Here is a 143,710-nt window from a genome sequence, read left to right as displayed (position 1 = left end):
AGTCCCTCTTGACTCCACTAGACCTCAGTTTTCTTTGAATAGAAAGAAAACTTTTCAAGCCAATAGTTACTCAAAACCATAGAAGAAGTGGCTGAGTTACAGGTAGAGATATAACAACATAGGCCATGGGGAGGCCCAGGACTACTTCAGGAGCAGGGGATCAGGAGTTCTGAGTCAGTAGAAGCTGTGATAAGGCTTATTCAGAGCGGGAACCCTAGCTCAGAGACCCACAGGCAAGAAGGAGGCTCAGAGGACAGCAGCCAAGACATGAGGTCACAGGACAAGGCTTCACTCAGAACTTTAAAAAAGAAGCAAACTGACATTCTATTTCTGAGGGGCTAAGTCTAGGGGCTGAGTCCTGTTGACCTCAGACCCACCCTGTTAGGATGGACACAGGCTTTCCTCCATAACTCCAGCCCAGACAATCCATCTTCTTAAGTGTTTCCTTTGACAACAGACTAAAGCACGTGGGAAAACATTGCAGGCTCCCCCCCCCCCCCCGCAAGAATTCTGTGGGAGAGGAAGCATGGCCTCTAGTGTGGGTTGACTAATCCCTCCAAATTCCAGACTTTCTGTCATCTCTCCACTCAATTATTCCTCCTTTTTCTTTCCAAATTCACCATATTTCCCAGGTCCAACACACCACCATCTCTTAGTCTGAGAGCCTCCTAACTGCCCCTTCTCCACTTCAATATCTTCATCTGCTGCCTCTACTCTGGAAGCTAGAATGATTTTTCTAAAGCACAAATCTAATGACATCGTTCTCCTGTTACAACTTCCAATGGCTCTCCAATATGTACAAGATGAAGCCCATCAAACATCTTGAATGCGGCCTAAGCTTTATCATCCTGCCCTGCTTTCTCCTCAAGCTTCAGCTCTCACCAGTCTCTTTGTTGAATTCAGTGCATTGGCCACATGGAACTTTGTTAAGGTTCTCAATTTGCCAGGTTCTCTTCCTGACAATGAGAAGCATTGCCAGATTGCTGGACTGACTTAGTCTCTGGCTGTGCCTAGCCTGAGCCTACAGCATTCTGAACCTTTCTGCATGCTATTTTCTCTGTATGAAGTATTATTATGGCTTACACATCTCCCCTGTCTCCTCTCCTACCTGCCTCCTTAGCTGACTACCCTACCCATCTTATAGCTCTTATTGATGCTACTTTCTTCAGGAAGCCTAATATGATGTTTTGGCTCAGGCTCGCTCCTATCCTTGGGATTCCCATAACTCCCTGTGCTTATTTCCATCAAAGCTGTCACAGGGTCTAGCCATTGCCTCTTTACCTATTGACCTCCCCTATCTATCTTAGGGCTTCTCAAATATTAAGGTGAAACATGAAATTTCCAATATTTGACCATTTTTCACATACAAAATGGTCAACTTCACATGGCTCAACTGAACACCAGGACATGATTTTTGTTACCTTTTGGATTCCAGTATTTAGCAAGGAATCCAAAACAGTGAGTCAGTAATTGTACTTCAACTGCTTTTTCAGTGTGACTCCATTGAGTTTTAATGCCTAACTGCCAACATCAGAAAAAAGCCTTTGAAAGAGAGTACGAGAAAGTAGTACAAGAAAAGGTCTCCTAGGGTCATTGATTTCGCCTCCTGCCTCCACTCAGCTCTGACCATACAAATAAGAAGCATTACTGGATTGCTGAGCTGACTTAGTCTCAGACTGTTCCTAGCCTGAGATGTGTTCCAGCCAGGCCTACAGCATGCTCTCTAGCTGGGGGAGCTAGGTCAATTCCCTAAGACCTCTCATCTGCTGCAGCCCCCTACCTCAGACAGGCCATGTGTCTACCTCTTCCTTGCTCCTAGTCATGATGGGGAAAGCCAGACAGAGGATGGAGGGCCTGAGTGGTAAGAGGACTGGTTTGTACTAAAAGCACTAGGGAACTATGCTCAGTTTTGATCTGGAAGAGACAGGAAGAAATACCATGTGTGGGAAAATGTTTTGGCAGTGATGTCAAGGAAGAAAGAGGAGCCACTTGGAGAGTTCTGAAATAGTTTAAGACCAAGGCTGCTGGGTGTCTGAACTTGGGTGGCAACCTTGACAGTGGACCTAAGGGGGCAGTGAGAGCTGTTTCTGCAACAAGAGCAGCAGCCTGTGGAGCTAATTGACTGTGATGATTGGGGTTGAAGGCAAGAATAGAAAAAGAAACTTCATCCAGGGAAGGAGAGAGCTGGGGATGTAGCTCAGCGGCAGGGCACTTGCGTAGCATGCACAAGGCCCTGGGCTAGCAACCCCAGCACAGAAAAAAAAAAAAAAAAAAAGGAAAGATTGACAACAGAATTACAGAAATTTCACCAGTCTAGGAGGAAGAAAAAAGAATATAGCAGATATCAAGAGATAGAGGAAAATGTAGAGAGAACCAGAAGCAGAGAGACACTGAGAAAAAAAAAGACAGACTACATGAACCCTGCCCACAAGATGGGAGCCTGATCTATGGAACAGCTGCAGGGCAGAGCAGCTGTCTCCACTCACTACTCAGTGCCAGGCTGGTGGGGCCCCAGGAGGAGTTCAAATCTTGCAGGATGTCAGAGATGGTGACTGGTTTAGTGCCTGAGAAGACGGCTAATGTGGAGGTTGGTTGGAGCACAGACCCTGAGCTGGGAATTGGTCTCTGCATCCCATCCCATCTTAGTGACCTCTAGTGCCCTTGAAAGGCAGTACCCACTTGGATTCACACACCCAACCCTGTATAGAGGAGCTGGAGTCTGAGCCCAGGGTGGACTCAAGGAAGAGGAGAGGAGGCTGCAGCCCCAGGAAGGAGCCAGGCTAGCAGCTCTGGAGAGAAAAGCAGGAAGCTGTTCCCACCAGCTCTGGGAGACCCCAAGGTGACCTCTCCTTCTCAAAGATAAATCCTCTGTTCTTCGCTGTCAGTCAAGGCCCTGCACAGACAGGTTTTCTTTCTCCCTTATGGCCTTCACTGGAGGATCCTTCCAGCTGCCTTGCTAAGAGCCCAGCCTGGGCTCCACCAACACTGGGGCACTCCCAGCTCCTCACCGTCCCTCCTGCCTGGGATCCCTTCCATCTCTCTCCAGAGTCCCTCCACTAGTTACATGACAGCTCTAGTCTGCCTCTTCCTGGTGGCTGCCCAGCCCTCGCTTCCTGGGCACAACCCCCCTTGAAGGGCAGGGTGGCTGTGGAGCACCATGCTAGGATGGGACAGGATAACCACCTTCAGGTGGCTCAGCACACGGTCAGAAACAGGATGTCACCCACTGTTCCCGAGAGAGAGGAGAGAACCCAGGATGCTATATAATCAGTTTCTGCCTCTGTGGCCAGCAAGGCCAGCAGAGGTGGCCTGTGTGGCTTTCTCCTCCACTTTTGAAGCCCTGCTGCTGCCCAGGGGAACAAGGCAGCCCAGCACTCTGACTCACCTGGACCACAGAGATTCTGCTTGGCTCACGCCCCTCTCTGGACTACCCAGTCCTGAAGCCACCTCTCCTTGCTGGCCTTGGAGACCTCACAGCAGCACAGGCCCTGCTCATCCTAGCTGCTCTGAGCAGAGCCAGGACATCCAGCTCCAGCCTGCCACTGTCAGACTGTGAGGGTGCTGGCAAGTCCCTAGCTCAGTGTATCTACTCTAGATGTCCTCCCTCTATCTATAAGGGGCATAACCAGGCCAGCTTCACCCACCACTGAGCTTCTGGTCACCACAGAGTGAGGGGAGGGGTGGAAAGGCACCGACAGCACTGGCCATCATTAGTCCTGGCAGGAAGAGGCAGGGCTACTATAAATCCCTGCTTGAACCTGAAGGAGTCTGGAGGCAGAATGGACCCTCTAAGGGGCCAGAAAACCTAATACACATAAACACTCTTGATTTGTGCCGATTAATTACACCTCTAAACCAACCCCAGGCCCAACACGCAGGACAGTTATCCCACAGCCTCCAGGAGGGCTGCAGGGGCTGGAGACTGGCCCAACTGCCTCATGGCCCATGTCACATTCATCACTTTCTGCTCCATCAAGGACACCAGACTTTCTTGCCTTGAGCAATGAAGGTACCAAGTTTCCCTCGGACCCCTGCTTCCCCTTAAAGACTCCGCCCCAGTAGCCATAATGCGTCAGGTCTGGGCACCCAGAGCCTCCCGGGCTTGGCTCCTGAGTGGCTGGCGTGGCTCCCAGGCAATGCTCTGAGTGGGCAGCCAGGGAGCAAGCTCGCCTAGGAGGAGACTCCTGCCGTGAACCTCACACAGCCAGCCTTCGCCTTCCCTCAGCTCCTAGCCCCACAGCCCTGGACTGCCAATTCTCACCCCTGTTCTCCTTAGCCCATCTCCTTTCTCTGCAGCCAGGGCACTGGCAAGAGCCCTCCGCTGAGATGGCGAGACCAGCCCTGTGCTGAGTGTCTTTAGGCAAAGCATTCCCCTCCCGCTCCAGGCACCCCTGGCAAAGGGGATGCACTCATCACCACCAGGCTGAGCCTGGCTTTCTCTGTCCTCACTGTGTATCTGGATACATTTCATGGGGCCTATCTACTCAGAGCTTCTTCTGAGAAAGGCTTCCCTGCCACAACCCTTGGGCCCCTGTTTTGTCCCTCCAGCACCCCCTCATCTGGCTGCCGCTCTTGTGGCAGAGGTAGACATGTGCCCAGCATTAATGAGCAGGTGACCTGGATCAGTGAGCACATAGCTGGGGAAGCCTCCTTGTGGGACAGCTGCATTGAAAAAGGGATATTTAAGCTGAGACCCAAAAGCAGGTTTAGCCTGGAGGCTATGGAGAAATGCTGTGGAAAGGCTCAGTGGCAGGAGGAGCTTAGCACACCTCAGGATAAAACTAAAGTGCAGGTGAGGTTGGACATGGCAGATTTGGAGGTTAAGGGAGGGAAAAGACCTGAGAAGTGAGCGAGGGAGGCATGTAGAAACTTGTGGACCCCATAAGGCATTAGGATGTAATGCCTGCTTCCTTTGGCCCTGCATCCAGTGGCACCTTCGCTCCCTTAATAGAGCCACTCCTCAACCATTAGCTGCATACAACTCCACCAGCCTTTCCTCCTGGCTTTTCTATGCCAGCTTTGCGGCTAACAAACCCAGGCTCTAAGAATCCTTTCCCCAGCAGAATAATGAAAGGCCACCATGACTGGGCATAGCTCTAATCTAAATCATCACAATCACCCAGGAGGTATGGTCCCCATTTTACAGAGAAACCAATTACTGGAACAAACTCAACTGGCAAATGCAGAGCTGGAATTTGAGCCCAAGAATGTTTGATCCCCCAGTTTCCCCCTACTGGGGAATGTCAATGCATTAAGGTAAGGGGTGCAGCAAGCAAAGGGACACAAAGGGGCACATTGTGATAGGCCCTAATCACAGCCAACAGTCTTGCGGTAAAGACCCTCTGAGAGCCAGACAGCATCTTATCCACAGGGCTACCTAGCACCATGTGCCTGGGATTGGTTTTATTTAGTGGCAATGAATTTCACTCCTTGATTGTGTTTTGCTTTGGTCAAAATTTAATTAACTTGTGTTTCCCTCAGCACATGGCAGTTAAAATTGCATAGTAATAGGCCCAGAAGGACACTTACAGGTCATTTTTACTGCTTCTCAACCTTTTTAAACTCCTTTCACCCTTTGATAAATATAAATGCCTCCATCTTGTCTTTAGTGGTAGGCAACATTTCTAAGTTATTTCACTGTTAGAGTTGGAGTAGGCTGAATATGGACCCTAAGGATATCAAGTCCTATTCCCTGGGGCCTGTAAATATTACCTTGTTTAGAAAAAGGGTCTCTGGCAGATGTGGTTAAGTGAAGAATTTGAGGTGAGGAAGTCAGAGGGAAATTTGGCATAAGGCAGAAAACACAATATGAGCATGGAGGCAGAGATTGGAGTGCTGTGGCCACAAGTCAAGGATGTCAACATTCCACCAGAACTTATAAGAAGCAAGGAATGGCTTCTCCTCTTGAAGTGGCACCCCCTTTCTCCACTGAAAAGTCTTAACTGGGCCTCTCCAGAAATCTTCACCCAGACTGACTGTTGGACTGTCAGCAAAAGTGTTCAATGTAGATAAACTTCCTATTTTCGTGTCGCCCTGTTTTACTTGGTCACTGGCCGAGAAGATACCAGCACTCCAGGTGCTGGACACCCCCTTACTAGTTTTTCACAAACATATCCAGTATAGTACTTTGAAGAAATGTGCAAACAAGGCTCTGGCCTTAAGCTGGGCTTCACAGAGATGTCTACACTTTTAAGATAAGAGAAGTTACCAACTGGGATCCATGGTAACAGCTGGCAGGGGGAGAATAGAAAGAGGAGAAGAAGCTCTCCCCTTCTCAGGTGTTGTCCTTGAAGGGTTAACATGCCCAAAACAATGAAGGAAAAAGCTGCTTTTATGTGAATTTCTGAGCCCCTCCCTTTACATACTGGTTATAAAACTCTGAAACTCCCTGAACTCAGGGGATTAATTGATTACTGTGCCCTCTGAACCTGGCTGCAGCCAAATAAAACTGTTTCCTGCTATCTTTTGTGCCTTACCTTGTTTGTCTTTACAACACCCTCAAGCTTCTGAAGGGAGTATGTCGGTTCTAAAATCCTTATTTAAGCCCAGTGCTACTAATCTCAAATTTTGGGCCTCTAGAACTTCAAGAGAATACATTTCCATTGTTTTAGGCCATCCAGTTGGAGGTAATTTGTTACAATAGCCACAGGAAACTAATACAATGATTTAAAAGAAATCAGAGAGCTGGGTCCCAGTGGCGCATGCCTGTAATCCCAGCAGCTTGGTAGGCTAAGGCAGGAGGATGGCAAATTCAAAACCAGCCTCAGCAAAAGCAAGGCACTAAGCAGCTCAGAGAGATCCTGTCTCTAAAATACAAAACAGGACTGGAAATGTGGCTCAGTGGTCAGGTGCCCTCAGTTCCATCCCCGGTCCCCACCCCCCTACACCAAAAAAAAAAAAAAAAAAAAAGAAAGAAAAAGGAAAGAAATCAGAGAGCTGGGGATGTAGCTCATAGTAGAGCACTCACCTGGCATGTGCAAGGCCCTGGATTCATCTCCAGTACTGAAAATAATAATAATAAAACAAATGAGAGTGCCACCCTTGGAGGTTGTGATAGTTCCTCAAGCTGAGAGCTTGATGTTGTCTAAAGCATCTAATTTACAGAGAAGAAAATTGAAGTAGAAAGAAAGGTAAAGATTTGCTCAAGGTCACAGAAGAAGTTACTGAAGAGGCCAGACTGGAACCCACAAACCCCTCCCACAGCCTCGGGCTAATTTCTCCTGTGCTTCATCTTTCTACCTGGGGAAAACAGGATCTAGAAAGTCCAAAGAGACAGCAAATCAAGATTGCAGCCAGACTAGGGAAAGCCTGGGGCAACATACTGGCAGGGATTGGGGGTTATCCAATAGATAAGGTACAAATGTTCTGGTATTTTTCTTCCTGAACAGTAACTTCCAGACAAGAAAAAGTCTCACATCTGATTTCTAAGGCCTGAAGGAAAAGATTGCTTTTACAACTAGTATCCTTCATAAATTCCAAAACGGAAATCAAAGTAAGCACCCGTCAGTCAGGGAGGTGGCTGGCGGAGAAACAGTGCAGATGGAAAGGACAGAGAAGCTGGCTCAGAAGGGGAAAAGGGCCAGGAACAGCCAGCCTCAGAATCTTCAACCTTCTCAGCTTTGCTGGGGACTAGCCCTTGCCATAAGCAGAGGACATGGGCAGATGCAGCCAAGTCTCCGCCCATACTGCGCCCATACAGAGGTATGCACCCAGGAGGCTGGAACCAAGCCTAGGCAGCCAGGGAGAGCTATTCATAATCTGTCATTTGCCCTTTGGGTTACACTTTAAGTCCAAAAGCCAAATGGAGCATGTTGCCACGATTTGTTCTCCTGGCATCACAGCTCTTGAATGAACCTAGATCCCTAGCATGAAATGCAACATGGCAGGGAGTCACAGAGCTTCCTCTCTTCATGGCCTGCTGCTGAACCTACTGCAAGCCTCCCTCCCTCCCTGACCTAACTTTCCCTCCCCTCCCCTATCATTGCCCTGCTATATTCCCAGCACTGGAAATGACTGACCACATCTCAGTGAACAATCACCAAGCTCCAGTGTGGCAGGTATCAGGACATATGTGGGCTGTTGCTGTTGTTTTTTTTAAAAAAATAATAATAATTTTTAAGGAGAAAGAGAAATGTTGAAGTTAGAGGAGAGAGGGAAGGTCAGGTTTAGCAGCTGACCTGGGGAATGTAGCTGCCTAGGCTTGAGCTCCAGCATCTATCCCACATAGGCCATGGTTTGTGGTAGGGGGAGACATATGCATAAGGAAATCAGCCCACCACATGGAACAGAGTGAGTGCAAGGCACACAGAGAAAGGAGTATAATTGGATCACTGGCCCCTTGACTTGAAGCAGGCAGCTGCCAACATCAGCATAGCACCTGGTGTGCAAGGACCAGAGAGCAACTTAGCTGAAACCTGGCAGGAAGTACTGGCTCCAGGGAAAGGAAGGACCGTTAGGCTGATTCTGGGTTGAGGTTGCATCATTGTGTCATTGGTGTTTTTCCAGAACCTCCCTAAAGAGTCTAGAAACAGGCCTTGCTGATGGGATGGTGACCAGACCAAGATGACCAGAAAATGGTATTTGCTATGCCTTGCTCAAGCTGGCACTTCCACTCAGACAGAGCAAGCTCTTTCCCAGAGCAGGGCAAGGATGGATTTCTAGCAAGCAGGGCAGATGAACTCTGGGCGTCCAACTCTAGTCTTCCCCTTCCTCCCTCAAAAGCTTGAATTGAAACAGTTCAGGATGAGAGGATGGAGGCTTGTTCCCATGGTCAGGAGTGGCACCTCCCCATAGTCCAGCCTCTTCTGCTATAGGGGGTGCTCATTCTCCACAGGTCTGTCTCCCTGCCAAGCTCAGTGTCTCAGGGGCATGGACTGTCACATCCATCCTGACCCCAGCTTAGCCAGATTAGACTTAAAAACAAAGTGCGCCCAGGGATTTCCCCTCTTGGTGGAGGTGAGTGGATACCCATCAGAGGCCTGTGAGTTCTTGCATAGAAAGTTCACTAGAAGTTCCCAAGGGTCCTTTCTCCTCCAGAGTCTAGGTGGCACAGCCTTTTAGGGTTCTTATGGTAGAAAATGATGGAAACAAAATTTGAGCTAACTAGGCCCAAAGGGGATGTCACTGGATCAAACACTCCAAGTGGTGGGGAAGGGAGCAGCAAACCTCGGGAGGCTGGAAGTAAGATTCCTGAGCCTCAAGGCCTTCCTCTCAGCCTTTCCTCTCTGCTTCCCACGGCTGTTGGCATCCTTTTCTCAAGCCACCTTCTCCACAGGCCAGCGTTTCACCCACTGGCTGGCAGGGCTCCCTCTGCCTAGAGCTATCCGCACAGAGGGGGTTCTCTTTCCTGTTCTAAAATTTCAAATCCCAGGAAGGATGCTGACTGGGCTGGTTAGGATCATATGCCTATGGGGGTGGGGGACAGGGACAGGGAGTTGTTCTGTCATTGGCAGGATTCTGACAATTGGAAATTTTATCAGAAGAGGCAGGAAAGAGGCTGGACAGACAAACAAGAGGTATCTCAGATCACCTGCACCATCCCTTCCTCCTCCTCTGAGCTGCCGGAACTGGAGGTTGTCTTAGAATAGAGGAGGAAAATGTATAGGTGACAAGCTAGGGCTGTCACTTCAGATAGGCTCTCAGATCCTCTCTGACATCTAAGTCCCTTTACAGCTCCTCCCCCAGACTTCTACTTCTCTAGCTTCCCCAACCCCAAACCCTTCTACCAGCCAAGTAATGTCATGAGGAGCAGAGAGGTTACAAGCCTAGTCTCTGGAGCTAGATAGATGGATTGCCTTGGGTTCAAATTCTAGCCTTGCCACTTTTTAGTTATGTGACCTTGAACAAGTTACTTTAGTTCTCTGTGCTTTAGTTGTTGTGAGAATTAAATAAAATCAGCCATGCAGATGCACTTGGAGCAATGCCTGGCTCTCAGTAAGCCCTCAGGAAGCGTTTGCTGTTCTCATGACCTCTGAGTCTTGGATACCCCATCCCTGAGCTAGAATGCCCTTCTCTTGTCCAAATCCTCTTCCATCTGAGCTTCCCTGACCACTGGACCACCATGGACAATCCTATCTCAGAATCCCTATGATGCTCAGGATTGAGCATCTGATTGTACATCAGCTGGTCCAGGGCCTTTCTGTTTTTAAGCCCTGTCTCCGGAGCATTCTAGCTCAGGTCTAAGCACCCTGGGATGTCAGGAAATGGCTGACTCCCCTCCCCTGAAGGACAGGCAAGCCAGTGCAAAGTGGAAGCTGTTAGTGACCCTGGAGACTACACTGGTGCCAGCAATTGGAGCTAAGTAAGCACAGCCCCTTCCCCCAGTTGTCACTCCCCCCAGGCACCAGGAAGTCCCTGTACCTGTGACATCACACCTTCACCCACAAAAATAACCTGCACCATCACAGCAACTCTGTAAGATGACAGGTTATGAGTGCAAGTCTGTATCTGCAGGGTGGATGACACCCCTCCTCTCTAACCCTGAGCAGGGGACATGATCACCTACCAGCAGAGGTTTCTGGGGTGAGGAGGGATGGAAGAGGCAGGAGGATAGAAATAGGCAGAGCCCAGATTCCCCAAATTAAATCTGGAAACCATAGTCCATCTTGATCTGTGTATCTGATGTGGCGTCTTTCTCTAGCTCTGGAGCTGGGTTTCTGGCCTGCTCCTGCCTTTGTTCCTGCCCCTCCTGACTATCTTAGCTGAGGTGGTGCCCAGGGCTGTGAGCGGCTGGGCAGGCAGAGGGCAGAGTGACAGGGGTTTGAGGAGGACAAACACAGATTAGTCAAGGACTGTCAGACCCGATTACATCTCCATGGAGCCTCACAGTGACATTATTTAGTCCATAGTCCCTCTGAATCAGACACTCCAGGACCCTCTGCCTCCCATGGGATTTCCTCTGGACTCTGGCCACAGAGGGTACCCAGAGCTCCCACCCAGCAATCAAAATGAGCCCAGGATCTGAGCAAGTATCTACAGTTCTTCTGAGCTCAGCAAATGACCAGGGTGGACAGACACATTCCACAAGCCCTCCCAATCTTGGGGGAGCAGACAGGGATAAATAGCAGGCTGGGGTCATTGTGGGGGCCCACACCCACTCCAATCCTACTGTTCTCCAGCATCTGGAAGATTATTAGAAGTACAGCACCTGTGAGAGGGAGAGCTGGCAGGCATTTTGGAGGAGAAGACGATGATGGAGGCTTCACATAAGCTTGCTCCTGGGCTCATTCCTGGGCTAATCCCCTTTATCTCCTACCCCATTTCTAGCTCTCCTGCCAAAGCGTGAGACTAGATAATTCTAAGCGCCAAGTCTATTTAGCTTGGGCTCTCATTACAGAATTATTTTTTCCATCAGGAAATTTGCTGAAGCAAAATGGTGTTTGGCTTCAGCAAATATTGAGCCAGTCTGCTTTCCCTGGACTATCACTGGAGGGAGGGTGGTAGGGAGCTCAGACCCAAGGCAGGCCAGCCCGGGACCTCCCATTGGCAGGGAGAATCCTCTCCTGACTGCCCACCCAGGAGGATCCCAGACTCCTCTGCCTTGGTCTGGGCCTTCTGCCTAGAGTGTTCTGGAATGTTCCTCTATCCCCTTGACAACACAACAACTGCTCTGCCTTCAGGTATTAGTGCACCTGCCACCTCTGTAAAGCTGTCTCTGGTCCCTTAACCCTCCCACAGCACCTTTCACAGTGGTGTTCTGTTCCTCCTCCCTTGCACAGTAGGCTTGCTCAATTCTCTAAACCCTGGGTCTAACACATAGCAGAGACTTTTTGAAAATAAGACATGTTGGCCCCCTAATATGTGCCAGGAACTTTACAAGGAATATGTCTTTCATTCCTCAAATCAGCCTATGGGATCAATTCTCCCAATTCATAAAGGAGATTGAAACTCACACTGTCCCAGAACACAGGCAGGCACTGGACCTTTGTCTTTCTGACACCAGAGCCTGAGGTGATGTCATGTTGTGCTGCCTCTCTTCAGACATGGAAGTTCTGGAAGGTCAGGAGGCCTGAGACCCATACTGGCTGTTGTTTTTGGCTGTTTGTAACCAGAGGTGCTGATTCTCCATCCATAAAGTGGGAGGGCGGATGTGTCCAGCATCCAAGATCTATTCCAGTAGCGGGAAAGGCAATCCTTGTGCCTCCAAGTCCTCATCTTGTTTCAAAGGTTGTTTTCTCTTTGCTTTGCTTGTTTAATTTTAGTCTTCTGCCCCTGGCCTCTGAAGAAGTTTGGATAGGCTGGCAGCTTATGAAGCTGGGATCTCAGACCCTGGGGCCCAGGACTCCTCACCAGGGCACCTCCCTGTGGTCTGCACTATACCCAGCCTGAGGTCTGTCCCAGACCAATGGGAGTCAGCTCCAAAGCCACGGAGAATGCAGAGAGCCCCTCCTTCTCAACTTCTGAGGGTCTGACATTCTGAATGCCCCTGAAGCTCCCGCTGAATCCTGTGCAGTATCCCCAGCCCTCCAGGGGAGCCAGAAACCCAAGTCCCCAGCTGGGTAGGAGGAACATGGGAGGCAGTGCCCTAGGCTGTCTGAGTGCTCAGCTGTGCCCATACGGCCCCTGGGTACTCCCAGACAAGCCTGCCCACGCCACCCAGGCTCAGGACAAAGGAACCCTGGAAAAATGAATCAGTGGGCCCTGAGCCACTACTATTTGAACACTTCCCACAGGGCATGAATCTCTCTCCTCTCTGCCTCCCTCTCTCCATCCTCAGGGCTCCTTCTATCTCCTTGCTCCCTCTCCCCTTCCTCTCCTTCTCTCTCTCTCTCTCTCTCTCTCTCTCTCTCTCTCTCTCTCTCTCTCTCCCTCTCTCTCTCTCTCCCACACACACACACAGCTGCCTCTTAAGAACACCAGATGATGCTTCACTGATTTGAAGTCTCAAAGCCCAAGAAGGCTGCAGGGTCACAGTTTTGCTGTTCATTCTTTATTACAGAAAATTCTCACTGGAGGAAGACAGCCACACTGAGGGTACCCAAACCTCAGGGATCAGGACTTTCTCTCCAGCCTTTTACCTCTAACCGAAGTTTCAAATGTAGCTGGAAATCTACAGAGTGGAGATTTCCACTGTACATACACAGTTACATGTGCACACACACTCAGACACATGTACACACCACACACTACCTGGTTAAGCCAGAGGCAAAGTGGGTGACTGGGGGTGCTCAAGAGATGGAAAGGAGGCAACTTCACCAATGGACAAGGGGGCTGATTGGCAAATGAAGGGATGATGGATGGGACACTGGAGGTGAATGGACAAACAGTTGACGAATGGAAAAATGAAAGAAGTATCCAGCATTGGCAGCACTTGGAGGTGCCTATGTACAGGTGTGGGCTAAGTCAACAACGTCCTCAAGCAGTAGTTATGGGTGCAAATGCATGCTCATACACCAAGGGGTTGCCTAAAATTCCTTACCAATAAACATAGGCAGCTTCCATGACCCCCATTGGACAATCTTGGGTCAACAGAGCTGGAGGGTAGCAGCAATTCAATGAAGGGGTAAAACTCACAGAAGAGCAAGGGATTGGCCTAGAGCAGGGGTCCACACACTTCTGATACGAAGGGCCAGATAGTAAACACTTGAGGCTTCCTAAGCTAAAGAGTCCTGCAACCACTCAGCTCTGCAGTTGCAGAACAAAAGCAGCCAGAGATAAGACATAATGAATGAATGTGGCTGGATTCCATTAAAACTTTATTTTGGGGCACTGAAATTTGAATTTTGTATAATTATCTCATGTCATGAAATATTATTCTTCTTCTGACTTTTCCCCCAATCATTTAAAAATGTAAAAACCATTCTTAGCTCACAAGCTGTATAAAAACAGACAGCAGGAAAAAAAAACATACAGCAGGGGCTGCCACTAGTTGAGACCTTACCTGGAAGGCACCTGAGACAGACCTGGGTCCCCGGTGGGACGGATGGATCAGACCAGAGAGCAAATCATACCACCCACAACCTTGCCAGACTCCAGCCCTCTAGTTCAGGTTCCCCAAGGAGTTTCCATATATTTGTTTTTGTTACTTGTTCTTAGGGAGGGAAGATGGGACCTGGAGTATACAAGTATCCAGACCCTTCAAAAGTTCCAGTTTTCCTTGTAAATGACTAATTCAGCATTTTGATGATAATTTGACTTCCCATGTAGCCTGCCTACTGGGAGAGAGAGGCTGTGCTGCCAAGACAAACATCCGCTCCACTTGAGTAGCATTTCTTATGATAAATTAATAAATTGGCATCAGGGTGTGTATATAAATATCAGTCCCTGTGAGCCTGGTAAATGTGAGTCTGTCACAGAAAGATGAATCTCCTTAGCAATCAGCTCACCAAATCCGGTTTCTGAGGCTGGCGGTCAAGTCCTTGGTACCTTCCCTACATAGATGCCACCTCGAGGGGCCTGCGGGAGGCCAGTGGGTGCTGGTGAGTCCTTGGGCATGCTCTGCTGTCCACCTTGCCACTGTGGAGAAGGCGCTGAATACCTGGCTGAGTGTCCCTGGATTGGTGATGACCGTGGCAGGGGAGATGGGAGGAGACTTTGGGTGGAAGGCTGGGTGGATGCAAGCAGCAGGGCTGTGTCTGCTGGAAAGTGTGTCTCTGGTGGGCACAGCAGGTGACAAGGTGGTCACACATGTCCCAAGAGGGGAAAGGAAGAGGTAAGCACTGATGAGTATTGAACCCCCTACTATGTGCCAGTTTTGAGGCCTAGCACTGTCTCCTTCTCCCCCTTACCCCACTGTCCTCTCTCCCTGCACTCATGACCTTGTCAGGGGTTTGACCTTCACAGGCCTTACTCAGATCCTTCAGGGCTCGGTTACTAATTAAAAGACAACTCTTTTATGCTACTGGAGCTTTCAGGAGCCACCAGAAGGTCTCCACCCACATCCTCTCTCATCAGTTCCAGTCCACACTTTATTTGCAACAGGTGCAGCATGTTTTGCCCCAAACCTCCTTTGAAGGGCAGAACCTATGAAGGAGAGATGACACCACAAATCAGGCCTCCAAAATGACATCCCAGCTCCTTGCTGGCCTTCTTCCTTCTTTATTTCTTCTTAGCACTTCTGTCTCCATTCTTGCTGTTGCCCACTACGGATCAGGTATAGACTGCTCCCTTCCATTCTCAGATCTTCAGGTCTTTTCCTCCAGGAAGCCCTCTGTGATTGTCCAATCTCCTACAGGATGTTACAGCTCCTGAGTCTCATCATTTCACACAGAGACGGATAGCAGGTGTCGTGTGTGTGTGTGTGTGTGTGTGTTGTATGTGTGTGTGTGTGTGAGTGTGTGTGTGTTGGGCAGTGCTCTGAGGCTGCCCACCTTCCCCGCCCCTTGGTACTGAGTTAAAATGAGTCCCAGAGATACTGAACAGCGACAAGTACAGGACTGATGGCTCCATCTTAAATGAGGAGCCGTTTAATTTTCCCAGCGAAGCTTCCTCCGGCGAATGCTCTAGGGGAGCACGGCAGGCCCATTGGAGGAGGGAACCGCCAGAAAATAAACACCAAGCCTGGCTATTATTACTTTTTGTTGTTGTTAATTTATCCCCTGCTTGGCTTCTGATAGGCTCCAAGATGGCTAAATAAAACCAGGAATCGACTCCCTACTCTCCCAAACGCGATCTTCAGCAAGGGAGAGCTCGGTCTGCGGCATAAATTAGCGGAAGCCGGAGTGTAAAAATATGATTCTGTGAACAAACAAAAGCCTCCAGTCATGAGACCAGCAGCCGCTGAGCTGTTCCCACTGCCGTCAGCTCTGTTTCCAAGCAATTAAAAGGCAGAGGGAGAAGAGACCAGCAGGCCCCCATGGACCAGGAGGGAGGCTGGGCAGAAGCAGTCACATCCCCAGGGTCCCCTGCTGTGGCCCCTTGAGACCCTTAGGGCTGGTGCAGGTTTGGTCCAAGAGGCAGGAGAGTGTTCTGTCCAGCCCTAGGGTGCTGGGGGACCTCCAGGCTGTTTTTGCTTCTTGGCCTCAGTTTCTCCATCTTTTAAATGAACACAACTCCTGATGTTTGTTAGTTTTTGTGTTGTTGTTTACAAAGCTGTCATAAGGATCAGATAAAATAAAAGGTGGGAAAGGGGGCTGGGGTTGTAGCTCAATGGTAGAGTGCTTGCCTAGCATGTGTGAAGCACTGGGTTCGATTCTCAACACATAATAATAGATTAAAAAAAAAGGTGCATGACAGCTTGAAAAATATTTTTTTAAAGGTAGGAAAGGATTTGGAGAAAGGCAGAGGTATGTGAGGAATGATTTTGGGACTTGTGGCAAGTCAAGAGGATGTCAGGAGGTGTGTCCCAACTGAGACTTCCCTGCCTGCTCCAGAGCTCCACCTGTGCCCATTCTGCAGATGTCAAAAGTAAGGTTCAAGGAGGCTGGGCCTGGTCCAGGGTCCCTGTCCAGATATCAAGTCCTATTGCAGACACAGAAGCCAGCAGCCTCTCTTCCCCACCTTGTAGTTAGGAGGCTAAACTGTGGTAAACAGGCCAGCAAGAGGGTGAGCTGAGCTGTATGCACATGTATGGTGACCTGGGCCTGGGTCACCCGGCTGAACTCAACATAGATAAGACAGCCACAGCCCAGCACCTACCACACAGTTTGGACTAATGTTATCAGTCTCTCTCTTCCCTCCTCCTCCTCCTCCTCCTCCTCCTCCTCCTCCTCTTCTTCTTTTTCTCCTTCTCCTTCTCCTTCTCCTTCTTCTTCTTGTTTTTCTTCTTCTTTCTACCAGGAATTGAACCTGGAGGTGCTTAACTACTGAGCCACATCCCCAGCCCTTTTTGTATTTTACTTAGGGACAGGGTCTTGCTAAATTGCTGAGGCTGGCTTTGAATTCTTGATCCTCCTGCTTCAGCCTCCTGAGCCACTGGGATTACAGATGTGCACCATCTTCCTCTCTTTTTGTAAGAGGCCTCTGTCCTCTTACAGGAAGAAATTTTGGCCGTTCAGATCCCAAAATAGTCCATATGAGCAAACCCCCTGCTGGGCATCAGGGGCCCTGGGATGAATGGCAAGACACAATCCCTGACCCCAAAAGGTGCCCAGCCTGGTGCTGGTGATAGACTCATCAACCACCTTCATTATCAGCCTTGCACGGCTTGTAATGCCAAATGAGGGGAGTCTAGGATGATAGAGAACACAGCCAACCTTGACTGTGCACTAGCTTGGCGCTTCATGCTCCTCTGCACCACCAGTCCAGTTGGCTCTGTGGAGCCTCCCCTCTGTGCTAGGCATAGGCAGTGGACAAAACAGGTTCCTTCCCTTCTGGAATGCATGGAACAAGACGCTGTCTAGGATGTTAGAAAACAGGAAAAGGAGGTATAGTTTAAATCAGGTGATCTAATTTTACACTCAAATTGCCCTTCATTTGATAGCAGGAGAAACTGAGACTCAGAAAGGTATAGTAACTTGCCCAAGGTCATACAACGAGGAAGGGAGGAGCTATGATTTGGACCAGAAGGTTGTGATAGGGAAGCTCTGCTCCACACAGCCAGGCGACCATCACTCCTCATCCCCTGCCGCAGACAGAAATCTATCAGTTAGATACCTGCAGACAGATCTATCAGAGCTTCCAGCAAGAAGCCCAGCAGATGGAGGAGCTGTGTTTATCCTGGGAAGTCAGGAAGGCTTCATGTAGGAGATGGCAGCACTTGAGATTGGAGGGGAAGAGGAGGCCCCTGCCCCCTGTTTCGGAGGCCACACTGGTGAAGGGCACTGGTGCAGGCTAGGACTGCCTCTTAGTCCCCCGCTGGTTGCCAATCACGGCCTGAAAGACAGGCGGCATTCTCTTAGCCAACCCCTGCCTTCCCGAGCTGACTTGGCTTGGAAACCACACAGGGACAAGAAGTGCATTCCTGTGCCCGTCCATGCCAGGCCCACAGCCAGTCGAAAGCTGGCTCCCCCTCCTGCCTGCCTGCAGATGGCAGAGGAGCCTCCAGCCCTAAATTCTGGGCATCGGCCTCTTGGCCCAGCAGAAGAGTACAGGGAGGGTTGGGGAGTTGACTGAAAAAAAAAAATGTAGAGAAAGAATTGATTTTTTTTTCAGCCACTGGGCTATAAACATAAATGGGCAGATACATCTCTTCCTTTATGGGAGACAATCAAAAACACAATACAAGTTTATGGAGGGAATGTGTCTTTCTTACACAGAGTATTTTCCCACAAACACTTGGCAGCCTGAAACCACTTCATTCCAGAGATAAGTAATCAAGTGGAAGAGGAGGGGAGGGAGCGGGAACCCAGCACTGTATGAGCAGAGGCCCTGGGGACCAGGAAGGGGCAGTTGTCCTTCTCATTCCCTCTATCCTGAATACCCAGGGAGGTCTGAGATGAGCCCATAGTCCCAGGTTCAACCTTTGGCAGCCAAGGTCTAGGCTGAGTCCTCATCACAGGCTCACTTTTCCAGTGTAGCCTCTTTGGGCATCTCTGTGCCAGGTTCTGTGTTGGAGCCAAGGACACAGACGGATGGCACCTGATCCTTACCCTTGTGGGCCAGCCAGCCCACAGGGAGGGAAGATGTTTAAGCCACGGATGCTGCCCATGAGCAAAATGAATGAGGAGTGTGTCAATGTCTTTTCTTACCTTCCCCCCCAATGTTTTTTCTTCTCCTCTCTTCAGAGAGGAAGACTCCAGGGCACCCTGCCAGACACCTACCAAGAACCGCTCGATACAGCTTGCCCACTGGGTCACTGAGGCAGGGCCTTCTGTGGCAGCGGCCTTGCTCAGAATTGGGCTGCTCAGGACCACCAGCATCTAAGCCCCTGGAGCAGAAGCCACTTCCAGCCCTGCCGTTGTTTGCAGGCAGGACAGTTCCTCGCAAGCTCAGCATCTGCCTCAAGTACTGGCTGCCGGTCTTTCTTCTTTCTTCTGATGCCACTCGTGCCCATGTGGGCAGGTGTGATCCAGGGGGACAACAGAGTGACCACCCTCCATCTTGTAGGCAAATAGTCCCAGGAGATGCTAGGAAGGTTGAGCCTGCCCTCCCACTTGGCTTCTCTGTTAATGGCTCTTTCATATCTGCTTTTCCACCTTCCTTGTCTCACTCTCCAGCTCCCCTGCCTGCTACCTGAAGTTCCTCCCAAATACGTCACCCAAGTCCTGACCTCAGGCTTTGCTCTCAAGGGAACTCAAACTGAGACAGCCCCCTACAGATTCTGCTTCCCAACAGGCAACATCTCTGGTCTACCAGGTGCCTCTGGAATTTCCCAAGATATATTCTCTTTTTTGGAAAGGTGGAGACTGGGGGTTGAACTCGGGGGCACTAGACCACTGAGCCACATCCCCAGCCCTGTTTTGTATTTTATTTAGAGACAGGGTCTCACTGAGTTGCTTAGTGCCTCACGTTTGCTGAGGCTGGCTTTGAACTTGTGAACCTCCTGCCTCAGCCTCCTGAGATCCCTTGGTGCCCAGAATGATGCCTGTGCACAGTAGCTGCTTGGTAAACCTCTGTTGAATGAATAAATGGATGAAGAGCAGCTAGGGTTGAGTCACTGGAATCACAGGCATATGCCACCGTGCCCAGCCCCAAGATAGAGTCTCACAGCCAAGGAGAGAACCCTGTCTCAGTTGGAAGAGAAAGGGAGAGAGGACAGTGGGCCCTGTGCTGGGAGCTGTCCCTGCCCCCTCTCCAACTTGACCACAGACACAGTGAGGTCTTGGAGCCTGATGGTCTTGGGGCAGAGCTCTACTCCACCACCACTGATGTGACCTTGGACAAGTCCCTTAACTTCTCAGAGCCCCGTTTTTCCTTGTCTGAAGAGTGAGGATAATAACACCCACGCTGAAGAGCTGTGAGAACTAAACGAGGTCGTGTCTGGAAGGAGATGCACAATCCAAGAGGAAAAACATGAACCGCTATTTGTATGAATTTTTTCTCCCTAAACAGACTGCCAATTCCTTGAAGGCGAGGACCTTCTTTATTTTTTCCTGTTTCTCCCACAGCACCAGCATGGAGCTGGGGACATAGGAAGCTCTCATTGAAAACTCCCTGGGTGCAGTGGGGGTTGGCCCTGGGCCCTGGCTCCTCTCAGACCAGCAAAGCTCTGAGTGTTCAGATGATGGGGATCCTTCTCTGAGGATGCCCTGGCCTGCACGGAGCTGGCCTGGCCCTGTGCCTGATGCCACTGAGAGGACAAGTTGCCTTCCCAAGCGGGGGATGGAGGGTGGTCATGCCAGAATATGGGAGGAGCAGCTGATGCAGCTCTCCCTACCCCCACTACCCCCTGAAAAATCTGGAATGACAGTGTTGGGGGCTTTTATCAGCCCTGAGCTCCAAGCTCCGTTTGAGTAAAGGGAAAAATTTGGCTTCCACTCCGAGCCCAACTGCATCCGACATCTGGCAGCTCAAAGTGAAGTGACTCATGCGATCCTTAGATACAAGGAAGTGGGGGAGGAGGGGGAGAAGGAGAAGAAGAAAATCACACAGAGGGAGGGAGGGAGGGCGGGCAGGCTGGCCGTGCAGCCCAGACAAAAGCATCAGCAGTCAGAGTGGGGAGCAAAGGCTGGTCCCACGCCCAGGTGGCCATGACAATGGGTTGTTTGGTCTTTGTTTTGTTCACCCAGCTTTGAGCTTGGTGACGGAACACTGCTGACCTTAAGAGACACAGGTTCTGACCGGCCCAGGCAGGATGTGACTCAAGCCCCTTTCTCCATCGGTGTTTCCCCATCATGCTTCAGGTTGCTCCCCTGGAATGGGTCAGAACCTCAGGACCCTGTGTCTACCTTTCCACAGACCTGGACTGGCTATAGAAAGGTTAGTAGGTCTGCCAGGGAGGGCCAGGCCAGGAGAGGGCCAGGAACCATGTTCCTGGACAAAGAAAGGGTAGATTCAAGGAATGGCTGTTGTGGCTTTGGTCTGTTTACTTCCTGAGATCCCTTGGTGCCCAGAATGGGGCCTGTGTACAGTAGATGCTTGGTAAACCCCTGTTGAATGAATGAATGAACGAATGAATAGCAGATAGGGTGGAGTCACTAAGCAACACTTGCCCATGGGACACTCTCCAGAAAAAACCCCTCTTCCCCAAACTCTCCCACTCATCCAGCCCCCAACCCAGACCCAGACCTCACCCTGTCCCCTGATCAGTCACAGTCTGCCCCATCCAGATCCCAGTCCCACTCCCTCCCACCAGCCCTGTAGCCAGGAGTAGACTTTGGGGCATCTGTGGGCTGACAGTTGTCACTAGCTATCAGGTCTCAATAGGTCCTTGGAGAACCAGCTGCCTTAGCCAGAAAGTAACTGGGGTCAGGTGGGCAGAGGGTGGCAGAGCACCTCAGTCTGGCTCCTTCCACTGACACTTCTACCTCCAAAACAGGCAGGCAGCTGGAAGGGGTCTCTCCTCCTGGAAGAAGGACAGGCTACAGAGGACATGAGCTGCCCATCCTTGGTCCTTTCCCGAAATGCAGCTCTTCCTCCAGGCCACACCTCTACCTGGTTCAGGACACTCCTAGGCTAGAGGAAGGATAGGCAGGGAAACTGAGGCCCAGAGCAGACTCCTGCCTTATTCCATATTGAATAATCAGCCATCTCTGGAGCTGGGGCCAAAGCTCATGTCTGTATCCCCCACCAAGCGGGAGAGGTCTGGAGGGCTGGGCATGAGACAGGCTAGCCAGGGACAAAAGGGCCAAAGGACCTGGATGGGAGGAAACAAGAAGCTGCTCCTTCCTCCTACCCTCAGGAGACCCGCCCCACCCCGCCAGGGGAAGCCTCAGTACAGTGGTATTAAGAGGCTATTTGTTCCCAACTAGAGTCAGCCTCTGGTCTCAGTTTACCTGGCACATTCCTGGTTTTAGCATCCTCACCCCAGGAAACCCCTCAGTCTCAGGACATGGGGACACACTACTTCCAATTGTGCACCGTGTCCCCTCTTCCAACTAGGTACATCCTGAGTGTTAACCCCAAGGCTTCCCTAGGCACCTGTACCACCTCTGTAGGGCCTAAGCCTCCCTGGGAACAGTGCTGGGTTCCCATGAAGGTCCCAAAGTTCTCCTACCCCCAAACTCCCACAGGGCCACAACTAGGCCATGCTCCAGTACAGGGCTGTAATTGGCCAAATGGAGTTGTGGCATTGTCCTGTCAGGACCCTCTGGGGCCATAATGAGACATTGACAAATGGGGCTTCTCCAGTAGCCCTCCCCAGAGGACAGGCCAATGCACAGGCCTCTGGCTCTGCCTGTGCTTCTGGGGTAATGGGCCAGGCCCTCTGCCTCCCTGCCCCACCCCCCTGCTGGCTCAGCACCAGGTCCAACAGGGGCCTTGCATCTCTAACTGGGTCACTCCCACCCCCACCCCCATCCTGCCTCCACCAGATAGCGTTTCAGCTGCAATTAAGAATTTCAAGTTGCAATTAAAAATTAATTGGAAACCATGGGTTGTTTATATCTCTCTGACCTCTGTCACTGTGGGTGAGGGGGGTGGGGAGAAGGACAGGTGAGAGGGGGAGGAGAAAGCTCAGAGTGGCCGGCCATGGGAGGAGGGGCCCTCTGAGCTGGCTAGGTTGCACAGGAGCTGGTTTCTCCTGGAGGCTAGAAAGGAACGAAGTCAACCACCTGGCCTTTGATGACACAGTCACGGAATTCTTTGAGAGTCCCAGAAAATGGGGATCTATGGGGTGGGGGGGGCGGAGAGTAGAAGACAGGCAGGTGGGCGAACTGCTGGCAGAGTGAGGCCAGGGTAAGGTCAGGGGTCTGAGTTCACGGTTGCTTTTCTGCCCACAAGCAATGAAGGAGAAGCTGGGGCAAGGAATTCAGAGCAGGTAGGTGGGCTTCCTCAGCACCTCTCTGACATGCACCTGGTGTAGGGCAGAAAGCATGGAGTACTCCAGTGTCCTGGGCTCCTAAGTGGCCCACGAGTTCTTGGGCCCTGGGTGGCCTAGTGGCTGAGGCTCTCCTGACATTCTTAGGGGAAAGAGACTATGAAGTCACACTTCTGGGTCTCCTCCAGAACCTGGTCTTCCTGTGGTCCCCATGTTTTTAGGCGACAGTATTCCTTCCGCTCAGTCCCCAACAGACACAGAGGCCAAGGCCCCTTCACATTGCCATCTTAGCCTGTCTTTAGGTGACCCAGTCCCCTCTGCATCTCTTCCCAGCTGAGAGCTGGCCCTTCTGGATCCAGTATTCCTCCCTCCTCCAGGAAACCCCCTCTAGCGTCTACAGTCCACCACCTACCTCCTCTGGCTCCAGAGCACCTCCTGGTTATGGGCCTAGATTTGATCCCATCCATATTGGTGATAATCCATGCTGTGTGACTATGGTTTCCTCTAGGACCCAACAAGGGCAGGTCCTGAGTTTGTTTCTACTTCATGATGCAGAAATTTGATTTAACAGAAGTAATAGTAAAAGGTTTCTCAATAAAGAAGATTCTCCAGGCCAAGTCATGAGTTTGTACCCTGCGGCCCCAGAGTAGTGAAATTGAATGACTTAAAGCCTGGGGCAGCAGACTAATTTTCAGTCACCTTACTCAAATACGTCAAGGTAAACTGACCAATATAGTAAGACAACTTCATGATTATTAGGAATTGAGGTTCCTTCTATCTTTGGACCCACAATCCTTAGCATACAGATTTCATTGTCAGGGGCCCAAGATGGCTGCTTAAATGCCAACCATTATAGCCACAGTCTAGGCAAGAAGCAAAAATAAGGAGGATAATGAAAAAGGTTTACTATTATCTTCTGGTCTTACATATCACTGGTGACCTCTAGCTGCAAGGGAACATGAAAAATGTAATCTTTAATCTGGGCTTGGTACAACCTGGAAGAAAGATGAGGTTCTATTAGTAAGAAAAAAAAGGGAGACACTGAGTAGAGAGAATGCAGTAAGTGGAGCCAGAGCCAGCAACCCCAACAAGCCACATAAGCCCTAAGACCTTGAACCTGGGTCAAGATGCTCTCTTTCATGGAGGAGAGAGACTTCAGGCAGGACTTTCTCTGAGCCCACAGAGAGCAGGAGGCCACAGATCACCTGAGAATCTGCTCAGCAGAACTGCCTCTTGGCTGGAGTTTTTGGCTACACAGGAGAGAGTTGTTGGGAGGAGGACCAGGGGAGATAGACCAGCGACCTGATGATTTCATTCCTGTATTTGCTGTTTCATTGCGCATCTAAATTGTAGGTCTCCAAGAAACGCTTCTAGGAGGCAGTGGGCACCGTGACCGCCTCCTTCCCCCAACTCTCTTCTAATGAAACACCTTTGCCTGCCTCTGGCTCCTGCCAGGAGAGGCAAAGGATGCTGCCCAGAGCCTGCAATCCACCCTGCTGTTTCAATTAGGAAAGATGCGTCTTCTGAGGATGTCCACAGCGAGGCTGGTAATTAGGGAGCAAACTAACCGCCTTCTCATTCCAAACAGACTTGGACACCTCGGAAGGGGCTGCCCGAGTGGCTCTCATGCCCTCTTCCTGGTTCACTCTTAGCCAGCGCTGTTTGGACCCTTATTGGACAAACTCATTTTGAGTGCTCAGGATGTACCAGACAGGGGATAAGTATAGACTGCCTCATTTCAAGTCATTAGGAAGGAGAATCACAATGGTGAGTTGACCAATGGGAGAGATGGAAGAGGAGGAGAGGGCTCAGTCTCATGTGACAGGAATAGAAGCACATTCACAGAATCCATGTTTTCTGAGCAATGACTGTGGGCTGGGCTCAGTCCTAGGCCCCAGAGTGCTAAAGGGAACAAAGGCCTGCCTTAGGGGACTCGCAATCTAGCTGGCATAAGTGGACAGTAAAGGAAAGAACAATGAAACCCAAATGCATGGGAAATAAAGTCAGCCTAGGAAACAGGGAGTGGTGGGGGTGGGGAAGGGTGCTATGTTCTGCTGGCTGATCAGGAGAGCTGCTCCTGGAGGTGGTGAAGCCATGGTGGAGTGAGCCTTGAGGACCTGCAGGCTTGCAGGCTGCAATGAGCAGAAGGGACAGCTAACTCAGAGGCCTGGACGGGGAGGTGCTCAGCACTTAAGAAACAGCAAGGAGGCCAGCATGATGGGAACAGTGAGGGAAGAGGAGAGAAACAGGACAGAGGTCAGTTGGTAAGAGAGGGCAGATCAGGGAGGGCCTGATAGGCCACAGTGTCAAGGACACTGAGGGTGTTGAGAAGAGGGACGGGCTGCCACAGTGTGGAAAGCAGGCTGAGGGGACAAGAGCAGGAGCAGAGAGCTCAACCAAAAGACTATTTCAAGAATCAAAGAGGATATGAACACTGTGGTCAAGGTAGTCTGGTGCAGGGCTGGGGATGTGGCTCAAGCAGTAGCGCGCTCACCTGGCATGCATGCAGCCCGGGTTCAATCCTCAGCACCACATACACACAAAGATGTTGGGTCCGCCGAAAACTAAAAAATAAATATTAAAAAAAGATTCTCTCTCTCTTTAAAAAAAAAAAAAAAGGTAGTCTGGTGCAGCCAGGCACAGTGGCACATGCCTGTAATCCCAGCAGCTTGGGAGGCTGAGGCAGGAGGATCACTAGTTCAAATCCAGCCTCTGCAATTTAGTGAGGCACTAAGCAATTCAGTGAGACCCTGTCTCTAAATCAAATACAAAAAGAACACTTAAAATTGGTCTAAGAATTAATAAAGGAATAAGTTTCACCTAAAGGAATAAACTATGGTATAGTTGAATTAAGTGCTCAACTGAGGTCATGAGGAACTTGGTGATCTTCTCTGTGTCACCCTCCCCTTGTGGAGGCAAATGGACCTCTTTAACCCCAGTTAATGCTGCCAGCTTCTGAATTCTAATAGAAGCACCTGTTTCCCAGTGGTTTCAGCAAAAGTATCAGAGGAGGATCTGATTGGCCTAGGTTGAAACATGTGACTACAACTGCACCTTGATTGGTTCAGCCTGGGTGACGCACCTATTCTCAGAGCCATGGGAATGAGGCCAACTAAGACCTCCTAGGCTGGAATGATAAGGAAATTTCACAAAAGGAAAAGATGGCTTTGGCTTCTAGAAAAGGGGGTAACTGATGCTGATGGAGCAAAAACAATAGATATGTTTGATGTGGCATATACAGAACAGAGAATCAATCTGGATGCACAGCTACCACTAGGTCAAAGAAAGAGAAAGGCCAGATGGAAGGAGGGAGAAGGGTTCAAATATGAGAGAACTTGTTCCAAGAGCAGATTAAGGAGAGAGGAGCCATCAGTGAGGGCTTCCTGGAGGGGGAGAGACTGATTCAGAGGCAGAAGAAGGAGGGCACATTCAAGCAGGGAAAGAGTGGACTGATCCATTGCCACTGACCGGCACACAGCCTGGTGGGTCCCCTCCAGCAAGAAGGCAGTGAGGAGCAAGGGTGCCTGCCCCATGCCCTTGGAACATGTCCCCTAACTGCCTCCCAGGTCACCTTTCTATTTGTGGAGCAGTCATCATGCCCCATGTTAGACACAGCTGCTGTTCCAAATGGATTATTGCAAATGATTTAATCACCCACATCGGCACTACCTAGTTTCCAGGTGCCCCCCCCCACCAGCTTCTACTCTCACATCAGGCTGTCAGGAGCTTTTCTGCAATTTACCCAGGCTGCTAGCCCATGAAAACATTTCAAAAGTACCATGCCTGCCCACAGTGGGGCCACAAAAGGAACCCCGACCGTGTAGGGAGAAAGTTTTAGAATTTTAATTTATATTTTATTCTTTATTTATACTCTTTAAATTATTATTTTTTGAGAGAGAGAATTTTTAACATTTATTTTTCAGTTTTCAGTGGACACAACATCTTTATTTTATTTTTATGTGGTGCTGAGGATTGAACCCAGCCCCCCCCCCTTGTGCATGCCAGGCCAGCGCGTTACCGTTTGAACCACATCCCCAACTATTTTATATTTTGTTTTTTGGTACTGGGGATTTAACCCACGGGTGCTTTACTACTGAGCCACTTCCCCAGCCCCTTTTGTTTTTTATTTTGAGATCAAGTCTCACTAAGTTGCTCAGAGCCTTGCTAAATTGCTGAGGCTGGCCTTGAACCTGCAATCCTCCTTTCTCAGCCTCCTGAGCCTCTGGGATTACAGGGGAGCCACAGTGTACCCTATGTAGCACCTTTATGCTATATGTTTTATAGCATAAAGAATAGATTAGCGGGGCTGGGGTTGTGGTTCAGTGATAGAGTGCTTGCCTCACACGCATGAGGCACTGAGTTTGATCCTCAGCACCACATAAAAATAAATATAAAATAAAGATACTGTGTCCATCTACAACTAAAAAGATATTTTTTTAAAAATAATAAATTAGCACAGAAAAGACACACATAATTTTAAAAACAAATTCATTTAAATATATATGGGAGTGTGCTTACATGTTTTTACTGATAGGAGAAAACTGTTAGAAATGTTTGGGGTTCACTCCCATTGATAATAATAGCCAGAAATTATATAAGCCAGGTGCCAGTTCCAGTGTTCCTTTTATCCTCACAACAGCTTGTTTTACAGATATGCAAACTGAAGCACAGAGAGGTTAAGGAACTTGCCTAAGGTCACTCAGCCTGGAAGATTCAGGGCTGAGATGTGTCCCCAGTAGTCTGGCTTGGATCCATGAAACTTCTCTGATGAGATGGGGGTTCTCAGACACGAAGAGGGAGTCCTAGTTGATTGAGCTCATCCCTTGTTTCTGACAGGACAGCCCCTATACCATTTGAGATTAGTGACCAGGGACCTGCTGGAACAACCCCTCTCCCTGCCCACTCCTGCCACCCAGAGCTCTCCCTTGCCCACACGACCTTTCCCATTCCCGTCATGCCTGTTACAATTTCAGCCATTTGTTTTCACTTCTCCTCTGGGAAAGTGGAGAACAGATGATGATCAGTTTTGTGGATGGGGACAGGGAGGGCTGGTTGGTGGTTGGAATTCTGTCCTCTTAAAAAAAAAAAAGTGTGTGTGTGTGTGTGTGTGTGTGTGTGTGTGTGTGTGTGTATGTGTCCAAACAGAAGAAAGAAAAGAGGAAGCCAAAAAGAATGGAAGAATCCTGGAGTCTTGGGGTGGAGGGGCTCAGGGCAGGGCTGCCAGGGGCACTTAAGCCAGGGCAGAGGAAGGAGCCCTGCAAGTTTCATCTGGGGTCCTCACACCAACTCTGGGGACTGAAGAGTCAGGGTCTGCAGAGCTCATGTGCCCACTAGGAAGTGTGGGCAGCAGCAGGCAGAGTTCTGGAGGCATTTGAGAAAAGCTGGCTGTCCTCAAAGGGGAGAGACTCCTGCCCCAAAGAACTCCGCGCCCCCCCCCCCAGGCCTTCTTGCCTACAGCTAAGTTCCCCAGGACTGTCCCCTTGATATGGAAAGCTGCTGATGCTCCCTTTGACCCTCTGGCCCTCACTGGAAGCAGAAGGGTGGTGCAGGGGCCAGTGTAAAGAGGCCAGATCCAGGGCCTCCAGCGTGCTGACGATTGTGTATGTAGCAGGGGCTGACACTTCCTGAGCACCCACGAAATGCCACCCTTGGAGCCAGGTGCTTTTTGCTTTCTTATGCCTTCCCATTCTAGGAGGTATGTACAAAAATGTTCCCCGAAAGCCTGTGTTAGATTAAATTAATCCCCACAGCAACAGTGCTGGGGGGTGGGGCCCCATGCCAGGTGATTAGGCCCCAGGCTCCACCTTCTTGCTTGGATTAAGGCCTCCATCACAGGAGCAGGTTCTTCACTGAAGGAGTGGGTGGCTTATAAGAGGACAAGGTGGGCCCCCTCTCACCTTCTGCCATGGATGTCACAGCAAGAAGGCCCCTTATTCTTGGATTTCTCAACCTCCAGAACTGTGAGCTAATATATTTGTTTATTATAAATTGCCCAATCTTACAGCAGTACAAAATGAACTAAGACAAATGCATATCCTTATCCTCACTTACAGGTGAGCAACCCAAGGTTTAGCAACTCAAGACATTGCCCGTTGCCCATGGTGGGAGTTGGCAGTACAAGCCAGGATCTAAACCAGCCTGTGTTGCTCCACAGCTGTTCTCTTAAGGATTACTTTACCCTGCTCCAGCAGGCGTCCCCAAGTCCCTGTAATCTGGCTCTAAAGGGAAATCCATCCTCTGAAAACATTCGCTTCTGACAGCAGCTGCAGGCTGAACTTTGATCATGATCTCAGACTGGGCCCCCACCCTGGGCACACACTAAGCCCTGGCCTCTAAGCACACTGAGCCCCTACTCTGGTTATGCATTAAGCCCCAACCCTGGCCACAGTCCAAACTCTGACTGGTCACACACTGAACCCTGATCCTAGTTACAGACCCTGGTCACACACTGAGCCTCAACCCTAGCCACACGCTGAGCCCTGATGAATTACATACAGAATAAAGGCCACCATAATCATTTGTTGAGAAAACAGTTGCTGCTGGAGAGACATGGGCTCAGATCATGACTTCCTTGGTAAGGGTGTGGAAAGTTCACGCCATGTGGGATACTGATGAGGGAAAATTCAGAGTTTGGTTGGAGGTTCACAGTCTGGATGTGCCTCTTCCAGCAATCGAGCACAGTATCTGAGCAGATGGGCCCTGGGAGGCACAGCAGGAAGGCACCCGGCAGCTAGGATGACCAAGTAAGGCAGAGCCTGGAGTCAGGCTTCCAGGGAGGCAGCGGCATGAGCGGGGAGAGCCTTGTCTGCCCAGCCAGCCCACAGCCCTGTTAACTGGCCTCACCCACTCTCTCAGGGGCAAAAAGGAGCTGTCCCGAGAGTTCCCCAGGAACCTTGGGCAGGTCTAACAAGAGAGGTGGCCTATTCTCCTATAGGTCAACCAAGTCCATTTTCCATGCTTGGTGCTAGCCAGAGTCTTTCCAGAGAATCTTAACTTACCTACAGCATGGACCTCCTGGGTCCTCCCAGAAGCCCTAGGTGGGAGCAATGCAGAAATGGCACTTCCCGGTTTCCAGAGGAAGCATCCTGGATCCAGAGAGGAAAGAAGCCGATCTGAGGTCTATCCACACTTCTCTAAGAAGCCCTCCTGATTCCTGTGGTCCTCCTAGAGCTCTTCATCCCCTTCCCACCTGGCATTGAGGACCCAGGGCTTGTTTTCAGGACCATATTCTGTCTTCACCATTGGGCAGGCTCAGATGTTGGCATGAGTGATGGCGTGGATGAATGCACTCATTACTGGGTGGCTGCCTTGCTATACAGAGAGGGTCTGTGTCAATGTCACAGATATCCCCAAATGGCTTCTCCACGCCTCCCCAGGGACCTGGCCTCAAGTCCCCTCTCCCCTTCACTGCAAAGACCAGGCTAGTCCTGGCTGGGGTGCTTGGAGTTGTTAAACCACTATGTGGGCAAGTCATTTTCCTGTCTGTGCAGTTCCCTTGTGGGAAATTAGAATCACCATTGTGCCCACCTCAAAGGGTTACTGCAAGGGTTGCAGTTGGTGGTGCATACAGAACAGCCTGTGAGTGATGCACCTGGTATGATGCCTGGCACTTAGTAGGTGGTCAATTCAGCAGATACCTGGTTCCTGCCCTCTCACTACCACTTTCTTACATTCTAGTTGATGAGAATTGGGCTGAGCAGCCCCTGTCTGGCCAAGGGAGGTCTAAACCCCAAATCCCTTATTCCAAACGAGTCCCCAGACACCCTCCCGCCTGCCTCACACCCCGTGCACCATTCCAGCCACTTTCCAGCTCTACCTCCACCCCACCCCTGTGTTCTTGTACTTGTTGGTTTAATGGGCACAATACAATTAAGGCAAAATGGGTTCCCATCAAACCCCAGCAACTTCCTTCTCCCCACTCCGCCCCAGCGTCACTGGCCCCATCCACTCCCTCCCTCTGGGACCATGGTGTTTAATTTGAGGACATGATTCCCTGAATAATTCTCCTTCCCTGGAGCTTCCCACATACCCCAGAGAACCCTTGGAAACGAAGATGGGGTTCTATTGATGGAAAGTCCTGGGAATCGGGGCCAGAGCCCAGGGAGAAAGGAAGCGGCAGTCAGGACATTGCCAGAGTGCAGCTCAGGTGGTAGAGCCAGGGCTGCTTTCTGCCTTGACCTCCAAGAAGCGCACAGGTCCTCTCCAGAACTGTCCACCTGGTTCCCATCCCCCACCAGTGGAACCGGGACTGGTAGCTCCCCTGCATCTATTCTTGGGTCGGGCAAGCTTCCCTGGCACCAGACAAGACCCTGAGGCAAAAGGTGGCCAGTCTCAGGGGTGTGCTTGCAAGTTCCTGCTGGCATGGGGAGGGCGAGCCTGAGCTTACCCAGAACTGTCCACTGCAGCTGAACTGAAACCAGAAATTAGCAGAGAAGAGGTGATGCTGGGCCCAGAGACATTCACTGCACTGAGGGCTCTCTTCTGCTTGGGATTCAGTGGCCTCCTTTTGTTGGAGACAGTGAAGGAAGGGAGATCACCAGGATGGTTCCTATCACCATTGGAACCATTCTGTAGAGTCCCTTGTTCATTCCACAGACATTTCTTGAAGTATACTGAGTGCCAGTCCCTGGGCTGGGTGCTGGGATCATGGAGGTGAATCAGGCAGGGACTCTCCCCTCAAGGACTTCCTAGGCCAGGGAGGAAGCAGAGCCACACATAAGTAGTACCCCAAAGATTGGTAGGATCTCAGAGGAGGAATTTAACTTGGAGGGGTCAGGGAGGGCTTCCCTGAGAAGGTAGTGTTTGAATTGGGCTAAAAGTAGGAGTTCACTCAATTAAAACGTGGGGAAGCCTTGTTCCAGGTCCAGAGCCTGCCCACAGCATATCCCATTAGCAATCAGCAGATCACCTACCCACAATGCAATGTGAGCCCCAGAATTCCTGCCCAACTCTGCTGCTGTCCCACCCCAGCCTGGCCTGGCCTGGGAAATCTGAGATTCAACCCTAGGGAGGCTGCCAGCTGGACCCTGAGCCACAAACTAGGGTCCTTTACTGACACTTGGGTCACCCCACCCCCTGGCCTCTCCAGTCTCCCTGATGCCACCTGCGGCTTACCAGGTCTCCAAGTCCATCAGCACCATATTTCCAGCTGGACAATGCAAGACCTTGGAGTTGGAGCCCAGGGACATACACATCTGGATTTGTGTTCTGGCACCACAGTGGTGAGATCCAAGGCCAAGTGCCTCCCTGACTGAGCCTCATTTCCATGGTCTGCACAGTGAGGATCCTATGAGATAACTAAGATGCATGGAGTGTGTTCCCAAAGCTTGGGACACGAAGTGGGTGGTAAATGGCAGCTATTAATGTCAAGTGAATTATTATTTTGATTCAGAAAGGCCAATTGCCCAGCTCATAGACCTTGAGCTGTGGAACCTACCCAGCCAGGGGACTTGCAGGACTTCGGGGGCACCAGGGTGGAACCCAGGACTGGGTACTAGGAAGTATTGCTAGAAAGGACCCCAGAGGCCTTAGCCCCCTGCCCAGGGCCCAGACTTGGGCAGGGTGACCTACAGTTGGCAATTTCCCTTTCAAGCACCTCCCAAACACACACACACACACACACACACACACACACACACACACACACATTCTCTCTCTCTCTCTCTCTCTCTCTCTCTCTCTCTCTCTCTCTCTCTCTTTCTCTCTCTCCCTCTCTCTCTTCCCCCCTCTCTCTCTCCTCTCTTCATTAGCATGAGAATAGGGTGCCGGCTAGAATCCCAGGGCCCAGAGGTATTTGTATTCTAAAGAGCTTCTTCTGTTCCCTCAAAGTCCTGGCTACCAGAGCTGGGAGGCTGGGTGGGATCCAGTGGCCACTTTGGGAGGGCAGCAGGAGAGAGGGGAGCCCACCAGAAAGGGCCGCCCTGTGCCCAAGGGGTCGCAGAGGGCCCTACACCCAAGATGCAGCCGTCATGCTCTTACCTTCCCCTCAACCCCACCCTCATAGTGAGCTGTAGTTGTGGGGTGGGGAGAGGGTGCTCCCTAGTCTAAAAGAGCATATGTAATAAGTGCTTGGATTTATTTTTTGCCTCAACCTTTTATTTCTTTGACATTTTAAATCCTGTTCTATTAAGGGGAGGAGTTTGAGGCTGGTATGCTTATCACAAAGGAACCTGGAATTTTAAAAGGCTGAGAAACACTGCCCAATGGCACTAATAATAATAACCATGACAATAGCTAGCAGTTGGGTGCATAGGCCCCAAGCCAGGTATTATGCTAGGCATGTTACCTACATTTCCTTTTTTTAATCCTTACTAGAATCCTGAGATACTATTACAATCTCCGATTTACAGGTCAGGCAACTAGAGTTCAGAAGAATAAATTAACTTGTCCAGGATCAAAAAGCCAGTGAACAGCAGTAGGGACTGCGGTGCCCAAGCACCCCACCGCACCTACGACTGCCTCTGGAAAGGAGTAGAAGCGAGCCTGCTGTAGTGACGTCCCTATCCACTGCCAAGGAGGACTGACAGCACCCAGGCTACTCAACCCGGTGAGCTCCTGTGCAGCTGTGGGGCTGGGCACAGCGACATTTCCAAGGGCACCGCAGGAGAGTCAGAGAGCAAAGACAAAGCACCCCACATCTGCCACCCACAAGGAAAGAAGAATCCCAGATCCTGGACCTGCCCTGGGAGAATGTTCTTCCCTTGTCTGTCACTTGTCACTATGGTGCAGATACACTGGACACCTTCCCCGCCCACCTCCCCTCCTCTCCACCTCCTACCCCCTTCCCCCCAGAAGCCAAGAACACACCAAGTGCCTCAGCTACTCTGAAAGGATGCAGAGGTTCCTGAGCCCCAGCACAGGGTCCCAGCCACAGCCCCCAACCCAGCCCCCAGCCGGAGGCAGGCCAGGACCCACCCCTGCTGCTAGCCCCCTCTGGGAAATTTGTCCTTTGCTTCCTATTTCTTCAGGATTGAGGGGTGTCATACAAACCAGAAGCCCTAATGTCTGGCTTTATCATTTCCATATCTGGCTGTCCCACGACCCATGTGGTGTGGGAGATTCTGATGGATCCTTGTATGTTTTGTGTGACCCAAACAGGAGGTGCTGGTGGGATTTCAGGTACCATGGCAAAGACATGCGAGGTGATCCTTGGTATCTGTGTGGGGCCAACCAAGGACCCAAAGTCTGGAGGTAGGCGTGGGGCTGGCTGGGTGCTGAGGGGCCCCTGGGGAGGCGTCACCTTGCCCCGCTTTTCATCTGCTCCTCATTATCCTCCTCGCTCTGCCTGAGAAGGTAATTAAGTCTTCCTCCCATCAAAAGCTGAGGCTGGCTTCACCCCAAGGCCTGGCTTCTGTGGAAGGGAGATAATGAGCGCTCTCAGCAGGCCTGGGGAGGGCAGTGGAGCAAGAAAATTCCAGCAATCCAAGATGTCCTGCAGGTCAAGGGTGTGAGTCCTGTTGTCCTGTGCCCTGGGATTAAAGACCTGGCCGTGGAGGGGACCTGAGCGGAGGGGGACATGCTCACAAGTCACTCTGGTATTTACACAGACAACTTGGACAGGGACCGAGGTTGCTCTGGGAGCTCAGAACAGGGTCACAGATTCTCTTATTCCACAAGGATGATGCTGGTGGTGGTGAAGGTGAAGAGGCCCCCTCTCTTGTTGGTGTCCTCATCATTCACCAGGCACTGTGCTGAGCCCTGGTTCCACACGATTTCATCTGGTGACGACCTCTCCACAACCCTTTTGAGGCAGCTTCTTGTCCTTCCCTCACTTTTTCCAGAGATGGGACCTGAAGCTGATTTAATGTGCCCCAGTTACACACGAGTGGGGACAGAAAAGCTTCCTGGAGAAGGAAGGATGAGAAGATGAAGGAGGCTGCAGCGGAGGGGCAGGGAGGACAGAGGCCGGGGTGCTGGGTTGTGGGGAGGAGGCCGGCAGGGAGGGTGGCAGCTGGTCCTGGGGGTGAAGGAGAGCCACTAAATGTCTAGGAGCACGGAGGTAACAGGCACATGCCGTAGCGACAGTGTTGTAGGGTGGGGAGAAAGGTCTGGCCTGCAGCCTGGCTCGGCCCCAGAAACCCCCATTCCTGCCTCTGACCCAGCAGAGGAAGTGGTCCCTGGAGCCCACCCAGCAGGAAAGCACTTTGGCCCAGAGTCACCTTCTGCTATGCCACCTGACCTCAGGCTGCCCTGGCACTAGACATAGTTACAGTAGGAATCACCAATGCCTTTCTGAGCCTCAGTTTCCTCATCTGTGAGATGGAGGAGGAGGAGGAGGAGGAAGAGGAGGAGGAGGAGAAGGAGAGCACAGCAGGGGGACTGGAGAGAATTAAGTGGCTTATTTGTGTCAGAACAGCTCTGCTCTGGTCACCCCAGGTTTCCTCCAGCCAAAGGAAGACCCAGATGGACTCCTGCCTTTTGAAGGGATCTCTCAAATCCCAGGGATGAACACATTTAATGGAAGGGTTTCAGGCCAATGTCCAACTTTCAAGTAGCCTTGTGAGAGCCGCTACTCAATTACTCTTAATCTTCTTGATGAGGTGGAATGGGGCCAACCTTTGCAGGGCCCAAACCAAGTCCCAGGCCCTACCCACAGATTATGCTGCCCCCCCCCCACCCCCAGGCTTCCTCACTACAATCTCCATATGACCGTATGACCATGTGGACAGCTCAGGACAGATTTTCCTCCTGCCCCAAACTGCCTCCTCATGCCTGGGGTATGTGGGGGGTATGGGTGGGGGTGGGGTCAGACCCATAAACTGGAAGAGAAAATGTTTTGGGCTGCAGAGATCTGGTTTGAAATTCCACCATTAGCATTTGGCTCTAGGCCTAGAAGGCCCTTCTCAACCTGCCCTCCCTTCTGGGCAGCCTTATTAGTCTTGAGCAGCTGCATCTAGGAGGGGTTTCATTAGATCCCTTCTAACCAGCAGGTCTCCAGTTAGGAGCAGGTTTGGATGGTGGGATTTTAAGACCAGGGGGTGCAAGTCTTCTGTGCAGGAAAGGAAGCCAGAGGTCAGAGCACCAATGACTTAGCCAGCCAGGCATTCATCTGGAAAGCCCCGCAAAAGGAGGCCCCTGTCTCACAGCTGGAGCTTGGAGTTAGACCATACCATTGCAGAAGACCCATGGCAAAACCCATGAGCATACACACACGCGCGTGCGCACGCGCACGCGCACACACACACACACACACACACACACACACAAGCAAGCGCACTGTCTACTTCTGGACTGGGCACCATCTCACACCCAACAGAAGAGGGGGAACTAGAGGCTGAAGCAAATAGTCCAGGGGAGGGTCTCACTCAGCTCTGGGCTCACTTTCTCTTTTTTTTTTTCTGCAGATTTTCTGACTTCAGGTGATCACACATCTGCCATGTCCTTGTCCCACAGCTCATGGAAATGTGGTGTAGGACTGAGGCCAGAGGACAGAGCCATGACCTGGCACTATGGTGGGCGGAAGGGGTGCTTCAAAGCTGCCCTTCTGTGTTGCAGGGAGATAGGCCCAGGCGTGGTAGGAAGGGGTAGTGGGAGGGAAATTCAGTGGTTGTATTTTTTTTTGTTTGTTTTTACCCAATCACTTTGACTTCAGAGGCTACCACAAGGTGTCACTAAAGGCCCAGAGAGGTTGACTGACTTGCCCAAGGTCACACAGGCCTTTCTAGGCATTTCCTATTAGACCTGGAGTAGATCTGCTCTGCATCTGAAATTGGGGGTAGAGGGAGTGCTGGGCAAGCTCAAGAAGACCTGAATAACATTGCTTGGTGACAAGATCTAAAGGTTTAGGCCCCCAAGGGGGCAGGATATGCCAGGTAACATTGGTGACGTGGGAGGAGAACTTAGAGTCGGGTGAGAGGTACAGGCCTGGGCTCCCTGACACTGTGGGGTAACATTGCCAGGAGAACAGTGACATGCCACCCAGTGCTTGCCCTGCCATTGTGGGGTAGCTCCACTGAACTCACTCATCTGCAGGCCTCCTTCCAGGTCCCAGAGGAGGCTACTTTAGAAATCAGTCAAATAAAGTAGCCAAATCCTCTGACGGTGAACTTGAGGCTGGTCCTATTTAAACTCCTTTTCTTCAAAGGCAAGAAAAGGTCTTGGCAGGCCCAGGACTCCCTGATGTGGCCACCAGAGGAGAGGGCTCTGTGCTCTGATCTCTTGTCTCCCTTTCGCTGGCCGTGTGCTTAAGATCATTTCTCCTGCCAGGCTCCAGGGCCCGAGTCACTGGACACAGTGGGGCCGACGTTAACACGTGTTGAATGCCCATTTGAGGGAGGTCCTTCTGACGTTACTGGCTTCCCCTTGCCTCAGTGGCTCCCGGGCCTGGGGCTGAGGGCTGTGCATTCTGAGATGATGACCACCTGCTGCACAACTGCTGGCTAGTTGCTCAAGTGTCTCCATGACCCCCTTCTCTCCAGCCACCTTCCAGTGACTGGTCAAGAGGTGTCCATGTGACCCATGGACAATGAGATGAAAATGAAAACACAGAGTGGGTGCTGTGGTTTGGATGTTGACTGTCCCCCAAAGGCCTGTGTGTTGATAGCTCAGTGCCCAGGCTGGAGGTGTGGGGCAGCAGTGGTACCTTTAGGAGAAGGCACCTCATGAGAGTTCTTCAGATCACTAGGTGCATGCCCTTGAAGAGGACTGTGGACCACTCGCCCCAGCCCTTCATCTTCTTTTGCTTCCTGGCCATGGGATGAGTGGATTATACTTCCATGTGCTCCCTGTCATTGTCATCCAGCACCCCACCAGAGGCCCAAAGCAGTGGGTCTGCCCAATTATGTACTAGAAACTGTGAGCCAAAATAAACCTTTTCTCTTATAAATAAATTACCGCAGGTATTTTGTTTTAGTAACAGAAAGCTGACTAATACCTTGGGGCTCCAGGAGATTGTTTTTAAAAGACTGAGAATGGACATTCCCTTTAGCCTTTCCATCTTCTTTCTCCCTGGAACTTGGACACAGGTCTGGAGTTGTTGCAGCCATCTTGCTATTTTGATGTGATAAGCACAAAGACAAAGGTTCTCATATTACAGACAGTGGAAGGGACGCTGGAAGGAGCCTAGAGACTTGACAGCCTGGTGGCCCTTAGACTGCCCATCCCTGAATTTCTTGAATGGAACAAACACCCTCTCCCCACCACCCACCTTCTTGTTAGGACACCGCTCATGAGATTTTCTCTTGCTTATAATCCACACACCCCTAATTGTCATACCAGCCTCCACCAGTTAAATGTTGAGAGCAGAGGGAAAAGGGTCTTCCCCCTGACCTCAGTATTTGCAGGACCCTCAGCTTCCAATATACTGAGTACAGGACCCCATAGAGCAGGAAATGCCCTGGAAATGAGGCTGACTGGTGAGTGAACTGTGGCTTCTCTAACAGACCAAGCTCGGGGACCATGTAGTCTCTTCCTCCTCTTGCAAGTACCCAGGCTTTTCTTATCCTCTATACTTTCTCCCAGCTCCACTGACCTGCTGTCTATCTCTGTGTATCCTTTAGGATTCATCCATGTCATCTCTTTCAAAAAATTACTACCTTTAAGAAGGTAATGCCAGGCACGATGGCTCATGCCTGTAATCCCAGTGGCTTGGGAGGCTGAGTCAGGAAGATCTAGCCTCAGCAAAAGCAAGGTGCTAAGCAGTGAGACCCTGTCTCTAAATAAAATACAAAATAGGGCTGGGGATGTGGCTCAGGGTCGAGTGCCCCTGAGTTCAATCCCCGGTACCAAAAAAAAAAAAAAAAGGTAATATCAGGATGCCCATCATACCACTTGTAGCACTGCATTTATGACCAAAGATGGAATGCTACATATGTGTGTCCACCTCTCTCACCAGTCGAAGTGTCTTTTTGCCTGTACCTGGTGCTTACTTGGAGCAGGTGTCCTGGTCACTCAGCATGCCATCTTTCACTTGTTCATTCATTCACTCTAGGGTTTTCCTCTAGGATCTCCCCAAGACCCCAATGCCAGGTGAGCAGATTTGCTGAGCCAAGCTGCAACAGGGCCAGAGAATCCTTGCATAATGGGTCCTCAGCAATAGTTTCCAGAAGGTTTACGGCAGGGATGGGTGCCTCCAGCCATAGGACTAGTGCCTTCCAACTTCACAGAGCAGGCGTGGGAGAAGAGCCTGGAGCCAAGGTCAGCTTTCATTCTTACACTCTGCCTCCTCCTCCCACTCACTAGGTCAAAGTCCCAAGTGTCCAGGTTGGATAAATGCAGGCCCCCTGTGGGCTTAGGCTTTGGGGCTGGAGGGGTGGTCATGGAGGTACTTTGCAGGCTCTTCTTAACAATCATTTCCTCTAGGAATCAAATTTGGAGCTGGGGACCGAGGAGAAAGCAAGGACAGTGGATATCCCCAATGGTTGAGACCTGGTCCTGAGGGCTTATTACAAAAGAGACCACCAAGCACTCAGCCCCTCCCTTCTCTGGACCAAGAAACTTCCTGAGCACCTACCTGCTTCTTTTTCTCCCTCTGTGAGCATTACCGGGTACCAGGCAGGTCCTCTGCATTTCAAAACCAGAGCAGCTGAGCACATGAATGTGAAGAGTCTAAGATCCACAGAGATAACCCACTGGCTCTCTGGGTTGGCATAGGCCTTGGACAGCCCCTCTAACCTCATATACCTACCTCCTGGTCTGACTGAAAACTCTTGGGCATTTAGGAAGAATTCAGACCTCACAGAAAACAGTGTCTTAGTCAGTTCAAGCTGCTATAACAAAAATACCAAAGCTCAGGTGGCTTAAACAATGGCCATTTATTTCTCACAGGAAGTCCAACTCAAGGCACTGGCAGGGTAAGGGCCTGTTTCCTAGTTCATAAATGGCAGTGTTTTCACTTGTCCTCACATGGCAGAAGGGACAAGAGAGCTCTCCATGGTCTCTCTTAGGGGATACTAATCCCATTCATTAGGACTTTACCCTCATGACTTAATCACCTTCTAACGCATCACAGTGTGGATTAGCATTTAAACATCCATTTCACATGGGACACAAACTCTCAGTCTATAGCAAACAGGGAGGCACTGGTCTCATCCCAGCTCTTATAGGCTCTAATGGCTGAAGAGGCAGGCATCAGGGTATCCAAGGGCAGTGTCAGGAGACCTACTGTGCTCCCAGCACAGATTGGATGTGTTATTCTGTTACTACACACAGCAAGCATATAATTAAGTAGAACAAGTTAGTAAGCTCACTCTCTTTAGCCAATAACCCTGCCTGGTAGGAACTGTTATTACCTTCTTAAATTGAGGAAATTTACCAAAACTGACAGGACAAAAAAAAAAATAAGAATAGTGGCCAAACTCCTAAAGAAATTGAGTCTTTTTTTTTTTTTTGTAGTTGTAAATGGACAGAATGCCTTTATTTGTTTATTTTTATGTGGTGCTGAGAATTGAACCCAGTGCCTCACACATGCTAGGCAAGTGCTCTGCCATGGAGCTATATCCCAACTCAAGAAACTGAATTCTTAATCAAAACTCTTTTTACAGAGAAAACTTCAGGCCAAAAGATGATTTTCCTGGTGAATTCTACTTAATAATTTAAGAAAAATGAAGTGAACTTTACATTACAAACTCTTCCAGATCAAAAGAAAAGAGAGGATTCTATCTAAGTCATTTCATGAAAGCAGCAGTTGATATCTCACTTCCCATATCTGTAAAGTGGGATAATAACAGGCTGCACAGCATTGAGGGGGTTGCAAGTCTAGCCCTTGACTCCTGGCACCTAACTGCAGCTCCACGAGTGGCAATGGTTTCTATGTGGCCAAGCCAGAATTCAGGCCAAAGCCTGTGTTGGTCTAGCATGCCATTTCTCAAAGAAAGGGAAGAGAAAAGTGAGCAGGGAAACAAGCATGGATAAAGTCCTTGTCCTATGACAGCCGGCCACTTAGCAAACTTGATTTCATGCAACCTTCACAAAAACTCTTCAAATGAGGTGCATCAACACCATTTTACAGGTAGGAAAGCTGAGACTCAGAGAATCTATTACTCACCATGTAAAGTCAAAGCCGGGCTCATCAGGAGACAAAGCTCATGATTCTCTGAGCCTTGCCAATTGGGCAAGTATATTAACCAACCAAGCCAAGGCAATGGAGCTCTTCAACATTTAATCTTGGGACTTAAAGGTTCCCATCTATAAAATGGGTAAAGAAGCTGCTCTCTAGGTTATTGAAGGACAGAGGAAGAACATAAAGTTTCCTGACCAAAAAAAAAAAAAAAAAAAAAAAAGCCATGTCTGTCAGAAGAGCTCCCAGGAAGCAGCCTTCCCGACAGGTCACCCACCACCTGCCACAGGGCTGAAGGAATGAGACATGCCACCCATCTCCTGCACACAGTGTTTTTATTGCACTAGCAAGTGCATGAATGCATCCTCATTGTAACAGAAATTAACCAATTCTGAAATAAATTGAATAATAAAAGGACATGTCACCTAACCCTACCTCATTCCCCTTCCCTACCTGGAATGGAAGACTGCTCAAATGGCATGATAAATCTTCTTCCAGGCCTCCTTCTATGTATTTATTCACATCTCTCTCTCTCTCTCTCTCTCTCTCTCTCTCTCTCTCTCTCTCACACACACACACACACACACACACACACACACACACACACACAGCTTGGGGGCTGCTGGGTTGACACCTGAACTCTTCCTGCAGTCATTGTTCTGCACCTGGCTTTCTCCTCTTGGAAATCGTGTGTACTAATTCTATCCTCTTACTTCCCGACGGATGTGAGGAAGTTCATCTGCGCTCCAGGGTGGGGTGCAGATCAGCGCAAGATTGAAGTCCCTGCCCTCCTGCTGCATCTGGGTGACTTTGGACCAGTCCCTAAACTCTCTGAGCCCCGGTTTCCACATCTGTGAAATCATGTGGTTACTCATGAGCTCAGTATGAGAATTCACTATGATCAAACAAAAGGGTACTCAATGCTTTCAGATCCTCAGCTGACCTGAGGCTCTGAGAACAAGGATTTAAGTGGTCTGGACACTAGGAATGGACCCGGTGGTCCTTGGAGCTCAGACCCCAATGCCTTGAGGCCTCCTCCTACCCCAGACGAGTCAGAGAAGGGGGAAGTGCCACAGGGTGGGGAGGAAGACTTGGCCTTGCTACTCACTGGGTCCCTCCAGCCACATTGGGAGCTTTGAGGGAAGGGCTGGATGTCCTGCCCTTCCTTGTGCCATGGGGGTGGCAGCTGTGACATCAGCCTGATCCCTGCTTTCTCTAAGCCAGAGAAAAGCAAGCTGTTCTTCATAGTGCCTGTTGAGGGACAGGGGATGAGTCTCCCAACTATTCCTTCACTTCTGAAGAGTGTTGGAAACTGCTTCTACTTATTTTGAACATGAGGAAACTGAGGTCAGAGAAAGTCGGAGCCTCTAGACATCATCTGGCCCAGCTCCCTCATTTGGCCCTGAAGGGAAAAGAGGAAGAGACACGAGACAGCCCTCATTTCTAGTTAGCACAATAGATGCCTGTTGTCCTCAGTCCAGATGTTTCATTTTTCTCACCCAGCCCAGTCAGGCAGGTATGACCTACCTACCATTTTACAGGTCAGAACACCTGGGTAACTTCCTCAAGGGAATCACTAATAGGAACCAGAGGTAGAATTTTGGGAGGTGTCTCTCACCTGCCCACTCCTCTACGCTGCCCATCTGCACCTCCCACCAGGGTGACCCCCAGCCTGCCTGGCACAGAAGAAGCAAGCATGAATGTTCATGGAAGGATGGGAAGCCCATGCTCTCTCCCTACCCACAACTCCTGTGGACAGAGCCAAGGTCAGGAGACAAGGCCCCAGTGTTTATCCCACTGTCTCACCACCACTCTCCCTTCCAATTCCCCAGCTTCCCCCTCCCCATAGGCAGCATCCCTCCTTGCCTCCCTCAGCCCTCCAGAAATGCCTGACCAGGCTTATTTCCACCAGGGCCCAGGCCTCAGTGAGAGCCGCTTCACCAGGCCTTAAGCAGGTGATGCGACCTTGACCACAAACCAGCAGGGGAAGGGCTTGAAGGCCTGGCCTTGTTGCACCTGCGAAGCAACCGCTGTCTGGGAGCCCCTGTGGTCTCTTTCTGAGGTGGGGAGGGGGCTGGGGAGACTCCCATGTTTGTCAGTGGAGTACCATATTGGGGAGGACTAGTTTCCATGGATACAAGCCATGGGAGCTGCTGGGAGATGGGGCCATGGTGTACACAGACACAGATCCACACGGACCTGCAAGAAAAATAGCAACAGATTTGCTGAGTCATTGGCCCCACATATTTATAGTCTCTGGCAAAGGCAGACCTGCCTATCAGAGGCTAATAATACTGCAGCGGCGTGTTAATTGCAAAGACGGAGTCTTCAAGCATCCATTCAGACACCCGAGACTGCTCCTTGAATAAAGAGTGGAGCCCTCACAGTGAGAGCCTGGCTGTGTGTGTGGTTAGGAGTGCCAGTGTGCAGGTATGTGGAGCCCGCATCTGGCTCAGCAAGAAAACCGTGTCACATCAACCAGACTGAAGCTGGCCACAGTGCAGTGTGACAGAGCACTCTCCAATCACCCACGGCTGTCTAGGATTCAACCCACTCTACAGATGGGCAGGGTGTGGAGAGGTCGGAAAGAAAGGAGAGGGGGCTGTCTGGCTATGTCCCAGGGATGGGGGAGGTGGAATGGGATGCTGGCCTGCAGCCCCGAGTACCTCCACCCCGCAGTCCATGGGGACAGCCAGGGTGCTCTAACCCTGAGCCTGGGCACCCCCTTACTTACATACCCAAGGACCAAACAACCCTGGAAGAGAGACTTTGCACCCTGCCTCTGAGGTCAGGGGACCCTCCACCTCGGAATCCCGTGTCAAGTCCTCACCTCTTATCACTTCCACTCAGACACGGCAGTCCTGCCCCTGAAGCACTATCTTACAGTGACATTAGTCATGCTCTTGTCCACTGTCTCTGCCACTCTGGGGTCTCCGGGCACTCTAGCATCCGGAGAGAAGCCCTTGAGGAGGCTGTGGGTGAGAAACCAAATGCCTCTGGTCCTTTGAAGGCAGTCCCGGATTCCCTGCATCTGCCGAACTGCACACCAAACATTCCCCTGACCTGGGGTCAAGTCTTCTCCCTGGTCCTGTTCTTCTCTAGGTTTCTTCTTACTGTGCACCCCTGCACAGTTAGTGGAGGGTGGGTTCCTGAAGGAGTCCCTCCCTGTGGCTCCCTATGCACACACTCCTGCCTTCCCAGGAGGGCAGGATCACCAGGTCCCCAGGCTTCCACCCTCCTGCTCAGCCTACAAGGACAGAAGTCCTCTCTCTCTCCAGGGATCTGACAGAGAGGTGTGGTGACCCCCAGGGACCCACCCAGGAACAGTAGAGCAAGGTTCTACAGGAGGAGGGGTAACCAGGTTGCTGTATGAACCGGGCCTCCATTTCTCCCACGCCAACCCCCAAACAGCTCAATCATTTGTGACTGAGTCCACAGCATTCCAAGGAAGGGAGGCAGAAAAGGAAGGAGGAGGGGAGAGAGAAGAGGGACATCCTTCAGTTCTCACTTCTCAAGAGAAGGTTGACTCAAGAGCTATTATTAATAGTAAATTAAATAGTGCGGTTATTCTGAATAATAAAGAGCTCTTCTGTTCCAAGTTTCCACCATCCTCTCTCCAGGGAAATACTGCTATGGCCTGAGATGTGGCATCTGGTGATTGGCATTTGTAGGACAAAGCTGATGCTCCCGCTATGCCCAGGCACAGGCTGCCAAGCACTCCCAAGGATGCCTCCCAAACCGCTGTATCAGAGTGTAGGGAGGAAACAGGTTTCCAGTGCCTGACACCCTCCAGGACCCAACCAGAGGGCTAGTCTGTATTGACTCAAGAGTGGGAATCTAATTGATGGGGTTTCTGCTGGTGGACAGTGGCTCTCCCACTTGCTCACTGTGTGACCTTGGGCAAGCCATTGAACTGCTCTGTTCCCTTATCTGTAAAATGGGGATAATGCTAGTGTCTACCTCATAAGTTTGTTAAAAGGACTGAAATTAATATGTATAATATAGTTATTATATATGATATATATATATTATATATGGCAAATATATATGTGCTTATAATTGTGCCTGAAATAGAGACTGCTTCAGATGTGCATGGGGCAAAGTCCAAAAACCCAGACTCCATGCTTCAGGGTCTTTGTGACTGAAGCTATTACATTAGAGAGCCCCCTGCAGTAGACCTAAGGCCAGGCTGAGGGCAGGGCACAGCAACCTGATGTCATGCTCTTCTCGGGGTCTAGGTTTCTCCATACACCAAAGGAAGATGAAGATATGTCAGGTGACAGCTATGGCCCCGCCTTCTCTGACCTCTGATTTAAAGCAACAGCTTTCCACCTAGTAGTAGTTTTCCTCAGGTATTTTGTCACAGAGACAAAAAGCTAACAAACACAATATCTGCAACCAACACCAACAAGATTCTGAGTAATAAAATACTAGGAAGGTGTTGGGAGCCGGCGACCGCACCCTGAATATGGCGCTGGTCTCGGCTTCCGCTTCGTTAGCGGTTAGAGTTGTTAGAAGTAAACAACTCCTTGTAAGGCTGTGGGGCTGGGCTCTGGCCTGCTTCCGCTGCGCTGAACCTATTAGACTTTCCCGCGTGGTGCTAATTCATTGGCCGGGCTGGGTACTTAAGCCAGGGCAGACCAACCGCTCGCTCTCTTATTCCTGTTTTCTCATCATGATTCAAAGGTCCTGAGTAAACTGCTGAAAGAAGAATCCTGTGTCGTGTTTCCCTTGCCGGCGAGGGGTCTCGACAGGAAGGGGCATTCATTCTTTTTTTTTTTTTTTTTTTAAATATTTATTTTCTAGTTCTCGGCGGACACAACATCCTTGTTGGTATGTGGTGCTGAGGATCGAACCCGGGCCGCACGCATGCCAGGCGAGCGCGCTACCACTTGAGCCACATCCCCAGCCCCTTCATTATTATTTCTTTCTTTTTTTTTTTTTTTTATTGTTGGTCGTTCAAAACATTACATAGTTCTTAATACATCATATTTCACAATTTGATTCAAGTGGGTTATGAACTCCCAATTTTACCCCGTATACAGATTGCTGAATCACATCAGTTACCCTTCCATTGATTGACAAATTGCCTTTCTAATGTCTGATGTATTCTGCTGTCTGTCCTATTCTCTACTATCCCCCCTCCCCTCCCCTCCCCTCCCCTCCCCTTTCTCTCTCTACCCCCTCTACTGTAAATCATTTCTTCGATTTGTATTATCTTGTCTTACCCCTCCTTTCCTCTTATATGTCATTATGTATAATCCTGAGGATCGCCTTCCATTTCCATGCGGTTTCCCTTCTCACTCCCTTTCCCTCCCACCTCTCATCCCTGTTTAATGTAAATCTTCTTCTCAACCTTTCGTCCCTACCCTGTCCTTGTTTACTCCCCTTATATCAAAGGGGTCATTTGGTATTTATTTTTTAAAGATTGACTAGCTTCACTTAGCATAATCTGCTCTAATGCCATCCATTTCCCTCCAAATTCTATGATTTTGTCATTTTTTAATGCAGAGTAATACTCCATTGTGTATAAATGCCACATTTTTTTATCCATTCATCTATTGAAGGGCATCTAGGCTGATTCCACAATCTTGCTATCGTGAATTGTGCTGCTATGAACATCGATGTAGCAGTGTCCCTGTAGCATGCTCTTATTAGGTCTTTAGGGAATAGACCAAGAAGGGGAATAGCTGGGTCAAATGGTGGTTCTATTCCCAGCTTTCCAAGAAATCTCCATACTGCTTTCCAAATTGGCTGCACCAATTTGCAGTCCCACCAGCAATGAACAAGAGTACCCTTTTCCCCGCATCCTCTCCAGCACTTATTGTTGTTTGACTTCCTAATGGCTGCCAGTCTTACTGGAGTGAGATGGTATCTTAGGGTAGTTTTGATTTGCATTTCTCTGACTGCTAGCGATGGTGAGCATTTTTTCATGTACTTATTGATTGATTGCATGTCCTCCTCTGAGAAGTGTCTGTTCAGGTCCTTGGCCCATTTATTGATTGGGTTATTTGTAATCTTATTGTCTAATTTTTTGAGTTCTTTGTATATTCTGGTTATTAGGGCTCTATCTGAAGTGTATGGAGTAAAGATTTGTTCCCAGGATGTAGGCTCCCTGTTTATCTCTCTTATTGTTTCTTTTGCTGAGAAAAAACTTTTTAGTTTGAGTAAGTCCCATTTGTTGATTCTAGTTGTTAACTCTTGCGCTATGGGTGTCCTATTGAGGAATTTGGAGCCCGATCCCACAGTATGTAGATCATAACCTGAAAGGAAAGTGACCACAACACTCGGAGTGACCAAAAGATCTTTATTGCAGCAGTGCAACAAAGAGAAAAGAAGGAAGGAAAGAGAGAGAGAGAAAGAGAGAGAGAGAGAGAGAGAGAGAGAGAGAGAGAGAGAGAGAGAGAGAGAGAGAAGAGAAGAGATGAACAGGGAGAGAGCAAGAGCAAGAGAGAGACAGAGAGTGCACGCAAGAAAGATGAAGAGCAAGAGAGCGAGCGAGCAAGAGAGAAAGAGCAAGAGAAAGAGAGCAAGAGAGAGGGGGGCCTGGCAGAAGGGAGTTTTTATAGCCCAAATCTAATGGGGCCTCTGGGTCTGCAAGCTGCCTTGTTGGCCCAAGGGGGGTTGAGTGCTCAGCCTTGAGCGGGACTTGACACAAACAGGTGATAAAGGACCAGATAGAGGGGGGTTTGAGTGCATGGGCTATCTTGCAGCCAACATCTGTTCAGCCTGCCCTGCAGACAACACAGTTCAGCCTGCTCTGCACCCAACATAACCAACTTTTTTTTCTATCAGAGGGGCATTCATTCTTAAGTCAGAGTTCCTACTATGTGTCAGGGACTGTGCTAATGAAATGCCAGATTCGTGGGACCCCAATAGACCTCCAGGAGCCGAATCCGATGCAATCACACAAGAGTCTTTATGGCACGCTCGAGCCTGGACTCACAACCGTTTCTGACACAACCGTTCTGGGGAGTGAGCCCCAGTCCTTTGTTCAGTGAATTTTTATAGTTTTTTGGGGATACTCTATGTGTCATAACATCACACAGCAAATCATTTCATACCGTGGGAAAATCAAACAACAACTCTTAACATTGATTAGCCATTCACTGGCGGGAACAAGTTGGGTAAGGGTGATTGGTTAGTACAAGATGGGGATTCATTTGAACTGATTGGTTTAATCCGAGAGGTGTACGTGCTAAACTACATGGTTTCCTGACATGTTATCAATCACCGAGACTACTCGGGGGGTCATCTGGCATCCCAAGTATTTTCCCTGTCTCATGCTGATTGGTGGTTGCTAGGGGGTTGCTATGGGTCCTCACCTAGTGTAACTGAGTCAGGGACACCTAGCACCGCAGATCTCTCCTGTTATTTACAGACAAACAACTCATCAGAGTGGCTATGTGCCTAGGAGTGCTCTGTGGGTTTTTCCAAGGACAAGGGTCATGCCCCCTCCCTATGGACAGGCCTTGAGGTAGAAGCTGGGTTTTCAAAAATGGAGTCACATCAGTTTCTCACTAAGTGCTTCACTGTTCGGCAGTCACTTTAGTAATCCTCAGGACAGTTCTACAGGTGGGCACTCTGTTCTGCAGAGAGGTGCAGAGAGGTCAGGTGACCTGCCCAAGATCACACAGCTAATAAGAGATGGCGGGGTGAGGGGGGGCTGGAATTGGAACAAAGTTCTGTTCTCTAAACCTGACTTCTCATCAAATATATGGCCCTTGAAGCTGTGTCACCTGACCTCTCATCAAATTTGTGTCCAGGAACATGTTGTATAATTTAGGATTACTTGTGGGAAACCAAAAGAAAAGACCTGGGCTGCGCCCACCCCAATCCAGGCTTAGCTGTCCATGTGATATCGTCTTATCTCAAGCGGTTAGAGCTTTAGATGGCTGCCTGGTGGTTGGGGAAGACAGAGTTGAATGTGGATCCTTTAAAGAAAGGGGTGAAGAGACCCTAGAGGGCAGATGGGCAGGGGATGAGCCTGAGGCCCAGTGGAGAGGCAGGGACAGAGCCGGTCAGGTGGATGTGTAGAAGACCCAGGGGGATGAAGCCCACAACCCCCTTTGCCTCCTCCCTCTCATGCCTCCAGGGCCCACTTGGCTTCCCCCTCCTGCATCTCCAATGGCAGCAGTTTTCGGGAAACGATTTCCCCTGGGGCCCCAGCACTGTGCTAAGCTGCTGTTTACGAGGAGGAAACAAGGCCGCCTGCATTTTCTAAAGAGGCTCCGGGGACCAGCAGCCGCCTGTGAGGCCGGCATCTGGGGCCTCCTAGTACCCTGTGCTGTTGAAGCTGGGGCAATGAGATCTGTGGGTCACAGGCCTGGGAGCTAGGGGACATTCAAGCAGAATGTACCCACGAGTATGAGCAAAATGTTCCACCTAGGGCTGACTGAGCAACCCTTGTCGTGGGACAGGCTCCAGGCTGGGAGATGGGACCTGGGGTGGGTCAGGTCAGTCTGCAGCCCCCTGGGATCCTGGAGATAGACTGAGACAGAAACCACCCTCCCCCTGTTAAGTACCAAAGACACAGTGAGCCCAGGCACTGTGGAGTGAGCCCTGCCCGGGGAAGGAAAGTGGGGAGGACATTCCAGGAAGAGACACAGTATGTCAGAGGCCTCCCCACCAGAGGCCCAGAGGGAGACTCAGGTTGGCCACCTACCAGGAGTTTTGAGTGGCTAGAGGGGAGACATTAGGGATAATGGAGGTTGGGGGGGGGGGGCATGGATAGAGGCCAGTTGTAAAAGGCCTGAGCAGTTTACCTAAAGGTTTGGGTTTTCTGCTGAAGGCAATAAGGAGTCACTGAAGGAAGTTATCCGATCTGATTGGCTTTTAGAAGATCGCCCTGAGACTAGCTAAGCCCCATTCAGCCCTTCCAAGCCCGGGCACAATCCCTGAGGCATCACAGTGCATCTGCCTGAGGTCCCATTCCCTAACAGAGGGTGGTAGGGACCAAGGGATGAGCACGCTCACAGCTCAGGGACATGGGCACAATACAGATCCACTATTCAACCAGATTCCTCCCAGGCAATGGGTCTCCTCCCCATTTCAACACGACTACATTAGAAATAATGATAATGACATATCACAAAATCAGTCCATATAATTAATCATGTCAATTACCAGAAAGGGAAACATTGTGTGATCATCTTAACAAAAAATGTGTTTGACAGAATTGAACACCCATTCTGATGGAAACTCTTAGTAAGATAAAAATAAATTTCCTTGACATAACAAAAATTATCTGTATCTGTTATGGCTTAGATCTGGAACATCCCCCAAAGGCTCATGTGTTGAAGCCTTGGTCCCCAAAGTAGCAATATTCAGAGGAGATTGAACCATGAGGGCCATTGTCTGTGGACAATCCATTGATGGATTCATAATTTGATGGCCTCATTGGGAGATAGTAGAAACTGTAGGAGGTAAGGCCCAGTTGGAGAACGTGGGTCACAGGGGTGTCCCTTGGAAGGATATTGCTCAGTCACAGTCCCTTTGTGTCCCCCACCCCTGATTCCCAACCACCACAAAGTGAGCCACTTTGCTCCTCCTTGCCCTCCCCGCCATGATGATCGGCCTCACCACAGACTCAGAAACAATGGAGCCAAGTGACAATGGACTGAAACCTCTGGAACAGTGAGCCAAATACATCCTCCTTCCTTCAAGTTGTTTTTTTCTCAGGTATGTATCATAATGACAAAGAAAAAAATTGACTAACACAACATCTGTAACCAATACCAATGCCATTCTTAGTGATAAAACATCATTGAGGGGCATTCATATTTAAGTCAGAGGGGGATCAAGGAAGCCTGCTATTACCACAATTATTTTACATTGTTCTGGAAGTTTTATTCAATGCATTATTATATTAAAAGATAAGAATAAGTATAACATTTGGAAAGGAGAAGAAATGGCTATCATTATTTGTACATGATATGATTATTTATCCAGGAAGCTCAAGACAATCAACCGAAAAACGAATAAGAGAGTAAGAGAGAGGTCAGGAAGATGGCCAGACTCAAAATAAATTCACTAGCAAAATCCAGGTGGAAAACATTAAGAGAAAATAAAGAAGTTCCAAAGTAGAGTGAGAAAGTAGCTCAATGGTACTCAAAGCCCATAAATAAGCCCCAGGGTCTGGGACATAGCTCAGTGATAGAAACCATGGTTAGCACATGACAAGGCCCTCGGTTCACCCACAGCACGAGAAGAAGAAAAAAAAAAGTTCCAAGTCCCTCAATAGTCTCCTGCAGGAGCCCAGTGGGGAGTTGAAAAGATGGGGAACAGAGGTTGTATCTGCAGATGGGGAAGAAAAGGGTATCCTTAAACATCTTCCAGGGTTTGGACTGGGACCTGCCTGGTGAGGGGAAGATCAGCCCTTTGGGCCTGATTCCCAGCAGCACTGGAAGACAGGGCCATGAGACATGGGCCGTTCCAAATGGTCCACTGAGCCTGGACTCACTGAGAGGCAGAACCTGCCTGCTGTGAACTCCAGGCTGCACCAGATCCAAGGTAGGTAACTGCAGTCCCTGATGGAAAATTGTCATCCCCTGCAAGGCTCAGACTCCCCAAAAGTGAGATCCCAACTAGAAGAGTATCTGAACATTCAAGAGGCTGATTATGACTTGTTCTTTTGGATTCATTAAAGCAGATTTCCCAAGAGAACTTGCCCATAGCAAGGAAAAACATCCAGCCAACCTCCCAGCTCCACTCCAACAGCAGGGCCTCACTCCCCAACTTTCTGCCTCCAGTCTCCTGGCAACTGGACCCTGTTCTGCTTGGGTGGCATGATTCTCGGCCATCAGGTCTCCAGCATCACAGCTGTGATGCTCCCAGGGCCTGTGTTTGAAAAGTGAAACTTGGAGATTTTTCCTCCATCCATGATGTGAGCATGGCATGACGGGTGTGCATGTGTCCTCTCAAATATTGACTAGTCTCTAAGTGTTTAATCCCCTACCCTCAAACCCTCAGAGAAATGCCACAGCCCAAGGAGTGGCAGGCGACCCAACATTTCAGGTTAGCAAACTCTCTTGTCCCTCACAGCCACCTCCCTCCCACCAACACACACATAATTTTTCTTCTTTGTTCACAGATCCCATCTGCATTAAAAATACCTTACTGTCCCTAGCCTCCATCATGACTGCCCCCATCCAGTGCCTGGAATAATTCAAAGTAATAGTTCAAAAACTGGAAATGAATGAGGAGCAGCACTGCAGGAGGTTTGGCATTGAGAGGTAGGAAGGAGAGGATGGATAAGAAGAGAAGAAACAGATGCATCTTGAGCATGTCCAGGCGCTTTCCCTATGATCTCCCATGTAGCCCACAACCTCAGGGTGAAGGCATCCTTTACACCTGGATTCACAGCCTGGTCACTTGGACTCCACAGCCTGTGCTCTCAAGCGCTGGTCCCTCCTATTTAGAAAACCAAGCTTTGGGTGGCAAACCCCAGTCATTAAGCAGAGGCTAATCTGTTCCTTTCACCTCCAACCCTCAACTCTATTTCCCAATGACCTTGATCTTCTTATCTGCTTTGGTGCCACTAATGCTTTCTCCACTTGGGACCAGACTTGCCCTCCTAGGGGTGCTCTGTGACCATTTCAGCTCTTCCTGGGAGGCGCCACACTGAGCACCACACCTCTGTGGTAGGGAGCTTTTCAGGCAGGCCTGGGTGGGTACAGTAAGGAGAGGAGGGCACAGGATTCTTTTGCAGACTGCCCTCACATTCCAGACTGGCATACTCTCAGCCCAATCCTTCCTTCTTCTGTGAGCTCATTGAGAGCCCTCCTCACAGAGCCCAATGGTACTCAAAGCCCATGAATAAGCCCCAGGGAGGACACTAGCAGGTGGGGGGAGGGGGTCTTATTTGATCTAATTTATCAAGTCCCCCTTGTTTCTTGGTCTTGTCACCATGGAAACTTTGTGAGAGTGGAAGAAGAAAATGTCTCTCCCCTACCAAAGTGAACCCCCCCACACTTGGCTCCAGAGGCTTCTGCATAGGAGTAGGGAGGACAGAGACAGTCTGAGGGGAGAGACTCAGCCCCATTCTCATAGAGTGACCCCTTGATGCCCAAGATGCTGGCCACTCAGACAGATGCCTGCCATCTCCCTGAACTTTCTCAGCCATCCTTGGCTGGGAAGAAAGAATCCTGCAGTCTGTGCACATGCACACGTGCCAAGCAGGCTTTATGCTACACCTGGAGAATGGAGAAGAGGCTCTTTTCTGGCAACACAACTGAGCAAAAGCCGGTCTCGGAGATCCAAAGGGCTGCTGGGAGGCAGGGAATAGGAAAGAGAGAGGGAGCCGGAGTCTAGACCAGTGCTCCAGACTGCTCACCTGGAGGTAAGGGCAGGGGCTGCCAGATGGTGTCCACACAAGAGTGGAGGAGGCCAGGGTCCTTCCCACACAGTGAGTTCTAAGGTTGGCTCAGCTGCCACAGGCCCTTCACACCTCCATTATCCTCACTGCCAGCGGTGCTGGGGTACTTTCTCACACTTGAGAAGGCCCAGCCCACTTTTTGCTCTCTTTGAGGCCAGCAGTGGGGCCAACAGCCCAACTCCTCATATTCTCCTCTATCCCACAGATCACCATCAACCCTGCACTCACCATGACCACCACGGTCACCAACAGCCTCCTTACCACCTTCATAATTCACCATCACCAACATGGTTACCACCTCAACTACCATCCGACTGCACTACAGTCCAAACCATCACCACCATCTCTCCCATCAATGCTGCACTCGCCCTTATCATCACAACAATCCAATTCTAAGTCCTCACCATTGCCCTCGTCAACACTACCACCACCATAATCACCATCTCACTGCTAAAGCCACCATCTCCATCAGTGACATTGTGGCTTGCCATCTTTACCACTGTGACCTGCTACATGGTTACCACCACCACCTTCATGAGTGTCACACCATCTGAATCACACATCATGGCTGGGATATGGCTCAGTGGTAGAGCATTTGCCTTGCATGCTCTAGGCCTTGGGTTCAATCCCCACCACAGCTAAATAAATAAATAGTCACATGTCACCTGTCATTACTACCATACATCCGACCCCACCACCATCATTTAAAGGGAAATGATGTCCTCCTGTCATCCATCATAAATTCAATTCATCAATTTCAAATCCCTCAATGGGCATTGTGAAGGAAGGCTCACAGGGAAGGGCACCTGGACCGCATGGCTTGCATTCTCCGGATTCCACATCCTTCAGGGAACCTCTCACTAGTTGCCAGGGTTCCAGCACGCTGACCACACGAGCTCTTTCTTTAAAACCTGAAGGCAGAGCTGAGACAAAGCGAGAGCATTTATAGTAACTGGGCCAATGAGATAAGCGGCTGATGAGAGTATAAATTGGCATGAACTTTCTACAAAGTAGTTTTACAATATGACAAAAGCCTTTGGAAAGTGCATTCTCAGAAATTTTACTTCGAAGAACTTATCCTGGGGAAATAATTAGATAAATGTGCAAAGATGATGTGTGGGTGTTATAATAGCAATAATTGGAAACAGCCTGAATGCATAGCAAAAAAAAAAAAAAGAATGTTCAAAGAAACCATATGGATTAATATGCAGCCATTAAAACAGACAACAGGTTTATCTGTTGACATAGAAATATGCTGATTCTATATTGTTAATGAACATAATCAGATTAGCATTTAGAGAATAATCCCCTGCTCCTGAAAATATGAGTTCATGAAAACAAGGTTAAACTAATATATTTTAGCAGCTGGCATTGAAACTCTTTTGGGGATAAAAATCTTTGGCCAAATGTTTATACACATAACAATTTTAAATTTCCCAGACTAGGAGAGGAATTCCTTTTGCTCCCAAGGAAGGTGGCGGAGAAAGGTGAGATGATCAGAGAAGGAAAAAGAGAAGCCAAGATGGGTACAGATGCCAGGAAATCTCCCAGTGGGGTACAGAGTCTGGGAAAGCTTTTTAATTGCTGAGGTTCCCTGCTCTTCTTCAAAAGTTGCCTGGGCGGTTTTCCTGTGAACCATTTCTTCTCCCCCCACCAAATCTTCAGTCAAGTCCACTAACTGCTGAGTTTCTGAAAGAATGATTTTTCTATGGGAATTGGAGAAGGAGCTGAGTTTCAAACTTAATCCACCCCAAGATTGGTTATTTTTGGTGAGAAAATTATCGGTGATTTGTGATAGTTTTATTTATTTGTATTCTCTGATTTTCTAAAATAAACATAAAAGATGTAAGTTTCTAGGTCCACAAATTAGGAATACACCATAGAGTCGGATGGAACTAGATTATCTGGATTACAAAGTACAGGCTCCACTTCCCATCATGGACCATAAGTTGTGTGCACGTTATGAGCACTGTCTTCACACTCACCACCCAGAAGCATCCACCTAGATGTCTCAGCACCCTGAAGCCTGATCCCAAGAGAGGAATATTCTGGGTAGACAAAAGGAGTACCCCCATTCCAATACTAAGACCCATCTTCTCACTCTATTCTCAGCTCAGCAACCCCACATCTTCCTGCATGGCTAACAAACAATAGGAAGGAGTCCCCTTTTGAGGACATGTCTTGCCACTCACAAGGACTTAGGCTTGTGAGCTTTCACAAGACAGCATCATAAGATAACACCAGAGCAGTTCTGATATAATCATATGAAAGAGGCACACGCAGACAGCAGGATGGTCATCTCCATACATCCCCATCCTCCATTATTGCCTCTAGAACCTCAGTCTCCTCCTCCTCTTCCTTTTTTTAAAATTTTTTTGTAGTTGTAGATGGACAGAATACTTTTATTTTATTTTTTTATTTCTATGTGGTGCTAAAGATCGAACCCAGTGCTTCACATGTGGTAGGCAAGTACTGTGCCACTGAGCTACAGCCCCAGCCCTCCAGTCACCTTTTAATGCCAGCAATGGACAACTGCCTATATTCTGGGTAAGTCTGAAGTGGGTCTGGAGGAAACACAAAAAAGAGAAAAGTAGGTGGGAGGGCTGTTTTCTTCCCACCTCCTGTCACATCCCCCAATCTGCACAAAACCCTGTGCAATTCATTCACTTGGTATTCAATGGAATAATGTAGTTGGTAATGAATTTGTTTTGCATTCAGTTGGATAACACTGTTAGTTAGGAATTTGTAATTTGCAGAGGGATAGGCTTTTTTTTTTTTTCCTTTGAGGCGTCAGAGAAGCTGTTGCTTACAAACTTGTAATTCGCCGCTGCAAATCCATCTGTAAATGACACTATTGCAAGCTGAAAATCTCCCAGGCACAAGGAATACAGCCTCGGAATTAAATTGTGTGTTTGACAAGAACCTGCTGTTCTGTCCAGCCCCAGCCCCTTTGTCCCACCCTTCCTCCTGAGTTTGGCCTCAGTCTTGCTACCTTCCCTCTTACCATGCAGCCACCACCACCCTGGCTCCCCGCAGTCCAGCCTCCACATTCGGCTTCTCCCCTTCCACATCCAGAGGAGAGTGAATAACCTGGCCAAGATAGCATGACTCTCTGGAAAAAAGTGCAGACAGGCTGGGCCAGCGCTGTCATAATACACACCTGTGGAATAGACAGCTCCGTTGTCACTTCTCTCTCTGGCCCTCTGTTTGGCCATCATTAATGGGACCCCAAACCCCTTGGAAGTGCTTCGTCAGGTTTGCCAACCAGAGTGTGAACAGGAAGTGAGCCAAAGAGTGGGAAGTGCCCCAGCCTGGACTGAGCCCAGGCAAGGTAGGAGGGCTGCTGGAGGATGAAATAAATAACAATTCATTCAAAGATGAAAAAGGCAGAATTGGGTAGGTGGCCTTGACTTGTGGGCAGCACTACCCACACATACTATATGGAGCCCAACTTGTTTGTCTCAACCATTTCTAGGCTCTCGTCAAATTTTAAATTTTGGGTCTTATTTTCATTCTTGCTTATCAATTATTCCCTGATTTACTCTTTATTAGTAAAAAGCTTCTTTCAAAGACTTAACTCAGAATGAAAATAAAAAGGAGGCATAATCCATAGCTGAGCTAAGGAAAAATTTGGTGCTTGGTAGGAAATCCAAGCTAGAAAAGAAGTTTGGGGGCTCATCAACAGAAAGCCAATCATCAGCATTCACAGTTCTACGTCACCACTGCATGCCAAATACTGAGCTAAAATTGGGGGTGTGCAGGAATGAATAAGAAAGCTGACCCCTGCTTTAGAGGCTCATGTCTTAGCAGGGAAGATATGTCATTCAACAAACAACTCTGATAAGGTGTGATTACTGTTTTTGGTAAGGGGAATCTGTGTATAGTGGGATCTCAGGGAAAAGGCACCAAAACTAGTCTAAAAGGGTTTAAGATGAGATCTGCTACTGATGAGCTCTGTGACTTCAAGCAAGTTGCTAACCACCCTGAATTTTACCAATTGTTGGTATTTGTTGAGTATGTGCATTGTGGTGGAGAAAAGGATTCTAGATTCTAGCAGAGAAGGCTAGAATGTCACATTATTACAAATATAGCAGAAGGGTTAACCTTGTCTGGGAAAAGAGTCTGGGAAGGCTTTCTGAAGAACTGTAATTTAAGTCAAGACCTTAAGGGTGAACAGAAGCTAGTTGGGTGAAGAAGGGACAAGAGTAGCCAGGCAGAGAGAAGAGCATGTGCAACAAGGTCAAAAGGCAGCTATGTATTCATGTGGGCTCCATCCTGTGACTTACCACTCCCCAAAGACCCCACCTCTTCATACTATTCCATTGGGTATTAGATTCTAATCTGGAGTGGGGGGGTGTCACTGATATTCAGTCTATAGTCAAGAGGATAATCAAGTCAATAGGAAATATTCTGAGATCAGTTTTGCATTTGAGCTTCAGGAGACAGTGGGATCCACAAGTCTAGAACCTGAGGAGTGTCTAGGCTGAAGATGTAGATTTGAGAGGAGTCATGCCACTGGGGACTGAAATCACCAGAGAAGGGGATGCCAAGGGGGCAGAGGAAGGTGAGAAAGGAAAGGAGCTAGATCTGAGCCTTGAGCAACTGCAGCATTCAAAGCTGGGCAGGGCAGGGAGCGGGCAGGGCAGGGAGCGAGCCGGCCGGCTGTGTACAGACAGCAGAAACCCAGCGAGGCTGCGTCCCTAGGCAGAGGGAAGACAGGTGGTTCAAAGGGAAGATGGCTGATGGTTCAAACAGATGGGAAGACAAGTCAAATCAGGACTCAAATGAGCCTTGTGAAGGGAGCAGCTTGGAGGTCACAGTGACCTCCGCTTTGAAAGGGTTTTCAGGAAAGTGGCAAAGGTGATCACTGGATTGCAAAAGAAAGAGGAATGAGTGGGAACCAGGGAAGGAGAGCAGGCAATGAGGACAACTCCAGGGTGCTCTTGGCTGTGCGAAAAGAAAAGATGAGCCAGTGCTTAGAGAGAGCAGCGGGTCCTTAATTTTAAAATGGGAGAGTATGGGAAGCAGGTTAAATACTGATGGAAAAGAACCAGGACAGAGAGAAAGATAGACAGAGATTGAGATTTAAGTGACAGGAGAGGATGAGTAGCATAAAATTCCCCAGAATGAAGGGGATGACAACAACGCAGCTCTTTGGTGCTGTTGGCAGACTCACTGGGCATTTTTGTTTGAACAGAATATCATCTTCCTGTATTAATATCCCATTTCTAAAAGAGGAATTGGACCTGCAGGGTGGGTGTGTGGTCTAAGTTACACTCGGGGCTCTGCTCTCTTCCCTGGAGAGAGCAGCATCTGAGTGTTACAGGTCAGAGTACATGTTGCAGGGCCCCTAAGCTATGTGCCACACTCCTTCCCTCCAGCTTTTTCCATCTTAGCTTAATCAAGGAATATGCTGTTTAGTAAAGATGTAAAATAAGCAAATATTTTAGAGAGTCATTTGATATTCACCACACATACCTTTAAATTGACTAGAGCCAACTTGGATCAATTAAACTAGTGGCTCTCAGATGTGTTCAATTGAAGGAGTTGTCTCAGATTATTTGTACTAAAACATATTAAACCCCAAAGTCAAAATATCAGTAAACAGTAAATTGTTCTAATGATAAACAGGACATTTTTCTAATAGATGCAGCAAAAGGGAATTGAAAGCATATTTCCAAATCCTTCATACCACGTGATTCAGTCAAATATGAATCCAACATATGGTGACAAACTTCTCTCATGGTCTTGCACTTTGGTTTACATTGGTGTTTGGAGCATGCACACCAAGAGGTGACATGAAATCAAAGATGGGTTAACTGAGCATGTTAGAAACTAAGGAGAAGCTGAATGATACTGCAAGCAGCCCCAAATGGGAGTGAATGGAAGTGCTAGGCTGAACCACGCATTGCAAAACAGGTGGCAATGTTTGGGCAGAATGCTAGACACCAATTCCCAAATCATCAGTATCTGGTTGATGGGTGGGATCTATAATAACAAAAACCTATATTTCCCTTTCTGGAGCAAGGTTGCAATGATACCTGACAGTGCCCATCGATTTGCAAGTAATAACCACAACCATCAGAGTAATGCATACTTTATGAAAGAAATAATAGGCATTGACCATAGCATGCTCTGAAATTCCAGGAATAGCAATAGACAGGTTCTCTATGACTTATGGTCATTTTTGTAGACCACAATAATAGAAATAGTAGCCACGTTTCCAGGAAAATGTTGGATTTTGGAAAAAAAAAATTGACCCATAGGGACAAATTGTTCAGTCAGAGACTTTGACCTGAAGAGACAAATTGTTCAATCGATCCGCCAACTCTGCTGGCCTTTAAGGGCATGAAGAGCATAATCCAATGCCTGTCCTCCAGCAGCTTGAGGTCTGGCGGGAGAGAGCCATTCACCGTGACAGTGCAATGTGGCAATCACTGTACTTGTTCTGGACCAGGGCTTCACGGTGATGGGTATAAGACAGGACCTGATCATCTGCAGAGAGAAGAAGGTTGTCGACACCATGTTAATGGGGTAGAAGCAATAAAGCAATAAGGCTTAGTGATTAGTTACATGTGAGAGGGGGAGATAGAGAGTCTAGGGTGATCTCAAGCTTGTGGTGTACATGGAGGGGTGGGGATGGTATTTTTTGATATGGGGAAGACTAAAGAAGATGCATTTGAGGATAAAGACAAGGGGTTTTGACTTGGGCACATGGAATTGGAGGTGCCTACAGGAGATCTTCATGGAAAAGTCCAGCAGACAGGTAGCAATATGACCTGAACCTTCCGGATGGAGAGCAAATTGGAAATCAAAGACTCTTAGGGAATATGGAAGAGCTAACTCCCTTGGGGCAGGTTATAGCATGAGAAGAGAACCTAGCTGAGAATCCCAAGGACTACCAACTTCTCGGGAACCAGAGAAAGAAGATGAACCCTGAGTCCAACTGAGAAGCAGCAGCCAGAGTCATAGAAAGGGAATCAGGAAAGTCATGAGTCATGCTGCCACCGAGGAGAGGGAGTCAGGAGGCAGGAGGAGGTCAGCAGGGGCAGGTCCCAGAAACCTTGACCGGGGGAAGAAAAGTGTTCACTGTTGTTAGCAAGAACGAGGCTGTGTGTGGGGAGGATGATTCTACCATCCTCCCCCAAACAGGACGGCAATGCAAGGACAATAGAAACAGGTGAGAAGGTTTGAGGAGTGAGTTGGGGGTGAGGCAATGAAAGCAGGGAGCCTGGAAAACCCTTGAGAAATTCCACAGTGGAGATGAGGGTGGACAGAAAGATGGCAGAAATGTCCTCAGACATGGCTTCCCCCATGGGAGCCCTGCCTATGTCCAGCCACATATGGGATACTGTTGTTCTGAAGTGGCCTTTCCTGGGTGACTCAGATTTCACCCTCTGCAACCCCTGTTTTTGGGGATTTATAAAAAGTCTATGGTGCTAGCCACTCATCCCAAACTTTGTGTTCAGAAAATTATCCCAAACCCCAGTATCGATAATACCAGCAGCTGATATTTATTGAATGTATACTAAGCCCTGTGCACAACACCTTAGGAAGAGCTGTTTAATTTAGTGCTGGACAGCTCTTCAGGAGGTATTTATTTACATACCAATCCCAGGGAAAGAGTCCGATTGGTCTTCCTTGGATTCTGTGCTCATCCCTTGGACCAATCACTGTTGCTAGAAGATGGGGTTCTGTGATTGGTGCATTCCGGATTACCTGCCTACCTGGTCATGGTGGGATAGGGATGGGTGGAAGTAGTGGGTACTTGAACTGACAACCCACCAGCATTATGATACAGGGAGGAATTTCCTAAAGGATAAGGATGCCAGAAGTAGGATGGTGGAAAACAGGCTAGAGAGGTAAGAATCACTGGCTGTCACGCTCCACTCCACTGGTCCATGTGAGAGGGGCAGACATCATAAAGGGAGTTTACAGCTTCACAAGGGAGTAGAGCTAATAGGCAGGGCTGGGGCTGGGGCTCAGTGGTAGAGTGCTTGCCAAGCACGGTGAGGCACTGGGGTCCATCCTCAGCACCACATAAAAAATAAATAAATAAAGGTAAAAAAAAAAAATAAAAGACATTTCTTAAAAAAAAAAAAAAAAAGCTGATAACAGCCACTACCTATGGAGCACCTACCAGGGGCCAGGCCTGGTCAAATACTTGCATGTGCATTATCTATTTCCATGCTCACAATGACCCTGGAAAGAAGGTACTATTATCATCTCTACTTCTCTGAGTCCAAGACACAGTAGAAATGACTTTTTTTTTTTTTTTTTGGCAAGATAGCCAATTCAGAAAAACAGAAATGTTTATGGGTTCCTCATGCCTGCTCAGAGATGTTAAGTGACTTGCTCAAGGTCACACAGCTAGCACATTAAATGAACATCCTGGGAAGTATTTGGTTAAGAGCCAAAAGAGTGCTTCCATTTCTCTCTCCAGCCTGAAGGATTAGGGAAACCTACCTGACATATAAGCAGAGATCTGAAGGATGGAACATCTGGGCAGGGAGACTAAGGGAAAGTAAGATGGGTCAATCCTAAACAACTCAGGAAGGCAAGCCTGAAAACCCCCAGATCCTGCCTATTCCTTCTTGCCTATGAAAGCCCTTTGGAGATCTAAATCAGAGACTTCTCTGAGAGTCTTCAGTCTGCCTGACCAGTCCAACCATTCTTCAGGGTACTGTATACCAGTTCCCTTTCCATCCTGGCTGCTCTCCTGTGCACACAGCCTGTGAAATGAGGTGGTAGGCATAGTTTGAGCCACACAGATGATAGAAGAAACATCATCTCCTTTTTTCTAAGAACCACTATTCCATTAATGAGACTCAAGCTCTCATTGATGAATAATTAGGTATTACTCTTAAAACAAGCTCACTGACTCCTAACACTCGCAGTTCAGACACACGTCCCCCATTCTGGATGAGGACGAGAACTCCAGACCTAGGACTAGCAACTTATTTTATTTTTTTTCAAGCTTAGTCCATTTTTGATGTTGGTTATCCCTTAACATTACAGCTTCCATAAAAGTGATTAGTGGGAATGATTCTACTCCTCTCATCCAGCCCCCTTTCCAGTGCCACCCACATCAGTACTTAATGCCACTGAACTGTGCTCTCAAAAATAGTTAAAGAGGTAAATTTTATGCTATGTGTATTTTACCACAATTTAAAATAAAGTGACTGATGGGCCCTGTGAATCTACTTCCTCAGGAGAATATCTACCCCGACCCTGGCAGCTGGATTTCCATCTATACAACTCTGGTCCTCCTTCACTGACCCTCAAAGATGTAGGAGTTACCCAGTGCCGGCACAAGACCCCCGGAAATACACGTCTGAGAGAACTCAAAGGCCAAATGAAACCCTTAGTACCCACATCATCATCATCATCATCATCATCATCATCATCATCATCACTGTTCTGAAATCCAAGCCTGCTATGGGCCAGCCTCAAGCCACCTCCAGTCCCATCCCCCAAGTCCTCATTTGTTTCTAGCTCAGGAGCACTACTTCCCTGTCACCTGAACTTCTGAGAATGTCACCTGCACTCACCAACTCCTGTTCCCCACAGCCATTCAGTCCTTAGTGCCCAACAATTTAGCTCCTCTCACCACCCCCCCACACACCAAATTGCCCCTGACTCGTCACCAGTAGCCTCCTAAGTACCAAGGACAGTGAACACTTTCCATTCCTTCTCTCATGTCCTCTGCAGTTTTGGACAGCACTGAGTCCTGCTTCCAACAACCCCTCCTCCTAGGCCCATAGGACTCTCCACTCTCTTGGTTCCTCTGCCTCCTGATGGCTCCTTCTCCGTCTTGCTCATGGACACCTCTCCCAGCTGGACCTACTGCTTTTGTTACACAATCAGCCCTCTAATGAGGAGTCCCAAACAAAACACTATTTACTCTGGAGCCCAGCCCCTGCCATGAGCTTGGATCTATAGACCGTCTTCAGTATCATTCCACCTGTTCCAAACTCCTCCTCTTCATCCCAGACCTGGGATTCCCCTCCCTTCTCTGACTCAGATGGTGGCACCACCACCTATCCAGTCTCACAAATCAGAAGCCGGAGGCATTCTGCACCCACCGCACTTCTCAAAGTTCAGTGAGTCTCTAAGTGCCTCCATGCTCTAAAAGATTTCTCCAAGCAGCCTCCTTCTCTATCCTTGTTGCCACTCTGGCCTGCCTCCCTCAACTAAGGACTTTAAACAGCCTCTAAATCTGCTAGCCTGTGGTCTATTCTTCCAATCCACCATACAGGGAGACCCAGAGGGATCTCCTAGGAAGGCAAGGGGGATTAGCTTGGGACCCAGCATCCTCTGTCCCCTCTGCCCCAGGATAAAATCCAAGCTCCTAACCATGGCCCCCCTAGCCTCTCCGGATCTGGTGTTCCTCTAATCCACTTCCCACAGAGCAGTCAAAACAGGAACTAAAAGGCCACCTTTGACTTAAACTCCCCCTCTCTGGCTTCTGTTTTGGAGCCCTTGCTCCCACCCTCCTCCCTGCTTGGAATGCCATCCCCACCTCCTCCACACTGACAGTCACTTGGGTAACTCCTACTTCTCCTTTGAGATGCAGCACAAAGGTTGCCTTCCTGAGAGAACGTGCCAGACCTAGCCTATACTCCTTCTACCCTCCCCACCGATGTTACCATTGCTTCTAGAACTTTCTAGAACTTGCCTCTGTCCTGCATGTACCACCCCTCATTTTGCTCAGGAGTGTTGTTGTAAGCTGTGATCTTCCTAAGTGCTACTTTTTCTCTCCGGTGATTTCAGAACCTAGAATGGGACCCAGTACATAGAAGGTAATGAATAAATGTTGAGGAAATGGGTGAAGAGCCGGAAGGAAATACCTGATACTGGCGGTTGTCTCCAAATCCTCCCCACACACCCCAGAGCAGTAAAGGTGCTCAGTAAAGGTTCTATTTTCTGAATTAGTATAATTTAAGCTAAGGTCTGGGGTGGTTTGAGGTATGACGACGGTAATTGGGGTCTGGATGCAGAAAACAATCCAAAGCGAAGCTTGGGGTACACCGCAAAGAGGGAAAGAGGCTGATGAAGTGTCTTGAAAGGTGGGAAGGAACTAAGTCCCTAGTCCCCGCCCCTCAGCGCCCCAGGTCGGTGAGCGTCCGGCCAGGCTAGCCCGCCTCCAGCCTTACAAGCTCTGGCCCCTTTCGCCTCTCTGGGGTGACGAGACCCCCCGGCTCGCGCAATGTGCGCTGTGCGCTGTGCTCTAGGAGGCGTGTGTGTCGCTTTAAAAGCTCCCTCCCGGCGCGCCGGGCCGGCCCCTTCCCTGTCAGCGCCGAGGCGAGCGGAGCCGAGCGAGCCCGGCGGCCTCTGAGGGAGCCAGCGCCCGCCCGGGCGGCCAGTCCGGCGGGGGGCGGCGGGGCGGGCCGGGGGCAGCCGGGCGCGGCGCCGGCGATCGGGAGCGGGCCCAGGCCCTCGGAGCCCGGTGGGGCAGGGCAGAGCGAGGCAGTGGAGAGAGGCCCAGCCCCGACCCGGCGCCTGTTTGTCCCACCTGCAGCGACCCGGCGCCCCGGGGCTGCGAGGCAGGAAGCCGAGAGGGAGCGGGCAGGAGGCAGCGGGAGCCCAGCGGAGGCTGCGAGCCCCGTGCGCCCCGGTCCGGCCCTCCGGGCGCCCCTCCCCTCATCCCCTCGCCTCGCCTCCTCTCGCCGCCTCTTGCCTCCTCTCTTCTCCGCCGGGCGCCGCTCCAGCCCGCGCCCGGGCCGCCAAACCCAGCCGGGCCAGGCCCCCAGCCTCGCGCGCTCTCTGCCGCGCCGAGGGAAGACGGGGTCCCAGCGGCAGACGCCGCCCTTTCCCGGGGACCCGGCGGATTCCGGACCTTTCGGATGGTGGCCTGAGCCCGGGGAGCGTTCTCGCTCCGGGAAGACCGCGGGGCTGGGCTGATCGGATCCTCGCGGCCGCCCAGGGCGACGCGGGTGCCGGAGCGCGGACATTGTGTGTCCAGGCTGAGCGCGTCCTGGGCGCCTGGTAGTGCCGCTCACTAAGGGCAGGGCAGACCGCGGCGGAGCCCGGCCCTGGCCCATCTGGACTGGACAGAGTGCATCCCGGACAGTGCGGAGCCCGGGGAATGCCGGGCGTGGGCTGAGGGGATCCCGGCGCCCTCGCAGCCCTCCGACTTTGGCTCGCGCGCTCGGACCGGCCCGGCGTCGTCTCGGCCGCGCTGCGCCCGAGTCACCTGTGGCCTGGGAGCCCCAAGCCCGCCGGACCCTCGCTCTTTCCGGACCCGGAGCCTGACGGGTGCAGTGGGGGATTTTGCCGGCCCCCTTTCCTGGAGCGCCGAGGCCCCGCCCCCTCCCACCGCCCAGATGTCTCCGGCCGCGGCTGGGAGAACCTTCCTGAGGCCAAGGGCCGAAGGGTCCAGAGAGAGAAGTCCGCCCTAGGGAGGCTTGGGGGCCCCCCAACCTCATCTTGGGGCTTGGCCCCCGACGCTGCTTGGAGGGAAGGCCGGTGCCCCCACCCTTGGTGAGTGCTGGAGCTGGGCTTCTGAGGGAAGGCGGCGCTAGGGGAGGGAGGGTCCGCCGGGAACGAGGGCACCCTGGGGGCACTGGGAGGAGGATGGAGGACGGGAGAGGCCCTCTGGTGTACCAGCGGAGTCAGGCTTGACTGGGGGAGTGGGGGTTGGGGAAACCCAGGCCAGGGTGCCCTAAAGGAAGCTGAGGACTTATGCCTCTAAAGCAGGGGCTCCCCCACCCCATGCCAGAGAAGGGGTGTGCTGAAAAGCATTTGCTTCTACCACCCCTCCCCACAAAGAAAAAATAAATAAATCCCCAGCGAGAAGATGCAGACAGGGGAGAGGAAGGAGGAAGCAGCATTGCTGGCTGGTGCTGCAGCCTGGGAGGGCTGACGCCAGGCTCGCTCTCTCTGCAGGGGGCTCCCCTCTTCCAATCCAGCTCCCTTTCCAGAGCCGCCCACATCTGGAACCCCCTCCACATCTGGAAGACCCCGGCGGGCACTCATCCCTCTGCAGGTGTCAGTTGCTTCCAGAGACCTCTGCCTTTGCAACTGCCTAGGAGTTGTGAGGGGATTGCTGCTGCCTTCCCCCATCCCAAGGGCATCCCTTACCCTTAGTCCCTGCAGAGTCATCCCCCTGCCTTGGTATCTAGGCTCAGGCAGAGAACCGCTCTGCACACCCACAGTCAAGTCCTGGAGGCCACTCCTGGGACCCAAGGCCCCTCCCCTTGCCCTCTTGTGCCCTCACCTTGACCCTCTCTGTTAGACTCTGTCTCCCTCTGGGTGTTCATTTCCCACCCAGAGGAAGAGCAGGCGGAGTGGCAGGGAGCAGGGACTGGGTGAGGGCTGCCCAGTACCAGGGTGGGCTGGGGGGCCGTTAAGATGTGGAGCTCTGCCCGACTGAGGGGGGCTCCTTCAAGGAAGACACAGTGTGTGCCCGACTGGGGGGAGTATGGGCAGGCCTGCGGCCACGTGGTGAAGGATGAACATTCGGGGCACCCCGGACCTCGGGCAGCCCAGTGACGACCCCAGCAGTGGTGGTGAGCGAGAGAGGATTCGACAGCGCATGAAGATGGTCATCGGGCAACTTGAAGGCATCCTGCGGGAGCTCAAGGAGGTGGCCAAGGAGCTGAGGGAGGTAAGCGAGGGATGTACAGGAGCCACACAGACCTTAGACCAGCCTTCCTGGGCTTGGCACCAAAACATGTATGTGTGTTTGAGTGTGCCAAGCCATGTGCACATGTATCACTCTGCTGGGGACCTCTTTTCTTCTCATTCTCCTTTCCTCAAATCTACTTTGCCAAAACTCTTACCATGCCCTAGAGCTGCAGAGATTGCTTGGGCAGCATGTCAGTGGACCCAGCCCCATGGTTAATTTTTAGGGTCGCCAAAGTGGCCAGTAAAAACTAATTCCACCATAGCTTCTTAGAGGGAGATATTCTTCTGGGACTTGAGCTGACTCTTGACTTTACCATCTACCTCATAGACTGAGCTGGTCATAGAGGCCCTGCTAGAGTGTGGATGACTCTACTTAGTTCCCACTGCTTGAGGCCCTGCTGAAAGCATCACCTCAGAGATCACACAGATGTTCAGAGCACTTGATTGGGGAAAAATTAAACCAGCCAAGCCCTCCCTGTCCTGGGGTAAGAATGGGCCTAGGCACTAGTGGACATCAGGGTTCCTTGTGTACCATGGCGGGGGCAAGGATCTCCTCTAAGGAGATGTGTTCTCCTGCCACGAGGGATGTTTTTGAATGGGTTTGCCAAGCCTGAAAAGTCACTGAGAAATGCTGGGAATGTGTATGTCCCTTTCTGTGGAGCTCGGTTTAATTACTGCTTCCCACATCGCTGGGGTAATGAGGTACACAAGTCGTCGGCCCTGCCCCCTGGGCTGTGTTCAAGCCCAAAATGCATGACCAGCGTTCTGAGCCACTGGCCTGAATTTGCCTGCTGGGTGCCATTACACCAGCCAGGTGGGCTTTAGGCAAATTTCAACTCCTTGTAACTAGGGCCCCTACAGATATAGCAGGGAGAGTGATTGAGCTGGAGTTATGGGCGCAGGGAGGAGAGGGGCTCTAGGAGGGCTGAGGAAGCGGAGTGATGATGGGTACCAATCCCAGACTGTCAACATAGCATTCTAGTGTGGTCTGAGCCAAGGAACAGGAGTTTTTTGGAAGAAACTATGTTCAGAGTTGGGGAGGGGGTGGGTTTGCAGAGATTCCTGGAACTACTATTGGGCTGGGCAGCCCCTCTGTCCAGGTTCAGCCTCATAGAGCCTGCCAGGAAATCCGGTCTCAGGAGGTAGGAATGACTGTTGCCTCAGGTAGACAGAGCAGGGGTTCTTCTGCCCATGGACTAAGCTGGCCATGGTGTGGACTGAAAATCTTTGGTAGTACAATTAGAAAGTCAAAGACTAGAGGCCCCCCAAGCAGTCCCTTCTCCTCCAACCTTATGGGTCCAAAGGATTATAATAACTTTTCCTACCTTCTTTGGCTACTTTAATTCTATCAGGGCCATGGGACCTATTCAGAGTTTCAATCTTGGTCAGGAGCCTGGGACCCATGCCCCAGCAGGCCCATGCAGAAGGACCCAAGATTGACTCTAATCTTGAGTCTCAACCTTGATACAACTTGGCCTACTCCCAACTGAGCATCTTCCAGGTGCCTGCATCCCCTCTCTCTCTAGCATAGTCATCCAGATCTTGAAGGGATCTCGCAGGTAATCCAGACAAGCCCTGTACATTTACTGTTGAAGAAACTGAGGACCAGAGAGTGATAGGGGTTTGTTCAAGACCATGCAGCTACCAGGGGTAGAACTGAGTCTAGAATTCAAGTTCCTGATACCTATTCTGGGTCTTCAGCAGGTGGGTTACTGGGTGATCTCTTTGCATTTTGACAGGGGACTTCTTGTGCTTTGATGCTATGGCATTGGGATTTATTTGCAGAGTGTCTAGATGTTCCCCTTCCCTTGTCACACTCACCTACTCCCATGCCTCCCACACCAGAGCTTCCAGGCATGGACTATGCAGCCTAGAGGCCTGAGACAGGACAGAGGAAGATGAGTCCCCTCCCCCCCGTACACCCTGTAGGCCATGTGCCTCCACCCAAGACTTTGGCAGGTTGCTATGGCAACCAGAGTCTACCCCGTATGCCACTGCCTGCCTGCTGCCAATGGCACCCATCTGTGGGGGTGGGGGGGCTCAAAGCTCCTTCATCCCCCCAGGCAGGGTCTGGACACGGAGTGATTGGCAGGAGAAAATAGGTGAGACTCAGGAAGGCCCAGGCAGAAGACATGCTATGCCTGTCCTCCTATGGGATGGAATGTCAAGAATGGGGTTACCAAGTGGGGGAACCAGGCTCTGGTTTGTAATTCATTCCTTGGAGCCTGTCATCTTGGCTCTTGGTCCTCCAAAGGGACTGTACAGCTGATCTTCCTGGCTCTCCACAGTATTTTTGTGTGGTATTTTTTCTTTGGGGATCTGGGCAGACCCAAGGTCAAGAAGGGACCAGGCGTTTGTTCCCTCACCACATCCCACTCCCTGGGTAGTATCTGCTCAGTCCCCACCAGCTCTGCTCTTATATCAGGAAGGCAGGGCACTTGGATATGGAGGCAAAACTCATACAAAGGACTCAGGGAAGCTGCACAGGATGCTTGATGGGGGAACAAGGCAGCAGAGAAGAAGATTCAGCTTGGTTCCCCTCTGCCAGCCTCCTCCTGTCTGCAGGTCCTGGGCCCCTTGGCCCCCAGACACCCCTATCATGGCATACCCTTTTTATCCTCTTGAGTATACATCCTGAAATTCACTGTAGGATGAGAGATACCAAGGCACTTCTTCCCCAAGCTCCTGAGCCTCAGTTTTCTCACTTCTGAAATGGGGACAATGATGATTTGTACCTCATAGTGATATTGCAAGGATTCATTGGGGGCTTAGCATGTGGAAGAGGGGAGCCAACACTACTCACACTCCTAGAGGATTTGGAGTTCCCTAGCCTGTACCTCCCTCTCTCTCCCTAACCCCTGCTCTAGCTCTGCCACCAGCTCCCCTGGTAACAGGGAGCAAATTCAATCCCATGGGTGGGGAAAGTCATTTAAAAGACATAAGTGAGGTAAGAAATGCAAAAGTGCTTTGAAAGCTAAAATTGTACCTCAGAGGGATATGACAGTCAAACATTAATTAGCCCTCACTTCTCCTATGTTCCCCAATACTCCAGGATACCAGGCCAGTCCCAGCAAGCTTTCTAAGCTCCTCAAAATTCCATGGATCCTAATTTAGAGATGTAGCGCAGCCCAGGGACTAGGAGCACAGGTCATATACCAAGTGTCTTTACTTCAGATGTGAGCTCCATCCTGTGTGAACTTGGGAAAGCTACGTTACCTTTCTGTGCTTCTGTGTTCCAAATTTTACACCACCCCCACCCCCTGTCCCAGGGTTGTTGTGAGAATTAAAGGAGATATTATACATAAAGTGCTTAGCCATCAATGGGCCCAAAGCCAGCTCCATATTTGTTATGTTTTTGTTTTTGTTTTGGGGGTGCACAGGATAGAACCCAGGGCCTTGTGCGTGCTAGGCAAGTGCTCCACCAGGGAGGCACACCTGGCCCTCTGTTAGGTATTATTACTAATGATCCTAGCACTGACGTGCTCCTCATTTCCATGTATAACTTGGTTTTCTGGAGCCACACCAGCTTCTTAGCCAGGAGCAGGGTCACCGCCAGGTCCTGACCTCCTGGCCTGGGCCTGTTGGTGTTGCCTGCATTACCATTTTTTACCAGCAAGAAAAGGGGATAGAGACAGTGACAGGGTAAGAAGGGAGTCTCTAATAAGGTGGCATTGGAAGAGAAACAAAGGAAGTGGGGGAGAGGGTGGGGAGGTGAATGACTACCCATGGGAAGAACGTGGCATGCAGCAGGTGCTCTGGGCCAGATCTTGGCAGAGGTGCCCAGCATGTTCAAGATCATCAAGGAAGCCTGCAGCTAGAGCAGAATGAGCAGGGAAGAGAGCAGAAGCTAAGGTTACATGGGGTATGAGGGGTGAACTCCAAGGCCTCTTGCTGAGCATGGTCTGCAATTTGGATTTGTCCTCAGTGAGAATCACATACTGTCTTCAAGAACTTCCTGTTGTGTTTCTGGGAGGGAACCTGCTTCCCTGCTGCTTCCTGTTGCCCACCAACCCAAACCTCCCAAGGGCAGGGTTCAGGATCCTTCTGTCCTTGGCCTGCCAGATATTGAGCACCTCTTGAGCAGGTACTTGGCTTCTTCCTCCCTGGGGGATCAAAGGGGATCCTTGTGCTGACCACCTGTATCCCCCATATCATCAGGAATTCTTGGGACATACATAACTTAAAGGCGCAGTTGCCCACCTTGGCCCAAGGGTGAAGGGGTGAGCATAGTCTTTCCTCAGCCTGGGGTGGCAGTAGAGGGCTCTCCCACCTGATTTTCACAGGAAGCAGGCATAGTGGCAGCCTGTTTCCTGGTTGCCCCACTGTGCAGTCCCGGTTGGCAAGGAGCTGTGTATGAAGGTGGCAGGGAAAGCCAAGGGCCTTGCGAGCCTGAGAAAAATAAATGTGGCCCAGCCAGGAAGCAGCTGGAGAAGGAGAGGCTGGGGACCACAGGGCCATGCCAAAGTGGGTCAGCCGCATCACCCACAGCTCAGCACGAATCGCGCAGATTTTTTATTATTATTATTTTTTTCTTGCCTGCCTCTTCTCCCTTTTCCCTTTGCTTTCTCCTACTCGGACAGATTCACTGAAGCTCCCTAGCCAATTAGGCCAAATTGCAGGATGAGAGCCATGAATCACGGTCAGCTCACTCTGTCTCTCCCCAACTCCACAGCCCCCCAGGAAGATAATAAACAACGTAATCACAGAATTAAAAAATAATCAGTGGTCATAAATAATGCAGAGTCTCCAGTTATGTAACCAGCTGCCCGGGGAGCTGGAAGAGAGGGAAGGAGACAGCAGCTTATCAGGGGAGGTGGGGGTGGAGTTTGCTGGGTCTGGCATTCCTGGGTCCTCAGTCCAGGCTGTAGGGCCTTAGGGAGCACAGAGGTGCCTTCCTTAAAGAGAGGGTTCAAGCCAGAGCTGGAAGGAAGACTGGACCAAGCAATACAGAGGTGCCTAAGACTGTGGAACTCCTCCTTAACAAAGAAGCCCCCAGCAGTTCTTATGAAGCCTTTAGTCACCAGTCTGTAGCTGTGTGGGCAAAACAAACCCATCCAGCCCTGCCTCTCACGGGGAGACAGATATCAACTGTATCATACCATGTATGCACAGAGTTATACCAGTGTCAAATATTGCCCTCAACTGCAAGGCTTCCTCATGGAAGTGTGGATAGCCGTAGGGAGTTGGAGAGGAGGGAGGGCCCAGAGGCAGATGTGAGATCAGTGGAGTGCCGGAGGGGTACTGAGAGGGCAGGCCTGGGAAGGTGGAGCCTGCTTGCTGGACAGGAAAGGGAACATTAGGGATTGTGTTTGGGAGGCTCAGGATTTTGGGGAGCAGGGAAAGGCTGCAAGCAGAGGGTGACGTGGTCCTGTTGGGTGACCAGAAAATTCTCTGGATGCAATAGCACGGAGAAGGCTGTCAGTGGGAAAATTAGGTGGGTACAGTTGTTCAGGAGAGGGAAACTAAAGCTGTGACCAGAACAGAGGTTGGAAACATCCCTGGGACAGGGGCCTGGGCGATGCCTGGGGTCCCCAGTGAGTTCTATCACACCCTTCAGCCCTGTCCTTCCTCTCTAGTGCTTGCTCTTGGTCCCTCCTGAGTAGGTCATTCCTGGTCTTAAGGTGCAAGGCCCTGAAGTCAGGAGTTGACTTCTGTTCTCAGCGCCACTCCTTCTAGTCTCTGGGCCTAAGTTTCCCATCAGCAAGCACAATGAGACAGGTGGACTCAACAGTGCCTCTCCAGCCTTGTGACTTTGAGGTTCTATGATTCTGTGATTTTTATGCTTCCACTTTTTTCTCTCCCCCTCTCTTTCCTTCTGTGTATATAATTATTTCCCTGTACTCCAAGACAAACCCAAATTACATGTAGGCAAAATTATTATTAAATCACAGAGAGAAATCACAGATTTCAAAGACATCTGAAGCAGAGAGACAGGTAGCACAAGGCCTGCGCCATGCCTGCCCTCCCTGAGGCCCATGAGATGAAGCACCAGGGAAGGGCAGCAAGGTTTAGGGACTGACTCAGGTCCCTGCGTAGAAACCAGGTACCCTTGGGCACATGGCTTTCCTTTCTGATCCAAATTTATATCATTGATTAAGTGGATGTGACCTGTCCCACCTAATAGACTGGCCATATTTGCCTGCAAACCTCACAGCCATTTGGCTAATAGGACCTTCTGGTTCTATTCAGCCTAGAGAGAGACCTGCTTTAGGCAAAATTGGTACTACCCATGTCAAGGTGGTGAAAGGCCCACCATATTCCAGTGTTCTTCCCCAGGCTTGGAAATTTCCCTATTAGAGTGTCTTTCCTTTGGTGAAGAACTGATTCCCATTCGCTTTTGGGCCTGGTGCTAGGGACCTGGACATGCACTCCTGCCCAGTGGTGCATAGCAGATATTGATAGGCTATATTTTTCTACATGCTTTCCCAAGAGCATTAGGTCATTAAGTCCTCACAGCAGCCCTATCAAGTAGGTACTACTAGAATTCTTCTTTGACAAAGAAACAGAGGCACAGAGAAGTTAAGTAACTTGGCCAGCATTACAGGTCGGGCTCCAGAGCTCAAGTTCTTTTTCTTTCTTTCTTTCTTTTTTTTTTTTTTTTTTTTTTGGTACCAGGGATTGAACTCAAGGGCACTTGACCACTGAGCCACACCCCCAGCCCTATTTCGTATTTTATTTAGACACAGGGTCTCACTGAGTTGCTTAGCACCTCACTTTTGCTGAGGCTGGTTTTGAATTTACGATTCTCCAGCCTCAGCCTCGCAAGCTGCTGGGATTACAGCCGCCTGGCCAGAGCACAGGTTCTTAAGTTTTTGGCTGTCCTAACTCTGCAGTTTAATCTGTTTAATCTTCATCAACCAAGCAAGGAGAGGAGTGTCATCCCTTTTTATAGGCCTGAGACCAAAGCTTGGAGGTGTATTATCATATCTGCTTAAGTTCCCACAGCCAAGAGGAGGCAGATTTAGGACTTGAACCCAGGTGCCTCTCTGCTTTTCCTCCATACCTCCCAAGTGGAACCCAAGAGGGGCACACTAAAGAAGGGAAGGGCCAAAGGGAAGGCCTTCTGAGCAGGTGGCCAGCTTCAGCTTCCTGGATGGGAAGAGCGTGTCTAGGCCTGAGGCCCGTTGGTGTCATCCTCACTGAGCATCAGGGAGCCTCGCTTCCTCTTAGTCCCTGTGAAGTCTGAGAGGTCACAGCCAAGTCATTGCACGCCAGATCCCTCCTGGCAGCACCACCCCCCACCCTTCAGGCTGCAGCAGCTTCTCAAGAGCCCTGGGGGTTGGGGGATGGGTAGAGCTGCCCAGCTTTTGTTTTCACCTTTAGTAAATCCCCAGTACCCAGACTAGTGGTCTTCAAAATATGTCCCTGAACCAGCAGCAGCAGCAGGGAGCATAATGATCTCATGGGTGGAGGTGACACTCAGGAATAGGAAGGGTAGGAAAGCCTGGCACATAGTAGGTGGTCAGAGGTGGGAGATGATGTCATTTATTCCCAAAGTTCCTTGAAGTCCTTCCACTGCCCTTCTCATTGTTCCTCCTGACACTCTGCCAAAGTTGGCAGGGCTGGGAATCTCACACTCACTTGGTGGTGAATGAAGCTGACGTGCAGAGAGTTTATGTGACTTGCTCAAAGACACACAGCAATGTCTAAGCTAAGCCTGGTGTCCTGACTCCTCCAGCTTTTCTGCAGGCCTCAGCCACTCCTGGTCTGGGGCTGTGGTGAGTGGACCTTCCTAGGCAGTGACACCCAAAACAACTTAAACTCACCTCTACAAACACAGTCTCCTAGAATCCCAAAGGTAGAGGAATCTCGGAGATAAAACTAGTTCATCTCCTCTCTCTCTTTACAAATTGAGAAAGACCCAGAGAGGAAAAGGGCCAACCAGGTCACCTGCCCCTGACCTCCAATTTTTGATGGAGCAGTCTTCCCACAGGCCCCAGCTACTTTTGACAGTATTTTTGCCCACTGCTTCTTTCACCTTAGCCACTCGCCACCCCACCCCTTGCCAAGCATCTAGCACATTTCTTGCAGCAGTAGTCTTCAATACGTGTTTGTTGAATTAAGGGCCTAGTTAATTAATTAATTGACTGCTGTGACTCCAGGTAAAGAGCACCAACTGGCATTGGGTGCTGGATTCTCGTCCAGATGACTTGCTGTGTCTCTTTATCTCTGACCCTGGGTCCCTCTGCTTTGTTTTATTGTTTAGCTATTTTGTTTTTGGACTGAATCTTCTCTCTCCTTTCTTGTGTTCTGTCCTCTCCCTAGGTCTCTGACTGGACCTTTCTCTTTCCCTCACAGTCTTCCACCCTGATTGATGTGCTGACAGAGGCCCAGGCAAGGGGATGTCCTAAGGCAGGGCCACCTGCATGGAGGCTCAGGGCTTCACTTTATGCAGGGCAGGGCAGGATGTGCAGTGACCTCCACAACCGAACTGCCTCCTGAGTGCATTTAACAAGCAGCTCTGGGCCCAAGGTGGATGGTTTCTTTATTGCTTACCAAATAACGCTCACTTTATTCCTTTTCCCAACAAGCCAGGATGGATCTCTGCTCATTGATGAACAGGAAAGGCAAGGAGGGAGGAAGCTCTGGGGGCACAGGGGTAACTAACTCAGCCACTGCCACACACCTCTGTTCTTATCTGGAAGGGCTGGTGGGTAGCCAAGACAAAGTCCCTGACCAGCAGCAGGAACTGTCCAGGATGCTTTAAGAAGCCTGAACAGGGTCCTTCTCATGGCCACCCTCTATCATTTCCTCTCTGAGGATGGATGGGCCTCTGAATAGGCTTGCTGGACTCTCTCAACCCTCTTAAATGGCCCCCTCTCAAATCAAATGAGGATCAAGCCCTGAACGGAACAGCTCCCCAGAAGCAGCTTTGTTTGGGACAGGAATGTGTAAATGGATGGATTACAGGGCTGGAAAGCAGTCTCCCCTTCCCCCCAAGGGACTGAAGACTTGTAAACTGACCTTTGGGAATGGCCGGAACAAACTCTGTACATCCCAGTCCAATTCTGGCCGTTTGGGACCTCAACAGGACACATAAACCTATGACTTCAAGTCCAGTCTTTTCCTTTAGGGTTACCAGCCAGGGAGTCTAGCAGGGCAGGGCAGAAGTACACTCATATCCAGGTGGTACTAGGCCCCCACCTGGCGCCTCTCATCTCCTCTCCCCTTCCCTGGCTAGGTGGTGAGCCAGATTGACAAGCTAACCTCTGACTTCGACTTTGAACTGGAGCCAGACGACTGGACCACGGCCACTGTGAGCAGCACCTCTAGTAGCGACAAGGCAGGAGTGGGTGGCCCCTTTGACCTGGGCCATCTGGACTTCATGACAGCTGATATCCTCTCGGACAGCTGGGAGTTCTGCTCCTTTCTGGACGTCTCCACACCCTCAGATTCTGTGGACGGCCCTGAGTCATCGCGGCCAGGGGCTGGCCCTGACTACCGGCTCATGAATGGAGGCATGCCCATCCCCAATGGGCCACGAGTGGAGACCCCCGACTCCTCCAGCGAGGAGGCTTTCAGTGCTGGCCCTACTAAGGGCCAGCTGCCCCAACGGACTCCAGGGACACGAGAGAGGGTACGGTTCAGTGACAAAGTGCTTTACCACGCTCTGTGCTGCGATGACGAGGAGGGGGACGGTGAGGAGGAGGCAGAGGAGGAGGAGGTGGGCCTGCCCCCTGAGCTGCCCCATACGGAGACCCATGTGACCCCCCTCAAGCCCTCCCCAGCCCCCCACAAGACAAGGCGTTCTCCACTGACTGGCCGTCACTCAGGGCCCACGTTGGCCCCAGAACAGACCCGAAGGGTCACAAGGAACAGCAGCACCCAGACAGTGTCAGACAAGAGCACGCAGACAGTGCTGCCCTACACGGCCACCAGACAGAAAGCCAGGGGGAAAAACTAGGGGCTGGGGAAGCGGGTGGGGGGGTTGGCACATAGAGCTATAAATATATATATATATATATTTAAACAAACACAGTCATAATAAAATTTAAAAATGCTAAGGATCCGGCCCCGCAGGCCCCAAAGCTTTTCCAGAGCTCATCTTAGACACAGATGCCCTCTTACCTCCTCAGTCCCAGGAAGCATGGTCAGAGCCCACCCTCCTTCCCTTCTCATTGCAGGGCCCCTGAGGAGGTATCTAAAAGTATGTGAGTGAGATGGGGGTGGTCTAACCTGGCAGGCGGTAAGCACAGTGGTACTAGGTGGCTGCTGGCTGGGCCATGTCTTGGAGGAGACCCATCTGCAGAAGGCAGGCTCTAAGAGAGCAGTGTCTGATGGCTGAGAGACTGCAGGACTCAGGGCCCAAGGGTGGCATTGCTCCCGCTGGGCCCTGGATCACTTGCACCCCCATCTTTCTACTCCAAGGCCTCTCCTTCTCAAAGGAAAAGTTACCTGGATTGATACAACCCCACTCTACCCCCTTGCATCTTAGGGTTTCCCAGGACATAGAGGAAGGGAAAATTGCTCCAAGGGGCTAGGAAGCTGGGCTTCCACAGAAGTTGCAGGACTAGACTAGGCTGGGCAGGGCAGGGGCTTGTGGAGGGCCTGGATCATTCTGATCCTTTCATTTCCCATTTTCAGCTCATCTGAGGATTAGAGCCTCAGAGCAGAGCCTCTGGCTTGTTCCTGGGCAGAACTGAGTTGTGTATGAGTAACAGGCAGCAGTCATGACAAGGCTGTGAACCGGGGCTACAGACCAGCCCCCAGCCACCTTTGCCAGGCAGCCAGCTGGGAGGGGAGTGCAATGGTCCTCCTCGGCCCCTGCTTCTCCACATCCAACTCCCACGCCCACATTAACAAGTCTTGAGCAGAGACAAGGGAAAAGCCAAGAGGCATCAGGGCTTCACTCAGGGCATGACCTGCTAACAGGGACAGCATCTGAATATCCTTGGGATGATAATCACTATCATTGCTCACATTTATTGGGCAGGTCTCTGTGTTACTACTATGCCAAATACATTTTATAGCATTATCTCATTTAATCTTCACAATAACCCAACAAGATAGCTATTATTCCCATTTTTTCAACTGAGCATACTGAGGTTCAGAGAAGTTAAGTAACTGGCCTTAGGTTATAGAACCTATGCCATCCTACCCCAATGAGCAAGTGGTTTCCAAACTGTTCATGACTCTGCTACCTAGCAGCTGTGTAACCTTGGGCAAGTTCATTTGCCTCTCTGAGCCTTTCTACCTCATCTGTCAAGTGGGTCTGATAGTCTTCATCTACCTCAGTGGCTGCTATGGGGCTCCAGCAAGATGGTAAATGTGAAAACACTTGATAAACTATAGGCACTGGATGAAGTGAGGTCAGTGTGACCCCCCATCCCACATTTCAGTGATATCCTGGGCAGAGGAGTCATGAGTGGGTGGAGAAAAGAAGCTGCTCCCTTCCAATCAGAGGCCATCGCTCAGTCACAAGCACCACATTGCTTTGTCCCTCAAAGCAGCTGTCAGTCAGGAGATGGCCACCACCTGATTTACTGCTCCTCACCAAGAGCAGAGAGGTAGGGTCAATGGCACAGCAAGGACCTGGCTCCTGGAAGCCTCCCTGCTGCATATTTCAATTAAGGTGGTTAGAGAGCACTCCAGGGCCTTTCCAGAGGGGACCCCATGTGAGGGCTAAGGAGGGTCTGACTAGCAGGCTCAGCAGCACCCCTGCCCCTGCCTGGAGGGGTGCTACCAGCCCAGGCCACGGAGAACCAGCGAGATTGTGCTGGAGTGAGGAGGGGATAGAATTGGGAGGCTATCTGCACATCTAGAGTGTTCTGTAGTGTGGGTTTGCTCCTTGGGCCATGGTGAGGTCAGAGCCCTACAGAGCCACCTGGATGCAGCCTCCAGAGTGGAAATCCAAAGATGGGGTGAGTCAATCCAGGTCTGTGAGCCAGCAGGCAGAGTTCCTCTATCAGCCCCAGGAAGCCCCAGGCAGGTGGTGCTGATCTTTCCAACAGTCAGGGGAAAAAATCCAATAGAATAGTTTCCATCTCACAAAGGAAAAAACTGAGGGTTGGAGCCAGGGGTCTCTGAGAGAGCCCTGAGTAAGGATATGTCCTCCCCCCCACCCCCGGAGCTACCCCCCCCCCGCCACCCCCTGCCCTGGCTCTATTAAGACTGTATGTGGTTTTGGCTAGTGTCTGTCACTTGTATCCAAATGGAGCAAGTGTATCCTGAAAGTGTGGAGTGGATTTTGAAATGGATACAAGTTCACTTTGCTGAAAGCCCAGAAAGTATTTGGCTGCCATACCCAGTGGCCCGCTCAGGTGGGATCCCTACCGCTTCTCATAACTTGAAATAGAGAATGTGTCCACTGGAAGAAAATTATAACTATCATAATAAGCTGTTGAACCACAGAATGGGTGTCTCCAGGGAGTGAGCTCCCTGTCCAGCCATCCCTGGACCCTCCTCCAGACCTTCCAGCTCCAGCCAGGTGCAGTGCTTCCTGCTCTTCCCCGCCTCTGAACCTTCCCGGGTGCCTGGGTTTCCTCTCCAGAATGGCCCACGGGGTCTGCTTCCAGGAGGTCTGAGTCCACTAACCAACTACTGTGTTCACAGTCTTGTGCTACATGGTTCTGTGGAAGAGGCGGGAGGGAGCCAGGCGCTGGTGACACAAAGGAGTTGTCGTCAATAGCTCTGAGTCATTGATTATGCACTAGGACTGAGGACTGTCCTAAGCATATGCCTTATCTCATTTATTCCTCATAGTAAATTATGAGATAAGCCATTTTACTTATGCCTATTTTTTAATGAGGACCCTGAGGTTCTGAAAAGTTAAGTCACTTTGCTAACGATCACACGGGATGAGTTATGGACCAGGATTCAACCCCAAACTCAGTGACTTAGCAGTCAAACATCTGCTGCAGTTCAAATGCATGATGGAACCAGTGCTTTGGTCTCTGGGGGGGAAAGGATGAGGGCTGAGTGGCCTAAGAGCCAGGAGGACCTTGGGGAGTGAGTTGAGAGGGAAAAGTCTATGAGCAGAGTTTGGAGAACTTTGTTATCATCAGCCTGAATATCACAACCCCTGACTCAGAGCCTGGCACTGAATGGGTCTTGGGTTCAATAAATGTTTGTTGAATGAATGAATGAACCCCATTTGCAGAGGAAATATCCATTGTGCATTAATTCGATCAACCTTTATTGAGGATCACCTATGTGCCAGGTCTTGTGTCACTTAAGCACACACATACACCCAACCCCCTCCCCTGTGAAGGTTTGTGAGCAGGGACTAGGCAAAGTCAAAACTGAAGGGTTTGGGGTTTCAGCACAGAAAAGCCAGAAATGACACTGGGTCCAACCTGTGATGCCAGGAAAAAGGGGGCCAGGAGCATGAGGCAGGGGACCAGGTTGGTGAGGTGGCCACTCTGGGGCATGTTCTTCAGGGATAGAGGATCCTAGCCACTTCTATAGGGTGGGCACACCGCAGTGTCCCAAGTGTCTAAGAATGACGAGGCATCACTGTATCCACTTTATAGACAAGGGACAGACAATGCAGCCTACAGACATGGTCTGGTGAAACCAAGGGACAGAAAGGAAGGCATATTTTCAGAGACTCCAGAATCAGCCCCTGTTAGAAACAAAGCATGAGTATGTTAACAAGAAGGAAAAGAAGGGCATGCTGGGAAAATAAGAAGCAGTTAGGCCCAGCCCTGCAATCCTCCCTTCTGAGTTCCCCTTCTCCTGCCCCAACCCCTCCTACCCAACCTACTCCAACCTCCTGATCATTCTTTGTGTGTGTGTGTGTGTGTGTGTGTGTGTATAGCAGGGATTGAACTCAGGGCACTCAACCACGGAGCCACATCCCAGCCCTATTTTTCATTTTATTTAGACAGGATCTCAACGAGTTGCTCAGCACCTCGCTTTTTGCTGAGGCTGACTTTGAGCATCTGGGATTATAGGCATGCTCCACCACGCTCAGCTCCTACTGACTGTTCTGCTGAGACTTGTGTAAGAAAACTGGCACTTATTGACAGCTTAGCAAATGTCAGGCTCCGGATCACACATTTTAACTAACACTAAATGGCAGATTTAGTTGGTCCCAGTACAGAATAGGTTGTTCAATCATCATTTATTGAGTAAATGGATTAACCATGGTCTTCATTTTACAAGTCAGGTGAGGAAACTGGTGAACAAATAAGGACTTTGCTCAAAGTCGCACAGGCAGAGATTGGCAGAGCTGGGACTTGACACAGCTATTATAATTCATACTATATATTGAGAGCTAGTGTCTATGAAGTGCCTGCCATGTGATTTTCTGTATGATGCTCAGCAGGGGTCAGGCCCACCTTCATCAATTCAGCTTGGGCAGGAGCCCTAGAGCCCTACCCCCAGTTGCCAGTGAGCCTGGGGCACTAACCAGGTGACCCAGAGAAAAACAGCTTCAGGTCCAAAGTGCCCTTTCCTCTTCTGTCTCAGGCACTGCCAGAAGACCAGCCTGCTGTCTACACTGTAAATGCCGAGGTCTTACTGGTCTGGGCTTTTGGGGCTCTGAGAGCAGGAAGGGAGCGCTGGAGTGTTCAGGAAAGGATTCTGAGAAAAGAAAGGACTTGAAATGGAGCTTCCTTGAAAGGGGGAAGGGAGAATGCATGGCATTTGGAGCTGGTAGGACTTTCAGATGAAGATGATTGAGGTGACTCATATGGTGGACAGTATCGAGGACTTGTTTGAACAAAGGGTGCACATTGGTGCAAACGGAGAAAGCAGAGAGCACTGTCAGCAAGCAACTTCAGAGCCCTCCAGCCCCCTTGGAGGGACTCCATCCTCCTAATTAAGGGAGAAGGAGGCTGTGGGCCTGTCTAGTCTGGTAGACTAGATGGATCCATAGAGACTAACGAGATAGGGACCCCTTTAAAAGATAGAACACCAAATAAGCACATTGGTAAGCAGTGTGATCATGTTAGAACCCTTGAAAATAATTTCATCCTGCACAGCAAGTTAAACATCCCTCCTACAATGCATTCCCAACCTTTCAGGTCAGTAGGGTGGGACATCGGGGCCTCATCGCCTCTGTACATGTAAACTAGCTGGGATTCCAATGTGACCTGATTTATCCCATCTGCTTGCCCTGCACCCCGACAGAGCTGTCATCACCACACACCTCTCCCCTTTACCTGCATCCAACCAAGCAGCCAAGGAAACCAAGGGGTCTTGATGCTGCCTATAGCCCAGGCCCTGTGCTGATCAGATCTGACTCCCTGCCAGGAACACTCAAGCTCACATACCTGCCTGCAGCTCTACTCTCCCTCCTGTTCCTGCTGGGATGTGCACAGGTCAGGAGCCACCCACAATGGAACAGACCCACCTTGGCATCCTCCCCTGCTGCCATTTTAGAAAAGCCACAGAAAACCAGTGTCCAGGCCTTACCATACCTGTCCTCCACCTTCAAGAAAGCAGGACAGGGTGGGGCTCACGATAAGGTACAGGCTGTGGAGGAACCAAGGAAAGAGGCCTGGAGGACCTGATCTTTGTGGTGTTTCCTTGACTCTTTCTGGCCCAGTGGTGGAGCCCTCCCAGGAGATCCCTGGAGAGTGGAGAATTTGTCCTGAACCAAACAGTAGACTGATTGCGGGAGGCTTCTAGAAGGAGGTAGTCAGAGCTGAGTGCACTTTGAGGAAATGAGGAAGGAGGAGGAGGCTCACTAATAGGTAGTGACCCAGGAGTTCAGGGAGAGTTACAGAACTATGGAACCCCTCATAGTCAAGGAACTGAGTACCATCTTTCCCCATTGCCCACCCAGATAATGACTGTGGGGTCACTGCTAGGAGGAGGCACATTTGCCTCCACAACTCAGCAGGGAGTGTAAAGGGTTAAATCCAGAAAATCACCCAATAAAGGCAGATGCGTCCCAGGAGTGCTGAACACAGCACTGTTAGGGTGAGGATGGGCAGGGTTGGCCTGTGATCCCAGACACACCAGGGGAGCACCGGGAGGTTCCTGGGCTATTTATTGGCCAGGAGAATGAAAAAGTTGCTTAGTTTGGCAAACTCAGACAGCTCTAGTACTATTCCCTGGGAAATTCTGTCTGGTATCACTGAAATGTGGTCACATTGCAAGGCCTCTGGTACCTGAGAGTAGGGTACCAGCCTCTGTCAAAACAGACTCCATTCCAGAGCTGGTATAGTCAAAAGAAGATAACTTTCTTGGGGTGGGTCACCATATAAAGTCCAGTTTTGCCTATTTAGCATGTCAGTCTTCCTTGAGGAAGACCCTTTCCTTGGGCTTCCTAATAAAGGGGCTCCTTGTACTCTGCTAGAGGCTGAGGTAGCTTCAGGGTTCTGCCCCAGGGTAGAGAACTCTGAAAACTTCTGGAGCCTAGAGATTCCCTCAGGTCAAGTTGACCCTACCCACCCTGAAGTTTCCTGGGCATTTCTCTTCCTCTCATTCAGAGATTGCAAATTGGTAGCCTGCACACCTGCTTTGCTTCCCACATTGTTCAAAAAAAATTTTACATAAATATCTAGATTTTCTTAGGAAAAAAAATCAGTAGATATGAGAACACAGAGCTGGCACTCACTCACTGAACAAGTCAGCAGGAGCTGAACAGAAGATCGTCTGGGTGGGGTGGGGACCCAGCTTATGACTTATTTACAGACAGGGTCTTGCTGAGTTGCTTAGACCCTTGCTAAGTTGTTGAGGCTAGCTTTGAATTCATGATCCTCCTGCTTCAGCCTCCAGAGCTGCTGGGATTACAGACGTGCACCATGAAGCCCAGTTGCCTCTGCCCTAAGTCCCCCCATCCCTTTTCCACACACACACATATACATCCAGTTGTCTCCCCTAGCAGACTGCAAACCCCATGAGGGCAGGAACAATTGATGTGCTTCACATGGCAAGTTCTCAGTGATGTACTTCTTGCCTCCACTCCAGCTCTCTAAAGCACCTCCTTGGCCCTCAGGATTTAAACGTCTCTTCTGGTTCCAGGTGTAGGGGAGTCATGATTCCTGAAGACTTATGGGAAAGGAGAGGATGTTATGCTGGGTCTTGGGGAAGCGGAGGCCTGAGCGGCCACTTTGCTGGAACCTCTTACTCTTTGTGGCCACTGGCCTCTGCTGGAATTTCAGAAGCACTCACCCCGTTTTGGTTTGTTTGCGGGGGGGGGGGGTTCTTTTTGTTTGTTTGTTTTTATTTTTGCCATTTTAAAAAAATCAAAACATTGTTTCATAGCTGAGGAATGATTTCACATTTTTTAATAAAGGGATCTTCAAATCAAGTGGCTCTCATTGCTATTCCATCAATCCACCAGAGTATCAGCCACAGAAACAACGCATTCACTAAGTAACTGCCATTGTTCAAGTATTGGATGGGATATTGTGAAGTGTTAGCTAAGTGAATTTTTGCTTAACAAGTGCCTTTGCCCTAAGTCCCCCCCACCTCCACACACATACATATACATCCAGCTGTCTCCCCTACAGACTGCAAACCCTGTAAGGGCAGGATCAGTCAAGGTGGTCAGAGATAGAGGTGATTCTCATCTCTATTCTGAAGTCCCAGCCGAGCTCCAGACAAGATAGGTCTAGCTGACCACATCAGCACTGTGTCCCCCAGCTTCCCTGCTGCTGGTGCCTTGGGGTTGGGTGCTATTCCAGAAGTCCTCTAAGACACCCCACTGACTCTGCCCCAAGCCTATCAGAATGTCCTTCACTGGGAGGTGCTGAGGGTATCTGCCAGGAACACCATTCATGTTGTACCTCATGGGCATGGCCCCTCAGCACAGCTCCCCAGAGGACACCACAGGAATGATGCCACCTGCATTTGGTCAACATAGTGATGCTCACATCTGCACAGGACCACAAGGACACATGGTCCTGATTCTGAGCTGAGACTACTGGGGCCTACTGGTCCAGGTTCAGAGCCTCGTCTTAGCTCATCTTTCTGAACTCCACCTGTCCTGAACACCTTCATCCCATGCACTGTGGTCTGGAGAGGTTCCTCAAGGAACAGAACAGGAGGCAGGTGTGTCTACTGAAAGGGTCCCTGCCCTGACCCAGGCTGATCCCAGAGAGCCATCATTCTCACCTCACTGCCCCTTACCCACGACAGAGAGCTCATTCCAAAATTCCAGATGCAGAGAACAGGTTCATGGCAGCTCAGACAGGCAGACAGGGTCCCGGAGCTTGGAGGTTCATAATCACTGACTCCTCCGCCAAATTTAGAAGCTGCCTGTAGAAGGTGATGAAACTAGCCTACAAGTGACACATTGTGAGGTCTCAGTCTTTGGAGCCAGAGACTACATCTGAATTGGGGCCCTGTCTCCTACTCTTGGAACTTCCCTTTCTCAAGGGTGTCAGACCTACCAACAGCACTGCTGTGAAGGCTCAGTGACATCTGTGCAAAGCCCAGATGGCAGGATGCAACCGGTAATATGTGTCCTTCCTTCTAAAAGGCTCTCTGCTTCCTGTCCCACTGGCTCTGGGAAATATCCTAAGCTCAGGAGAAAGGTCCCAGAAGGACAGAATTCCCCTAAACTGGAAGTAAAACAGGAAATCTGCATGGGAACAGGGAGGCATGGCCAAAATGACTCTTAGAGCTGGAAGGGACAATAGAAAGGTGGGACACAGAGAAGCCATGCAAGGCTTCAGCACCTGGGAGAATCACCTCATCTCTGACCACCTTGGCTGATCCCAGAGTTGTGAGGACCTGTCCCCACCTCACTTTAGAAAAAGGGGCTGTTTCCCTAGGGCTCAGCCCCAGGGTTCAACTCTGCCTGCTGCCTCCATCCACAGCTGGCCTGTGCCTTGCCAGTGGATGCCAGGGAGGGACAGGGAGGGACAGCCTGCTTAACAGGCTTCTCCAGCCCTCCTCTCACTAAGACCCCACTGACCTATGGCTATGGCAGGGCCTGGGATCTGAACTCTCTCCTAGAGGCCCAGCAGATTGTCACTACACCCTCCCCTACCCCCATCTGGTTGTCAGGGAGCTCAGGCCTGTAATGAGAGCCCCCTTTATTGTAGAAAAGGATGCCAAATGTTCTAGGGTCTCACCTTCCTATGGTCTCCCTCCTGGGCCCACCCTCTTCCTCCTCCTCTTGTGCCCCACTTCCTTCTTTTCTTCTTCCTCCTCCTCCATTCATCAAGTGCTAAGCAAGCATTGTCCAGTCATCCTTCACATCCTAGAAACTAACACTTTTTAAGCTTTTTAAGGATGTAAGCTCTGGGCTGCAGACAGCAATAGAGAAGGGCTGCCTTGAATGAACCATTTTTTTTGCCCAATTGCCTTCCCAGGATGCATGAGAGAAGGATTCTGCTATGGGACTTGCCCAGACTACAACCAGAGTTAGTGCCCAGGCAGAGGCCAAGGATAGGATTCAGACTAGGGCAAGAGTGGGGCTCAGTGTATGACCAGGGTCAGGGTTCAGTCTTCTCTCCCCACCTTAGCTCCCTGATCTCTACTGTAAATCATTCTTCACTACAAAAGGCAAAACTTCTATGGAACAAGAATGAAAGGAAGGAAGGAAGGGAGGGAGGGAGAGAAGGAAGGAGGGAGGGAGAAAAAATAAAGAGAGAGAGAAAGACAAAAATTATTACAGCATTTATCAGGGCACCTTCAATCCTCTGTCACCTGGTGTCTGATAGCCTCCCTACTCCTTGACATTCCTGCCATGAAGCTCTTGTTCAAGGTATACAAGCTGCCCACATTCTCTGAAGCACCCAGTTCCTTTGTGCTCTTGTGTTCTCCATGACTTCCCCTGTCCCTGCCCCTCCTCAGTACTGTGATTATTTAGAAGCCCAAGCTCTAAAGTCAACCAAAGCTGGATTCAAACCTGTCACTTCCTTGCTGGGGGACTTTGGGCAAAGAGCTTAGCCTCACCTTGACATGGAAGGTTGTTCTAGCTCCTGTGCCTCAGCTGGTGCCATCTCTCCACTGTGATACCCTGGACAGGTGTGAACATGCAGTTGCTCATTTTAATCCCGAGTTATTTCCCACTGTGTTTGACACCTTTGACTAACACTCAACATTCCATTCCTACCATGTCCTCGAGCCTGGTTAGACTGTGGTGACTGGAAAGCTAAAAATGTGGGTGCCTTTCAGCTGAGGCTCTGTATGTGAATCAGGTTCCAGCAATTATAGGCACTTTGGCAAGACGTGGAAGAAGAGAGTTGGAGGCTGCGTTTGGCTATTTTCAGCCAGCAAAACTCACCATGGAAATGCAGCAGTGATTCCGTGTTGAATTTTCTGATTCCCAGGTGTAGAGAGGAAGCAGCAATGGATTAGGCTCTGGAAGCATGTTCTTGAACCCAATGGTTCCAGTGATTCCTTCCCCATACCCCATGTTCTTTTGGCTCCTGTAACTAATTGCCATGAACTTCGAGACTTATAACAACACAAACCTATCTTTTACAATTCTGCTGGTCAGAAGTTCAGAGCAATTTCACTGGGCTGAATTCAAGGTGGGCAGCACTGTGCTCCTTCTGGAGGTTCCTTGCCTCCTGGCCCCTTTCTTTCTCTTCAGGGCAGCTCTGGCTTTCTCATCCCATCTCCAATTTTTGTTTTGTTTGGTTTTCTGACTCTGCTTTCATGCCCCCCTCTTATAAGGACACTTGTGATGCTATGAGGCCCACCTGGATAATCTGGAATAATCCCCAGCTCAAGATTCATAACCTAATCACATTTGCCATAAGGTAACATTCACAGTCTCCAAGAATTGGACATGGACATCTTTGGGGGCCACTATCCAGGTTACTACTGCCAAGGAAGTTGCTCCATGGCCTGTCAGTTCTAGTTAGTTCCAGAATATAACAGTCTATATTCTGGAAGTTATTGCTAGAGACCCAACTTCAAGATGGCTCCTTTGAAGTTGTAAGCATCCAATATCCTAATTTCAATTCCTTTCTGCTTAAAATACAGTGTCTTCCATTTATTGCACCATGACTGATATGCCAAGACTTCTTTCTCCAAGGCACAACTCAAATGTCACCATGTCTGCAAAGTCTTCTCCAGTTTCTCCAAGGTTCCTTGCTTCCTCCTCTGGATCCCACAGGTCCTCCTAGATCAAATTAGCGTAAGTGTTTATCCCTGCTAGCGGGTTATGACTTCTCATGCACTACAGCACGAAAACTAACATTGAGGAAGGCTGCATAAAGAAACAAACTAGGGGCCCTCCACTGAGCACAGGTTGCTAAGCATGAAGCCTTGGATACAAGCAGAGGCAGGGACACCCTGGGAAGGCGGAGGATCTGCCAACTGCACAAGGAGGGAAACCAGGGATAGGAAAGTCACCTCAACCTCACCAGCCACATCAAAGCTGGACACAAGTGAAACCAGGCATTCTTTAGCCCCTGGGCTACATTCTAGCTGGGGATTTGTGGCCCAGAATCCAGAATGCAGAAACAATGACTTGTGACAGAAGAGTCAGATCCCCACAGGAGAGTGTCAGGAGTTAAATCCAGAAAACAACCAGTGAGCTGACAACCAATCATAAAATCTTTTTTGATTGGAGGCAGGAAAGGAAACAGGCATCAATGACTTAGTCCTCAACAGGCCCTGACTCTACCTCTCATGGGACAGGACAAGCAGTGGGACCCTAGAACTCAGAGGGCATGGGTGTAAATGGAGCAAGAAAACTGTTCCTTAAAATGTCAGATACATTGAAGAAACAAATGAACAACAACAAAAAAAAAATGGAGAAACTTCGTCACTTTTGATGATGTGCTATGAAGATGGCACACAATAGGTTAGGGACAGCCCTGCAGAAGTCCACCTTCACTGGCAGGCAGGAACCACAGAGTTCCAAATCAGAAAACCCAAGGATGCACCTTGACTGGGACTAGTACACACCATGACATTGGGCAGACCCCTTCGTTCCCGGGGTCTCAGTCTCCTCCATCTATTAATGGGAAGACTCTGTGCCAAAGAACATAAGGAAAAACAGAAAGAAAGAATGGGCAGAGCAAAGGGAGAGGCAGGGAAGGTCAAGGGAGAGGCGATAGGATGCTGGGCGGGGGCAGGAAAGAGGCCCCAGCTAGGGAGGGAAGGCCGGGAGGCGTGAGGTGTCACTAATGAGATCCCAGCAGACAGAGCTGGTGTGAGCTCAGAGAACCAGCCTTCCTCCATCCTGATGCTCAGCACACTTCAAATTAATAATTAAAATGCTTCCTGTCAGATTCCAGGCTGACACGTAATTAGAGCAGCTCTGGGCTTTAGGTGATGAGGATGAAAACAGCTCTTGTTAGAAAGAGACTTTGCTGGGGACCAGCGGGGTGAGGGTGAGCCCTTCTTCTCAGATTTCTCCATCAAGGCCTCCTGTCTCTCTGCCTGCCACAGAGATATGGGCAAGGTTTTCCTTCTGGCTGGGAAGAGGCAGGGGTGGGGAGGAACCTCAATTTCCCCATCTATGCCAAGTGGAGGTTGGACGGTGCCATCCTAGCTGGACAGGAGAGGACAGCTCAGGAGTTTGTGCAAGGAGGGCAGGAAAGAGTTGCTTGGACTTTCACAGCCCAGAGAAACAAATTGGGGTCCATATGCATATTTGAAACTACTTGCCTGGCGTGGTGCTGCAGACCTGTAAACCCAGCTGCTGGGGAAGCTGAGGCAGGAGGATCGCAAGCTGAAAGACAGCCTCAGCAACTTAGTGAATCAATTCAGCAAGACCTATTTGTAGATAAAATATTTTAAAAAAAAGGACTGGGGATATGGCTCAGTGGTCAAGTGCACCTGGGTTCAATCCCAAATAACACACACATACACACACACACAAAAAAAAAAAAAAGATGAAGAAGAAGAAAGAAAGAAAAGAAAAAGAAAAAAGAAACTACTCCCACAACATGTGCATACAAAGCTTTGCTATCATGACCTCTTGCCGCTCTGTTCAGCCTCCAACTCTTTGGAAGTCAAGGTACCCCAGGTTCCTTCCCACAACCCATGATATCCATCACTTTCTGCTAAAGTATGGCCCTTCCCCATTCCTATCAACAGGGTGGGGCTTGGGTCCAGGAATATGTGCTCCCAATCTCCTGGGCTTCTGTTTCCCAGGGGCAGAGTTTGGAGGTGCTGTCCATGGTTCTATAGCAACTCCATCTTCGGCTCTCTCCCTTGTCAGAAGTTCTTCCAGAATGCTCGCCTGCCTCCCCAACCACCTCATCACCGACTCCAGTGTCCAGTTGCTGACCCCTGTCACAGGGCCATACTTCCACCCCTACCATCAGGCCTGGACTCCTCTTCCCTGAGAAAAGAAAGGGATCCCCATACTAAGCTCATTAACCTGAGTGCCCACCTGGGGCTTGCCCCACCCTGAAGGGGCTGCCCTGAGAAGCTTGGGAATTTGAGTTCATGCTCGAACTTCCTATTGGAAGAAAATCATTTTAAAGCAATGTTGTGCTACTTCGTTGAAGTTGCCTCCATTAATATTTTAGAGATATTTATTAGGAAAACCACAGGAGCAGAGAGGAGGTTAGTGAGGCTGGGAGGAAAGGTGCCCTGTAAGGTTTCAGCTACCACCACCACTACCCCTACTGCCACCAATAACACATTTACCCACTTGGAGTGACTGGTCTTGTGCATGTAAAGAGGAGATGTTTGTTTTGAGTTTGTTGAGATCCCTCTCCCTCCGGGGAAGTGGCACCTCCTGTAATCATACTCTTGTCCTCAGATGGAACCCCATGGAGGTATACAGCAGAATTCTTAGGACATGGCACTAAGCTGGGGCAGATGCCTCCTGGGCGATACTCTGGGCTTAATCCTTAATTGCTGGGCAATTCCTCCTCATCTGAGTTCAACAATACAGTAGAAAAGAGACTAGGGGATCCCTTCCACAGCAGGCTGACATTTCTAGATTTGTGGATGGTGTCCTTTGTCCTCCTACTCTTACTTCCTCCCTTCCCTCCCTGCTGCCCAATCACACATACATCAGAGGCCACCCACCATCCAGGGCCATCAGGAGCAGGAGAGGCAGAGCAGGCGACAGGGCTAGACTACCGTCCTTAGGAGCCCCTCAGCCAAGCCAGCTTGGTGGGCCTCGTCCCACACCACCAGGCAGGTAGTGCACTGGCTGGGGTCTGGGGAGGGATAAGACGGATGTCCTGTCTGTTGAACCATCATGCCTCTGGGGGGACTGTAGCAGGAATGGAAACACCATGGCCACTTCTAATTCAGCTCCTCTCCTTGAGAAAGAGCTTCTTTCTCTTCCCAGAGCCAAAGCCAACAAGCCAATTAAACTCTAAGAAAGAAGCATCGATCTATAGGCCAAGAAATTACATTGATCTGCAGTACTGGCACTCAGGGGGCCATGGCTGCTTCCCCTGGGGTGCCTGAGGCTCCTTCGAGTGCAATCTTGAGCCAACAACGGGCAATCTCTGCCTCCATCTCTATCCTGTCCCTCAACACACAAACCCCATCTGACCATCCATCCCCTACTGTCAAGCTCAGGTCAAATCTTGCCCCTTTGGCCTAGCCGAGTCTAGCGCCATCTGCACAGACCTGCGGGATGCAAGTGAGGTGGCCCCATGAAGGCTCTGTCCTTTGGGCAATCTCTCTCCCCTTTAGTCAACCAGGAAAGGGAGCTGGCTACTCTTGACCCTGTTTTATACCTGCAGGCTGTGAGGACACACAGTATTCAGAACCAGCTCCCTGTGGGTTGGCAGGTAGTGTTCCCCCCACCAAGCCACAGAGCGTGGGAGTGGGCCAACAGAGCCCTAGGAGCCTTCTCTGGTAAATAAAAGGAAAAAAAAAAAAAAGAAAAAGAATGACTTGCAATTACCATATCAATTGTTTCTGGGTAAATAGGGGCTTCTAAAAGATTTTTAAAATAGATTATGCCTTTAAATAGGTTAAGCACCCTTTGGCAGCCTCATTTACATTATTCATTTGCTGGGAAATCCTTTTTTCATGGCTAGTGCAGAAGTAAACTCCAGCCATATTCAGTTGCATTCAGAGACCTGAATTAATGTGGTTCTGCTCCTTCCCTGCCTGCAGCGAATCTGAGGATGGGCTGCTCTGTGCCCAGGACCGAGCTGGAGAGAGAGCTCCAACCTGCCACTCTCTAGGGAGAGGGAGAGGCCCTCCTAGGGAGCTATGAAGGAGCAAGTGTTTCAGGTGGCTGTGATCTGGGGACAAGGGGAGGGAGAGTAAAGGATAACCACAGGTAGAGAGGAGAGGGTGGCCCTGGAGGAAGGGAGAACTTGAGCACCAGCTTGGAGACACAGTTGAACATGGGACGTGCAACTTGTGCCACTCAGTCAGTCCTCTCCATCTCTTTTTTCATACCACCCTGACTTCCCCATCCCCTGTCCTCCAAAGGCACTCTCCTTTCCCAGCCCTGCAGAGTCCATTCCACCCATGTCCTAGGTCCAGAAGTCCAGCTGCCAGCATGATCTCCCGTTGGGCTGACCCAGATCCTCCTGGCTGCGGCAGACTGTAGGACTCTCAGAAGAATAGCATGCATAGGCACCAAGGAAATCAGCACCCTGGCCATGCTTCCCAGGTCACCAAGGCCCCTGACCAGGTCATCTAAGGAGGCTGAGCAACCTAAGTAACCTGACCAGCTTCAGTTCCAAGAATGTCCACTAAACTGCCATCGGCAAGCACATGGACCTTGATGCAATTACAAAAGCAATAGGAACAAGAAGTGCGTTCATTCATTAGCAGCAAATTATACTCAATTATCTTAGCCAGTAAGGCAAAACATCAGATCAGTGGTTGGCATTCTGCAGAGACATGATGCCCTCTCCCACCCCCAACAGTGGGGGCGGAGTGGGGTCATGCTGAGCAGGGGCTTTTTCTGAGAGGATGCTGACACAAGGGCAAGAAGGAAACAGACCAGGATGCAGACTCAGACCCAGGGAACGTGAGGCCTGTGAACCCTGGGACTCAGGAGGTAGACTCCAGGTAGGTAAGTCTTGAAACAGGAAGAACTAGGGGCCAGAGACCTGCAGGAGGTTGTGGGGGTGGGAGACAGTGGTAGAGGAGCTCCAGATGCTGCGCTTGGTCACTCAGGAGACTACGGGTCTATGGGATAGTGGAGATCCCAGGATACCCTGGGGGGAGCACACCTATGATGTGGGGAAGGGGCAGGAAGACAGAGAAAGCTGTTTCCCTCTGAGGTTGGCACAAATGCACAGACTGACAGCTAAGGGGAGCAGGACAGATGGTCCTTCCCTCCGTGGAGCACACAGTGCTGGAGGGAGGAGGGAGCCTGAACCAGCCACGTGACTATGCACATCTGGAGGCCCAAGGGCGACAAGAGAGAGGCACAGAGGAAGAAAGGGAAGCAGTGGAAGAGGGAGGAGGTGACACTCAGGAGTAGGGAGGGACCCTAATTTCCTATACACAAGCTGAAAGGAATTTAGCTGTCACCTGTGGCACCCCATCCTTGCTCTCCTGGAGCCTGGTGTCTGGTCTGATGGCAAAAACTTGAGGTTCCTGCTGTCCCCTGGACCCATGTTGTGAATAGAGCCCTCCTCTTCTCCATGCTAAACTTGATCACTTTTTTTTGGTCTGATATAGTGATCACTAAGAACAGCTGGCTTTTCTCAAGTGCCTAATCTCAAAGGTTTGTCCCTCTGAATTCTATTTTGCATTAACTTAAAAGCCAGGCTGGAGCCCCTGGGGTATGCACATCAAATATTTAGCAATGATCTCAACCAATTGCATCATCACTTCTGGAGAAGCAGCCAGAACACCAGCATTATTAAAAAGCCCTAAGTGATTTTAATGAGTAGCCAGGGTTGAAAACTACTGGACTAATAAGATATGGAACTGTATCACTAGGAGCATAGTAAACAGGATTGAGGAGGTGAGGGGCTGGCCAATTATGAGCAGAAATATTATGATCCAAGTCCGGGCCTCAATTTAAAAGGAACAATTGTGAAACATGTCCAGAGGAGGGTTATGGGGGTGGAGATACCTCCAGGAAGGTGGAGGGGAGAGGGATATTATGCTGCTCAGATACTGGGGAAAGGCTGGTGGCAAAGATCACAGACCTTCTTCCATGAAACCCAGGCTATTCTCTGCCCTCTCAGAGCACTGCTTCATTAATGATAAAATGATGTCACCATAATTCCCTGGAGCTGGTGGAGTCAAATGGTATGAATGTCATACCATTTGAATACCATTTGAATATGTCATGAATACCTTCAGACACAAGTGCAGAAGATTTCTCTTGCCCTGAGGCACCTACATCAGCAATATGCTTATGAACTTCCTCCATCAATTATGGCCACTCTCCTGGGCACAAAGCTCAGTCCAGCCCTGGCACACACTCAGACTGTGGTGCAGCACCCACACCGTCCAGCAGGAGGCAGACACATTTACCCAGGGACTGGAGTCCTCAGACACAAAGATAGAGGAGATGTGAGGATAGGATGACCATAGGCCCTGTCCACCCCTGAGAATCCCTGAGAGCCCGGTCAGAGCATTAATTCCAAGCACAGTTCTTGCCCTGTCTAGAATCAGTTTTGCTCACGGCCCTATGTTCTTTGCAGGCACTTTCTTATGTGGGACTGGCTAAAAAGGCAGCCCAAATAATTGGCAACTCTACCAGCATTTAAAATGCATCCAGAGATCCCACTTCTACGACTCCATATTGTGGAAATTGACGTACAAGGCTGCATTATTTATATCCAAACCATAGGAACTGGCAAAATACATTCTAGAACAGCAGCACTGAGATGCTACGTAGCCACTTAAAAGGAATAAAGAAGGTCTTTGAAAGAAGCTAGATACAAAATAGCAGGCACTGTAGGATTCCATTTATGTGAAGTTCAAGAGCAAGCAAAACTAATCCAAGGGGAAAGCAGCCAGAAGAGTATCTCCAGATAACAACACTGACTGGAGAGGGATGCAAGGGAACTTTCTGGAATTCCAGAATTATTTCACATCCCTATCTGAGTAGTAGAAGCTTGTGTGAAAACTCATGGAACCACACACTGGGAATTAGCATCTTTTAAACACCAGATGTGAATTACACATCAATATAAGGACTGAAGGGAGGAGGGCACTCCAGACCTGACTTAGGAAAATGGTAAAAAAAAAACAGAAAAAGTTGCAGGATAATATGTATGATTGCATTTTTGTAAATGTGGAAGCCTGGAGAAAAGTCTGGAAGGATGGCAAACCCTAAAGAACACTTCCCTCTGAGTGGAGGAACTAGAGGTGAGGACAACCACCTTCTACATTTCCATGTGGTCTGCATGTGTTGTTCAGGTCTGCTGCCCACCAGCTCCACTCCATGCCCATCCCAACCCCAGTCCCCCAACCTCCTCCAGCTCCTGCTTCTCCTAGTCCCTTGCATTTGGAGGACAGGCATTTTGGCTACTCAGGGCAAACTTAGATTCATGTCTCTGTTTAAAACTTGGACTTTGCACCTGGATCTGTTCAGAAGGCACTAGGGTCTCTGTTCAATGGCCCACACGGGACTGCATCCTGGGACAAGGCAAGGGCAGGCATGTCTCCCTGAACAGACCCCCGGGGAAGGCATCCTTCGTTTGTGTGTAGCCGTGCACTCTGTAACAAGCAAGTAAAAGAAGCAGGACGACACGGGGTCCCCAGCACACCACCTTCATCCCTCCCCCATCTCCTCCCTACATGTGGTGAGTGGTCAGGCCCACTGATTGGTCTTCACAGTCCTGGTTACAAATGGTCCTGGAGGCGAATTCCGGTCACACCTCGAGCCAGGCAAATGAACCCTCACTCTGTCCCCTCTTTAATATGAATGTGACACCTGCAGGCTACAGCTTGTCGCACTGTGAGAATTATTTCTCCATTAAAATGCAGGAGTTGGAGCTTTGCCCAGGAAGGGCAGCTAAAAATACTGCTCTTGAGGGCACTCATCACTGGGGAACTTGGTGGCCACTCTCCTCACCCCTCAGCTCACAGGCAAATCCCACAGCTGCTGGGTCCCTCTTTTAAGCACTTGATACAACATGTCTGAGTCTTACTCCAGCCCTGACAGAAAGAAAAAACATTGGTCATTATGCCTGTTTTACAGATAGGCCAAGAGGCCCAGACAGCTCTGGGTTACTGTGTCCAATCTACAAAATCACCTAGAGAGCAACAGTGTGTAGCCCTGGATGCGGAAAGGGGAAGAACTCACCCACACAGGTACCCAGCACTTCACACTCTGCTGGAACTTCTTATCCTTTGAAACAACCACTTTATTGCCTACCCACTTCAGGAGGGGATCCAAGCTCCATGAGGTGAAGTAACACATTCAAGGGCATGAGGGTGTGTTTAGGGGCAAAGGCCAATCTTCCGCCACTAGTCTTTTGATTCTAAAATCTACCCAGAGCACCAATGGGACTTTGAGCAACATGGCTTATGTTACAGAGACATTAACTTTACACCAAACCCTCCAGTTTGTAAGGAATGTCACATGCTTTTAAGGAGAGGACTTGTCATCGATTCAATGAAGAAATTAAGGTTCAGGGATATGAGGAATATGGTCACAAATTAGTAGCAGAGTCAGGGTTAAAAGCCAAGCATCCTGATCCCCACCTAGGCTCCTCCTGCTGTCCCAGGACCTTCAAAGCTCTGAAATTGACCACTGGTCCAGTACAGAGATAGTCATCCAGAGGTAAAGGAATGCAGTACACCTTGCAGGCTCACACATCCCTGAGTCTGGTTCTGGAAACCTGCCACATTCATTGTCCTCTTAGATTTCCTGCGTGGACGATGATTAAAACTTTAGTAGATTTTTCATCCAAGAAAACCAAGGCCCAGTAAAGGTCAGTGTCCAGCTCAGCATCACAGGGCAGGAGTAGGGCCTGGGGCTGGGTACAGTGGTGCATGTCTGTAATCCCAGCAGCTCAGGATGCTGAGGCAGGATCATGGGTTCAAAGCCAACCTCAGCAATTTAGTGAGACCCTATCTCAAAATAAAAAATTAAAAAGGGCTGGGGATGTGGGTCAGTACCCCTGGGTTCAATCCTTTGTATATTAAAAAAAAAAAAAAAAAAAAAAGTAGGGCCTGAGCCTGGGCCTCTGAGTCCCAGCCTGGTACCCATTCCACTGGGTCAGACAATATCATGTAGACAATACCCTTTTCCTGGTGTCAGCATCTTCCTGGGCCCCAGCTCCCCCATCTGTAAAATGGGGACTTTAGCAGAGGCCCTAAATAAGCCTAGGATTATTTTTCTGAGGCAAAGAAATTGGTGACACTCCCATAAGTGGGATGAGCCCCTCACAAAGAGCCTGGCCTCCTGGTGGGTCAACTTCACTTTTTCAAGAAGGAAACTAGGCCAGAAAACTGACGGGGTTACAGGGCCACAGAGACCCGACTCTAGCCTGAAATGTCCAGGAGGGCTCCTTCCTGCTGAGACCTGAGGCCCCTGCCACAGCATCCAGACACGTCACAGAGGAAAGGCTTTTGACCAAGGCATTTATTTTTCCCAAAGTACACCCCCAGTTTGCAGAGTCCCACATTTAAATTAGAAATCCTCGCATCTTCCATTCCCAAGGTAGGGAGAGATGGTATCAGGAGGACCAGAACATGTGAAGCTCTACTCTACTGCAGGCCAGGGGCTGGCCAGAGACGAGCCAGGAGGTGTCTGCACTGGCTTCAGAATAGCACCGTGATGAGGAAGCAGTCCCTTCATTCCCTGGGCTCCAGTCAGTGAGAAGAGGTGTCCCACTTTAACTGTGAGGCTGTTACCCAAGGTCCAGAGGCCTTAGCCTCCTGCCTGCAGCTTGCACCTGGGAAGACCCTCCAAAACCACCAGCTTCTCCAGTGTGGCAAGGGGGCATCTCTCTCTCCAGGGTTCTGTCCCATCCCAGGCTCTGGGTGAGGGACACAGATGGGATGGGGGTGAGGTATCTCAGAAGCTGTGGGCACAGAGGGCGCAGCAGGGAGCAGGGCAGGAGTAGCAGGCCACAGCACAGTGAGCTGTTTCCCAGCAGGAGGAAGACATCCTGCAGGAGAGACTCAGCCTCCCACAGAGGGCCCTCAGCATCCAACACAGTGCTGATCCCTGTGGTTGCTCAATGAACATTAATTTACAGGGTAAATAAAAGGAGCAAAACCTCCAAAGGCGGAAAAAGCAGAGGAATAAAAGCTGACCCCCAGGGAGCCCTCTACAGACCCCCAGAGAACCAGTGTGACCAATGCCAGCTTCCTACCAGAAGGCTGCCAGAGGAGAGGGCACAGCCCAGGGCGGCACAGGGAAGACCAGGTGGGTGGGGAAATGACACGTGGTCCAGCACGTGCTGCTGTAGGCCTCTGCACACCTGTGTGTGTGGCCAGGAGTATGCCCAGTCTCAGTAGGGGTGGGAAAAGGCCAAGGCCAGGGCCAGAGCAAAAGGAGGCAGGAGAGAGTTTCAGGACTCAAGAAGATATGATTACACACAGGATGGGAAAAGGGCTAAGAAATGGTAACTAGTGTATCAGAGCCATGGGGAAACAAGATGGGTGACTGTGTAGTGTGTCTTTGGAGAAATAAGGCATGAGGTTAGTCTGAATATTGTGTCCTTTGGAGAAAAATGGCAGCCGGATGGCCCATGTGGCTTTGGAGGGATTAAGGACGTGGGGTGGTCTGTGTATTGTGTCCATTAGAAAAAGCAGCAGGAAGATTTGGTGTTGTGTTGCTGGAGTTCTAAGGCAGCAGGATGACTTGGGAATCGTGTCCATGAGAGAAATAAGGCTGCAGGGTAGTCTGTGTACCGCATCCTTTGGAACAGGCAAACCTGTCAGAGCAGGACTCATCTGTTGGGGGAAGACTCACACGGAGGCCCCAATGCAGCCAGAGGGTGGGAGCCCCCAGGCAGGGGCAGCAGCTCCTGATCAGGCTATTTCTTGTCCATCATCTGTATTTCATGAGGGAAGAAAAAAAAGGGGGGGGACATTAAGGCTGACAGCCTTCTGTGCTAGAGGCCCAGACATGGACACAGGAGTTAGGTAGTAGGCAGGACGAGGAAGGGCCCTGAGGGAGACCACCTCTCAATCCCCACCAGCCCGCTCACCCGGCACAGCTCCCTCCCGAGGGCCCCCCTGCCCTGCCCTCCAAGGCCTGGCTCAATTCCCCCTCCTCCAGCAGGAAGCCCCTCCCCAATTTCCCCATCCCACATGGATGCTCCTAAGAACACAGCTGAGAGGAACCTCCTCCACTCTGGCTTCTGACCTCTCTGTGGAGCGACAACTCCCATTTGGCCTCTGTCCACATCTTGGCCTGGGCAGAGTGTTTTGAAGAAAACCTCAGGGGCATGGGTCACCCTGCCCCTCCCTCTCTGTGTGTCCCCAGGGAAAGTAGTTCTCCCGTCCCGGCACTGTTCTGTGCTTATCCAGTTTGGCCAGACGCCTGGGGAGGGCAGGCAGACTGCCTCCCTGCGAGGCGGGATCAGGAAGCCCACTGCTTCACCCACAGGGCCACATTCCCTGCAGCTGTCTTCAGGCACCAAGCGCCCTCATCCCCATCTGCTCAAGTCTTCTATGCTCATTTGGTTCCAAACAACAAGGAGGGAGACAACTTATTCGCTACATTCCCTAAGATAACCATTGAGGTTAAAATAATATGTTTAACAACAATTGATAATGACTAACCAAGTGCTATACACCAGGAATGTGAATGCCTGGCTGGGAACTTTATTTCCATTCTCACCTGAGTTACGGATCACATGACTATGTCCTGCCCAATGGGATGCCAGCAGAAGCAAAGGGAGCTATTTCTAGCCACGCCCTAAAAAGACACACTTCCTTCCCTCCTTTTCCCCTCTTGCCTTTGGAGGGGGTGTGGAGCTGGAGTGGCCTGTGGACCTAGGGATGGAAGCTTCAAGCTGAAGAGGACAGAATCCTGGAAAGTGGAAACTGGCCCAGCCCATCAGCTGCTTTATGATTAATTATGCTCAGACTATTACGAGAGAGAAAGAAATACCTGGTCTGGATGAGCCTCTGTCACATGGTTCCTATCAGAGCAGCTAGGGCTTGGGTTACTCAGCCCTCTGCCATCTCACCAGGGGAAGGTTGCTTTCTGGGGAAGCCTCAGGTCACCAGTGAAGGGTGATGACCACCCACCCTCCTTTATGCAGATGCATGAATGCACAGTCAGGCAGGCTCAGCACCATAGATCTTTACCTTCTTTGCTCTCAGAGTGTTTCAGAGGTCGTAGGGCTGCAAAAAAAAAAAAAAAAAAAAAAAAAGAGGAGGAGGCTACGTTGAGGGAGAAACCATGGAAAATGGGGGAGGGGGAGAAGCAGGAGAAATGAGAGAGGGAAAGACTGGAGGAAGGGGCAGGAGGAAGAGGTGGGCAGGATGGGGACACCATCACTGCACCAGGGAGGAGCCCTAGGGAGCCATCTTAACCCTCAGTCCATAAGTCCTAGTTCTACTCTGTGTCTTATCCCTCCCCTTTCTGTCAGTTTTCTGTATCTATAGACTGGGGACAAGCACCTTGCTCTGCTGGAGAAGTGGAACTGCACTGAGCTCACTGTACAGACAGTGCGGTGAGGAGCAAAAGGAGGCTGGTGTATTTGCAGATGTCCCCAGGGGAGCCTGGGATCATATGCAACGGAGGCTGCCCAACTCTCCGCCCCACCTGTTTTCCCCACTCCCTCCCTCTGCCAATGACATCTGCCTCTGAGCATGAAAAATGAGGCCTGCTCCCAGGGCTGTCTCCACGCCTGCCACACGGGCACCAACACGTGGAGAATTAATTGGCATAATTTATAGCAGTCCCCAGGTGTCAATCTTCTGCCCTTCCTGGTGTGGGGGTGGGCAGGGAAGTGGTGTCAACTGGAACCATTCCAAACAGCTCAGCGAGAACCTACCACCCTTAGCCCGGGTGCTCCTGGAAGTGAGGCCTCCAGTGGCTGTGGGGCACCAGGGCTTCAGCACCCGCCCCAAGCAGGTCTCCAGGTCTTCCAGCTCCGTGTCCTTTGAAAAGCACTTTCCTATGAAGTCACTAGAGAAAGCTTCAAAAGACCACTGGTGCCATCAGGGAAGGACCAGGTTGATATTTTATAGATGGGGAACTAAAGCCTGGAGGAGCAAAGCACCTCACCCAAAGCTACACAGCTCTTTGCCTAATGGCAATAGGACTCCACTGTATTAAGCACTTACTAGGCACCAGGTATGTACTACATTTTCTTCCATATGTGTTATCCCATTTAAACCAACCCAGAAAACCTAAAGACCTGTTGCTATGTCCATTTTACACAAGAGGAAACTGAGGCCAGAGAGGCACAGTGGCTTGCTGAAGGCTACTGTTTGGAGGACACAGCCCAGTCTGCCCTGTCTCCTGAGGCCATGCTCCCACCCTTTAGAAGCACCCAAAATGCACAGTGCAGGGTTCATCAGGTGACATCAACTCTGGCATCTGGGCCAAGGTAGGCAGGAGAAAGGGAGCAGTTTGAGGGAGGGGTTCAGGAGAGCTAGCTCTGAGCAAAGAGTCGACTCTGGTGGAATGGGAGACCTCAGTCCAGGGATGCACTTCACTCAAACCTCAAAGCAAATCTGGTCCCTTCAGCTCCCCAAGTTTGCTCTCCTTCCCTTGTGTTCCCCCAAGCAAGAGGACCAGCTCCAAGCTCAGACTCACCTGTCTTGGATCCTTCCCCATCCCCATCCTGGTCCTCAGCTCCTGGAAGACAAGAACTCAGAGTAAACAAAATACTTTCTCAGCCCCGCTTTCATTCCTGCACTGTCCCACCTGGGACATCACCTACAATCCGAACACCAGGCACAGGGTTGGGGCTTGAGATTAGAGCAGAGCTGATCCTGGGACAGTGTGAACAAGCTCCCAGCCTGCAGCCCACCACTCACCTAGCCAAGGCCCATTCACTGACTCCTCCGCCAGTCCATCCACCCCACACACTTACCTGCCCACTCACTCACAAACCCAGTCAACCGCCACCCTCCAACATGAGCACCCAGCTCTGTCTACCCACCAGGCCTCCACTAGCCCACCCAGACATCCGTAGCACAGGCACCCACCTACCTGCACCTGGCCCATTTCTTCCCCATTCTCCTTGCTGACACCTAGGCTCATGCCTCTGTCTGTTTGCCCATGTACCACCCACCAATGGCCACTCGCCCAGCTACCAATCCCCAAAGTCAACTCGTATTGACCCTCAGCCCACAACAGCAGCAGCTTAAGGTTTTGCACACCAAGGCAGACACATGCTTAACCCATGATGTATAATCATGAGTTGGATTGATGCTGTCCCCTCTTACCTTCTGCCAAGTGACAAAGCAACAAGACTAGCACCTTGATATTGGACTTTCCGTCCTCCAGAATCATGAACTGATACACTTCTGCTCTTTACCTTACCTGGTCCCTGGTACTGTTATAAGAGTACAAAATGGATCAAGACAGCAACATATCCCAAGACCCGCATGTGTGTACACACACGCACTCCCTCACTCACCTGCATTCTCCTCCTCACAGCTCTGTTTGATCTTTCTCCAGCACACAAAGGCCAGGGCCACCAGCAGTGCAACAAGACAGACAGAGAGCCCCACAGTCACCCACAGGGCCTCAGGGGGGAATGTCATGGGCTGTCCTGAGAGGGAAGAGGGGAGAAGGAAACTGTTATCCCTGGCCCCACACCCCTGAGGACAGCACCCCCTAACTCCACGGTGCAAACAGCAGCTCCCACCCTCCCTACCCCCAACACCATGAATGAAGCTCACTTCAGTTCCCGCTACCTCTTCTCCAATCACCTGCCAAACCCTGGCAGGGCTACAGCTGTCGAAGACAGGCCTCCACCTGGAAATCTACAGTTGAGTAATGTTTAAGAGCCTTCTAAGGGTCCCTACTGATTTTAGAATAATGCTTCAATTTTCTCCGGATGATTCAAGGACCTCTATGATCTGGCTGCTGCTTACCCTCTCCCAGCCTCTCCTTCTAGTTTCACTGCAGGAACTTCGACTCTAGCCAAACTGGCATCCTAACCACCTTCTGCAGAGACACCTGGCTCCTTCCAGCCTCCACACCATTGCCAGTTTCCCTTTCCAAAGAGTGCTCCCAAACTCTCCACCTAGCTTGAGTCATGCCCCAGGGAGGCCTCCTGACCACTCCGGCCCCACCTGGCAATATCTCCATCCTATGAATCAGGAGTCAGTACTACAGCCTGTGGGCCAAATCTGGCTTGTGGCCTGTTTTACTACAGCCCCTGAGCTGCTACTACTACTCATTCTTACATTTGTAAAGTGTTACAAAAAAAAAAAAAAAAAGGAAGGAGAAGGAATAACAGAAGGAAAAAGAAGCAGAGGCAGAGAGCGTATGTGACCCATAAAGCATTTACTACTCTCTGGTCCTTTTCAGAAAATGTATTCTTAGTTCTGTGCCAGATGAGGGCCCTGGAGAGAGGGTTTAGTTTCCTCAAGGATTCATGCAGGTCTGAGGGAGCCCTGCCAGGGGAACAGTCACGTGAAACACTGAGGCACCCACCTCCTGTTAGATATCTTGTGTCAAAAAAAGAAGGAGTTGCATATCCCAAGCCAAGTTAGGATCAGAAGCTGTTCTGAGCACAGTCCTCCATGAGCCTATCACCCTCACCATCCCCCAGCTAGGTCCCTTTATGGGTCCTGGGCAGAGTCTTGGGGAAAAAAAAATCTAACAAAAACAGTGCTCCCTTCCTCACTCTCTGCAGACACATGGCCATGGCATCAGCAGTATGGGGCCAGCAGCTTCTTCAGAAGCCACCAGCAGTTTAGCCAGCAGGGTCCTTAACAGTTCAGCTGCAGAGGCACCCTGACAGATGCACCATAAGCAGTAAAAAAGCTCATGGAAGTTCCCACTGCATCTGCTTGCAGCAGATGTTACTTTCAGAAGGCGTGGCTGGCAAAACTACTGCTCTGGACATTGTAAGCCAAGGAGCCCAACACCCAGGTCAGTAGGAGCTGACATGGCTAGCCAGGAGGGCCAGTCCAAGGAGCACACATTAAAAACAAACAAACAAACAACAACAACAACAACAACAAAACCCTGGTTGGGTATAGAGGCACACCCCAGTAATCCCAGTGACTCAGGAGGCTGAGGCAGGAGGATATCAAGTTTAAGGCCAGGCTCAGCAACTTAGCCTGACCCTGACTCAAAATAAAAAATTAAAAAAGGCTGGGGATGTAGCTCAATGGTAGAATACCCTTGGGTTCAATCCCTAGGACTGCCCCCCCAAAAGGAAAATATATCTGGAAATCCCAGGATGGGGCTTCAGCAGCAAAGGAGGGGACAGAGCTGCAGAAATCCTCAAAGGGAGTGTCTCTTTCTACATTCACCTATAAGCTAATGATGGTCCCTGGAACACAGATCAGACTCGCCCTCATTCACCTAATAAAGGACAGAGCCAGCTGGGGCCCAGACTCTCCTTCAGGCCCCATGTCCAGATCCTGGTCCAGAAAGTCCTCTCCGTGGAGAGGCTTGGCATGGCACACTCAACATCGCTAACCCCCATCAGGTGTGGGAGAGACCAGCTGGAGGACTGAGAGTCTGAATCCCAGAATATTTTACAAAGCACAAAGCTGCCCGAACAAAATGCAGGCCAAGGGCTCCAAAGTAGGCCAGACCTGCTCTAACAAAACCAGGAGGTTGGCTGGCAGGGAGGAGGGAAAATTAGGCTGGGAGGCCAAAGCTGGATTCTGATCCTGGTTCATCAGCTTGCTGCAGAGTGCGAGAGCCAAGATTCACAGACCCCCTGCCGACTAGTTTAGAGGGGCCATGAACCTTCTGAATTATATGCAAACTATCACAATTATCATTTACTCAGTTTTTAAAGAGGTGCCTGACTTCCAAAAGATTCAGAGCCACAGTGCTGGTCTGTGGTCCTGGAGAAGTACCCTCTTCTCTCTGGACCTCGGCTTCCTCATTTGTGGAACATATTTGGCAACACTAGCCTAAATGAACCCCTTTAAATCTTAGCTACTAAAGTGTAAAATACAGAATTTTCTCTCCAGTGGAGTAAATGCTCTTCCTGCAATCACATTTATAACTCAAAAGCCCTTTCTGCACACAGCAGCACCCAGCATGCAAATGATCTCAAATTCCTCCCTCCTCCTCAATGAGAGCTTCATGTTCTCTGTCCACCTCACTCTGTCTTACATTTTTTGGTCTTTATTGTGAACACACTGTTTTCCCCTTCCAGATCATATGCTGTTCTCTGAAAGGTCAAGATAGCTCAGAACATCCTAGGACACAGACAGTGACTCTCTCACGAGGCACCTGCTGGGGCCTCCAGGGAGAGGATGGTCTCAGGCTTAGGGAGGGGCTGGCAGTGGGAAGTTAGGCTGGCAGAAAGGAAATGCCTAAGGGAAACAGAAGAATAGGCCTGCCCCCTAGAAGACTAGCAGGGTGGGCATTGGCTCTGGATTCCTCAGAAGCAAAGGACACATGGCCAGGTGCAGCAGCTCTGCAACCCCAGAAGCTGGGAAGGATGAGGCAGGAGGATTGTGAGTTCAAAGCCAGCCTCAGCAACTTAGCAAGGCCCTGAAATACTCAGCAAGATCCTGTCTCTAAATAAAAATATTTAAAAGGGCTGGGGATGTGGCTAAGTGGTTAAGCACCTCTGGGTTCAATCCCCTATGCCAAAAAAAAAAAAAAAAAAAAGTGAAGGCCACGGAAGGCCCAGCACATCCCAGGGGGAGAAGCAAGACAGGAATAAGTTAGTGAGCCCTGAGGTTTATGCAAACACAGGAGACCAGTGGAGATAAGAAGCTGGGTGGGCTGGGAAGGTCAAGCAGAAGTCATGAAAAGAAAAAAAGAGAAGCAGATACACAGGACCTGCTGTCCTGACCTCAGGGATGTGGGAGTCCCTGGGAAAGCTCAGATGGCCCAGATTGTGGAACTGAGAAGTCAGACTTAAGTAAACAGGCTATGAAAGGACTGGACGGAGACTTCTCAGGACCAATCACAGATGGTGATTGCCTCCCTTGGCCTGAAGGTGGATCTGAGCCCTCTTTGCACCTCCAGATGCAAGGGGTATGCACCTGGGCTAACTGGGACCTGAAAAACAGATTAAGGGATCACCCAACAGGCAGTTTGGGTCTAGTGGGCATCTTGACCACATGGGGGCAGCAGAGACAGCCCTGGCCAATCCAACCGGTGCCTTTAGGGAGCTCCAGTCTGCAGGGAGAAGGGCTGACCTTGATCCAGGTGAGGGGGCTGACCACCCGAGGAGGCCCCACTGTCTCCCAGAGCTTTAGAATCAAATGGTGCCCATGGACTCAGCAATGCCTTCACATCACCCAGAAAAGTTCCTATAGGAAAGCACCCTCACCAAGTCCCTGGGTGTGCCTTGTGGCTGCCCCAAAATTCCTACCCACTCCTCCAGATTCTAGGCAGGCACTTTTCCTGTATGTAAGAAGCATAAGCACCATCTCAAGTATGCTTAAGAGAGAAAATATTATAAATGATTCTTTTTTTTTTTTTTTTTTTTTTTTTTTTTTTTTTTTTTTTTTTTTTTTTTTAAAGAGAGAGTGAGTGAGGAGAGAGAGAGAGAGAGAGAGAGAGAGAGAGAGAGAGAATTTTTAATATTTATGTTTTAGTTTTTGGCGGACACAACATCGTTGTTGGTATGTGGTGCTGAGGATCGAACCCGGGCCGCACGCACGCTGGGCGAGCGCGCTACCGCTGAGCCACATCTCCAGCCCTTATAAATGATTCTTATCAGCTCATTAAAGCAAGTCTCTTAAGGACTTCTTGTTTGGGAGATTTTGAGACACCCAAAATCTGAGTGATTTTAAAAAAAATCTTTCTGACCATCTTGAGATTCTACTTAAAAAAGAGGCAGTTGCTCCCTCTGTCCTTCCCCAACTGATCTTGCCCCCTCACCTGTGATGGTGACAGAGCCATGTGCGTCCTGCTGCAGCACGGGGTTGCGCACCAGGCAGCTGTAGGTGCCATCAGCGCCCAGCACCACCCTCAGCACGCTGCGCACGTCGAACAAGCCCTGTTCGTTGGCCATCTGCGACGTGGTCACGTTGCCAGTCAAGGGTGTACCCTGCCCATCCTGCCAGATCACCTCGGCCTCAGGGTAGCCCCGGTGACTGAAGCAAGTGATGGTCACCATGTCCCCAGGGCGCAGGTCCTTGCTGGGCTCCAGGGTCATACTGGGTTTTGAATAGGGGGCTGGAGAGTAGCAGAGAGCAGGGAGTCAAGGACACAATAAGGGTAGGGGGATGCAGAGCAGGGTATGTGTGCTCACAGCAGTGGGGCTAGGGTCCTGGGATCAGTGGTGGGGCAGTGGGTCAAAAGATGGCACCCCACTCCTGGTGCTCACCTGCCACCTGCAGGCTGACAGCAGCGCTGCCGAAGTCCCGAATGCTCACGAAGCAGGTGAAGCTGCCTTCATCAGCCACACGCACGCCCTGCAGCCTCAGGGACGCGTTGCCCTGTGCCAGCAGGTCTGGGAAGAGCATGGTACGGTTGGCATAGGCGCTGCCCTGGTCCCGGCCCTCAGCAAAGCTATGCACCAGCTGTTTGGTGTCTGTCAGCTGCCAGATGAGGTTGAGCTGGGCCAGGCTGAAGCCAGGCTCAGGTGAGAAGGAGCAGTGCAGGGTGGCATCAGTGCCCACCAGGGCCACCACTGGGTCTTCAGGGACCTGGACCTCCACAGCTCCTGAGGATAAGACCGGAGGGGTAGGCAGTGAGGACGGGCAGGGACTCTATACCCCCCACAGCCTCCTCCACCATCAAACCCCAGTCCCTGTTCCATCTTCCTATTTTCTCTTTAGACCCCCAAACAGGATTTTCAGATATGGAGTCCCCCTAGTCTGAGAGGAAACAACAGGTTGGCCTTGGACTGACAAGATCCATCCCAGGGGTCCAGGACTGGGGCTGAGTGATTCTCAGGGGTTCCAGCCAGCAATCTCCCCTCCTGAGCAGGACTGCTCCCCTTCCTATACCAAGGTTCTCTGCTGACCAGATGCATCTGTATACTACCCTGAAGTTTGAAAAGCCTTGGAGTCAAGAAAGCCTACAAACACTGATACCATGCCACCACCTGGGGTCCCCTCAGCTTTCTCCTCATCATTGTCAGACATCTCGTTGTTCTGGGAGATTGTAATAGAAGACAGATTTAGATCCTCCCAGCCCCTATAGAAAGAACCAGAAGCCCCCCTCCCTCAGGGAAATATTTAAACAAAAAAACCTGTGGGGCTGCTGTGAGATGTGATGGTGACAGAGCTGTGTGTGTCCTGCTGCAGCACAGGGCTGCACACCAGGCAGCTGTAGGTGCCATCAGCACCCAGCGCCACCCTCAGCATGCTGTGCATATAGAACAAGCCCTGCTCATTGGCCATCTGTGACATGGTCACATTGCCAGTCAAGGATGTATCCTGCCCATCCTGCCAGAACACCTTGACCTTGGGATAGCCCCAGTGGCTGGAGCAAGTGATGGTCACCATGGATCCAGGCCACAGGTCCTTGCTGGGCTCCAGGGTCATGCTGGGTTTTGAATAGGGGGCTGGAGAATGGCAGAGAGCAGGGAGTCAAGGACACAATAAGGGTAGGGGGATGCAGAGCAGGGCAAGGGCATGTGTGGCTGTGAGCACAGGGGTCAGCAGTGGGGCTAGGGTCCTGGGATCAGTGGTGGGGCAGAGGATGGCAACCCACTCCTGCAGGCTGACAGCAGCGCTGCCAAAGTCCTGGATCCCCACTAAGCAGGTGAAACTGCCCTCGTCAGCCACACACACACCCTGCAGCCTCAGGTAAGCGTTGCCCTGTGCCAGCAGGTCTGGGAAGAGCACTGCCCTGGTCCCGGCCCTCAGCAAAGCTATGCGCCAGCTGTTTGGTGTTCATCAGTTGCCAGATGAGGTTGAGCTGTGCCAGGCTAAAGCCTGGCTCAGGCGAAAAGGAGCAGTGCAGGGTGGCATCAGTGCCCACCAGGGCCACCACCGGGTCTTCAGGAACCTGGATTGCCACGGCTTCTGGGGGAAGGGTTATGGGGTGGGTGGTGAGGAGGGGCCTCCCCGATCCTCCTTCTCCTCAGCTATCCCTAGGCTCTGTCCACCCTGCCTTTTAGGTCTGAGACCCAAAGTAAGTTCATTGCCTTTGTTCTTTATTCAGTCAAAAAGAATATGATGAGCACCTACTATGTGCCAAGCATGAGTTAGGAAAGCAACAGAGAATGAGACCAAGGTTACATTCTGCAGAGGGTATATCTTAATGGGAGAGAGGGACAAAGTAGTATACAAATGCTCACAGGCCTGTGATTAGGGTATGAAAGAAAGAAAGAAGCAGAGGATGGATTAGAAAGCAAGGTGGTAGCCAGGCACAGTGATGCATACCTTTAATCCCAGTGACTAGGGAGGCTGAAGCAGAAGGATCACAAGTTCAAGACCAGCCTCAGCAATTTATTTGTCTCAAAATAAAATAACAATGTAACTCAGTGATAAAGTACCCCTAGGTTTTACCCCTAGAATGGAAAGAAAGTAGCTTTTTACAAAATCTGGAGGGTACTGTTTTAAGTGTTTGTATGCAGTATTGTGGATTGAAACCAGGGACAGGGGTGCTCTACCATGAGCTCCATTCCCAGCCCTATTCATATTTTATTTTGATACAGAGTTTTGCTAAGTTGCCCAGGCTGGCCTTGAACTCAGGATCTTCCTGCCTCAGCCCGTGAAGTCACTGGGTTACAGGCATGCACCACTGGCAGGTATTTTACATCTGCTGGGCTAGTTGCATTTTCTCTAAGCACATTCTACTTTTACAAACTGGGAAGTGGAACCTAACATGGCATTCACCAAGATGCTAATAGCGATTTTCTCTGGATAAGAGGATGACAAGTGCTTTTTCTTTTCTTCTCTTCCTAAATAAATATCATTAGCTTTTATGCAAGAAAAAAAGAATAGCCATGCCTTTAAATATGGTGGTGGTAAATCACAAGCTCTTGAAAGAGTCCATATTCAGCTGAGATAGAAAGCCGGTGTAAGAGTGTCCCAGGTAGAACAGCAGGTGGGAAGGCTCTGAGGCAGGACCCAGAATGAAACCATCCAGACGGTACCCTGATGGGAGAGGGCCTGTCTGAACCATATGCAGAGAATTTTGAGAGACCAGATAAGGAAATTAGGGGCTTTTGTTTGTTTGCTTGATTCTTGTTTTTTTATCTGTAATGGGAAGTCATGGGGTCGGGGGTGTTAATCAGGCATAATGCTTAAAATTCACTCTGGCTCCACTGCAGAGGGAGACTAGATGGTAGAAGGGCAGGAGGGAAAGCAGTTAGGGGTGACATCAGTGGTCCTTATAAGAAGTGGTGGTGACTTGGCTTTGGAGAGTAGAAATAGATGGAGAAAAGTGGCCAGATTCAAAGTTGATTCAGGAGGGAGAATAATGAGTATGCTGATGGGTTGGGGTGAGGGGAAGACAGGAGCCTGAATCCTGGAAGCATAGGTCAACTCCAGCCCTAGAGCAGGCCCCAGGACATGTCCAGATCTCCCAGACAGGGGCAGGATCCTCTCTCCCATTCCTGCCACTGTCCCTTGGAGTTCCCCTGCAGTCTCCCAACCCAGGCACCTCTGCCTCCGCTGTAGCTCTCCTCCACTGCTCTGGAAGACTGGGCAGGGTCTGCTGCCTTTCTCCGGGAGGCTAGCACTGCCGTTCCTTAGGTAACAATAACAATTACATTAGGCAAGGGCTCTGGGTAGGCACACTCAAGATATGTGAAGCTCGGTCTTGAAATGAAGCTAACTGAATATAGCACCCATGGACGGTTTAGGAAAACAGCATTTTATGGTTAATACTTTTACTGTAAATTACACACATAATCTTTGCAGTGTGTGAAGATCTCAAAAGGTCTTAAGCTAGCTCCGGATCTCTTACTGAAACCCATGAGAATTTGAGCAAGTTCTCATCCCCTTCCAGCAGGACCAGAGTATCCCTTCTAAGGGACATGTGGAGCAGCCCCTGGGGAGTCACCCATACAAAGCCCTGTCTTGAGAAATCAGACCCGCCCCAATAGAGACATGCATCACCTCCTTATGACCACTAGATGGAGCCAGACACACGACTCTTTCCCCTCGGAGGCAGACATTTCTTTACCATGTACCAAGAACTGTGTGGGTATACATCATTCCTTCAATATGGTTACTGATTACCTACTATGTGTTAGACGCTCATCCTGACCTTGGAGGTATACCCTGCTCTTTGAGCAGGGTAGCAGCTCCCAATAACCAAGTACAGTATGTCAGGTGGAAGTGAACACTTGGAAGAATGCAGTGAGGTAGGGGATGGGGAGGGACAAAGGGTGGCATGCTATTTTATACAAGGTAGCCAGAGAAACCTTGCAGAGATGTCATTTGAGCAAACACTTGAATGAAATAAGGGATGGAGTCATGCTGGTGTCTAGGGGAGAAAGTTCCAAGCAGAGGAAATGGTACGTGCAAAGGTACCTGAGGAGGGAACACTCGGTGTGTTCAGGAAACTGCACTATCACTACATTAGTGCACAGTGCTCACATACCCATTCTACAGACAAGATAGTGGATGCTAAGAAAGGTAAAGAAGGTTTCCTCCTGGATCCCAAGAGGTGGAAATGAGTGTGGCCCTGCCAGACCATCTTAGCAGGAGCCCAGGTGGGAGTGAGTACTCTCATACACACTACCATGATGGCTGACCCTCCCCTCACCTGTGAGGCAGAAGCACAGTACCCCCAGGGCTGTGCCCACATGTACACCCATGCCAGGGCTGACCAGTCTGTGCAGCATCTTCCCGTGAGGCAATCGACAGCTGGGCTCTCCGTGGTGGAAGACTGCCCTGCCCCTGCCTGTGAAGAAGAGGAAAAGGAAATGAGGTCTTTGTCTGCAAAGGTCCTACCCAGGCCCTTTCTTCTCAGCTCCCCAGGACTGGCTTGGAAGAATACTGCAACTGCTCCCACCAGCAAGACTCCTGGCTGTGGGAGCCTGGTGAGGTGCTGCAGGAGGAACTCAGTGGGGAGGCTGGACCAGGATAGGTGGGCAGGGGCAGCTGGCATCCACTCTCAGTCCTATAATGTGAGCATCCAAATGTGAGAAGGTGGCCAGGCAGCAAGGAACGCAAGGCCAGCCTGCTGTGGGTCAAGGCTGTGCACAGATCACCTTGACTCTAGACAAGAACTGCTGGGGACAGTAGGAACTCAGACTACAGCCAGACTCGGGGATCAGCCCTTGGTGTACACTCTGCCCTGAAGGCAGCTGGGAGCCACTGAAGGTTCTCAAAGAGTGGGAATGGCATGGTCAGGGCTGAGCTTCCTAAAGTTTAACCTGACAGGTACTGCAGAATAATCAAGGGGACCTGGACCAAAATGAAAAAGCAGGTCTGGGTAAAAGTGACAGCAGTCGAGAATGTGGGGAGCAAGAAAGGAAGTAGCAAGGCTGTCCTTGGTTGGCTGTAAGCCCCAATGACTGGGAGGGCATTCACTGAGGCAAAGAGCGTGGAAGGGTTCAGTGATGGGCATGTGAAGCAAGTGGGAGTTTACAGAAACTCCCAGAGGAGAGGTCTAGGAGGTAGCCGAGTATGTGAGTGTCGGACTTCAGATGCTTATTTGCTAGTTAAGCACATGTGTACTGAGTCACCAAGACCCATCAGAAATGAAAGAGGCCAGGAGTGGGGGTGACATCTAAGGCTGAAGTCAGGACTGAGAGAGAAGTGGATCTATGGCCACAAATCAGGCCTAGGCCAGGGGACCCTAGACTTCCTGGGTACAGCCCTGCTTCCAGTCTGATCTCCCCCAAGGTGCCCAATTCAGGCAGGCTGCACATGCCTCTTCCCTGTGTCCCACAGGCTTGATTGCTCAAGCCACGTAAACAGTGTCCACCTATGCCAGCCGACCCCGATCAGCAAGAATACGAATGGTCCCCATCTCCTAATGACCCTGGCAGACAGGCTGCATGACTTGGTTGTATTTGTGCAGGAGGAAAAAAAAAAAATTCCAGCCCAGATAAATTAATTTGTTAATGTCATGTCAAATGCCAGTTAACACAGCCGAGGCCAGGCCTGCTACCTCTCTGCCTGTCCACACAACAAACTTCACCTAGAGCCAAAGCATCGGTTCCAGTCACAGATGCCCAGGCTCAACCCTTCCAATCCCTGCCAAATTTCCCCCATCCCCAGCAGCTGCGCTGAGGGAGTCCCTCAGCTAAGCCGGGTGCATCCTGGCCAGCCCCAGCCACCCACAGTGGGGAAGCCCTGAGCAGCCACTTCCTTTCCAGACACTTCCGGTCCAAAATCTGGTGGCCTCAAAGCCTTGCTGCCTGCTGAGTCAGCAGCCTCCCGTGCTCCATTCATAAAGGCACCCTTGGCAGGCACCACTTCCTGCCCTACAAGGGCCACCGCAGCCCACAGGACAACCTTAGCAGCTGCCTCCACAGTGCCTACCCACACTCCACAGGAAGCACCAGCACTAAGGACGAAGGAGCTCCCAGATTCCTTCCTCTCTTTCACCCCCAGACAGAACCAAGGCCTATCTGTTCTTCCTGGGCTGCCTCCCCCACCGCCCCACTGCTGCGGGTGCCTGCCACCTCCACTTTTTCCCCCTCCAAACTTATTCTCTCAGCTGCATCCAAAACAGGAATCTGTTCACATTCTTCCCCTGCTCAAGAACCTCCCATGGTTCCCTATTCACTACAGAAGGAAACCCACATTCCTCTGCCTGCTTCTCAAGACCCTTCTTATGACAAGCTAGTCTGTACCCGTAGTCCATACTGGTCAAGATGATTGCTGACCTAGGGTCACCAGGGCATGTCTGCTGACTCTGTGCATTTGGGGAGCACAGGAAGCACCTCTCTTGATCAGGACTCCCCAAAGGGCCAAGTTGTCCTTTCCTCCAGAGGAAGGAGGAGGGGCTTTCATGGGTGGGCACTTGGCCTGCTTCCTTGGGTTCCTTTCCTAGACTATGGACCCAGGAAGCCCACCCTTGTGGGCCTGACAGCCAGAATCAAAGAGAACTGAGAATTCCACAGCACCAAGAGAGCCCAGCAAAAGTAGTTGCCACAGGGACGCTCCCAAGAGAGGACCCAAGATCCATCCCCATGAACCCAAAACAAACGGGACTGAGACTAGGCTCTGGGTCAAAATGCCCTGAACCTGGGATGCCCCATAAGAACTGCTTAACCCCTCCATGACCACCAGCATCACTCAATCTCCCAAGCCCCAACTCCTTCTAATCCCTGCAGGGGCTCCTTGGGCAAATTTCTCACAAAAATGATGAGAAGGATCAGAGAGACACAGAGCTCTGAAAATATCTTAACTCCTAGATCCAGCTATATCTGAAGCAAGCTACATGCCTAGACGGCCAAATACTTGAGCCAATCTGTTTTTTTCCTTAAGGCCATTTGAATCAAGTTTCTATTATCTGCAAGTGAAGGAAGTCCTTCAACATAGATTCATTCATGTACTCAGAAATTCGTTTAACTACTCACTGAGTGCCTGGAGGGGTGGGGAGACAGTAGGGTCAGAGGCGACCAAGTTCGTCTTTTCTCAAGGAGCAGACTACAACAGGGAAGATGGATATGCACATAAATTGGTACAGTTCAGTACAGGATACATTTTAAGATACAGTGAGGGCCCCTGAAAAGCACCTCAGGGTCCTAATAGCCCCAAGACTCCTGAAGAACAATGAGTAGCTCCCCAGGTAAGGCTGGAGAAAGACAAAGTCACCCCTTCTCTGACCTCAAGGGACCAGTCCTAGCTCTGTCACCCACTCAACCAGACTTCCTTGAAATAGCAGAAAGTAAGTCTAAAGTTTGGTCTCCAGTTCCTGCTCTGATATTTTGCTACTCAATCTTTTTTTTTTTTTTTTGGTACTAGGATTGAACCCATGTGTGCTTAACCACTAAGCCACAACCCCAGCCCCCCCTTTTTTTTTTACAAGTTGCTGAGGCTGGCTTTGAACTCAAAATCCTCCTGCCTCAGCTTCCTGAGCCACTGGGATTACAGGCAAAAGCCACCCACCATGCTCAGCCTTGCTCTTCAGTCTTAATGAGGTGCCTTCCCCTGTCTGAGCTCCATGTTCCCATTCTAAAAGAAAATATTTGCTAGAAGCTGATAGCACTTCATCAGTATTTTAAGCCTTTATGTACTATATCCTTAAACTTCAGGCTATTAGGAGCCATCATCACATTAAAATGTACATAGTGACTGGCAGAAACCAGTAGCAGTTCCCTTCTAGCCATTTTCCCCTACTGTAGAATTTTTACTTAGGCACAGGGCCACTCAGATAGACTACAGATCACAGCCTCCCTTGCAGGCGGATGTGGCCACATGACCATCTTCTGGCTAACAGGATCTGAGAGAAGCAGATATATACAACTTCTGGTCATGCCCTTGAAGAGGAGGAACTTATCTTCTTTCTCCTCCCGCTTCCCACTGGCTGGCACACAGACAGGGGCTTCCAGGGCCACACTGCCAAAGACAACACTCTGGGCACTGCAGAACAGCAAGGCAGAAGGATCCTGCAGGGCTGCGGCATCAGTCCTGGATATTCCCAGACGGTCACATGGGTGAGAAATAAGCATCTGTTCTAGCATAAGTCACTGTTATTTTGGGTCTTTCTTACAGCATCTGAACTAACTAATTTAGGGAGCCATCCCTCCCTTACTTTCCCCCTTCTCTTCTCCCCCTCTCTCCAGGCTATGAAAATTGCCATGCTCAGAGCCACAAAAGGAAACCACATCTAAAATAAGTATCTCAAAATATGAACTGGAGACTGTCTCATCACAGTCACTTAGTCCAGCTCAGGGGATATTTCAAGGGTGAAGGGACCTGGGTATTGTTTGAAAAGGAGAAGAGTCAAGAATGGTCTGAAGTCAAGAACAAATGAGACAGGCACAGCAGCTCACACCTGTAATCCCAGAGGCAGGAGGATGGTGAGTTCAAAGCCAGCCTCAGCAACTTAGCAAGACCCTATCTCTAAAATAAAATATAGAAAGGGCTGGGAATGTGGCTCAGTGGTTGAGTATCCCTGAGTTCAATCCTCTGTACCAAAAAATAAAAATTAAAAAAGAAAAAAAGAACAAATGGTCCCAGGTACACAGAATAGAATGGGGAAACCTGGAGAGGAAGCATGTTTAGGGGAAGAACCATTCCTACTGAACTCAAGCTAATGAGCTTCCACTCCAAAATATCTCATGGACTCCTGGACACACAGCAAGGGCTCAGAAAGACAGAGACAGAAAACAGAGGACCCCTCTCTGCCCACCCCTACCACCTGTTCACCCTCTTTAGTGACAAGTGCCAACTACCTCCTAGCATAGTCCACTTGCTTTCAGGCAGCTCTCTTCAGTGGAAAGCACTTCCTTATTCTGAGCCAATGTGTGTCTTCTAATATAGTCTACGATGGTCCAACTGACCTCATTCAATCCCATGAACCACACATTCAATCCCTTGGACCACAAGGAACAAGCATGCCTCCTTCCTTATAGACCTAAACCATTTGATCTTGACAAAGTCACCACCGGGGAGCCATGTCACATGGGTCACCAAACTAACAGGCTATAAAATCCGCGGCCTACGATCATAAGTCATTTGCAGGACTGGGGATGTAGCTCAGTGATAGACAGCTTGCCTAGTATACACAAGGCCCTAGGTTCAATCCCAAGTACCACAAAAGCAAAAAACAAAGTGGAAGTCATCTGCACTCATTGCTGCTGTCTCACCTCTCTGCTGTCCTCCTCTGATGGAATTGGGGAGGGAGTGGAGCCTTGTAGAATGTTCCATTTGTTATTATTACAATTACCCAGATAAACCAAGTCCATCCCTTCATACCATGATCTCTTTATTTAATGTAGTAAGATACCTGTAACATGAAGTTTACAATTTTAACCTTGTTTAAGGAAACAATTCAGTGGCAGTAAGCACACTGACAGTGTGTGTAGCCATGCCTTGAGCTTTTGAAGTATTGTTTTCGATAGTTCCTGGTGCACAGAAGATGCTTAATAATTTTTGGTGAATAAATTTTAAAAAAAGAATATCATATAGAGACGTTGATCTCTCCTCCATGCTGTGGTCATATGTCATCAAGGTCCTCAGGGAAAGGACAGGAATAGGAAAGGCCCAAATCACTATCTGCCCCCAGATTAATGGCCATCCACAATTCATCATTGAGACAGAGGAAGTTTCCTCCTGTGCTGCCACCCAGTGCCCTCTATCCATCTCATCCCCAAGGCTGTCAGGAGGGGTTTCACTATTTCTGGCTGGGGACCAATCAAATGGTGTAGAACAAGGAAAAAGGCTCATTTGCAAAACCATAGTAAAGCCCTGCCAGCTCCTCCTGACGGGCTCTTCCTCAAGGGCTTATTTGATAACTGGTTCCAGAACTTTGCCAGGAATCAAGCACAGATCACTAATTTCCTGTTCCTGCAATCTGTTTTCTTCCCTCTAAAACTAGTTATTTGTCCATTTCAAGCCTTCCAGCATTCATTCATTCATTCATGCTACATACTATTATTATATCATTTTACAGATGAGGAAATTCAGGGATGGAGAGATTTAATAAGTTGCTCAGGGGTACAAAGCTGCTAAGTGGCATAAATATTTAAAATGCCAAATTTTCATAATAATAATAATAGGGGAAAGGGTTTGGGAAACAAAGAACTGTGATGAGATCTTTGACACAGGTTTAGGTTTATACAAGGTAGTCTGGGCACACAGGGTAAAGCAACTCACTGGAGTTGGGAGGCTTAGTAACAACTGCACAGAGAGGGGGACACTCAGCTGCCTGGCAGAGGGTGGAGGGGAACAGTCAGAGAGGCATGAACTAGTGGACATGACATCACATTCTAGGAAGACAGGGCTCTGGGAGAGGCTGTCAAAGATGAGGCAAGGGAAGTACTCGGGGTCAGTTAAGGATTCTGGAAGGATTGATTGATTCTGTACATGGTGAAAAGCAGGAATGGTGAGAAGCAGTGACCACTCCTCCGCCCCCTCTCCCACTTTCTACTGACTGTCCTGAAATATCCCTGACAGCTTATCACAGATATTATCTCCAAGTTCACTCAGCACTGGGACAGGTAATCCCAAGGGCTAGATTACAAATCCAGTTAAAATAGACTCTCACCTCCCCACCTGGCCTGCATCCCATTCCTTCTGAATATCTGCTCCTTACTTCCTCGACAAAGAAGCAAAACAGCTGCCAGGCAGATCATCCGTGTCTCTAGCAGCTAGTCTTTAACAATTAATTATTTTCCTCTGTATTCTTCATCGTAGTATTCCCCTTTCCTTCCAGACTAGCTCCTTCAGATAATAGGGGTCCACCTTCCTGCAAGGAACCCAGTCCCTAGGATGCTGGGGGGAAGGTAAAGGGAGCCTGCAATCAGCAGCAAGCGTGGGCATGTGACCAGATCTGACTCAGTGGAGAACCCCTGCCCCACCCCCTCTCGATGATTGGTTCAGGAATGGGCTGTGAGCCAAGCTGCACCCAATCAAGACTTCCCCAGAGCTTTTCTGCAAGAGCCAAGAATCTGAAGTAAAGGCTCTTTGTTGCTGATTGCTGGGAAAAATACGGTCTGGGGCTGTTAGTAACCATTCAGTACCAAACATTTAAAGAACAGATCCAAACAAATAAGTAGAGGCAGAGATGAAAACTAGAGACACAGAACTCTAATATCATGATTTAAGCTCTGATACCTGAAGCAGGCTGCACAAATATTTAACAAATACTTGTACCAATATTTTCTTTTTTTAAAGGCCATTTGAGCTAGGAGTCCTTGAATATATTTGGATATATCTTGTTTCTCTCCACCTCTGCTTCTGTTCCTGGTTATTCCAGGTCACCATCATTTCTTCCTGGATGGACTACAAAGCCTCTTCACTGTCTCCCCCACCTATATGACCTATGCTTTACACAGCAGCCAGAGTAACTGCTATAAAATCATAAACTGCATCAAGTAACCACCTTCGACAGTTAATCCCTGGGCTGCTCATTTTATTTGGGCTAAGATCTCAGCCTCTACAGAGCCTAGTCTGGCTTGGCCCTGCCCATCTCCCAGTACTCACTTCTCCCTACCTGCCCCTTGCGTGGACAGGGATCTGCTTCCTGCTCCTACATCCTAAGACCCTCTTTCCAACCTCACAGGGTTTCTGCCAACATGCATCCTTCATCCTGGTTGACATGGCTAATACCTCTTTACCTTGAAGATGCCCTTGTCAGGAAAGCCAAGGCAGAGGTCTGCCACTCAAAGGAGGTCCCTGTTATCCACTGCATTCCGTTTGTGGTCCCCAGGTCATACTGGTACCTCCCCGAGTAGGAACCATGTCTGCTTTATTTAGCTATCACATCCTTAATTCTAGCTTGGTGCATTGCTCACTGAAGGAGTACATGTGAGTTCAGATGGAGAGCGGATGGATGGACAGATGTTTGTATGTAGGAAGAGGATCCAGAAACCTGACCATGAACCCAACCTTGGAATGTGGGAGTGAGGGTGAGCCTACATTTCCTTTCTACTTTGGCAGTAAACATGTAATTCTTTTGCAATTAACAAGAAAAAATAAAAAGGAAAACACAACATGGATTTCAGACCAGGTGCCACCACCACTTGCTCCATTCCCTAGGACAAATCCCTGGCCTCTCTGGGTCCTCATCCCCTCAACCATCAAAGAAGAGCTCAAGCCACCATCCCTTGCTATGATCATAATCACAAGCTGGGCTGGTGACATCACAAGAAATGAGCTCTACTGATTAAGAAGATGACTTTGGAGTCCGAGAGCCAGGTTCAAATTCACAATGCCACCTCCAAAGTCAGGTGGCTTAAGGGAAATATGCTGATCCTCATTTTGCTCACTTGTAAAATGGGAATAATAAACCCTATCCTCAGGGGATAATTATAGGACTCAACTGAGTAAAAGGACCTAAACAGACCTAATAAACACTAGGGGCTCCATAAATGGGTGGAGGCCCTGGGGAAAAGGAAGTGGGGTCTCCAGAGTTGCCTGGGAAGCGCCTCTGTTGCCCTTCCCTTTTCCTGACAATCTGAATCAGTGTGGGCCTTTTTTGTCCAAGGCTGTCCACTGGGCACCACGCCCCAGTCCCATGATCCCACCCAAGACAGCAATCCAGTCTTCCTCTCCAAGTGATTTCTGTGTGAGTCAGGACTGCCGCTTGTCATCAGGGCTGCCAGGCAGAGTAGCCCAAGGTCTCCCTGGCATCCTCCACCTGCTTCCCTCATGCCTGGAGGAAGCACAAGGAAAAGAAGGGAACAGAACAAGCATTGGACAGAGTGAGTGGCCTCCCCAAACACACTGTCCTCACTAAAACATCTTTTCCACACTGAGGTCAAGGCTCAGAACCTGGAGGGGGAAAAACCATAGGCCTCAGCAGGCTTGAGCACATGGGGAGACTCATGTACATCAGACAGTCTGCCTCCATCACTCCCTTCTGGCCAGGGGGCTGCCCCAAAATGTGTTTTCATCTTCTAGGGACCAACAGCCACTTGACAAGGCAGTGTGATGCCATCTTTTTTTTTTTTTTCCCTTGGTACTGGGGATTGAATCAGAGAAACTTAACCACTGAGCCACATCCCCAGCCCTTTTATATACTTTATTTTTTAAAATTTTTTTTGTAGTTGTAGATGGACAGAATGCCTTTATTTATTTATTTATTTATTTATTTTTAATGTGGTGCTTAGGATCGAACCCAGTACCTCACGCATGCTAGGCAAGCACTCTACCACTGAGCCAAAACCACAGCACCTATACTTTATTTAGAGATAGGGTCTTGCTGAGTTGCTGAGGGCCTCACTAAGTTGCTGAGGCTGGCTTTGAACGCACAATTCTCCTGCTTTAGCCTCCTCAGCTGCTAGGATTATGGGCATGCCTGGTGCGATGTCATCTTGAAGAGAGATCTGTGCAGTGGCTGAGAAGCTGACCTGTATGTGCACAGGGATGCACACACCCCTGAAGGCACAGAGCCCTGAAAGAAGTCAAAGCCACACTGAGCACCAAAGGAGGTCCAGCCAGAAGAAAGGATGGCCACAAGGGGAACAACAAGAGGGGACAAGAAGGGATGAGAGAACAGGAGACCACACCAGAGGGCAGATCCCAGGTCAAATGCCAGCAGGCCTCAGCATGTGCACCTGCCCCTGCATTTGTAGAGCCCTTCCAGGTGTCCATCTAAACAGGCCTCCAAGTCCCATCCCTGTCAGAAGCCTTTCCAGACTCTGCACAAGGAAGGGCACATTTTCCCCAGGTACATTCTGCTCAATGCCTCCCTGCCTCCAAATTCTTACAGATTCTACCCAGAAAGAGACTCAGTCTGTCAGAACGACTCTGTTGACATCTCTCCACTTAAGCTGCAAACCCCTCTGGCTCTCCCAGGACAGATCTTACCCATAAGCACCTGTTCCAGCATTTCCCCTGGGAAGGACAGATATCCAAAGACATTAAGGGTGTGGAGAGAGCATTTATTTTCTGGATCACAAAGAGAATGAGAGGGAGGGTGGGGTCAGCTGTGGTGGTAGCATAAGTCAGAAGCAGATGGTGTAGGAGGGACTCCTGGAGGCACCACTGTGACAAACACCAGGCCTCTGGGACAGTGAGAACTAGCAGCAATGACCCTGACCATATTGTGAGGAACACTAGTCTCTGGGTCTCCAGGTTGGGGCGTCCTTCTCCCAAGCTCCCCAGATGAGTCTTCTCCACCCTAGGGGACCCTTACTTAACCTGTTTGCTAGGCTCCAAAATGAGTATAAAACCTGGCGGCTGCCTTCAGAGTGTCAGAAAGAGCCAGTTTTTAGGCAGACAATAGATCACTTCCACCATTTGCCAACTGTGTGTCTTTGGGCACGTGACTTGCCCTTCCTGGGCCTGGGGTTTCCTTGTCTGTACAATGGTGCTAAGGATCCCCAATCTCATAGGACTGCTATGATAATCACATCAGATAACATCTATTAAACACCCTATATAGGGCTGGGGATGTGGCTCAAGTGGTAGGGCGCTCGTCTGGCATGCGTGCGGCCCGGGTTCGATCCTCAGCGCCACATACCAGCAAAGATGTTGTGTCCGCCGAGAACTAAGGAATAAATATTGAAAAAATTCTCTCTCTCTATCTCTTTCTCTCCTCTCTCACTCTCTCTTTAACAAAAAAAAAAAAAAAAAAAAAAAACACCCTATATAGAGCTGTCCCCAAAATGTGAAAACCCAATTCTCCAATCCAGCACACTACAGGGTGGCTGAACCAGGGTGGCACCCTCCCCCGAAGTGTGATCCTCCCCAGAAGTGTGATCCATTCTGACCCCATCTGACCCCATTCTGACCCCATCACACCCCCAGGCCCTGGCTATACCCTTCTCTTTAGCTGGTGGACTTCCCTGACCCTACTGCCCAGGAACATGGGAAAAGGACAGCAATGAAAAGTCCTACCCACTCAGAGGATAATGGGCAGTGATGTCATCCTTCCCTTCTTAATTCTCCCCTGACCCTGTGACTCAGAACCACAGCTCAGCAGCCCCCATGCAGTTATAATCTCAGAGGTTGCTTGGATTTGGTCATTTTTCTGCAGATGGCCCAAGCCCTGTATGTCCAACAAAGAATCATCTGGCAACAGGCATTTGTACAATACTTCCTAGCAGTCTCTTCCAGTGTATGGAATATAACTCATGGCTCTAGGATCACACTGTATCTCTGACCCCAAATAGTACTGCACACTTCAGTATCAAATCCAAATCCTACTCCAAATAATGAAGATTTCCTACTGCAGAGAAGGCCAGTATTTAAGGAAGGGGGATTCCCACAGGAAGATTCAGAACCAGCCTCACTAGGATCATGACACAGACTCCCTAAAGGAGTACTCTGAAAGAACACCACTTCTATAACTCCCCTCAAAAGCATTAAAGCACCCAACCCAGCTGTCAGGCATCTGAGCATCTCGGACATTCAGTCAACCTGCCCCATCAGATGGGGGGGTCAGAGCTAAAGGACAAGGACAAGAGGAAAACTGGGTCAAAATCCCAACACCTCTTCTCACACTGAGGCTGCATTAGCTCAGGATTCTCCTCTCACAAGCTCCATGGTCTGATCTCTCAGAGCACAGGAGTCTATAGTGTGTTAGAAAGCTCCCTGCAGGGGTACAGAAGACCCCACTGATGCCATGAGCGCTTAGAACTTTGGAGATCAGTCATGGGACAAATGATGCAGCTGACGCCACTTACTGCACCAGCAAAAGCTTTCTCCCTTAAGAATCTCCTTGCCATATGATGTCTTAGAGCCAAAACTGATGTTCACCGGGCTGATCCAAAAATCACGTGGAAATTTTTCATTAACATCAGGACACTCTTTAAGCTGACTGTGGCACAGCCAACATGGGGGGGGGTGATTCCCATGGCCCACAGTTAACTAAGGATTAGTGCTTAAGCTGGGAAACTCCAGCAAACAAGGAAATGCATACATCCACAATACTCCCATTCCCAAGCAAACTGGAAACCTGAGCCACCACTTCCTACCCAGCAGCCCCAGGGCCCTCCATCTCTGCCTGCTGCTCAGATCCGCCCAACCCATCCCACAGGTTTAGAATTCAATTTCAAGTACAGACTTCCATTTCCCTGGCTTTCAGAAATGTCCCATCAATTTGCAGGCCCCCAAGCTACAAGGAAACTGCTGCCCAGCATCAGATTTCCTAGGGATTTCTGGGAGGCCCAAGGGAATTAGAGAGGAGGCTCAACTAAATAAAGAGCTCTCTTACAGTTCAAACAGCTTCCTTACTTTCAAATATAGAAAGTAACTACTACACTCATGCTCATAAGAAAAGGACTTGGGGCCTTAATTCAATGAAGAGATCAGGCTCATTTACAGATTATCCACAATCACTTTAAAGGGGATAAATAGGTTTTCTCAATTAAATCAAACACCCCACCCCCACCAAGTACACACAGAAATCTTTGCTTTACTATTTGCTTAATGTTTTCCCTCAATGATAGATCCCATGTCTGAGTCATCCATCACACATTTCTCATTAGGCAGGTTTGGCTCAGAAATAAATCCCCTTTTCTGCCAGTTCGCTGCCTTAGGCTCCCCAATCGGCCAACTGGTGAGTAAACCTTAGCAATGGAGGGCCCCTGGGGCACTGAGATTCAACCTCCTCTGCTCTAATGTGTCCACCCTGGACCCCTACCTTCCCTCCACTGTCTTCCCCAACTCCTCTCCATCCTACCTCACCCCAATCTCTCTAGGACTTTCCAAGCCCAAACTGCCCCATCCCGTTCCCTCATCACCACCTAATATTCTTGGTCCTCTTAAGCTGCCCCTACCAGCCCTTCCCCGAATCTGTTCTCATTCCTACTGCAGCCAGTGGAAGTCCCTCAATGATCCACTCCTTCATTCTTCAGGGTCAAACACGGTGGACCCTCCTAACACCCGCGCTCCTCTTCTCCGCGGCTCCCCCTCCTCAGAGCTGGCAGGCAGAGTGTTTGCCTCGGCAGGGCCCCAGAGATTGCTTCCCTCCCAGCCCCGGACAGCCGCTTCGTTAAGCTTCCAGAACCGCCAACCATGACAAGATCTGCCCCCATCCCAGCTCCACACCCAGGGCTTCAGTCATCACAGTCACCCACGCAGCCTCCCACAGCGGCTCTACGCGGGCCGGACAGTGCCCCAGCGGCTCTCGGCCCCAGGGAAGGGAAAGCCAGGTTAGGGGTGCGGTGCGTCCTGGAGCCCGCAGCTGACTCCGAGCGCCGGCTTCAGCGCGCTCACAAGTGCGGAGCCGGAGGGGCCCGGGAGCGCTGGGGTGCGGGGCGCTGCAGGGGAGGGGGCGCCGGCCGCGCTCCGGCCACCCGGCCACAGGCCGCGCGGCCCTGGCCCCGCCGCAGACAAAGGCCGCCCCACCCCGCTCCGCGCCGCGCCGCTCCGTGCCGCGCCACGCAAGCACTCACCGCGCTGCGCCGACTCCCGGGACTCGGGGACGCGGCGGAGCGCAGCCGAGTCGCCGCAGCCGCCGCGAGGCCCGGCCCGAATGAGGGCCGGGGGCGGCGGAGAGTCCGAGGGGCGGGGCGGGCTGGAGGAAGCCGCGGGCCCGGAAAGGCGGCCCGGGTGAGCCCCAGAGGCCGGATTGGCCCTGCAGCAGCAGTTTGGGGCAAAAGCTGGAGCGAGCCCGCCCGCTGGGCAGGGCCGCGGGCCTGGACCCCGCCCCGACCCCAGTCGCGACCCTGGAGGGAAAGACTCTGGGAAGGTGGCGCTGGTCTACGGTCTACTCACTGCCCTTCCCCCACCCGTATCCCACGCTTCACAAGCCAAAGTTTCTTTTCGGTGAGAGAGGACAGGTGACTGGCCGTTGACCACTCCCACCCTCCGGGCTGCTGGCCGCAGAGCAGAGCTCGATTCTGGCTGTCCGATCCCAGTCCTCTATTCTCCCTCGACTCTAGGCAGGCACAGCGGCTCGGAAAGGGTTAACTCGACCACGAGAAATTAAGAGCTGCTGGGAGCTCTCTATAAATACAGTGTCGTGGGCGCCTGAGCCAACCGCAGGGCAATTTCTACTGAGTTGGTTTCCTCTTTTCCTTCCACCCACGACTATCAGACCAGCCCTGTCCCCGACCCCATGCCAGGTTGCTGATCAGCCCAGGCTCCAAAAGAGTAGACCTGACACCTCTGCCTTTGGCTTTGCCCTTACAGGTTCCAACTCCAGCCTGGGAGGAGACGGGAGTCAGGCACTACCAGATTTTACCTCTGTGCATCTGGCCCCCACACCTGTGTTTGGATCTGTTCTTCCTCACACAATCAGGAAGGGCTCAAAAGTAGAGGGACTGCTGTAGGCCAGAGTCTAGGTTGGGAGCTTTCTGTCCTGGACCTCTTAGATCCTCAAAACAGCCCTATTAAGAAAATAATGTTATTCCCATTTTACAGATAGGAAAATCGAGGCTCAGAGGGGCGAAGTGATTCCAACCTTGCTCTGTTGCCAGACTTGCCATCAAGTGACAGCAGCAATATTGAAGAGCACTTAGGAAATATACATGAAACTGTTGTGTCTGATGTGTCAGCCACTATTTTAAGCTCTTCATCATTTTATCTCATTTAATCTTCATGGCAACTCAGGTGAATGCTATTATTCTAAGTTTTACAGATAAGAAGATTCAGACACAAAGATTATGTAATTTACCTGGAGACACTCAGCTCTTTAGGGAGGAGACAGGATTTGTCCCTTGATATATGTGCCTTTGGACAAACTGAACTTCATCCCTGAGGTATGAGTAGGGCAGTGGGGCACAGGTGTGTATATTTGTGAACACACTCAAGCAACTCTCTGTATTTGTGTCTATGTGCACAAGTATTTCTGAATAGAATTTGATAATGGTCATCACCTCTAGGGACTGTGGATGAATTCACACTGCTTCCCATTGTCCCTTAGGCCTCACAAGTTTCAGAATGAATAGTCCTCTGTAGGTCCAGCAACCTGGGGGCAAAGTATCCCAGGCAGAGGTGTCCCTGGGCTGAGAGACCCAGAAACCCTGCAGCAGGACCCTAGAGATAGCATTTGAACTGATCTAAAGGAATTTTCCTTCCTTTCATGAAGAGTCAGTCTGGGCCCTGCATTAGTGACACAGGTCCTGTCCTAGAGGATCTAGAATCTGGCAGGGAAGATGTGACTCAGCCTTGATGGACAATGAAGGAACAGTAAGGGCAGTCTGTACTGACAGAGAGCAGAAGCCAGGAGGGAAAGAAATGGGTATCAGCTGTCATTCCTGGAAACAGAATTTAGGGCTCTCTTACCCCTCAGGAAAGAGAAGCAGCTTCATCAAGGCACCGATGGTATGTGTGTAGGACTAGCTCATCTGACACTCAGACACTGGGCCAGACACTTGGACATAGACAGCTAGTGTGATCATTCCAGCACATAGGAGTCTCCTTAGTTCACAGAATGTTTTCTGGTGGCCTACTTGGGAGTAGGGATGCTTCACAGAGATTCCCATAAAAAGCAGAGACATTTAGGATGGAAATTTGTTCTGGACAACCCCCCACCCGCTTCTCCCCTCCTGCTTCCTAAGCCAGCACCGACATGGATGATTCAGAGCAGTCTGTCTCCAGTTTTGCCTCAATTTCCTCAAAGAGGTTACAAACTAGAAAATCCAGATTGGGACAGGCCTTCTCCCACTTTCTTTCCCTACATACACATCCTCTGGTCTCCTTAAATTCAACATGTGCAAAATTGGACTATCACCTGTCTCCTAAAACCATTTCTCCTCCTAGATATCTTGGAAGAACCCAAGCCCCAAACCAGGATTCAGCTTACACTTCGCCCACTCCCTCACTGCCAATATCCAAACTGGCATGAAAGGATGCACAGGAACATCTTTGGAAACATCCCTTCTCTGAATATCCTGTTACCACCCCAGCCTCATCTGGGGTCCTATCACTCCTCACTGGATTGCTGTGAGGATTGCTTATTCTTCTAATTCCTCAGCTGCCAGAGAACTTTTTTTTAAAGTTATGACTCCTCCTATATTGTCCCTCTGCCACTTGAAGCCCTTCCACTGTTCTCATTTGCCCTTAGACTAATGGTCTCCTAAAATTTATTTTCATCTTCCTTACCAACAGAGTAGTTTTGTTCTAAGAAGCTCTATGCATAGCTGCAAATACTTCCTTTCTCAGATTCCCTTGCAGCTGGAGTGGCCAATGAGATGAAAGTGAAACTCACTGGTCAGAAGTTGGGAGAAAAAAATAAATAAATAAATAAACCTTCTCTCTTTCTTTTCTCAGTAGTGGAGATAAAATCTAGGGTCTCATTCATACAAGGCAAATGCTTTACCACTGAGCCACATCCCCAGTTCAAACTTTTCTCTTTATAAGTGGATTATCTAATTTATTTCTTATAGTACCAGAAGGCTGAGTACTACATCAGGGCAGAAATTATAAGATTACTGTGAAAAATCAGAAATTACTTCCCTTTGCTCCTTTTGACATATAAAAGTACAAGTATTTCTCTCATCTATTTAAATGCACTTAAACAAACTGGATCCCTTAAAAGCTTAAAAGTGGGGGCTGTAAAGATGTTCCTGGCTATTTAGAGCAGGAAAGCAACCCATCTTTTAGAAAGCAGCTCAGAGAAATTGGGATGCCTTGCTTAAGAATGATACTCAAATCTATTAATTTTGTCTGCTTCTCTAAGAAAGAAAAATCAATTTTTGGCCATGCCTGGGCTAAAGGCCCCAGTTGGGCATTTTCTTGAGAGTTGCTCTCACACTTAACCAAGTAATTTGGCATTGGTTTCCCGAGTTGTTTGCATTTTCAGGCCTCGGGTCCTTGACATCTTGGCAAAGGCCACTGCCTCCATCACCTGGCTCTGCCCACTCACTTAGGGCTCACAGAGCTGCCATCCAGAGTCATTCCATCCAGTCTAGTCTAAGGCAACCACATTTCCCCCTGATGACTGAATCCAGCATAGGGCTGTGTATGGGACACAGTGACCACTGCAGGTTCCTGCTTTCTATCTTCCTATTCCTGGGAATTGAATCTTAAAATAGGCTTCACATGTCTAGATCTAAATGCTTACATCTGGAAGCATCTGGCAGGCAAAATAACAGGAGCAGCATAAAGAGAGAGAGGAACAGATCCTCCAAGGAGGATTATCCAGGAACTCCCCACCCCAACTTCAACCCATACACTACGAAATAACAAACTATAAACAAGCTTGAATAATTAGCAGCCTCCTTCTGACCCACTGTGCCCTCTTCTTATTGTTCACCCTTTCCCATTTTGTTCTCCCCCTCCCCAGCTCCTCTCCCTTTCCTATTCCTTCTCCATAGCCCAGGCTGACAACATTCCCAATACCAGGAATCTGTCTCGGAGCTTGTGTCCTGCTGCTAGTGAGTCAGCGGTGTCCTCCGAATAGGAGGTCTGAGACAGTTAAAAGGCAAAACAACAGATCAAAATGGAGGTAATGTCATTATACAAGGGTAAACTTTCCATCTTATTGGGAGTTGTTGATTACTAATAGCTCCCATATACAAACAATTAGATTATTCAAATTAGGGCTCACCTGAAAGTGAGCACCTCCCTTAATTTTACACCATAGGGTCCTTTCCTGCCTCACTCCTCTAGTCCTGGCCCTGCTCTTAGATTTGGACCATGAAAGGCTCCAAGAAGTGAGCACAGATCAGAATGACTAAGAGTTCCGACAGAAGAATAAGATCAAGTGCCCTGGCTTGGAGAACAGGGAGTCCAGCATGTGATGCTGGCCGGGTTGACACCCTTATGGAAAACAGTAAATAAGCCCCATAAAACCCAGACATCATAATCTCAATTTAGATACTGAACCTTAACTACTAATCTTGCTGTCTTCAGAGTCTCAGGGTCTCTTGGACATTTGTTTTCAGAGGGGCTTGCGGCACTGCCTGGTTATCTCCAGGGCAACTTGCCATAGTCTTAGCCCTCAAAGGAATGCTCAGTTGCTGCAGTGATGAGAGAAATGTACCCATCCTCTTCTAATGGGGCACTCTGAATCCACCAGCCCTTGGGGCCCGGGTGTAGCTCAATGGTAGAACATATGTTAGATTGTGCAAGTTTCCAGGTCCATCCCCAGCATCGGGGGTTAGGGGAAACTGTCAGTCATCTTATAATTTCCCTTCCATTCTATTTCTGTTGCCAGAAGTGATCCTTTCTGCCCGGGGACCCAAATCATCCAATCTACATCAGATGTGGATTATTATTTCTTATTGGCTTAACTACTTCTTCCATGTTTTGTGGTTAGTGATTGCTGATGAATACAATCTTGCATTTGTTTTCTTGAAACAGGACTTTCAGCACAATCACATATCTGTCACTTCTTCTCCTTCCCTCATTTCCCATGATGAGATCATCACAGTATAACTTCTTAAGAAATCCTTACAACCAGTCTCTCATAGGAAACCTGATACTCCACAGGCAGGAGTGCCAGGCGGTGGCCCTTGGGCTTTCTAACAGAAACTTTAGCAGCAGCAAAGTTTTCATCCCTGGCCTTATAACAATGTGGCCTCTGTCCATCCTCTCCACACCTCACGCCCCTCATAAATATTCACACGGTCCAATTCTATCAGAGTGGTTCCTCTCTAACTAGACAGACCCACTCACTTCCCAAAGTCTCCTCTAAGAAACAGGGCAACTTAATATGCACCTTGCCCACAGTCCCACAGTGTTCTCTGCTCTCCTGTGCTATCCGTGTCATATCTCCCTTGGCATTTTGAGAGCTTCCTCATGCTCTTCCATTCCTCACCAATGTTGTACCATAGGAGAGTTTGAACTCTGGAGGGAAGGCCTTAACCCTAGCTGATGGAAGTGGGATGTAGACAGTACAGCAGGCTGCAGACCAGGGCACCAAGGCTTATCTCCCAGCCCTGCCAAGAACCAGCTGTGTAGCCTGGGGGAGTGTGTTAACTGTGCTGGACCCAGATATCCTCCTCCAAAAAAGTCCTCCCCAGGTTCCTCAGCAGATGCTGAGCCACTGACTATTTCTCAGAGAAAACCAGAAGGATCTCCTCTTCCATCCTGTAGCAGGAGTATTAATGAAGCAGGGCAGCGCTACAGACAAGCACCCTGCAAAGCCAGGAAGGGACTGTTTGCCTCCGTCTTGCCTACCCTTTCCCAAGGGCTTCCCATCAAGGTTGCTATGGGCAATTGCTACTGAGCCCCCTCCTGGTGGTTGGTGGAAGTGCAGCTGAAGAGGTCTACTTTCTTACTCATTGGAGGTCTCTGCTTCAGTCACTGTCCCCTGAATCACCCCTTCTCTTTCTTGAAACACTTTATGCCTTCTACCACACTATCCTCTCTTGCTTTTCTTCTCACCTCACTGAACGCTCTTTCTAGTCTCCTCTATTAGGTCCTCCTTTTCCCAACCCTTTAATGCTGGGAATCCCAGGACTTAGTACTTAGAACTTTCTCCTCCTGGGTCTTTGCCTATTCCCTTGGTCCTCTCATCCAGGCTGATGCCTTTAAATGCCATCTATGTGCTGAGTGGGACTTGTCCAATTCAAATCTCCAGCTTGAAACATGTTCTTGAATTTGATGCATCTAACTGCCAACTCAACATCTCCACTCAACATGTCTCTAATACCCCACCCCCACCACAATGCCAACAAAACAACAAACTGTTTGGTCCTGTAGCTTTCCCCTCTCTCAAGTGATGAAAATCCCACTCTTCAAATAGCTCAGGCAAATATTCTACAGTCATCTCTGATTTTCCTCTTTCTTGCAAAATCCACAGGAGCAATCCTACTGGCTTGGCCTTTGAAAGAACGAGAGCAATCCTTCACTGTCTCCACTACCATCACCCCAACTATAGTGTCCTCCAAATTGATCTCTCTCCTTCCACTTTCACACTCTATAGTTTACTTTCTACATAGAAGCTGGAGTGATACTCTCAAAAATAGGCAAATCCTGTCATTTCTCTGCTCAGAATTCTCCAGGGTAAAAGCAGAGTCCTTAAGTTGACCTACAAGGCCCTACATGATCTGGCCCTTTCTATCCTCTGATCTCATTTCCTACCACTCTTCCCTTTGCTGATTTCTGTATTGTATGGTAACAGTATGTTTAATTTTGTAAGAAACTTCCAAACTGTCTCCCAAAGTGTCTGCACCATTTTGTTTTTCCACCAGAAATGAATAAGACTTCCTATTGCTCCACATCCTCACCAGCATTTGATATTGTCAAAATTCTGGATTTGGGCCATTCTAATAGATGTGTAGTATTATCTCATTGCTTTAATTTGTATTGCTGAAATGATATGGGATGTGAAACTTATTTTCATGTACTTATTTGCCATCTGTATATCTTCCTTGGTGAAGTGTCTATTAAGGTCTTTGGTCCACTTTTTTGGGGGGATGGGGTACCAGGGATTGAACCCAGGGGCACTCGGACACTGAGCCACATGCCCAGCCCTATTTTGTATTTTATTTAGAGACAAGAGTCTCACTGAGTTGTTTAGTGCCTCACTTTTGCTGAGGCTGGCTTTGAACTTGAGATCCTCCTACCTCAGCCTCCTGAGCTTCTTAGATTATAGATGTGTGCCATTGTTTTCTAATTATTGAGTTATAAGAATTCTTTGTATATTTTGGATAACAGTCTTTTACCAGATATGTATTTTGCAAATATTTTCTCCTAGTCTGTGGTTGGTGCTTCTTTCAAGATGTAAGAGATCGAAATATATTTATGTGCCCATATGAAGATACCCTGAGAGAGGAAGACCATAAGTCTCATGAGGAGAAGGGGAATAATAATTGGCATATGGAGATCTCTAAGGAAGCAGGAATGGACAGAACACAGAGCCTGGGGGGAACAATCCTTCCCTTGGTCTGGAGGGAAAAACATGAGGATGGGTAATTGATAAGAATGTGAGATTGGAAATTGATGGAAACCCACTGATATTTTTTTCTTTTTCTGTGACATATAAGGCAAGATCACCTACACAGAGTGAGATAAGTGGGAATAGGTGAAGCCTGAGAAGATTTTGGGTAGTGGCTGTAATAAACATCAGTTGATCTTCCAGTGATGTAGCATGGTTTTTAAGCAATGATGAAGGTCATGGTTTAGAATAGAAATAATCACGCAACCCTTTCTCTCTTCTGTTGTTGGGGTTGCAGGCAAGATCACAACTGGGCAGAAGAGTTGGTATGGGAAGGAGGTAATGCAGGAATGCAGGCCTGCAGGTACAGAATCTATGCCCTACCTCAAGATCTGTCTCTCTTCAGCTGCTCTTTCACCATGACTGAAACCACCAGACCCCAGCCCCAACCCAGGTTCTGGCTGCCTCAAGACTGTTAGTTAGGCCAAGTATGGCAGGATGGGTTCTTAGCAAGCATACGCTAAGATTAGCATGTTGGAATTTTTGTAAAGAGTGTTCTTGAGCTCCACAATCTAGGGAAGGAAAGAAAAGAGGATTGGGCAGCATAAGTTGGGTTACCGAACAGTTTCAAAAAAGGTTTTGGCCAACCATAGGGAGCACTCTGAAGCTGGGGTCACCTCTTCGGAGTTGTCCTGTGTGGGGGACACAGCAGGTCTTTTATACCCAACCACAAATCAGGATGTGGATCTCCTAGGAGGAGAAATGACCTTGATTTAGGTTACTTTCTTGAGCAGAGGCAATTCCCAAAGAGGGCTTGGACCTGAGAGTCATCTTCCTGTAGGACTTGTAGCAGCTGGAGAAATAAGTCCTTCAGCCATGAAGGGTACCACAGTATCTATCCAGAAGCACACATTTAATTAGCCCTTGTTCTATGCTTAAGCCAGAGGCACCCTCAAAGTCAGTGGGGGGGGGGCTTAGAAGTATCAGGGTCTTGCCTGAGGCATGTGGGTACAGTATCAGACTCCTGCATTGGAGTAAGAGGCTTTGAATTCTACTCTTACTTTAGCTACTGACTCCCTATGTAACATCAGGCAAGTCTCTGCTCTCTCAGCCTCAGTTTCCCCATCTTATATGAGGGTTGAACTGAGGCCCTTGCCAATAGTCTATGGCTTTCTGATGCTCACAATCATGGACCCGTGTGCCTCTTTTCTTGGGAATCTGTCACCTGTCACCTAGCCCTCCTACTTCCAGAGTCGTTAGGCTCTGGTCCTTAGGGCTGGGGGTCCCCAGCTAAATCCAACATTGGATCTAAGAGAGAATGAGCATCCTAGTGCTCCTTTCAATTCCTCTAACCCTTCTCAGAATAGATTTTAGTCCCTCCCAGAACCATTAAGGGTTTCTGCTTCAACAAATCCATAATTGAATATTTGATAGGCATGATTCTTGGAGGTCATTCTGTTTTTTGGCATCATCTAGAGAGTTTTAATTTTGCATTCATCATTAGCAGTTTTCAAAGGGCTCTGAAAGAGGCCAGATTATAAGACAAAAATTAGTGAGAAGTTTGTTTTTGCTTGGGGAAGAAGCAAAACACCATTGAACTGCCCCTCCTCCTATATACCCACCTGCTGCCACCAAGTTTACATTTCTCAGAATAATCCCCTGGTCACTTAACCCAGCTGCTTAGCACAGGAATGGTTTTTGTAGATGGTCTATGCTCTTTTTTTTTGTATGTTTGTTTGTTTGTTTCCTAAAAGAAGACAGTCTTCACTTCCAAGATCTGCATTTTGCTATCTGACTATTTATTACCAGAGTGAAATCAGGGAGAATATGGTGCTGCCACTCATATTTCTGAACTGATACTGAATATAAAGAAGAAAACCTGTCAAACAACACTTGGGCTTGATACCTGGAGTCACAATGCATGGGGGTTGGAAAGACCCTTAAACATCCTCTGGTCTATCTGTTCCCACTTTACAAATGGGAAAGTGGGAAAGAGAGGAGGGGATGAATGTAAGTTTAAAGCCACACAAAAATCACTGTTTCTACTAGATCCTTTAGAAAAAGAAGAAAAGCTTTTAGAACATGGTCTTGCTTTGAAATGGCAGAAAAGATAGACAAAATTTAACAACCAACTAATATATACCAGTGCTAGAAAAAATGAGGTGAGGAACCATCGGCAGTCCAGAAATATCGGGGAACTTTTAGAAGTTGGAAAGTAGATAGGGATTTCAGATTCCCATGCTGATGCTGTATTAAGTGAACTGTAAATTTCCCTCCCCAACTACACCTTGGAGAAACTGGTTAAGTGCAAGAGGGATGGCCTCTGGAAAAAGATGGGTCCCAGTCTGGGCAAGTACTGTGGCTGGAAGGGAAAGAGTCAGACGTAATAGATGGATATGTCTGGGGAGGGATTTCTAGTTGTAGACTTTTCTCCCCAGGCAATGGAGGCCTTCTCCTTCACTTCTGTGGGTAGAAAACATCAGCACAGCCATAGTCAGTTTGTTTTCTAATCGTATTGGCTTGATTGACCCCTTTTAGTACCTGTCTAATAAGAGAAAGGCAAAACCTACCGGAACAAAAATGTCATCATCTTCAGTTTCAGTCCATTTCAGTCCAGCAAACAATGAAGAATTGTGTGTCATATGAAAGGGTGAGAAATAAGACCACACATACTGAGAAAAGAAAAAGATAAAAGAGGAAGACTTGGACTGGGGTTGTGGCTCAGTGGTAGCGTGCTTGCCTACCATGCGTGAGGCACTGGGTTCTATTCTCAGCACCACATACAAATAAATAAAATAAAGGTCCATCAACAACTAAAATTTAAAAAAAAGAAGAAGACTCACAGATGAGTCAATGAGGTTAGCAGATAGGCACTTTGTTTTGTTTTAGTTTATATAATTAAAAAATCCAGATATTTTATTTCACCACCAAAGAGGAGATGTTGCTATCAACTATTTAGGTTTGAAGACACTATTCAGGCTAAATTAATTAAGAGTAGAAATTTATAAATGGGTATATTCATTTGTTTAAACTGCCATAATAAAATGACACAGTTTTGGTGAGCTTAAATAACAGAATTAATTTTATCACATTTCTGGAATCTACAAGTCCAAAATCTGATGAAAGCTTTTTCTGCAGCTTGTAGACAGTCACTGACAGACAAGCATTTTAAATAAATATTATAAATATGTTAATGATGACAATGAAAAAATGCAACAAATTGGTTAAAAAGGAAACTTCAACAGAGAATTTTTAATGTATAAAAATAGCAAATGGACTTTCTGGAATGGCAAAATATAATATCTGAAATTAGGGGCTGGGGATGTGGCTCAAGCGGTAGCGCGCTCGCCTGGCATGCGTGCGGCCCGGGTTCGATCCTCAGCACCACATACCAACGAAGATGTTGTGTCCACCGAGAACTAAAATAAATAAATAAATAAATAAAAAATATCTGAAATTAAAAAAATTCATTTAAATGGATTCACTATCAACAAAGAGGATTAAAGTATTCAAAGATAAATATAAATTATCTAATTGAGCCCCACAGAGAAAAAAATGGAAGAAACAGAATATGAGACATCTAGGACACAGTCAGAAATTCAGGCATATGTGTAAATAGAGTTCCAGAAAACAGAGAGAATGAGACAGAAGCAAAACTGAAAGACCTAATGATTGAGAACTTTTCCAAACTGATCAAATATGTCATTTAAGATGCTCATTGAAACCCAAGCAGGATACATGCAAAGAAAACCACACCTAAGCACTTCATAGTTAAGTAGTTGAAAACCAAAGCTAACTAGCAAACTTTAAAGGCAATAGAGAATACAGACATATTACTTTCAAAGGAGTAATAGTAACATTTGATAATTTTGCATCAAAATTAGAAAAGTTAATTTTGGAAGCTAGAAGGATATTGAGTGATATTTTTAAAATGTCAAATGAAAAAATATCTGAAAATATATAATTCTACATCCAGTAAAAATACCCAGGAAAATGAAGAAGTTTTGGACCAAAAACAACAACAATAACAACAACAACAACAACAACAAAACACTGTAGCCAAGATAATGTGTGTTTAATGAAAAGATAGTCAAATTAACTAGTAAAATCAATAGAAAGTAAATACATAAACACACACATAAATATAGAAAACCAAATAATTGTTTATAAATGTATCAAAATAATTCAATGGAGAAAGGAAAATATCCCCAACAAATGTGCTGGAACTACTGAAAACCCATATGGGAAATAAAGGCCCTCAATTTCTACCTCACACTATACAGAGTAGGCAAATAGATGGTTCATAGAAAAGCTAAAATAATAATAAACCTACTAGAAGTTCTAGGAGAATATTACTGTGACCTCAGAGTAAGCAAATATTTCTTAAGGAAAATACAGAAAGCATAATCATAAGAAAGACAATTGATAAATTGGCCTGCATCAAAATTAAAAACTTCCATTCACCAGAAAGCACAGTTAAGAAAATAAATAGGTGTGCTATGGAATGAGAGAAGATATTCTTAACACATAAATCTAAGTTTGGAGTGTTTGTATCCACAATATATTGAGAATTATTGCAACTCAACAATAAGACAAATCACACCATTTTTAAATACCCTAAAAGCCAGACATTTCACAAAAGAAGATACACAAATGGCCAATAAGTAGATGAAAAATGCTTCGAATCATTATTCATCAGAGAAATATAAACAAAAACAACAATGAAGTATCACCACATACCTGATAAGATAGCTAAATGAAAAACAGATTGACAGCTGGAGAAGATATGGATCACGGGACTCTCAGAAGCTACTGGTAAGAGTAAAATAGGACAATCACTTTGGAAAACTGATAGTTTCTTAAAAAGTTAAACATACACTTATCCTATGCCCCAACAACTCCACACCTAGAGAAATAAAAACATGTCTGCAAAAAGCCTGTATAAAACTGCTCATAGTAGTTTTATCCATAATAGTCCCAGATGCCCAGATGCCCATCAAAAGGAGAATAAATAAAGTGTGGCATATTTGTATAATTAAATACTACTAAGTGACAAAAAGGACAAATTAATGATGCAACTAACAACATGATAAGTCTTAAAAATATGATGCTGATCCAAAGAAACCATTCAAAGACATTCAGTTATAATGCCATATACATGAAATTCCAGAATAAGCAAAATTAACATACAACATAGAAATTAGAATCATAGTTGCTTTTGAAAGGAGGACTGAGGTAAAGGAGCACATGGGGAACTTCTAAGGGAAAGGAAATATTCTGTATCCACCAAAGCTGATTGGATAGTTCATTGAAGACCTATGGATTTCAACACATGGGACTTATACCTCAATTAAAAAAAAAACATGCATAATGAAGGCACACATTTAAAATGACAAACCAAAGCTGAATGATATCCCCACTGCTATTCAAACTGGGCACTATAAGACCAAAAGAGAAGAAGGAAATTCAGGGTTTGGATTTAAGAGACAAAATTATCATTATTTTCAAATGATATCCATGATCATATGTATAGAAAATGTAACAGAACATCAGACAATTTATTAGAATAAATAAGCACAGTCAAAATATTTTTTAAATTAAAAATCAATAGTATTGGGGTTGTAGCTCAGCATTAGAGGCTCGCCTAGCATGTTCAAGGTCCTGGGTTCGATCCTCAGCACCACATAAAAATAAATAAATAAATAAAATAAGGGCATTGTGTCCAACTACATCTAAAAAAATAAATGTTTTTAAAAAATCAATAGTACTGGCTGGTTACAGTGGCACATGCCTATAATCTCAGAGACTCAGGACACTGAAGTGGGGGATCTCAAGTTGGAGGCCAGCCTTAAAAACAAATAAACAAAAAGTTAAAAGAATGGTGATTCATGACATACAGAGACAAAATATTGGATAAAACTTCTACCTGTAATGATCAGGAAGCTGAGTCTGTCTTTTAACCTTAGGGGAAAGGAAGACAGTGACAAGCTTTAGCTTCTAATGACTGCATTTGAGATAAGGCCAGAAAATAATTGGGAAGTTTCCCAGCAGGAATGAAAAAAAAAAAAAATACTGAAAGAGAGCAAAAAACTGGAGTCTTGAATAGTTGGAAGTAAGAACTTCTTCTCAACCCTGTCAAATAAAAGAAAAAATCAAAAGGACCTTGGAAGACAAAGATAATTAAAATTTCAGCCTTTCTGCCAGGATCAAGTCAAGTTTTTTTTTTTTTTTTTTTTAATTTTCTTTTAATATTTATTTCTTAGATCTCAGCGGACACAACATCTTTGTTGGTATGTGGTGCTGAGGATCGAACCCGGGCCGCACGCATGCCAGGCGAGCGCGCTACCGCTTGAGCCACATCCCCAGCCCTCAAGTCAAGTTTTATGATCATTTTATCTGCTGATAAAAACCTTTGAATGGATGAAGATGTCTCAGAGAAAATGTCTACTTAAGGGTGAGGTATGCAATAATTCCTTTTATTTGACAAAACAGTTCTGGGAAAAGAAACTAAAGGTGAGGCCTTTCCACCAAAGCCTGATAGCTCCATATTTTCCTATAGTTAAGTGAAGAGGAAGGGGTGGATGGGATGAGAAGACAAGAAATGCAGCAAATCCAAGAAGTACATCTAGAAAACTGTAGATGGCCTGTACAGCTGGTGTTGACTAGAATCAAATAACTAAGAAGGCTTCCAAAATTTTTTTAAAAAAATCATTTTAATACCAAATAAATTGTGAATGTAAAATTGGGCCCTCAACTATGGATGGGCAGGAAATGGGCTGCTGCCTTCTTCAGATAATAGGGAAGAAAGAAGGCGAGCCAGAGGTTATAAAGAACAAAGGACAAGGGTAGCTACTCCCAGGACAGGAAGTCAGGGCCAAAGGAGGGAACAGGTGTATCCCCAGGATAAAGGGTGAGGCTGACTGGGTGGAATGTTTCAGACAATTCTCTTAGGTAGGGAGGGAGTGTGTTTTTTATGAGGGAGGAAAGCAAACTGAATATATGTTGGCCAGAAGGACAGACAGCTGTTGTCATTAGTGCTATTCCCCAAATATTTCCAGTTCTTTTCTTTCTGGACAGAGAATAGGATTATACACTCTAAGCATTAATTGGTAATCTATAGGATATCATAGATGTGTACTTAAAACACAACATTAACTGAAAAAAGCAGCAAAACAAAACTTTGGTAATATTTACATGCTAAAAATACAAATATACACAAAGCAAAAAATACACTCATTCTATGAAGAGGATTAGGAGTTGAGATGGTTCCTAGTAAAGAAAAAAATGATTGATAACACTTGTCAAAGATGGTAATGAGGGTGGGGTTCTGGCTCAGTGGTAGCAGGCTTGCCTTGTATGGGTGAGCCACTGGGTTTGAACCCCAGCACCAGATTTAAAAAAATAAAATAAAGGTATACATCCATCTGAAGCCAGATTTAAAGTTAGGTAGTCAGTGTAGTTAGGTAAATCGGGTCTAATATCGAGTGAAATCTAAAATGGAGGCCATGCTGGGAATGACTCAGGGAAAACAGGACAACTCATGGAGTGTTAATAAAGTTCCGAAAAGGCCCTAGGCCAAAGTCCACCTGGAAGAAATGTTAATGAACATCCCCCAACAGATTCTCGAAGACAGCCCATCCCAAAGAAATGTTAATGAAGCCCAGGATACAGCCCCCAACAGATTTGGAGATAGCTCATCCCAAAGAAGTGCTAATGAACAGCAAACTTGACTCGGAAATGACCAGATTACTCCTTTGTCCCAAACCCTTCCCACCTACATTCCATCACCAAACCTATAAAAAGGGGAACACATTGCCCGCTAACTGGATTCCACCTTTTGGGTCCCCTTCTTCCTCCGGGAGAAGTCTTTTCTTCTGTCCTTTAATAAATTTCTAATTTCTACTCTGGCCTTGCCTCGGCGTGCTTCTTTGGTGTTATTCTTCAACATCGGGGAGCAAGAACTCGTCACTGGTCAACAGCGGTAACACATCTACAACTAAAAATTTTTTTAAAAAGATGGTAATGAAACTGGGCACAGTGGCATCTGTCTATAATCCAAGCTACTAGGAAGTCTGAGGCAGGAGGATGGCAAGTTTGAGGCCAACCTCAACAACCTAGTGGGATCTATCTCAAAATAAAAATTAAAAGGGCTGGAGATGTAGCTTACTGATGGAACACCCCTGAGTTCCATCCCCAGTACCAAAAGAAAAAAGAAGGTAATGATGACTCTATTTTTAAAAAGGCCATGATAAAAAGTATAGGGACCAGTACAATGGGATTTTGAAATAGGACGAAGATTGGACCCAACTGTGATTCCAAAAAGGATAAATGGAAATTTATATCCATGAAACAGGGTAGGGATCTATGAACAGTAAATTGCCAAGAGGAAACATCAAGGATAGGGTGATTTTTGCTAGACTGACTCGAAAGAATTCTTACTGAAGGCAAGCTGGGGTGGTCAGATACCAAGGGTGGGGGGTAAATTTTCACTGAGCTCACTTAGCAGGATTCTTGCTCAAGCTGGATTCTATAAGGACAGAGAGAGAAGCCCAAGCTTGAGTCTGTTAAGCAGAAGGACTCAAAAGAACCTAAATAAAGTTTTGGTCCAAGGAGAGAGTCTTCATAATGCCTGAAGACAAAAACCAACAGTGATGATGATGATGATGATGATAGAAGAACATTGTAGATGGATGATAACAGATTACTACAGATTGAAGACTAATTCAATCCAGTGCACCAGAGGTCTGCAAAAGCAAAGGTCAATGAAGGAAGATGGCATTCCATTGATGAAGAAAGCACAGCAGAGAAATCCACATCTTAAATAGATATAGCAGAAATTTGAAAAGTAAACTAGAGATTTTTTTTTTTCCTCAAAGATCTTCAAGGAGTCAAGAGGGGCAGGAAACAGAAGTGGAACCTGGAGTAAACTAATTGAAGGTCTGCCCTGGAACAACTGAGCCAGTCATTAGCTCTCCATTGTCTCTCTTTCTAGAGCAGATGGTTGCTGTGCTGGACCGAAGGATGAAGTCATGATTAGCAAGCACTCTCTAATCAAATTGGAGAATCTGCCCCAGAGGGAGCCCGAGTCAGATCTTGAGACCAGAGAATCTGATTAGGCCCAGGACAATTCTGTAAATTCAAAATATAAGTGGAGGAAAGTAAGGAAGGAAAGAAGAAGAAGAAGAAAAAGGCAGTACTACCCAAGATTAAAATAAAGCATTCATCTCTAGAGTAAGGCTTTCCTTTTTAGCACCTATGCTCCTGATCTTACCCTGTGAGCTTGATACCAATCTTGCAACTAAGGGAAAACGCCAGTTGTGGGAATGAAGAAGCCTCAGTTGTTGGGGGTGAATGTAAGCTATCTGTCAGCCTGGTCTTGCATTTATGAAATATAAATTGTAAGAATCTGTAGACGTGTAAGGAAAATGAAAGCATGGAAAAGAAGAACCAAGATGAACAAATAGGACATTCAACCCAGGAGGACATGGAGTTGATTCAGGAAACAGAAGAACTTAAAAATAATTTTTAAAATGAATTAGTGTCCTTGGAGATAATCAAGGGGAAACTGAATCTATAAAATAAGGATATGCTGCAACGAAAAGGTAGCAGTCAAAACAAAAGAAATACTGACATTGTAAAACTAGTTGCCAGATAAAATTTAAAATTAAATATTAAAGGTCAATAATATGATGGTTAGGGTTGAAGACCAGTTAAATGTCTGATTCGTAACAACCCAAGAACATCTCTCAGCATAAAGACCATAAAACAGAGGTGCAAAACATGAGAGAAAAAAAAATAAGAAGTGGGGATAGTAGATCCAGAACAGTGTTGCCCAGTGGAACCTTCTGCGATGACAGGAACGTTCTTTCTGTCCTGTTGAATATGATAGCCACTAGCCATGGGTGACTATCAATGTCTCAAAATGTGGCTAATGCCACTAAGGAACTGGATTTTAAAGTTTATTTACTTTTAATTATATTTTTATGTAAATTTTAATAGTCATGGGTGGCTAGTGGCTACATACTGAACAGGATAACTCTGGCAGATTCAAAGTACGCTTCTTGGGAATTCAGGAGAAACATAATAATAAATCAGATCAGTAAAACAGAAAAACTCTTACAACTTGATAACAACACTACCATCAACAACAATTCAATTCAAAACTGGACAAAGAAGTTGAACAGAAGTTTCTTCAAAAAAGATGGCCAACAAACACATATAAGGATGTTTGGTATCATTAGCTATTAGGAAAACTAATCAAAACCACAGTGAGCCAGCTACTGCAGCACATGCCTGTAATCCCAGAGACTAGGGAGGATGAGGCCTCAGCAAGTGAGAGACCCTGTCTCACAATAAAAAAGGTTGGGGATAAAGCTCAGTGGTAAAACTCCCTTGAATTCAATCCCCAGCACCAAAACAAACACACAAACAAACAAATAATCTTCATTGAGCTACCACTCTCACACCCATTGAGATAGCTACCATCACAACAAAAAACAGAAAACCACAAATGTCAGTGAGGATGTGAAGAAATTGGAACCCTTATACATTGTTGGTGGCAATGTAAAATGGTGCAGCTACAATGGAAAACAATTTAACAGATCCTCAAAAACTTTAATATAAGATGACCATATGATCCAGCAATTCCACTTCTAGGTATATAACCAAAAGAATCAAAAGCTAATACTTGGACACTAATCTTCATAGCAGAATTATCCATAATAACCAAAAGGTGGAAATGACCCAAATTTCATTAACAGATGAATGCATAAACCAAAAAATGTGATATTTATATATATTGTGTGTGTTTATGTACATATAGGTAACATATATAATATTATATATGTATATATATATATATGTATATGTGTATATATATATATATATATATATATATATATAATATTCAGCCTTAAAAGGGAATGAAGGGAACATATATATAATATTATAATATTATATATATAATATTCAGCCTTAAAAGGGGCTGGGGTTGTAGCTCAGTGTTAGAGAGCCTGCCTAGCATATGTCAGGCACTGGGTTCAATCCTCAGCACCATGTAAAACTAAACAAATAAAAAATAAAGATATATAAACATAAAAAAGGAATGAAATTCTAATACAATGAAGATGAACCTTGAAAATACATAGTAGTGAAGTAAGCCAGACACAAAATGACAACTATTTTATGATTTCATTCATATGAAATGCCTAGAATAAATAAATTCATAGAAAGTACAATAGAGGTTGTCAGAGATGAGGAAAGAAGGAATGGTGTGTTAGTCAGCTTTCTGTCACTAAAACAAAATACATGAGGAAATCAACTTATAAAGAGAGAAGAAAAGGTTTATTTTGGCTCACAGTTTTGGATGTTCCAGTCCATGATCAGTTGGCCTCTTTGCTTTGAGCCTGCAATGAGGCAGTACATCATGGCAGAAGCTGCCCTCATGGCCCGGAAGCACAAGAGAACAAGGAGGGGCCTGGGATTCCACAATCCTCTTCAAGGGCCTACCTCTAACGACCTAAAGACCTCCTACTAAGCCCCACCTTGAAAGGTTCACTACTTCCCAGTATTGCCATGCTGGGGACTTCAAAGTATATTCCCAAAAGAATGCTAAGCCTTTGAAAACATGGGTCTTTGAGGATCATTAAAGATCCAAACTATAGAAAATGGGTAGTGGGCTGGGGATGTGGCTCAACTGGTAGCGCGTTTGCCTGGCGTGCGTGCGGCCCGGGTTCGATCCTCAGCACCACATACCAACAAAGATGTTGTGTCCACCGAGAACTAAAAAATAAATATTAAAAAAAATAAAAATTCTCTCTCTCTCTCTCTCTCTCTCTCTCTCTCTCTCTCTCTCTCTCTCTCTCTCGCTTTAAAAAAAAAAAGAAAGAAAATGGGTAGTGATTATTTAATGGGTTCATAGTTTCTGTT

General features: G+C 48.9%; 2 protein-coding genes across 2 annotated transcripts; one reads left to right on the top strand and one right to left on the bottom strand.

The window, feature by feature from the left end:
- Positions 1–64,495: 64,495 nt before the first annotated feature.
- Insyn1 (inhibitory synaptic factor 1) lies at positions 64,496–78,809 on the top strand. Its single transcript, XM_026387809.2, has 3 exons — positions 64,496–65,589; positions 65,995–66,715; positions 75,917–78,809. The coding sequence occupies exons 2-3, from the start codon at positions 66,560–66,562 to the stop codon at positions 76,637–76,639; spliced, it is 879 nt and encodes a 292-aa protein (XP_026243594.1). The 5' UTR covers positions 64,496–65,589; positions 65,995–66,559; the 3' UTR covers positions 76,640–78,809.
- An 18,244-nt stretch (positions 78,810–97,053) lies between these two features.
- Cd276 (CD276 molecule) lies at positions 97,054–124,544 on the bottom strand. Its single transcript, XM_026387779.2, is given in 11 exon segments — positions 97,054–98,459; positions 99,724–99,759; positions 101,183–101,224; positions 102,012–102,146; positions 106,412–106,708; positions 106,860–107,198; positions 107,730–108,044; positions 108,177–108,325; positions 108,327–108,507; positions 111,203–111,340; positions 124,407–124,544. Coding segments are annotated over 10 exon segments (1,596 nt in total). The 5' UTR covers positions 111,282–111,340; positions 124,407–124,544; the 3' UTR covers positions 97,054–98,436.
- Positions 124,545–143,710: the final 19,166 nt, after the last annotated feature.

This window comes from Urocitellus parryii, chromosome 6 (genome assembly GCF_045843805.1).
Source record: "Urocitellus parryii isolate mUroPar1 chromosome 6, mUroPar1.hap1, whole genome shotgun sequence".
NCBI lineage: Eukaryota > Metazoa > Chordata > Mammalia > Rodentia > Sciuridae > Urocitellus > Urocitellus parryii.
The sequence above is the reverse complement of the archived record's forward strand: the minus strand, read 5'-3'. Positions and strand labels throughout refer to the sequence as shown.

Bases quoted from the DNA above. Each gene is read 5' to 3' on its own strand.
- Insyn1 (XM_026387809.2), top strand. From the start codon at position 66,560: ATGAACATTCGGGGCACCCCGGACCTCGGGCAGCCCAGTGACGACCCC. The intron at 66,716-75,916 runs GTAAGCGAGGGA...TTCCCTGGCTAG, and splicing joins TGGCCAAGGAGCTGAGGGAG to GTGGTGAGCCAGATTGACAA.